The sequence below is a fragment of the Cricetulus griseus genome, chromosome 2 (genome assembly GCF_003668045.3).
Source record: "Cricetulus griseus strain 17A/GY chromosome 2, alternate assembly CriGri-PICRH-1.0, whole genome shotgun sequence".
In the NCBI taxonomy this organism is placed as follows: Eukaryota; Metazoa; Chordata; class Mammalia; order Rodentia; family Cricetidae; genus Cricetulus; species Cricetulus griseus.
Window position 1 is genome coordinate 446,501,105 of NC_048595.1, and position 144,179 is coordinate 446,645,283.

The 144,179-nt window shown below is 37.1% G+C and overlaps 1 protein-coding gene across 1 annotated transcript; it reads right to left on the reverse strand.

The window, feature by feature from the left end:
- Positions 1–9,971: 9,971 nt before the first annotated feature.
- St8sia4 (ST8 alpha-N-acetyl-neuraminide alpha-2,8-sialyltransferase 4) lies at positions 9,972–90,861 on the reverse strand. The gene is given in 5 exon segments (NM_001244250.1): positions 9,972–10,880; positions 51,377–51,670; positions 74,513–74,770; positions 84,114–84,245; positions 90,448–90,861. Coding segments are annotated over 5 exon segments (1,080 nt in total). The 5' UTR covers positions 90,561–90,861; the 3' UTR covers positions 9,972–10,597.
- Positions 90,862–144,179: the final 53,318 nt, after the last annotated feature.

Below are 144,179 nucleotides of genomic sequence, written 5' to 3' on the forward strand. Positions count from 1 at the left end.
AGTACTTCAGAAAATACAGAAACTCAATATTTGGGAAGAGATTTCCTTATGTATCAGATAATATTTTTCCCTTCCAGGACCTAAATTGATGAAGCAATCTCCTCTTTTTAGAAAGTTTTGCCTTTTTAGAAGAGGAGAGGGCAGGAGAACAAGAGAGATCAGGAAGACTGAGACAGGAGAGGAATAGAGGAGAGCAAGAAAGGAGATACCTTGATAAAGGGAGCCAGTATACGGTTAGAGAGAGGTCTGGCACTAGGAAAATGTTCAGGGATCCAGGGGAATGATCCCCAAATAAGAATCTAGGCAGTAGTGGAGAAGCTGCCGTTGATGCCCTTTCCTTATAATGAGATTGGTAATTAACTTGGTTGACATCCTAGAGCCTTCATCCAGTAGCTGATCAAAGTAGAAGCAGGTACCCACAGCTAAACACTGAACATACTCCTGGTATCCAGTAGTAGAGAGGGAGGAGGGATGAGCAAAGGAGCCAAGACTTTGCTGGAGAAACCCACAAAATCAGTTGACCTGACCTACCGACAGCACAAAGACCCTAGTCATAAAGCTGGGGAGTCAGCACTGGACCGAGCCAAGCCCTCTGAATGTGGGTGCCAGCTAGGAGGCCAAGACAGTCTATGGGACCTCTAACAGAGGAGCCAGTCTTTATCCCTAGAGCACAAATGGACTTTGGGAGCCCATTCCATGTGGAGGGATACTATTGAAGCCCAGATACATGAAAGAGGGCTTATTCTCTCCCCCAAATCATGTGACAGACTTTGATGATTTCTCTCCCCCATAGAAGGACTCACCCTTCCTGGGGAGCAGAAAGGAGATGGAATAGGGGGTCACGCCTTTAATCCCAGCACTCGGAAGACAGAGACAGGCACATCTGTGTGACTTCGAGACCAGCCTGGTCTCTAGAGCGAGTGCCAGGATAGGCTCCAGGATAGGCTCCAAAGTTACACAGAAAAACCCTGTGTCGGGGGGGGGGGGAAACGAAAGAAAAAGAAAACTAGTTGATAAATTCTTAGAAGTATACAGACTTCTACAGACTTGTAAACAAAGTCTGTAGAATAAATTCATACCCAGAAAAATATCTAGCTTTCTGATACTCTAGAAAAAGCAAAATTTAGAATTATTAATACAGAAAAAAAACTAGCTTGAATTATATCATTAAGGTAGGAAAATAGAATTTTTTTCTTTCAACTAGGATTTATACTTCATTTTTAAAGATATTCATAAATAAGATCTTAACATTAAAATGAAGATTTATTAAAACAGCACAGCAATGAAAGGCCTTGGCCTAAAGGGACAACCTTTATACATGTTTCTATATGCATGTGTCTGACAAATATCAGGTGAATGAGCCTCCAACAACCCTGTTACTCTTCTAGGACTAAGAGTCAAGGATCTTTTTGAGCAGAATGGCCTATCGCCAAGCATAAAGACTAACTAACATAGAAGTCAGAACTGAGCTGCTCTGGTGGTAGTGATCGTTCCTGGAAAACATCTGCTCCCAGCTGAGTGTGTTTACATCTTGGCAACACTGGCAGATGTGCTTAGATTCAACCCATCTGTGTGGTGTTGGGAGCCTGGGGCTGAGGAAGCAGTGCTGGACAGAGAGTGTGAGAGTACTCCAAAATAGTAAGTTGTAGAAAATGCAAATTAGCACCTCACATAAACCTAATTCTTCCTGCAGTACTGATGCCTTAAGCTGTATGATTTGTATACAAAAGCTAGCATGTGCAATAGTTGAGCAGCATTTTCAAAAGTGGAACTCCTCATAAATCGAGTTAAGCCATGGTTAGTTATTATTTCATTGAAAATGGTTTCTTTTCTCATACAATGTATCCCAATTATAGTTTTCTGTCCCTCTACCCCTCCCAGTCCCTCATTACCTCTCCTCCCCTCCAGATCCATTCCCTGCTTGTCTCCCATTAGAAAACAGCAAGCTTCTAAGACATAACAACTAAACATGATGAAACAAAATAAAGTTAAGCAAAAACTATCACATGAACTTTGGAGATGACATTCCAATGGGAGGAAAAGAGTCCCAAGAGAAGGCACAAGAGTCAGAGATTCACTTATTCTCATAGTTGGGAGTCCCATTATAATGCTAAGCTAAACGCTAAACTATAGACTCAGAAGAGCTGGTGTAGACCCATGTAGGACCCATGGTTGCTGCTTCAGCCTCTGAGAGCTCATATGCACCTTGCTTAGTTGATTCAGAGGTCCTTGTTCCCCTGGTATGCTCTATCCTCTCTGGCTCTTCCAATCTTTCTGCCTCCTCTTCCCTGGAATTCCCTGAGCTCTGGGGGGAAGGAATTTGATCGAGACCTCTCATTTAGACTATCTTTCTGCAAATGGCTGGCTGTGGTCTCTGCATCTGTTCCTATCTGCTGCCAAAGGAAGCTTCTCTGATGATGACTGGATAAGGCACTGATCTGTGAGTATAGACAAATATTACTAGGAGTCATTTTATTGATTTTTTAAAAACCAGTAGTGCTTGGTTTACCTTAGATCTCTGGGCTGTCTAGACTCTGGTTCTTGGCTACACAAGCATCATTGATCTTGAATTCCCTCTCATGCAATGGGTCTCAAATTAAATCAGATATTGATAGGCTGCTCCCACAAATTCTGTGCCACCATTGTCCTAGCATATTTTTCAGGCAGGACAGATTCTAGGTCAAAGGCTTCCTGTCTGGGCTGGTGCCCACATATCTCTTTCAGTAGCCTGCAGAGTGCAAGATTAATTTTTGTTGCATTTTGTTTTTGTTTTTGTTTGTTTGTTTGTTGAATGAGAATAATTACTTTTACAAAAGTAATTTGGATAGTAACTGGAAACATTATTAAGAAAATGTTTGGTCTTTGAGAAAATAAAACACTAAGTAAAACTACATTTACTTGTGGTGACAGAGATAGCTTAGAGCATAAAGTATTTGCTGAGCAAGTTTGATGTTGCAGGTTTGATATGCAGAATACCTGTACAGAAGTCATCATGACAGATCTGCTTGTGCAATCTCAACACTGGGGAGACATAAACAGCCAAATCTCTGGGACTCTGTTGTCATACAGCCTAGCTTAATTGGTGATCCCAACTCATCCAGATACTCTAGCTCAAAAAAGGGGTGCATAGAAGATGAGAAGTGACACCTGGAGCTCTCCTTTAGACCCCACATTTATTTACACACACGTGCGTGCACAAGTATCTGTATACAAACGAACACATATGCATACTTACTTTTATTAGTCTACTTATTTCTCAGTTTTTACAAGTGGAATTTATTTAATTCCTCTTCTTGTATGCTTTTTCTTATATTAAAATTTCAAGGGTGATGCTAGAAAAATAATTTGAAATCTAATATAATTTTTTGAATATTATCTGACTTCTAAAACTAAAAAAAAAAAAAAGCTCCCTGCATTTTGAGATATCAGTTCCTTTACTGTGTTGTTGAGTTTTCTGAATTTTCTAGGAAAACTATAGTGTTGCCATTTGTAAAATGGAATTTGGAGAGACACATCATGGATTTGTACAGTTTTTGTGTCTACTTTAGAAATTTGGTATTGGTGATAATATCAGTAATCTGTAGTCTGGAAGCAAATAAATATTGTCTGTGCTTACACCAGTATTCAATACTTTCATTTAATTTTGCTGTTGGAATTTCAGAGATTGAACATTTAACTATTATCTTGGATTTCTAAAAGTGAAAATAGCCTTGATGTCTTGAATGGAAATTCAAACTTGGCATTTGCCCAATTCAATATTATTAAAGTGTTAAGAAAAATAAAATTATGAAATCTAGAATCAAAGAAATGGAATTGGAGAAAATAATTGTGAGACAAGTCACCCAGACCCAATAGGATGCATATTTATTTCTCATTTCCTGATGTTAATTTTGAATCTACAAATATGTGCCTTTCAATCAGAATACCAATAGATATCAGGGAATTAGTAAGGAATTGTAGAAGCAAAGAGTTCTCAAGGAATGAAGATAGAATGCACTAGCATAAATAGAACAAAGGGAGGGATTAAATAGGGAGGGTTGAATTGGGTTCAAGGAAGGAAGGCTGGTTTAGAATAGGAATATGGGGAGAGACAAATAATGCTGACGGTCTTTGAAAAAAGTCATGGGTTAATCTACTACTGTAGAGTTTCCAAATATATTCATGTGGGGGCAGTGCTAGTTTAAATGGAGTTTCCCTTCATTAATGGTGAATATGCCCTCACCAAATAATATAGGCTAACAGATTAAAAACCTCAGGGCACATAAAAGGCTCAGTGCCATAAATGGGTAACCTTTTGCAGTTGTTGTCCAGTGAGGTTTCATAGATTCCAAACATCATAGATTATAGACTTCTGGTCAAGTTTTCAGAACTGAACAGTAAGACCACATTGTTCAAACATCAAATATTTGAGTCAGAAAACATGGAAAAACCAAGCTTATGCTGATCTTGACACTTCGTGTCAACCCTCTGCTTCCCCATCCCTAAAACTTACTGTGATTTTATTTTCACCCATCAAGTCCAATTCATGCTGCTGATAAAGTCTAGATATGGCTTTCCACTGGAGCACGCTCAGTTTATTAGGAACTGGACTTATAGAGAAACCAACTCCCCTAATGTGGGATAATGCTCTTCTACACTGAAAGATTTGTCACTTGTATTTGTTTAATAAAATGCTGATTGGCCAGTAGCCAGGCAGAGAGTATAGGCAGGGCTATCAGACTATGAGAATTCTGGGAAGAGGAAGGCAGAGTGTGAATCCCCAGCCAGACACAGAGAAAGCAAGATGAGAATGCCTCACTGAGAAAGGGTACCAAGCCATGTGGCTAAACATAGGTAAGAATTATGGGTTAATTTAAGTTGTAAGAGCTAGGTAGTAATAAGCCTAAGCAATAGGCCAAGCATTTAAAATTAACCCAAGCTGCTGTTTGTTTATTTGGGACTAAACAGCCTCTGTACTGGGCAGGACAGAAACTTCCTTCTATACTCCCCCTTACCCAGTAGCTACGAGCCAATAGTTGCTTGCCTAGGAGTTGAACATTGGGGTGACATTGATTCTGAATACTGAAATTTTGTCTAGCTTGAACTTTCACAGATCTTTTGTTTGTTGTCACACCTACTAAGAGTTAATATGAACAGCTGCCTTACAGTGTCAGAAGGAACTGCTTTTTGGTAGTCAAACACTGCATGGGGCTCTAAGAAGCCTTCTGCTTCCTCAAAAGCAATGGTCCCTATGTTTCAGATGAAGGACTGTGATACTTGTGTCCCATTTATGCCTGAACATTATGTAACCTCTTTTTGAAGCATACTGACCAGTTGTGGGTCTCTGTATGGATCACCATCTATTGTGGAAAGATGTTTTCTAACAACATTTCCAAAGGACTTCACTGTTAGTGATGAAGAATCACTGAGAGGAGAGGACCAAGATTTAGGAGACAGTGTGGGTCCTGGAGTCACAGGGTTCAAATCCTGGCTCTCTTCCTTGTGAGTCATGTCCTAGACGATGTCTCATAATCATTTAAGTACTTGTGTCAAATTTGAATAGTCACAGTACCTATGTCTTACGCTTTTCATTCAAACTCACTCAGTTAATATGTACAAACTAGTTGGATCAGTATTTGGTCTAAAGAATGAACAATTGAAGTACTGTTAATACAACACAGGTAAAAGATGAATTAACCTAATAAATCCTGAGATACTGCAAGGATTGATTCAGTCTGGCTTTTCACTATAAATGTGAACTGTTGTAAATTAGTTTAGTTTTTGCTTTAGCTTCTCTGTGCCTCAGAGTCTGTATCATATTGTAATGCTTTATTTACCCCTGAGCATATACTAGAACCATGCAAGGGCATGCCATTTAGTCCTTTGCCAAGTGTGTCTAACAGTATACTAAATAGAACGATGATAGAAAATCTAGCCATGATTTCAGACACCCAAATCTATTTTAAAACACACACTAATATTTGACTGTCAAAGTAGTATTTTTTTTCAGCATGATGTGATCTGTCCATACCTCATGAACACATAGCATGAGTATTATTTATGGGTATACTGAAAAATAAATGTAAGTACACAGGCTTAAAGAACAAATAAAAATGACATCCAAGCTTATCAGCCATCTCTAAAGATTCCTTGAAGGAGTCCAACAATGATTCAAAATTGTTGAATGTTGAAAGGAAACACATAAAAATTACTTTTTAAAGGAAAGAGAGGCTATGTCTGAAAACATAGATTTGTAAGTTATTGTAAGGAGTGGAAAATGATTTAAGTAAGTAGTCCTTCCAAATTGTCCTCGAGAAGGCAAAAAGCCAATGGCAGCAATTTGCAGATGAAATCACAAGTTATATGCCCTAGGAACTATTGTGTGCAAAAAGTCTGCAGCACTTTAGCCAAGGAGATTAAATGACTCAGCTATATGAGTTAGTGGGAGCATAAACTAGAAACAAACCGCAGTAACCCATGTAGTGAAATATTCCAGACTCAAAACCACACACAAAATACTGTTAAGGATGCCCTGATGTTAATGCTGACATTTCAATTATTCATGTATCCATGGATACATTTCAAATACGTGTTTAAACCAATTGCCAATCAGTGACGCTGAAATGGAGGAGACCCAAGCAACAGTGAAGGCTTCCTAAACGCAGTCACCTCATATTGTCATGTGAAGGGAAATTGAAGGCATGAGAAATATTGGAAAAAAGTAATTTAATTTATTTTACAATTGTACAAATGATAAAGCAAGAATAGCTAATCACTATACACACATGACAGGGAACAGTGTTGACCAGAATGAACCTACGGCATAAGCTTCATCTTCCCATTCCACTGATGGTATAAGAAAGACTCAGTAGCAATTATCATATGCAGCAGAGCTATCTGTAAACTCCTTTTTTCTTCCTGCTATATACATTTAGAACACTTGTGCTTTTACCTACACAAAGAAACAGTATTTCTTAAAAGGTGCTACATAAAGGAGAAACACACAGCCTAGACCCACAATCAGAAAATCGCAATTTAAATACATTGCCAACTTGAAGATATATATATATTTTCTTTACTTTTGTCTGGAAAGATTTGAACATACTAATCTCTTACTATTACGCTAGGAAAGAACATGTAATTCAGCTATAAAGTAGGTCTTTCTTAAAGCAGAGTAGTAAATGAAGTCTCAAAAGAACTTCTGTTTTTAAAGTGGTCATGATCTCCAGGGAAGTTCACAGTGCAGACCCTGAAGACGTCAGCATAACACACATCTGTTTGTGCACATATTACAGACTCCGTGTGTATACACAGATATACATATATAGCATGGTATATATGCATCACACATGTCTATTTGTACTATAGAGATATATTTATAGCACATATATAATAAAATATCTATTTCTAGATGGGTTGTATTTGGAGTTTGTTTATCAAATACAAACAATCACCTTTACCTGTTTTTATTAAAACCTTGGTATACTGATAACATTTAATGGGGAAACTTCCAAACTTGTAGAGAGAACGGCTAACTATACACAACTTTTCCCATCCCCCTTGCACAGCTATAGATAGTCCTTACAATAAACACATGAAAACAACTCTGTGAACCAAAGATATCACATAGTATGCTTTATGACTCACTGGCACAACTAGAAATAAATCGCTTTGCTCGCCCCTTCCTGAGGAGTAGCTGAGGAACTTGTTGGTCTGTACACTACCCTTAGCATTTGTTAAATAAAGCATTTCTGTAAGCATATATGTAGATATTTCCTTTAACAGTAGATATACAGTTCGTATGATATACAACACATGAAGACATTTGAATGCCCAGCACCGTCTCCCAGTGAAAAAATCTTCCACAGTAGTTTCATTATTCCTGTGGGCTGAATCACAAGATTTGCCCTGAAAAATCTGTTACTGGTTCCCATTTTCTTTCAGCAACTGATTGGTAAGTATAGATCATGCTGAGTAATAATAATGAGAGCATTCCCATGGTCTACTCGTGTCAATAGCACAGTGGCAACCATGTTACCTCCGTGACTGGGATACATCACAGTCAGCTGCCTGGGCATTCCCAGGTGCATGGTTAAATCATGAAAAAGGAAATAAAACCATAAAGCTGTGGGCATATGATATTAAGGAAAACACAGATACTTCAAGTATATACTTATAATTTGATTTTTGTTCTGATCCCTTATGCCATTGTGTGTGTTAAATTCTACCTCTACCCCTCACTGAACTGTTAGCCATCATGGCTCGCCTGGCCTTTTCCCTGTAAGAAGGCCGGGATGGGGACTGAAGTGTTAAGAGAGTGGAATGGGCTCACACAGTACTTCTTCTCTGAGCGCTAAATACCTTTAACTGATTTCATTCTTGTGTATTGAAAGTTCCCTGAGATGAACAAAAGTAGTTTTCTTTCAAATCTGAAGCCCTTTTGATGCTGAGCATTTTCCTAACTGGGCAAGCGTTTAGAGAACACAAAACAGGGCTGAAGAATGGGTTGAAGACGTTAAAAAGGCACTACCCAATGCATCTAAGAGCTAAGCATCAACGCATGGAATGGTGGGGGGCTGGGGTGTGCTTGCTTCTCTAAACACATCCTCTTTTCTTCTTCAAAGTGCAGCCAAAATGGTATGCTGCTGCTTTCAAATACACACTTTGAATAAGTGCCAAGTTAGTATTCATATGTTAAAATTTCCTCGTGACTTCTAGATTTCCATGGAACGCGTGATAGGTGCTGCTGGGAACACTGATGTGCAGAGTTCAAAATCAACTTTATCCAATACTCACTTTTCATTTGCCAAATAAATTAGACTTTCAATTTCACATTCATATAGCATGTATCAAATACTTCCAAGTTTTCAAATAGATAAGGATTTTAAGGACAAAAGTATATGGATATCACTCATGTTCATTATGAAACTCCCCCATACACTCAGTTTTGTTTTCTAATAGATTCGCAGGCTCTCAGAAAATGCTCTTTTTAATCCTGAGGTTCTGCCAACTTTAAAAAACAATTCCCACTATTACTAAAAGCACTGGCAACTGCAGTGCTGTGACTATTCCTTCCCATAATACGAATACATATATTATATATAATATATATGGACACCTTCCCTCAATCTTCACTCATTTTCAGATTGTCCTAAGAAAAAATCTTCACAGTTCTGCCATTTCTGCTTTCTTCAGATTGCCTTCCCCAAGAAATGGGAAGTCATATGAAGCAGAAGTGAGACTACAGAACTTCTGCTTTCAAAAGAAACAGAAAACCAGCCCACCAGCCAGTTCAGTCACTAATCACGGTGCCACTCCATGAATAACTTCATGTTTCTTTAAAATGTAGTAATAGTGGAACTGTATTAACTGCAGAAAAACCCTTGTCGGTTGGATTCACTTTAGATACACAATGCTATCATATTATTGTTAAACTGCTCTGAATTAGTCATCGGTTTGGAAAACAAGTCTCAATTTATCATGCTACTTTGCAGACAGAAATTTTGAAAATGACACTAAGTGGTGCATGTCGATCTTTGCGTCTGAATATTCAGGGTAACGTCATAGAACTAGGAGTCACATCTCAGCCACATCAACCCAACATCTGTTCTACAGGGCAACCCTTTCCTACAGAACTATTATCAAGTATCAAAGGTATAAATTAAAAATAATGTTTGAGTTTGAAAATTTTAAAACACTTAGAACCAAGTTTTTAGTAATAGCCTGTTGATGTATTCATGTTATTAATATATTTTTAATGAAAGAGGAGTGGTTTACTGTGTGGGAACATGATAAAATCTTTGGTACCAAGAGCAATTTTACCATTTCTCAATTATAGCTCCTTCACAATGGCTCACTCTTACTGAGTGGCTGGTTTGGCTGGTACCTGCTACACTGTTGATACAAAATCCAGAGATTTAGCGTTGTGTGAAACAAAACAAATAAGAAAAAATCTGGTGTAGTTGCTGTTTAAGAAAAAGAATTTTAGAAAGGACTGTTTGATGTTTATTTTTCTCTGTCATGTATTTCCCATTTCTGTACCTCAGATGAATTTCTATTCACCCCATACCCAAAAGAAAACAAGTTTCAGAAGACAAACAAAAACACAAGCAAAACACACACATGATCACTCTCAGTGTCCTGACTGAAGACATTCCTTCAAGTTACTTCATCTCATGGATTTCACTGTTTGAATTCTTTTTCTTCTTCATTTCTGCGGATAAGGATGTTAATTTCCCAAGCTCCGAGTCGTGATGCTCCTGAGTTCCTCTTCCAGTGTGCTTGGCATTACAGCGGCTGCCCCACAGTGACGAACATATTTGCTTTGCTAATTAATGATGAGTGCACTGTTGGATCTTGTAAACACTACTGATAATACATTCAAACTGTATTCTTCGTGGAAGTGGCACTTACTAGGACCCTTGAAGTCAGAATATTTTATAGTTAGAGCACTTGGCAGGTATTTCATCAGCTGGTGGTGGATTCCCATGGACTTCCATTTCAGCTATTCAGTCAGTGTGGATGCTGAACCCCAGCCTTGTTTTGGATCCTGTTTCTAAATCTCCAGAAGCATCTTTAGAAAAAGTTTCTATCCAGTTTTGATCCTTCAATATGTGCTTTATTGCTTCATGCACTTCCCTGTGGTCAGTTTTAGTGCTCCTCTGTTGTGTAGCACATTCAGGGTTTTGAATTCTAATGGCATTCTGTGAGGGCTTGCGTTGGAAAAGTATCTATATTTCAAGTCATCGTAGTAATGATATTTCACAGCTTTTCCATTCAAATCCTTAGGGAAGGGCCAGAACCCATACAGGTGAATTTCATCACAAAATCTGGTGGCCAGTGTGTACATGAGGAGGCCTGTGCTGGGTCTTTTGATGGGCACTTTGTTGGTCAGCCAGTAACTAGGAGAAACAAAAGCAAAAATAAGGCAGAAGAAAATCTATAGCCATGAATAGTATATTCTACAGAAATCACATCATGTAGCAAACACAATGCACAATTATAAATAATCATTTCAGTGATTGCTGCAAATCGAATTTATGTACTTAGAAAAGTTTATACTTCCAAGTTTTCTTTGATGTTTATGATCTTACAGATTCTTGAGTCCATAGAAACAGCCAGGGGATTAAAAGCATAGGTTAATTCTGCTCTATAATAACCAGTTCCAGATCATTTAGGGATAAATATTTATGCAATATTCAGAGTAGAAACTTCCCAGAAAGGTGTGAATATCACTGAACATGCACAGCATTCAGGACCCAGCTTTGATTGTCAGTAGTCAGATGAAAGGCCTGGCATGGTGTGCAGAGACAGGTGGACCTAGGGTCTCATGGTCTCTTGCCTATCCTCATTGGTGAGCCACGGGCCTCCAAGTCCAGAGAGAAACTTCTCAAGAGAAGAAGAAGGAAAGGAAAGATGGAGATAGAGATAAAGACAGACAGACAGACAGACAGACAGACAGACAGACAGACAGACAGACAGACAGGCACCCATGCATGTGTGCGAAATACACACACACACACCACACACACACACACACAACACACACACACGAGAGAGAGAGAGAGAGAGAGAGAGAGAGAGAAGAGAGAGAGAGAGAGAGAGAGAGAGAGAGGAACATTCTTAGTAGCAGCACACAAAACTGACCTCCAGCCTCACGCATACACACAAATAGCCTCAAAATACACCAGAAGAATTATGACAACTTTTTCAGCTCCAGACATAAAACCGTATTTTAATGATGGACATTTCATTATCTCAACCAACACAAGAACCATAACAAAACAAATAAAACTAATTTTATAATGAATTGATGAAATAACTTGACATCAACAATTTTTTATTGATAGAATATGTTCCCTGAAATTTCATGCACCTTCTGTTTCCTCTGATCCAGCCTTTTTACTTCCCTCCCCACCTCTGTCACCTGTCGGTCCTCCTTGCAGGTCCTTTCCACATATTTGTGCCATTTTATTTATTTATTTTTTTGTGACCCCTTGGTTTTTAATGAAGACATCTGTGAGACCGTCAGTTTCTTTTTTAATAGGTTAAATGTACTTCTAAGGTGAAAATATTTCGTAGTATTAACTTGCAACAACAACAAACAAATGCTTCAGAATGTTCAGATCCATTGTTGTCAATTTTTGCTGGCCTGAAAAGCAGGCAAGTCCACAGTTAGTCATCACCTTTAGAGGGAAGGGAGTTTCCAGTGCTTCTGGGCACACTCATTTCCTTAAAGAAATGCTGTCACGTGAAAATAAATAGAAGAGGAAGAGTGTGAGTTCCCTGATGCTTTAGGCTGGTCTTGTTTAAAAACAGAATACTTAGAGTATGCATGGTTTAAATCATTGTTTTCATATTGTCCCAAACCTCTAGAAATAGCCCTGCTTTCTAAATATGAAGATGTAATTTGAGATACTGCCCATTGCATCTTTACAATATTACCTTTGGCTTTCATATGTTATTTTCTGTCTCCTTTTAAAAGTTTTTGTTTGATTTTGAAAACTATTGACTATACGTTTATTTTTTGTTTGCTTGCTTGCTTTGCCTTTATGTACATCTGTGTACTATGTGTATTACACTAACGCTTGGTGACAATGGAGGCCAGCAAAGGGCATCAGACCCCCAAGGGCTATCAGCTGTATGCTGCCAGCTCCGTGCTGAAAACTGAACACAGGTCATCTTGAAGAGAGTGGCCCATGCTCTTCAGCACTGAGCCATCTCTCAGGGTCTCCTTTCAGATGATTTTGTGACCCCTTGGTTTTTAATGAAGACATCTGTGAGACCGTCAGTTTCTTTTTTAATAGGTTAAATGTACTTCTAAGGTGAAAATATGCAACTCAAAGGAGTTCAAATGTAATTTGAGTATTGACTATGAAAACAATCAAAAGAAATTAAGTGCTATTTTACTCCAACGGCTTATAAACATAATTGTCTTCAAAATTGACCCAAAACATGTAAAATAGGGAAAACGTCGTCTCTAGACTTTCCTACTTTTTCCTGTTTATCTCAAGGATGATAGGTATGACAGTCAACCATTCATCCCAACTACCTGCATTTCAAATCCCCAAGGACACTGCTGCAGTCCTTTCTGGCCTGTTTGTGATCATATGTAGAGGGATTTCCTAAATATGGAGGACCCACACCTGGGGTGAGTGGCACTACGCCATGGGCTAGCAATCCATACAGAGTAAATGGGGAAAGGCAGAAAATGAATGAGGAAAGCAGAGCACAAGCTTTCTCTTTCCTCTGCTTCCTAGAAACTCATGCCATGAACTGATTTGCCCTCTCAGATATGATGAACCTCAGAAACTGTAACCAAATGCACCTCCCATTCTCTAATTTGTTAGGGATCTTTGTCATGGTGACTGGAAAACTGATATAATTAGTCTTGAACTTTCTGCTCTTTCTCTGGTGATGGCATTTAATTCAGCATCTTACATGTAGCAGGAGAATATTCTAGTGCAACAGACAACCCAGACACATGTATATTTTCCAGTTTTTTCTTTTTTTGCAATTGATAAATACCAACCCTATAGATTTTGCGATGCGTAAAATATGTTGCAAAGCTTATATTGTTAAAATTGAGCATCCCTGTTTTCAAAATACATGATTTATAAGTATTTATTTAAAAGTAGACTTATCTGGACCCTCTTTTGATCAAAAGGTAGATAACCAAGTAGACTCATAGCCTGTGTGCTGTTAAATTTATCCAGGAACCAGGGTGATTCTACTGTTAAACTCTAATATGGCACCTTTAAGATGTCCAAAGATCACAAGGCTCTGTGTATTCTTGTAGAGCTGATGTCTGTAAAGTGATATGATGATCCCAGGAAAGTTTATATGGTTTGTGTATAGTCACAGTGGTCAGGTGATAAAACTGATAATTTTAAAAAGACACTTGTGTTATTTACAACTGTTGAGGCTAAGCTTAGCAAAGTCTATACAAAGTCAGTCTGAGCCGTGAATATTCCCATCAGTGGTACTGACTGCAAATGTTTGGCAGCAATAAAAGTTATATAGAATTATTTCTAAAGTGAGAACCATATTATCAGCAAGAAATAATGTAGCATTTTGCTATTTTGACAGTTCATGTACTTTTTATCAATAAATATGCTATATTTTTATTATTCATAAGAAATCTCTAAAAATTCTTCTAACTATAATTGGACATAAAAACATATGGTAAAGCAACATTTGTAAGTCACGTTGTTAAGTGCAATGCCAGCAAGAAAAGCTGAAAGAAAATTATTTACCTAAATGGTTCAAAATAGGGTCAGAGGGTAAGAATGTTTTGCTCAAGAGTTTCTTAACAGGATACTTCCAAAAAGTAATTGACATTGTAGCAAAGAGCCCTAAAAATGTGTTCCATTTAGAAATATAGAGTCTTGGAAACTTGTAATCCAAATTAATCGATTTATGAAGTTAACAATATAGAGTAATTAACATTAGCATTGCTAACAGAGAAGCAACCTCATTAGTGAGGCTTGGCTTATATTACTTTGGTTTGTAAAGAAAACTTAAATACCCATTGTCCAGTCATGTTTGTATAAACGATGCAAGAAGAAAGCTACTTACTTATTTTTAAATATCATTGAGAAAGAACATAGTAAATGATGTGATAATGTAAAACAGGTTTACAAAGAATTTAAACCAAATCAAGCTGTTCCCTTCCTTGAAAGTCCCTTACCCCTTAAAAGCCTGGTGTGTGTGGGTATTCTAAATAAAACACACAAATCTAAAGATTCAAAGCTCAAATCCACATATCAGAGAAAGCATGATATTTGTCTTTCTAGGTCTAGATTATGTTATAGGATGATTATTTATAGATCCATCCATTCATTTGTGATTTTTTTTTATAATTTTATTTTTCCTAACAGGTCAATAACATCCCATTGTCTAAATATACCACATGTTCATTGGCCATTCATGGCTTGATGAAAGCGTAGTTGTTTCCATTTCCTGTTTATTATAAATAGAACAAAAATGAACATGGTTGAGCAGGTGTTTATAAAGTAGGATAGATGATTCTTTGGCTATATGCCCAAAGTGATGTAACTAGACCATGTGGTAGTTCTATTTGTAGCTTTTTTTGAGCAACCTTCATACTGATGTTTATAGTTGCTATGGCAGTTTTCACTAGCATTGAATGACTGTTCCTCTTTCTCCACGTCCATGCCAACTTCTGTCCTCATTTGGAATTTTGCTCCATAGCTTTTTTTTTTTTTTTTTAATCTTAGTCATTAGGGTAAGGTGAATTTTCAAAGAAGTTTTAGTTTGACTAAGGATTTTGGACATTCACATTTTTTTTCTTAGACATTTGTATTTCATCTTTTAAAACTCTCTGTTTAGTTCCAAGCCCCATCTGTAACTGGATTCTTTTCTTGATGTTTAGTTCTTTATTGTCTAGATGCTAACCCTCTGTCAGAAATATAAATGATAATGATTTCTCCCATTCTGTAGGCTACCTCTCCACTCAAATAATGGTGTCCAGAGAGAGCTAATGGAGCAGGAAGGGTTAACGTATGTGTGAAATGGGAGGACAATGTAGAGGAGGAAATAAGGGATGGATAAACTAACACTAAAGAGTTATTTTAAGTAATATGAAAATCTAATGTTACTAAAGCTTCCTTAATACATACAGAAAAACATAAAAAGGGACTCTGTGTGTGTGTGTGTGTGTGTGTGTGTGTGTGTGTGTCTGTCTGTGTGTGTATGTGTGTCTGTGTGTGTGTGTGTGTGTGTGTGTGTGTGTGAGAGAGAGAGAGAGAGAGAGAGAGAGAGAGAGAGAGAGAGAGAGTTACATTTTAGAATTGCTGGCTGGCTAATGGGTCCATTGACCCTCAACATCACAGGTTATTGCTATTGTTCCCAATGACCCTCCATGAGTTTATAGTAAAACACCATTTCTGAAGACCAATGTTGAAACATGAAGATATAAAGCTGTTTTTACCTGGAAACTCATTCCTGCTGGCTAGATTTCATAGTGCTGTAATGTACTCTGATCACTAACAGAGGAGAATAGTACTTACCAACTTTACTAAGCTGTGAACCCTGTGAGTTACAATAACAACAACCCTGGAAGGACACGCCCAATAAGGCTATAATGACACAAATGTCATAGAAGTATCCAATCACTTATTTCTAATTGGATTAATACCTGCTTTCCAAGATAAAAATCCATTCATAGCCCAAAACCCATGACTTGATAAGTCATAGGCCTTAAGAATGATCTTACTATTATTATTCTGCTCTATAGACACAATAGTAAACTAATTCATAATGACTTATTGTTGTAATTTAAAAAATGGTGCAGGAGAGAAAAATGCCATGTGACAGAGTTCAAAAACAAGTTTTTGTTTTTTATTAGGGAAAGGGTCATAAAAAGGGAAAAGGGGAGGGGAGAAGCTGGCCTCTAGGGACAGAAGTAGCAGGGAAGGGGAGAGAGAGAGAGAGAGAGAGAGAGAGAGAGAGAGAGAGAGAGAGAGAGAGAGAGAGACAGAGAGAGACAGACAGACAGACAGACAGAGAGAGAGAGAAAGGCAGCGAGGGAGCAAGAGAAAGAAAGGATGGGAGGTAGGCAGGGTCCTTTTAAAAGGGAACAAAGTGAATGCTCACAGGTGGTGGCTGCAGCTGGGGTGTATCCTGTCAGAACCCCAAGGACAGGCCAGTACAGATGCCTGAAGCCTGAATAGTAACACTTATTGCTGTACCCATAGATAAGTACACCTCTCAAACTGCATCAGAGATTTTGTTATTGTTGTTTGTTGTTCTTTTATTTCTTGTTTTTATTCTAGTTTTTACACTAATGCCAATTAACATAAAGACCCACAATAAGTCATTATGCAGAGAATGAGAGACTGTGGGGAGTGCATTCCTAAATGGAACCACAATATCCTATTACTTCATCCCAAGGTTCACTGCTGAGGAGGAGGCAGGCAGATGGTAAGAGCCACGTATGGTAGGTGAGTACAAGGGAACAATGATTTCCAGACACAGGGGAACACTTGCATACAGGAACACAGTGATTGTGACCACAAGTCTAAGACCTGTGCAGTCTCCAGCCAGCTAAAATTCCGGCATGGTGAGATGGAGGTTGGCAAGAATTTTCACCCCCAAATGAGAAACTATTGGCAGCTGATAGCACAAACTGGACTCAACTGGGATGTGTTTGTTTGTTTGCTTGCTTGCTTCTGTTTTGGATTGTTTGTTTTTAAATGAGGGCAGAATTTGGGAAGATATGAAAAGGCTGTGAGGAGGCTCAGAGTGCAAGGCATGATGTTCTCAAAGACATTAAAATATGTTTAATATTTAAATCCAGGACAGGCATTTAGGTGCTATTGGAATGCATACCTGTTAAGAATATGAAAGGCAGAAGATTCCCACCAACCAGCTACCACAATGACTTCAGGAATCTTTCAAAACTAATGTTCTTTCTTTTCCCATCACAAATGTCAGTGTGGTGCCTGGCCCTTTAAGACAGTAGTCACTGGAGTTGCACAGGGAAGAAAGCTGTCCATTACTCTCTCAGCTCTCACTCTGGGCAGAGTTAAATGGCCATCTGTGCTGTTGTTTTCCATCCCCTAATTTATAGTTCTACTCAGTACCTAGCTCCTCCATCCTTTTTGTCACACAGGTGATCCTTTAGGCTAAATCACATTGTGTGGAGTTTCCCACCACCTTTTGAATAGATTTAAAGGGCATATTTTATTTTGGTGGATTTTTTTAAGCCTCTCTTCTGAACCATGATAGTCATTCAGCCCATGATGGCTCCCTCACTTACTTTTACTATTCACTCTCTCACCTAATGAAGATCTTCTCCAGGTTCTAAAGGATGTCTTTCTGATCCTTTAAGGCATCATTGATGGCGCTGATGTAAGGACTGTAACTTTCCAATAATCTGTACCTCAAAGCTGTGTATAGGGAAAGCTCACTCCCAGGGGTAATTTTGTGATACCACCTCTCTGGAAACAACCAGCTTGTTGCTCTGTTCTTAATTTGCTAAAAAGACTGACAAATGAAAATCAAAACTCCTTCCTTTGATTTAATCTAATGACATGCTTGAAACTGCACAGGGCAATCTGAATTACTGATTTGTTATTTCACTACAACTTAATTCTGTTCTAAAAAGAACAAGGCAGGGACATTCTTGAAATCTGTTTGCATAATCACCTGGATAATATTTGTCAATTTTGCAATCTACACCCCAAGTACAGGTTTTAAAATCACTACCTTGAGGTGGTGGTACAGATGCAGGTAGATCTCTGTGAGTTCAAAGACAGCCTGGTCTACAGAGAGAGCTCTAGGACAGTCAAGGCTACATAGAGAAACCTTGTCTTGAAAAACTAAAACAAAACAAAAAATAAATAAATGAAGTCATTCCTGAGCTTATCCACACATACACATGCTGACATCTAAAAGCAATTTTCCTCCTTTCTTCCATCTATTTCTTTCCTTTTGTTTTTATATGACAATATTAAAGCAAATACACTTTAATGTTGCTGGGCAAAACTTTACTTAGAAAGTTAAGTACAACATATGTATTATTTCTAAGTAGGAAAAAGTTATAGGTCCCTTGTAGTCCAAATAAATAGTCCTGTCACTGCTCCACACATGAAATGTCAATTCTTACTAACCAGACAGCTTATTACTCTTCCTCCAATACAACAGCCACCTTCTTAAAGCAAATCAAAATTTGGACTGCTACAGAAGGCCGTATTTATGACAACGAAATCCATTTCCATCAATCCAGGAAGAAGCTGCATCACTTGTCTGGAACCCTGTTATTAATATTTAGCATAGTTTAATATTATAGAGATATAAAGAGATGGTAATCGTGAATGAATATGTCATGAAGACTGACACATAGTGACCAACAGTTGTTGACTCTCAACATGTCAGGAAGGAAACTATTCTTCAACCCTACATACAAATCCTATGGAGAAAACTTCTTGCTTAGAAATTATCTCTTAGAATTATATTTTGGCCAAACAATTGTGATGATGTCACTTCATTTCAATGCAAGTGTTTCTTCATGTGAGGACCATAAACATTTGGCTCTACTCTTTTGGTTTTGCTTAGTCTATTAAATTCCATAGCAGATTAAAATACTTTTCCATGAAATTCTGACAAATAATCTAAATATGCTTCAACCTAGCCATTCAGTTGTTACCTTTTTCAAGATATAACATCATGAGTCAATGTGTATGATTGATGAATTATTCTTATTTTAAAATGGGTACTCTTAGATATTTATATGATAATTATTTCTAGTAATAACCAACTGATAAATCAAAATATGTGATGATTTTAAAGAACTACAGTTTCAAGAAGGAAAACACAAACTTTCAATTTCATTGTTCAATTCTAATGTTTCCTGTTTACCTTTCAGAAAATTGGCAGGTTATGAGTAACAATTTGATTTTATTTTTAAATAAGATTTTAGCATTTTTGTGTAATGGAGAATAACATAAATTTTCGTTTCACTTTGAAACTATTAGAGCCAAACTCACAATACTTTTCAGGATTGTAAGACAGCTTGAGTTGCCATAAAAAGTACAGTTGGCATTTATTCCCTTAAGGAAAAGAAGCAAATGTTCCACCAGGCAGTTGTGGCCCATGCCTTTAATCCCAGCATTTGGAAGGCAGAGGCAGGCTGACCTTTGTGAGCTCACGGCCAACCTGGTCTACAGAGTGAGTACTGGGATAGCCACAGCTGCAAAGGAGAAACCCTTTCAAAAAAATATTTTTTTAAAAAAATTCAACTAGTTAAAAAAAAAGAAGAAGCAAATGTTCCTGCTTTGACTCATTGAGAACAATTAAGTCTACTGTGGATTAATCCTTATACTTCACCTATTTGTTCAGAATGAATAGATAGATCTTAAACCTGCTTCTAATGTGAGGAGCCAGGGGAACAGAGAAGGGGTTTTAGCATGATTTACAAAGCTAAGAAAATATCAGGGGTAAAGCACAAACAGTTTACTCAGAAGGACCAATATTCTAGGCTACTGAGTGTTTATTGAAGGGAGACTGGGGTACACTCTCCATGAGGAGTTTCTGAAATTATAAACAGCTTTTATCCCACAAAACAGGCCACCAGTGTTTAGGGACTACGGAAGATTAAATGAGCAGTTGATGCTCCTACAGATTGAAGGTGGTAGAACCCGTCCTTTCTTTGCATTTGCAATTCTTTCAATTTCAAATAGCAAGGACTGAGAATCCCCAGATTCTCTAGGTTCTTCGTTGTGGAAGAGAATTGATGGAGAAAAATGGAAATATGGCCTTGTGGTGATCAACAGGCTAATGTCATCAGTGCTGTGGTTGACGCACATGGTTTCTCTTACTTCAACAGGAAATAGAACCCAACTTTACCAGTGTGCACTCTCATGTTAAAAGGTGAGTTTCTAGTTGAAGTAGGCTAATATTTATTTAACCACACTGCAAATACCAAAAGCACCGGCTTTGTACCAGAGCGTAAGAATTTCTCAGTGGATCTCAGTCATGCGTTTTAAAATATTTTCAAATTTTCCTTAAAAAATGAAAGGACACATTTGTAATCTAGATCGCATATATTAGTGCAATTTTTCTTGTGACCTTTGTATGCAAGTTCTTTATGAAGAAGGAGGATTTAAAAAAAAAACAGAATCTTTTTTATAGAAGCCTCTCACATAATATAGAAAAAAGTGATCAAACTTTAGAATCTTAATTCACTATGAGCATAGTGCACTCATGGGATGAGAAAGTATGACAATATTCTTGAGACTCAAAAAATCCATCTCATCTTCAAGTAGAGTAAATTAGAATAAGGATGCTGCAAAAAATGCAACCTATGGAATAATCCTTCGGCTGTAGTCCACGTGGTCTAAGTACACAATTCGCTTAACTTTAGACACGGTGTTAAATCCTAGACCAGGTTATACAGTGTTGGGTTTTATCTTGTGCCTCCTATTTTACTAATGATCTTGTACTCTATCAACTGGGAATTTTGTTTCATACTCACGGTTTCAAACTACTACCTGATATTCGTAATATCTCATGGTGAATTCTACTCTAAGAAATGCTATCAGGAAACATTAAATTCATGGCTCCATTGGAAAAAAATGGATTTTCTCAGAAGATAAGTTAGCTATTTGTATTCTGTAAAAGATACAAGAGGAGTGGCTCAAAAGGGAAGAGGAAGCCGCTGTTCTCATGTGTGTTGTCAGTGTCTGTGGTGGAAATATTCCTCAGATGATTTAGGTCAAGCTAATATCCTGTTATCACTGAATATTTGACTGGGAAGACAGTACAATCAGCTCTCAAAAACAATGCAATGCAGCTTCAGTATATGTTTGCAATACAAGAGAGCGATAAAAATACTTCTCTATATACATAATACTATTAAGTTTGAAAACTACATTTGAATATGAATTAAACATTGCATAAATGTTTAAAAATTAAACTGTTTTCCTCACTTCTTGAGAAAGAAAATGGATGTAGAATATGTTTTATAAGTCTAATTCCTATGTAAAAAGCTTCCTTTCACCTCATACATCCACCATCACAGAAACCCACAGCCAGAACAACTGAGCAGGGTGTCCCCAGAGCCAGATGTTAGATCCACAACACAACATCTACATCTAAGGCTCGGTTAATATCACAGGAGGAGGGTAGGAAGATGAGAAGAGCCGAAGAATAAGAAATTTGCTGTAAAATTATGTCATCTATAAATGACAGGGAAGCTACAGCCAAGACATATCAAAAATAGGGCCACGTAAACAGGGCCTGAGTGTTGACATCAGTTTATATGCCAATATGGATGGGAGGAATTTCACAGGGCCCAACACATAGATGAATATTTGTAGGCAATGAATATTTGCTGTGATAGAGGGTATTAGCCTTCACCAGGGATGAGAACTCATGGTTATCAAATACCAAGTGGTCATCCCTAAAAACATATGCAGACATGCAACACTAAACAAACTCAGCAGATCTTGCGCACGCGCGCGCACACACACACACACACACACACACACACACACACACACACAACTGTGTGTGTATTATGTACATATAAAGGGGATTGATTTGATAAAGAGTGGTTGAAAGGGAGGTATGAGAGGTAATGATATAAATGTTAACATAAATGAACTTTCAACATTAATATCCTAACCAATACAGTATAATCTTTCTGAAAAGTGAGAGGAAATTAAACAACAATATCCAGAAGGACTACCTATATTTCCAAATTGTGAAAAACTAAAAATGAGATTACCCAAAGTGAATGGGTGTTTCAGATCATTACATCTTAGATAGAAAGAGGTTAGTGAAGGGGATTTTTAAAGAGCAATTATCTATAGACAGTTTCTAATTGGACCTAAAATCTTTTGGGGGAATCTTAAAAATAACACTTGAAGTTTGAAACTAGCAAATAGAATCTATAGCAAACTTTAGAAAGATGTCATACCATGCCACAAGACTGTGAGCCCTTTGCTTTAACCCGATTTTCGTCTGGGAGAAAACTAAGTACGTAATTGGAACTGTGCAATGAGGAAGTCCTAAAATATAAAAAGTGAAATAGTTGACACAGTCATGGGACCATCATTTGAACCATGAGGAAAGAGAGAATTGAGGTTAATGCTACAGTCTCTCCTCAATGGCATTTATGGGATCACTTCTAATAAACAAAAATCACGAAAGCCTTGGATTTTCCTCCCAAGGCTGAATGGAAGTAAAATATAACACTGACCTTGGGCCATGAAAGGCACAAAAAGAGGAAGCAGTTTGAGAGGAGGGAGTTAAGCCACCCGAAGTTTTCACCACATTAGATTAGGTAGTGGTAAATGGGGGGGAAAGTGTTTATACACGCAAATGTTTCATTTGCATTAATATTTAGTCAAGAAACAACTCTGAGACCACACTTCCAGACATCAGAAGTAGATTTTCCCAACAAGAGTCAACTTTACCGTGAAAACAATATGTAAGCAACTCTAATGGCTTGTGGTTTCATTTAGACTGCACTGGGCTGTTTACAAATGAATGACATAAAGCTCCTAGAAGGAGCTGGGCTGAAATTTACTTCAAAAGGAACAAGGGCCAACAAATGCCGCCCTTATTCCTTTCAATGTTGTAAATGCCTCACAAGCCAAGTTCACAAGTTCCTTAAAGTTTTCCCATCTTTAAAGTTTCCTGTCTGAAATGGCTCAATTTAGGCATAATTCTCAATCTCATAAAGGATTACGGAAATGCATACTTAGAAAACTGTGCTGTCCTTTACCACTCGATAAAGGAGTATCTATGACTATGTAAATGAAGAAGAGGGTTTTAGTGGAGAGAAAAATCCCATGAATGAGTAAAGATGTGGCAATGCTGGGGGGAGCAGGCCTGGCCTCCTGATGCATATTGGGAAGATAACGTCCACGTCTGGAATGCTACGGCTGCACATTCTGCCCCACAAGGTACATGAAGGGAGTCACCTAACAGTATTTTACTGTCAAATTTTACCGCATAATAAGACAGCATATAGCTTTTTGTTCTATCATATTTTAATTAAAGTACCTTTTCATGTCACATGCAACCTTTCATGCTGAGATGCCAGCCTCATGGAATCAACACTCCTCCCCATTACTTTTCACTCTTTTAGGCGGAGTCCCTTAATTTACAAGCCACATCTATAAAATAGCACATGAATAGTCAAACCTTGCTATGTAGAATTTTAAAAACAGTGTTCCTGTGAAGAAAGGAAACAGTAAGAATTGTAGCTGAAAAGATAATTGCAATCTAGCATATGCTGTTTTTTGCTATGGAAAACTCCAAAGTAAAGAAAGTACTATAAAATCAGGCATTTCTATGACAAACTATTTACTTGACATACTCTCATTATGAGATTTGTCATAACAGTTGACTCAAGTATATTGTTGAAAGCCATTAGGTGAATACCTTCACCACTGTATAAAGAAAATCAAATGACTCATAGATTAAGATTAAGATTTCAAACACTAAAATATTTTATATTTATTTTTTAATGTTTTTATTATGTCTATATATAGAGAGAGACATAATATATATTACATATATATTATATATAATAAAAATATATTATATATATATGTCTCTCTCTACATATATATATATATATATATATATATATATATATATATATGACTTCAGGTATTAGTGGAGGTCATGAAAGGACATTTGACCAAGAGCAAAAATGATAAATTGAAAAACCTCAAAAAATGACCAAAACATAAAGCCTAAATCACACATTTGGTGATGAACTTGTATCTAAAATAATTAAATATTATCAACAACTCAATTGGGATGGGAGATGTCCTTCTATATATAGGTTTCTCTTATTGGTTGGTGAATAAAACACTAATTGGCCAGTAGCCAGGCAGGAAGTATAGGTGAGTCTACCAGATGAGGAGAATGCTGGGGAGAAGAGGCAGGGAGAAGCCACCAGGGAAACACCATGTAGCTACAGGGACGATAGGATATGCCAGGCACTCTCTGTTAAGATAAGGCCATGTAGAATTTATGGATTAATAGTTATGGGTTAATAATTAAGAGAGAGCTAGCCAGTAAGAAGCCTGAGCCATTGACCAAAAGCTTATAATCAATGTAAGTCTTTGTGTTTCATTTGGCACTAAACAGCTATAGGACCAGGCAGGAAAGAAACCCTGCCTATATATGACACCAATTAAAAAGTGAATAAAATCCACACAGATAGTTTTCAAATGAAGATATACAAAAGGTCAATATGTGCATGTAAATGTTTCATATCCTTAACATCAAGGAAATACTAGTGGAAACCTAGATGAGATAGTATGTCTTAGCAAGCAGTCATGATAAAAGCCATCAAGTACTGCCGCTGATGTAATGCAGTTGAATCATTGGTATATTGGTGGTGGAAAAGCAAAGTTATCAAATCCTTTGGGAAGCAGTACAGCTGTTTCTTAAAAGATTAAACTGCCAGGATGGGCTCCAAAGCTACACAGAGAAACCCTATCTCGAGAAAAAAAAAAAAGAGAGAGATTAAACTGAACTGCTATTCTCTGTAACAACTGTACTCCAAAGTATATGCTTACAGAAATTTGTTCCTTAACCAGTGTTAGGCTCCTGTAAGCCCTCTTCTGATGTAAGCGCTGCTTAGGTGTCCATGTCCATCCCCACAGGATCCAGTTTCAGCACATATCCCAACAAACCAACATTGTGTGTCTCCCTGAGTAAGTTTTCATTCTTCAATCTGCCCCTTTGTATGAATTCCCATTTTTCCCTTGCTATATTCAGAAGTCAGCTTAATTATGTTTTAGTTTATTTTTCAACTATTTTAAAATATACTAAATAAAGTTCTATTTACAGTTATTTTTAATCTTCTCTTGCATAACTCCAAGAATAAAAAAAAAATGTGTCCATAAAAAACTTTAATGGTCCCAAAACAGAAGCAAATCACATTTCGTGGATAAAGTGTGGTCTATACCGTAAAGGAACATTATCTACCATTTAAAGGAAATGGTCATCCATGCCATGATGCAAACCAATCTTTAAGAAGTACAGTAAGTGAAAGATGGCAGTTACAACAGAAGTACACAACCTATGATTCCATTCAAATGAAATGTACAGGGTACTATAGTTCCTTTAACAAAAAGTTAATTCCAGGCGGCCAGGAACTGGAGTTGGAGGCAGAGGAGTGTGGGGAATGGCTGATGATACGTGGAGACTTTCTTTTGGATGATGACAACATCCTAAAATTGATTGTGATAATGGTGAAGTAATCATCCAAATGAAACCTATCGGGTTTAATAGCTTGAAAGTATAAGTAAAAGAAATCCAGAAAAAGATGTTATAATGAAAAGGTACCACTGAGTGGTCATACCTGAAGTGTCTGTGTCAAACATCGTACTTTCTCATAGTGTCACAAAGGGTCTGTAGTGATCAAGAACAGCATGGGTGGGAAACACAACTCTAAAGATACAAAACAGTGACATTTTTTTTATAGTGGAAGTTGTGGAACTATCAATCAATCAATGATCTATGTACCTGTCTACAAATTGTAGCCATAGTTCTATGAGTCATGTTTCTTGGAATGAGAGTTAAAAAAAAAGGCAAATATTTCAAAAGCAAGAATAAAGTTTAATCTGGTGGCACATATCTGGCATCCCAGTACTTGGTATGTGGAGTTGAGAGGATCTTAAGTTTAAGACCAGCATGCACTACATAGGAAGACTTAGTAACTAGTAGTTGGAGTGGGGAGGGCCTGAAGGAAAAAATGTCCATTTTCTTGAATAAATGGGAAGCTTTTATTTTGTTTTGCTTTTCTAATGGGGTTATACCAGGTATCCCTGGCTAGCTTGGAACTTGGGGGTCTACCTGTCTCCCTGTTCCTTTTATGATAGCTCAGCTTCCCATTCGACTTTGGCAGCTTGGGTAGAAATGAAAATCAACCTAAGTCGGCCCTCAGAGTGATGTCCTTATTACTGGGTTTCAGATTTCTGACAGTATCAGGGGTAAATATTTTGCTGCAGAAATACAGAAAAAAAACTGAACCCTATCATACAAGTAATAGAGTGAATTATGAACTCACAGGCAACTGAAATTCAATATACCATATGGCTAAAACTACATTATGAAGTCCATGAACACATGACACCTAACTGTGAGTCGGAGTTGAGTTTAGCTACTGTTTTTGTTTAGAACATTTGATGGACTCTTGTCTATATTGTACAACTAGAGCTTAAAAATACTCTGGCAAAACAAAATAAAATAAATGACCAAACAAAAAAATCTAATGTCTGCTTTGTTGTTATTTGGAAAATTTTAAAAAGCTGGAAAACCAGTTGTGAGATATCCACCCATCTTCACTGGGAACTATACAATTCAACCTAATATACCAATCAGGAAATTCATGGGAATTTAGAGCACGAAGACAACCATAATCTTCATACAATTTGATTCCTTTTAGCCATACAGATAGAGTAAAAACTCAGCATGGAGAGTCACAAATGTCTTTTCAACAGACACTTTGAATAAGAATACAAGCTGATGGAGAAAATTAGCTCAGATTTCATAACAATAAAAACTTGAAAAGGGTGAAACAATGCTCTCTTGACAAAGACAATGTGATTGAAATGGCTTTGTGTTGTGATTTTTCAAGAGGAATATTTCCATGACAAAGCATCTCTAACGCTTTGTTTAAGGTTGGTTAAATTTACATGGGGAAAAGTATCTGAAGACAGGCAATATGGAGGTGTTGCTTTCCAAAGAATGTGTACAGTATGTTTGACTATCTTGGTCTCTGTTAGTAAGTAGATTCATCTAACTGTTTTGTATGGGGTCTCCAATTCCTTGTGTAGAATCCCATAATGCTCGCAATATGTGTCATGTACAGAAAATAATACATGAATCTGAGTTATAGAGGGGCTCAGAAAATGGTATTGACCACCGCTTAAATAGTAAAGATAAGAAAATTTTAAAATATTAATAAACCACATATTGAAGTTTTAGTACTGTTACTTAACTAATATTTCTGAAATATTTCAGTGGTTATTATAAGATCCACTCACTGACAGTAATGATAAATGATTCATCACTAATGAAAATTCTTAGTGGAAACTCCGAAGAATTATCTAAAGTTCTTTAGTTTTGAAGCTTTAGCAAAGAGATGGCTCTGGCTGGGCATTGGTGGTACATGCCTTTAATCCCAGCACTCGGGAGGCAGAGGCAGGCAGATCTCTGTGAGTTTGAGGCCAGCCTGGTCTCCAGAGCAAGTGCCAGGATAGGCTCCAAAGCTACACAGAGAAACCCTGTCTCGAAAACAACAACAACAACAACAACAAAAAACAAAACAAAAAAGAGATGGCTCTGGTTAAACTTGGTGGGTCACAATATAAATAGGATATGAATAAAAATATAGAAAGGAAACTGTCAAGAAAGAAAGGTGATAAGGGAAGAAGATAAGAGGGGCTAGAATAAAGAGTAATCAAAGGCATTGTATACACATATGAAATCCTGAAATTATGAATGACAGCATTTGAAAAGGGTTTTCAATTTCTGTTATAACAGCTGTGGATTACAGCAAAGGCAGGAACTCAACTTGAAGTCTATGTTTAATCTATATAGGTAAACAGAATCTAAAAAACAAAAGTCTATAAGATGAACAATCATTTCTTTGTCTGAATTAAATTGGAAAACACACGGAAAGTGTTTCTTAATGTGGCTGTGTTTCCAAGAGAGCTGGGGCCTGGGGACGTGTTGCTGAAGTAGAGAACATGCCCAGCACGTTCAAGACCCTGCACTCAGCCTACAGTCCCACAAAAAGAGGCACATGGCTGATCTCATAACACACCATTCATCTCTGTCACCATGCCATCAAATCGGACTGGACTCTCAGATCTCTAGTGCATTTGAAGGACATTCTGGCTGGAGAAAAACTATCTGGAATTTTGATGGGTCTAGAAAAATACAAAATGTGTAAATATGCTTTATATAAAGAATGTGGGACCACATTACAACAGTCAACAGTACATGACATTTTTTAAAATCAGTTTTGCCTGCAGTCTGCCCTAGCCAATCTCCTTAAAAAAAATAGGTTATGCATTTAACAACTGACTATATATCCCAGTGTTGGAGAACATCACTGGTCTACAAATAAGAACTCTACAGAACTCTCAATCTTCAGTTGATTCATCAAAACAAAGCTGGTATAGAAAGAGGAAAAATTACAAATTGCTTGCACGTGTTCAACATACAATATTATTCATGATCTGCTGAGGTTGATAGCTAAGTCTTCAGGGGCATATGATTCATGCTCAAACCAAGTGAGTTAGATGGACATAAGGACATGGTATGTAAAGTTTCAAGGTTATCTTATAGTTCATGGTAGTTTCCACCTGTTTTGAGATAGGCAATTCTATACTGGTAAGCATACAAGCTGTAATCACTTATCCCTTAACAATTATTCGTGGCAAAGCTGAATATGCTCTTAAGTCAATTAGTCAAACATTGACTTCAAGAGTTACTGAGATGGATATATAAAGTCAATATTTATGTGATAGCATAGCAGAACACGTCATTCCAATTAATTGAATGAATAACATTAAAGTTCTTATTTTAGGCAGTGTCTTCCGGATTCAACAGTACTGATGCCCCTAATAACTTATAGAGACTGTGATATCATGCATAGGGCCTGCACAGGTCCAAGCCACACAGGGTTCTAGCTCTGAGAAAGCAAGTGGGCATAAGTCCCCATCCCTAACAAAGAAGGTATCTCAGACTGATAACCATGCACAAAGTCAAAACCAGCTTTCTCCAATGGAGTCTCACTAGATTTAGAAACCACACACAAAGGAGCCCCCTTGCTCAGCAGTAGATGACCAACACACACACACACACACACACACACACACACACACACGAGAGAGAGAGAGAGAGAGAGAGAGAGAGAGAGAGAGAGAGAGAGAGAAACAAATGACATTGAATAGAATGAGTTCAACATCAAGGAATAAATGCAACACCTTCTCTATTAAATCTAAATTGTGGATTCTGGAGAGATGACCCAGCAATTAAAAGCAAAGGGCTGCTTTTCATTTAGATCCAAGTAGATTCCCAGCACTCACATGGTGACTCACCATATTCTGTAACCTTGGTCCCAAAGGGTCTATGCCCTCCATGGGAACTGCATACACGTGGTACAGATGCACACTCGGGTAAAACATCCACACCCAGGATTTTTTAAAAGTTTAAAATAATAAATCCAAGCAGTGAAGAACTCTATTTCAGATGCTCCACCCAAAATGACTCAGAAGTTCTCTAACTATTTTGCCTAGGTTGACACAAAAACAATGTGAACTTCAGAACTTAAATACACACACTATCCCTCCCCATCTCAGATGAGAACTAAGGCAAATCTGCTCCCATAAAGTGTTTGGCAATCAGTGAGCAGAAAAAGTCCAGGGGTCAGCCCCACTGGTTTGAGTGTCTGCTAAACAGCATTCTGTAGGGAAAATGGCACAGCCAAATTATCATGCTCCGTGCAGTTGTATTCATCCCACGGTGGAAAGAGTCTGAGTGTTTTTCTCGGGAGACGTATGTATCTCTGTGACAGCTGCATTGCTACAATATGCTGAAGAGGCTCAAGTTGACAGGTCACATCCTGAACTGCACATTCTGAGTGGCAGCTGGGAGATGCCAGAAGATTTTCTCACACTGGGTCAGCTCAGCATCTAGTATACATCTATTAGAGCTCTCTTGGCCTCAGAAACAAAATGTGCTTGTCTACATTACAGTAAGAAGCCCAGGTCATATCCGTATCACTCTAGTTCTGCTCTAAGTAGCAGTGACATTCCAGGCAGAAATATCTCTGGCTCTGCTAGAACAGGACTGTGCCATTCAAGATCACGGTGCCCCATGGCTTTATTGTGACTTCTGTTTACTGATGCCTGATACAGCGTGAGCGCTAGGAACACAACAGCTACAGTGAATAAATACTAGTTGGGAGCAAAAGCTTCAGACAGAAATCTCTATATACAGTTTTCAATGTGTGTTTGTGTGAGTGTATTGTGCATGTGCATGCAAAACTAAGACATTTTAATTTATATTTCTAGAATACTTCTGTGGATACAACTGAAAAAAAAAAAAACCATGAGCCCACTTCCACCGGTAAAAAGTAATTCCCTATTTTAGTTGTGTGTCTCCTGTATAACACCAACTGGGGGTACATAAACCTTATGCACTAAAACTGATCAAAGTGTAATGAGTTGGTATGTGCTAATACAAGGGTCATTTCTATCGGCCCTTCAGGGTTACTCCTTTGTGTGAGACATGCAGTCTTTTAGACCACTCACTCAGAGCACCTGCAAGAAAAAAGCTCTGCACTTGATCACTGTCAGAGTCATTGTTGCAGGATCCTCAGTCCTACTTCTCTTTAAATGAGACATTACAAAACAGTATTTCTTGGATGATATCTCAAAAAGATGCTCCTAGCAGAAAGCAATTGTTTTGGTGTTAGCTGTCCAAACACGAGTTTAGATTACCAAGCAGGTGTTGGCAAAATAAAGGTCCCTGAGGTGAAAGGCCTAGATCGAGTCCTAGATCTTACCACTTTCAGCATTTCTGGAGCCATTTCATATGAATAAATATGAACGAGAATCTAAGTATATCGGTTACAGAATTCTCCAGGTAGACAACAGATTGCAAAGTGCATGGCAGATTCCTAACCAACAGGTATGGTTTCAGATCTAAAGAAGTCTGACTGTACTATCCATTGACAAAAGTTTCACACCAGAGGCACAGTTTCCAGTTAAAATGTGTCCTCAGGAGATTGTGAAAACTTTTAATTAGCTTAATTGGAATAAGAAAAGAATAAAGCCCTGTTTTAGATCCTTAAACAACCTAACTATGAATTCTGACACATTTAACCACAAAGCAGTCCAATAACTTTGAAAACAGGCTAGGCAAAATTAGGTGTGGAGATGCATCCTTGCTGTCATGTGACTAGCATCCCCCACACCAGAATCTCTGTCTCCTTGGTACTTATTCTATCTCCATCACTATGTTCTGGCCTCTGGACCATCAAGCTAAAGTTTCGAGAACCTGTGGATCCCCTGAGGAACTTTTTGAACCAGGAACTGTTCCTCAGATTTCTTCCTTCTCATTCTAAAGACTTTTCTTTAAGTTTGGTAGTCTATTCTTTGCATTGTTCCTCACATAGATTATGAAAATAAACTCAGTCATTTTCCAAATATAAACACATATATGTTTTCCTCACTTCCACCCTTAGATCTTCCCAACTAAATGTTTAAAGAGTCCTGTCCATCAGATATGAGTTTGTTGACTTCTATTTTAGCATAATAATGAAAAGGCAGGAAAAAAAGACTGTTAGTAGTGAAACATCTGTAGTGGAATAATGAAAAGCTGGAAGTGAATAAGAGAGCAAATAGCCAACCCTTAAAGGGGTGGACATGCTAATATATCCTTCAGAATGGCAGCATTTCTGCCTAGTAGCCTGTTGTTGTTCAAGAAGAACTGACATTTCTAAATCACAGTTCGATAAAATGAAGCTATAGAAAGTTTTCATTTATTTTATATCACTGAGAGTATAGTCATAGCACTTTTTTTTACAGTTGTCAGCCACAAATATGCAACGATAAAGTTAAAAGATTTCAGTGGTCCAGCTTTGAAATTTTTTCCACCATCTCAAAAATTGTTATAGTGAAACACATAACATTGTGTGAGCTTTTATAAGATTATCTAAGTTGATCCTTCATTCTACTGTCATTGTATTTTATAAATTGTTAGAGAGATTAAGTGTAGAATCAGTACAGTGTTTTGAATACTACTTGGAAAATAGTATGAAGCTGTGTATATTTGCTTACACTTGCAATACTAGCATCAATGAGCCTGAGGCAAGAGGAAAGGAATCCTGAAATCAGTGACATCCTCAATAAAGGAAACCAAAAATGTGACATAGCACCTTAATATTGCAATATTTAGACAGGCAGATGTTCTTAGGTTGTCTGCATTACAGGCATCTCTGGTGTCTAAGGATATGCTTAGGTTCACAGACATGGCAGGCGCACACAAAGGCAAGCATAAAATAGTTAACTTGAAAAGAGGTAAGCAGATTGTTTCTCCTGAAGTCAATACATTATCATACCGAAATTAGCTCAATTTTACATTTTCTAATATAAATATTGTTGATTTTGTTCCCTGAGGTCATAACAATATGAAGCATTTTAATAAAAGCTTGTAATAGTTAGGTCTGATGATAGTTTATGCCTTAAAACTTCAATTTATAGTTTTCAAAGTCAATCTATGTATAGATGTTGCACGTGTGACAAATTTCATTGTAAGTGTCATTAAAATTTGAGTTGCTGAATTAGCGATGACAAGATCTTCAGGGGATAAAGGCGTGATCTCACAAGCCTGTCAACCTTGAGTACAATGATTCGAGTTCATGTTAAGGTGGAAGTTGAGAATCAACTCCATGAATTTGTCCTCTGACCTCTATGTGTGTGCTATGGACACACACACACAGCAATAATAAATGTTAACATAAAACATACAAAAATTTGGGCAAGATTGCTGATTCACTACAGGATTAGTAGTAACAATTTAATTGTATTTTATCTACATAAATTCATTTCGATTTATTTTTATTTTCACTTATTCTTCTAGTCCTCTGTCAATCACTTAGAATTGAGGATCTTTATTTGACAATTACTCTTCTGCCAAATAAACAAAGAACAGGACAAACAGCGTTCGTTCCCAGTTTCCCAGTGCTATCTCATCAGTGAGATTATTTCTCTAAGCTGTCGGGCGTGTACAGGGAAAAGTGTATGGAGTGCTTGTACATGCCAATCGGAACGCCCTCCAGAGCGTTGGGGTTACAGCTAAAGAAACAAAGCACTTCACCGTGTTCCCCTCTTGCCGTCTCAGGTATTCCTTTACTTCCTCTGGTGTCTAGGCCTCAATACTGCTCTTCATAGGAGGCGCAAAAACCCGTTGGTTATAACATCTAAAATAGCAAGTGCATAAATAACAAACGTACGGCTGTGTGACTTGTTAGGGTCACAGTCCTGTGGATGCAGCCAGACGGCTCTCCACCACTTCTAGTCATCTTGATCCTGTGTCATCATTCACGCACATTTCTTTCTCCTCTGTGTTTTCTCCACTCTTTAATGTCCCGTTGCACCTGAAGTTCAGTCTAGCTAAAATGACCCTAGAAATTCACGTCTGACCAAGATTCAGGGAATCCAAATAAAAGGCTGTGTTTAAAGGATTTGCTTCCTGCAACTCTTGGTCTAAATTGTTTACCTTATTATTTTTTGAGCAGTTAGGAATGCATGAACAGGTGGTAGAAAATTAGGAAGTAGAGGATTTTTGGAGATGGGAGGAGAATAAAAGATGGAGGAGGTGTAAGTGTCACTAGAATGTATGATAATCATATATAAAATTTTCAAAATTAAATTAATATAACTGACATTGCCAAAAGATCGGCATGTCACTATTACATCACTTTTAAGGAAGATAAGGTATGTATTCTTTTTCCCTTAATCATGTTTTTCATAAAGTTATATATTCACAATTAAAAATTAGGATATGAAGAATCCATATATTTATGTCAAAAAACTTGACTGTATTACTCGGATCGAGAACCAAAACTGTATTTGAAATACTGACTAGGAGAAATATTTAGGGACGGTTTAATGTGCAAATTCCACAAAAGACCCAGTTTAGTTTATACATATTTTGAAATACAGTTTAAATAGATACTGGATGGAAACAAATAACTAAATATACTATTTATTTAGACTCAAGGCAGGAGCTTTGATAAAAATCAGTTCACAAACTTAGGTTTCATTTATTTTCTGGTTAACTCTCTCTGAACCAGGCATTCTTTGGAAGGTCTGGTAAGACGCCACAGTCTTTGCAATTATCCCTGAAATATAAAGCCGTGTATCTGGGGCATATGCCTGAGGGAAGCCTTCCCAAAACCTACCAAAAAAGATTGAAGATATTTCAGTATCACAGATGCTTCCTATTGAAGATATTTCTGTATCACAGATGTTTCATTTTCAAACACGCTTTAGACAACAGAAACTGACATAAAAATTAGAAAGATTTCCTGTCTCCATCAATGACATGAAGGAAGAAAGATGTTCTTATTTCCAGATTTGATGATCTTTTTCAGTTTTGTAGACTTTGCACTAAAATGTGTCCTGGAAATCTAACTACTCCGTACACCCTTCACCAACTCCCAAACCCCAGTCTGCTGCTTCTAGTTATGGTTTTATTGTTCAAACCTAGATATAAGTGGATCATACAAAGTTAGACCAATCACCCAATAAATATTTTACAGGATCCAGTTAGCCAGGATTTTTTTTAAATATACAGGTTTGATTTTGTTTCTTCCACCTAAAATAATCTCTAATTGCTAATTCTCCATCTTTAAGAAGAATAATGCTCCTTGATTAGTGAGTGGAAAGCTTACACTACACAAACTTGTAGGAGGTCCTCATTGTTCCTGTTCCAATGTCTAAATGTGATATTTTAATTCATCCTCCTCCACATGCCAAGCCTCATTCATGCTATCATCCTATATCAGGGAATTACAACCTGCTCTCCAGGTTCCTAAATGCTGCCTCTTCATGAAAAACTGTTGATCTGCCCTAATGAAATTAATCGTGCCTTTACATCATTTTGTGGTATTTAGCTATGTACCCCATTTTTAAGCAAATTTTAGACTTCTACCAAAGATTCCAGGTGGCAGAGTTGAAAGCTTTGCACTTTACTCATGCATGTATCAAATTGTCTGTTTTCAGTAAGTGTTACACATTATCAGTCATGGACACAGCATTGAGTATAATATTTGTCAACAAGTTGAAGGCAGAGTTGAAAACAATGTATCTTTTTATCCTTGGTCTCAAATACAGAACCTTCCACATGAAAGACAATGTTGCTAAAGCCAACTGAATTCCTAATTGTGCTGCTGCCTGCTGATTCATGATGAATAACAGGCAGGATTTTACTTCTTTATTTAAAGCTGGCGTCTATCGTAATTTTAATTACTGTATTGAGCTAGAAAAGGAAATCTACTCTAATGACTTTATTTTATATTCTGGAGCCTTTTTTAGCACTTTCATACTAAAATTATGACAGATAAAAATATATAACCATAATCTGGTATTATGTCAAAAAATTATTTCAGATGTCATATGCCTCATTTTTTCTGCCTAGACATACAAAGTTTCCAGTGACTAATTGTAACATACCAATAAGTTCATATCTATTAGTAGATAGAATTGCATTAATGGTATAAACATTATTTTCCCTTGCATTCTTGTGTCATTAGTCACTTGCCCACAGAGCTATGAGATATCATCACAGTCAAATATTAAATATTTTTATGGAAAAGTAATTGCCAGTTTTCTCAAATATAAATAAATTATATTATAAAAATGAAGTCAATGAGCAGAACACACACCAAAAATGCTATTACTATTTGAATAGTCAAATAAATGTGGTCACTTGAAATTTGAAAACATTCCATTCCAATAAAGATAAACATTGAACAATGAGCTTTTTGTAGGATAGTTATTACTGGGAGTTGAGATTAATTTTTCACTAATTCACTTTAAGTCATGGCAAATCTCATCAAAACTTGGCTGTCACTCATAGAAGAGGTTTAAGTTGAATTTCAAGATGGAACCAAGCCATAGATGATACTGTGATTGACAATAAGTATTTCAGAAATAAACTATGGGGAAACTGTCATGGCTCACCCACACATCATGTAGTCATTGCATCTGCCAAGTTTAAAATATTGTGTTCAATTGAGAAACATTTTAGGCAAATTTATACATTACTAACATTCACCAGAGTGGAAAGATAAACATCAGCTGTACGTATCCAGCCAAATTGAGAGATACAGAAGTAAAATGGAAAACAAACACAGACATCCACAATTCTTTCAGAAATTAAGGCAGTACATAAGGTATACTAAGTCTTCCAATCAAAATCCTTTTTATTGATTTCAAGATACTTTGCTAGAAGTAAACAATTGAATTTACTGAATCGGTTTCAATGCCATTTTAATTTGTACTAAGACATACTTAGCAGGCAATTTGCACTAGAAATTCTTCCTAGTAACTTTATATATAATTCGGATGCTGATTTCAGCAAGCCCTTTGATATAGGGACTCTTAATAACTGACACTAGAAATCTGAAGAATGATGAAAAAAACTATCAGGCTTTAAGCCATAGAGCTGCTAAAGTATGAACTGAAATTGCAAAGTCTGTGCCCTGAACAACTGTGGAGCTGGATCTCTCTGCACTAATATTAATATAATTACATTGTTTTAGGTGCATTATATTATTTCAAAATCAAATATTTAACTCTTCAGGTGAAAGGTGTGATGAGTCTTAATTGCAGCATTTTGTAGCATTGTCCTAACTGATAAAATAAAGATAGCAATAAATATGCTTTTAAAATCCTAAAGCAATAAAGTACTTTCAAAATCAAATGTAGAAAAAGGTTAAGTAAATAGTTTTCATTACTAAGTGTAGCCTAGATTTTATTAAATTTCATATTTCTAAGATAAATGTCAAATCTGATATTTATATACTAAAATTGCTAAGTCAAAGGTCTTATTTTGAATCTTCAAGAGGAACATCTAGTAATTAGAAATAAAAAATAATTTATTGATTTGAAGTATGTATAATTAGAAAAACATCTAAAAAGATGACATCATTTCTAGTTTTCATTTTCCCTTAGATTTGACAGAGTATACTTCTACTCTAAACATAATGAATCCATCAGAGAAAATTGCTACTATTTCATGCTGACATTAAAGGGAAAGCTATGAAGACTCACTTTTAGAGGTTAAAAATGCCTCCTAGTCACTCACTATTTATCATTATTGACTTTACTCATGGGAGTTCTAAAGAGAGCCTTGGGGATTTTCTCATTGGTTTTAACACACACACACACACACACACACACACACACACACACACACACACACACACAGGACATGAGAGAAAGCAAGATTCTGAGAACTGATTCTACCAGCCACTGAGAAGATCAAAAATCTGTCAAAGGTGGTTTGAAGGATAAGTAGGGAACTGTTTTGCAAAGACAAAGGAGGGAAAGGAGGAAGAAGACTGGAGAGAAAGAGAAACAGGCTATGAGCAAGAATCTTTGGAACTTATACTTTTCACAAAAATTTTCCAGAAAATGCAACAGAATAATAGGCTAGTTTGTACCCTCTTCTTGGTCTCATAAATCAGTTTCAAATTCTGCTTCATAGACAAATCTAGAATACTAGCATGTAAACTCTCATGCTTATGTCTTTGTCTTTGTTCATACACTGTGGAATTCAGAAACAAAGCCCTAATCCTTCCTAAATCTTTGTAATGGCAGCTGAGATGGGCAAATATCTTTATTTTGTGGATGACAAATTGTCAACAAAAAACATAGCACCTAACATCTGCTCCGGGCACACACATACACACACACCTTTCATTTTGTAAACAATTCCATAGATAATATGTAAAATAAATCTTGATTACATGAATCTTTTAACAGTAACAACCTGTTAATATCACTTCCATATACGTCAATAAGCCTTACCTTTCATTACTCCTTGTTGGGGGAGGTCTTTCTGTGTATATGTTTGTCTTATTGGTTGATAAATAAAGTACTGTTGGGCAATAGGAAAGCAAGTTAAGTGGGACTAGGAGTTGAAGAGAATTCTGGGAATGTAGTAAAGAGAAGTCTTGTGATCCAGACAGGAAGTGACAAAGCAGGCAGACTCAGAATATAAGCAGGGACAAGCAGGAAATCGAGCTCTTCCTCCTCCTCTCTTCTCTGTGGAACTGCCATGTGATCTTGGCAAGAGAAGACACAGGCCACTGGCATCCAATAAGTCTTTATAAAAATATAGATTAATGGCTATGGTGGATACTTAAGACAGAGCAGGCATATAAGAATTCCTAGTCATTGGCCAGTAGCACTGTACCCAATATTAATCTCTCTGTGTTATTTCTGGTGCCGTTGTGGCAGCAGGGCTCAGGTGGCTTGGTGGAAAGATTTATCCTTACAACTTCTAAATCAAATGATATATTTTGCAATTATCACATGACTTATATTCTAGAGACAGTGCATTAATTGAAACAAATAGTGGATGTCATCTATCTGAAACACAAATTAAATCTTGTAATAAAATGTTTGCATACTGTAGATGTGAGGGTTGCAATGGACAAGTATTGTACAAACATGAGGATAAGTTTAATAGTGAAACAAGATATTAAATTAAACAGATGGTGAAATAGAGATGATGACTAAAGGAAATGGAGTAATGGAAATCTATGTTTGACTTTAAATATTAAAGGAAACAGTATGGTTCTAATTCACTTTCTTTGTAAATAATTTTGTTGTGGAATGAGGAAGATATGCTATTTAATACACAAACTAAAGGGTCCATGAGCAGATGAGAGCCATAATTAAACACCACAGTGAAACAATTAACTATTTTCCTTGAAAGCTGTCTAGCATGTACATTGGGCATAAATATCACTTCCTTCTGGAAATGAATCTTTTAAAAGTATCGCTAGAGTTCTTGAATTGGAAATAGGACTAGATGTATATTGACTAACATGTGTACTAATTGTAAAACATGTACATGCAAGGAATAAATGTATGCAGATGTACAAACTATACTACATATTATGCTGTGGATATTTCTCATATTGATAAGCATTATTATTAATTGAAGCATATTTATTTGTATAGAATTTTATCACAAATTATTATCCTTCCAATAAACTAAGGTGAAAGGAAAGGAAATGCTTAATTATTTCTTCTCATGCAATCTGCAGCCACATTTATAACTACATTTTATTTCACATTAAGTCCTTTAGAAATAAAATTTTCAAACTATGTAGGTAAATTTACATCTCAGGAAAGGCAGTGATGTCACAACAATCATGTTTTTAGAATAAAAGAGAAAAAATATGCAAAAAATCATTTCAAATATTTACAATAGAATTATTACAATCTGAACTTGCTGTTTAAGTATGATTATGAATCCTAAGATTTTATATAGCTTATAAAAGATTTAATTATAGACAATTTCTGACAACCACTGTAAGATTTGAAAGCTATTCAAAAGCATGTACCTAGGGCAAACTCAGTAGCAAAAGGAATAATTTAAGTACCTCTTTTTCAGTCAATAACACTTAAAGACTCCTTTTAAGGATTATTACATAAAAATTCCATTATGTATGCCTATATTTGATTATCATAATAAACTAAAAGACAGACATTAAGTAAAAGTGACTGAGTTTTCATTCTCAGACATTAGTTGGCCACTGCTTTCATGCTAGCCAGTCTAAACTATGATGACAGACATAATAAAAAGAAAATATTCTAATAAATGGAATAGATATTTCCAATAGAGTGCCCAGCATTACGAATATTTCATTTAATAACAAGATACATTAGTTTCTCCAATTCGGTTTCTGCAACACCACTCAAGACTCTCCTTGACACAGACATCTATTCTGGTCCTGCTGCTTGCCCTCATTCATTCACAAAGCAGCTGTCAAATTTTCTGGAAATTTGCAAACTGTTTGGTATTTTGTATTTAATTTGAAATCACACATGCTGGGCACATTTGAAGCATGAAGATGAGCTAATATTATAAACCCAGATATTTCTCTTTTATACAGAGAGCTCCTTGTTAAACAGTCATTGTCACATATTGCTGGAAAGAAAATTCCATTGATGAATTGATACTGCCTAATTTCCTGTATTTTAACATCATGGTGATTAGAAGCCGATACCCACAGATAAACACTGAACTGATCTGGAAGCCAGTTGCAGAGAAGGAGGAGTGATGAGCAAAGGGATCAAGACCAAGCTGGTGAAACCCACAAAACAGCTGACTTGAAATAAGAAGGGTGCTCTTGGTCTCCAGACTGATCACCGGGAAACCAGCATGGGACTGATCCAGACCCCATGAGGTGTCAGTGAGGAGACCTCAGAAATCCACAGTGCCTGTGGCAGTAGATCAGTACTTATACCTAGCATAGGAATGGACTTTGGGAGCCCATTCCACATAGAGGGATACTCCCTCAGCCTAGACACACGGGGGAGGGCCTAGGCCCTATGGCAAAGAATATGACAGACTCCGAAGATCCCCCATGGAAGGCCTCACTCTTCATGTGAGGCAGAAAGGGTATGGGATGGGTAGGGTGTTAGAGGGGGGCAGGGGTGGAGAGGAGGGAGAGAGAACTGGGATTGACATGTAAAACAATCTTGTTTCTAATTTAAATAAAAATGTAGAAAAAAGAGAAGTTTACTAATTGAAACATATTTCTATATAAAAAGTAGATGCTGCCTAAGTTTCTGTAACGCATTTAACATCATGTTTCCTACATTTGTGTCAACAGACATACTATAGACAAAGATCCTGCATGTGTATTCTTAAGAATCACTATCCTAAGGACAGCTTGATGATATCTTTTAAGACGCATTCACAGTTCATGCAATGTCTTCCTTCTTAAGACTGTGTGAATCAATTGCTGTGACTGAATTATAACTCATTCTATCTCTAAAACAGAATAATTGAAAGCATGGTTAAAGAACTGGAAAAAAACAGAGACCTAGATGAGTGACTCACCTGGTATCACAGTGGGCCAGGAAGCTGTGTGTATCAACACCTAAAACCTGTAGAAATTTGTCATGTAACTCTGCCTCACTGGGGTAATGAAGACACTCTGAATTCATTAGAGAACTAAAAACCATGATTTCTATTTTGTTGTTGTTGTTTTTCAATACAGGGTTTCCCTGTGGCTTTGGAGGCTGTCCTGGCCTCAGACTCACAGAGATCCACCTGCCTCTGCTTCCTGAGTGTTGGGATTAAAGGTGTGTGCCACCACAGCCTGGCAACATTTCTATTTAAAACTCCAGGGCTCTCTATTGTCAATGAATTCATTTTAAAATTCATATTTAACATGCTGTTAATATGTCTGTAGAGTGGAATTAAGTTGTTAATGATGAATATGATACACTTGTGCTATAAGTAGACAAAAGGAACAGAAATATCAGTAGAAGATTCCTATGGGATCAGTCAGGGATACTATGTCTTAAACTACTATCAACTAGATACACAATGAGTAGACATTGAATTATGACATATTCTTATAGACTTAATCAGGAATAATACCTACAACATAATTTGATCATTCAAGTCCAAAGGCCTGTTTCTTATATAGATGGATGACTGGCGATAACAAAGCATTCAAATTTAGCACTAAACTAAACACCACATCACTACAAGTATTTCCCTAGAAAAATGAACTTAGTTACTACAAGTTGAAAATAAAAAAAAAATATTTTTGGTGTTTGAGAAACTCAGCTCAAAGTCACCAACTTAGATAGTGAAAGTGTAGGTATTTATAATACATTCTGCAGAAATTCCCTCAACTATACCATCATGAATATTTGCTTTGGACAGAATAACTATATATTTACAGGAGAAAATAAAATTTCCACTATGCCATTTCAACAAATCAAAAGAAGTGATACTTTTCTTACACTATGCCATAAATATTAAACTTTCAAGAAAAGTCATTCAAGAAGAAAATCATCTAAATCACATTAAGGCAAACCCCACAAACAGAAAATTTTTATATATTCTGATAAATCTTGAACTGACTGGCAAAGTGTAAGAATCACTGTTTAGTTATTATATAAAATTTACTTTTTCTCTGGGCAAGTATACACTGTAAGCTTCCTTAGTTTGGTTTAAATTTCATTTACAGAGAAAATATTTTAAATGTGGCTGGGTTGAGCTTTGCAAATAGCACAGTGCACCATCCATCAGTTCTCTAAAAGAGAGCTTGATTTTGCTTTGCAGACGTCAGCAGAAAGTCTGAACAGATAAATGAAGTTGTATTTAATGAAATGCTTCGGGATGCAGTGATCCAAATTGTGCTATTTCTTTTACAGTTGGAAAAAATAACCATTCAAATTCTTTTTTAGAATTATTTGAAAACTTGGGCTTGGAGTTTGGGTTATAAATCCTTAGAGAAAAAGATAGTTCATTTAGTTATTTCTTCTTGTATGCAAAAAATCCTTTTTATCTTTGTTCAAGAAACAAATGCAAGCCAGAAACAGATCAAGTTCTAGTATGTTGATCTCATGCAATGTATCTCCTACAAATAGAGATGCATTTTCTTTTTTAATATTGTTTTGTCATGATACAAAGGTATGTAAATCAATGGTATTATATGAAATTAAACTTAAAAAGGAATGATACAATGGACAAGGGTTCTCATGATAATATTGTTCTGTAAAGGGCTTGGTTGATATAGACCTAATCCTTAAATCACAAACTCTGGGTATGCCACTGAATATGGCTTTGTTAATGGTGAGTCAGCCTCAAAACGTGGTATTTGAAATAAGAGACTTAGATTATTTCAGAATTTATTAAAAATTTCCATATATACTTATTAGCTATGCAAATGATATTGTTATTCTTATAAAAACTATATATCTAATATTTTCAACACTTCTGTAATGTTTAAGTACCTATTCCTTCCTGAACTTTTCTGTAGCCATTGTTTTGTATTCATTTTTAGTTATCAATAACAACTCATTTAATGCCTAAAATTAATACTGTCATTGAGTATGCTCAGATATTTCAGGCAGTCATACTTTTTCTCTTACATGATTTACTATGTTAAGACATTTTATACTTGTTTTGTGGAGAACAATATTTACTACAGGGCTCTTATAAACTAAGTCAGAAGCAGAGAGTATGATTTTCTGACTATATACCCACCTACACCCACACACATGTGATCAATCCTTGACTTTTCTTAAGGTAAATGATGGGGGAATTCGAAAGGTTATGTAACCAGTTTATGGTTATAATAAATAACAAGCTATGGACATGTTCTCTAATACCAACAGCCAGCTTAGGACGTCCCATCTGAAAAAATTGAGATTGTTCAGTAGGTAGCAAAATTCCCCCCAAGCAATTCATGTCATCATGAGTCATGTCCATCATGCCTGGAGGGTGTAAATGGTATCCCAATGCAAACTTGCAGAGAGGATGTTGGATGCCACCATTGCACATTCTGCAGTCTGGGTAGCATCAACTTGTAACACATTTTTGTAAAAATAGATTCTTTTCTATTCAGTTATGTCAGAAACTCTGAGAACATTATGAACTCTGTGTTACTTCAGGGTGCAAAGCCCCAGTCTTCGTAAGTGTTCTCATTTTATAGATCACAAAGAATATAATAGTTTGTCCAGTTTTCCCCTTTACAATGGTATCTATATGTTCTTTTCAGCAAGAAACCTTCCCTTGATGATGACAGATTGCCTCCTCATTATCACACTCTGTAATAGTGAGAAATCAAACTATGCATTTCCTGTGTACACAAAGCTAAATGAGAAAAGCAGAATAGTGAAATACCAAAGCCTACCAGATGTCACAGTTGAGAGGGCAGAGGGATTCATAAATCTATCTTGGCCATACTTTCTCAGCTAGAATTATTTCTAAAGGTGTTCCTTATTGCAGTAGCTGTGTAATCGTTCTTATTGTCTTATTGCTCTGCATCATAGACTTCAGCATGTAGAATTAAAGAGCTTGAAATTTGGACATTTGAATACATCAGGAATTTTAGTAATATTCAGTACATAGTTGTGACACATCATTGGGATTGGAATTACTGCAAATTTTGGTCTGCACCACTATCTGCCCTTTACTCCTGTAAACTCCTCTGTGACTCTCTGTACAAATCTTTAGGCTAGTCCTCCCAACTGTCTTTCCTGCATCTGCTCCGCCAGTCTGGGAGTTCTGTCACTTCTGAAAGCACATAAATTTGTTTTCCTCTTTGCAACTTCAGGCAAGTCAAAGCTCCTGGCCAAAGAAGTCATCTACATCTTCCTGGAAGAATGAAGGACCATGCTGTATAGCTGGGGTGCATATTTTCATAATATATGAATGTTTGGGTCTCAGGAAACTTTAAATATCACTCTGCTGTAGTAAATCTTCTTAAAGAAAATATATTTCATCTTTTATCAGTTTGTACATTATCAAATATTTATAGGAATATAGTCTGCCAATTAATTCTTATAAAATAAATATCTGTATTTCCCATGAAAAAAAATAAAAATATTAGTCACCTCAGCAAATTAAAATAAAATGTTAGCAGTATTGTTCTTGCTGGAAGGTCTTTCCTTAATGACTATTTATGATGAGCTAGCTGGCTTCAGCATATGACAGTTATCTCCCAAAATTTATAAAAGAATAGTTACTCTTAAAAAATAGAAATTAAATATTAAGTTTTTTCTCAAACATTTATGATTTTGCATAAAGGTTTCAAGCACTGCTGAGAAACAGATATTTTGGTGCAAAATCAGTGAGTTGTATAAAAATATTTTTTGTATGACCATGAGGTTTCAGTGGGCTTGCAGAATTCTATTGAGAGTAGTAGGATAGGCAATGGAATCAAGTACTTAATAGGAGTTTCATGCAGGAAATCATCTTACTTTAAGTAAAATGAACTTGATAAAAAGAAAAATACAGTATTCTCCACACCAAAAATTGAAAGTATTAATAGTGTCCCATCAACCTTCTAATTCTGAGTGCTGAACTATAACCAGTTCCCGTGTAATTATTTTAGTTATTCCATGTTATTCATGGTTACAGTTTGCGCATATATTTTGACTCTTTAGTTAGATTACAGTGCTTGGTATTAATGTTCAAATAATTCTGTCAACTGTCATTGAATCTGCCTGCCTAAATGTGAAATAACAAGCAGACACCAATGACCATGGCAAACTGAATGGAAAATCCCAGGAGACCTCAATCCTATACGAAGAGCTACAGGCAACAGAGTTGGACAGGCAAAAGCACACCAACTGATTGTCTAGTGACAAATGTCTGTCCCTGTAAACATCCAGCTAACCTTATAGGGGCTCAGTAGGTTTATTTATGATAGCTATATATATGCAAATGTGTATATGGATGCAATAATATTAATTACAAAAGAGGCTGTGACTTTGAAGAATTGCAGAGAAGAGTATACAGGATGGTTGGAAGGGAGGGCCAGGGATTGAAACATGATTAAAATGCAATCTCAGAAACAAACGAAGATTGTTATAATGACCAAGGAACCACTGTCCACATAAATGACTCGAGAGACTCTCTGCTCCAAAACCATTATTAACTATTTTGTGACACTATCACTTCATACCTTTATGCTCTGCTGAAGAGAGAATGGATCATTGTGCAGGTGTCATCTCTACAGTGATGAAAAAGAGCACTGTGTCTCCACAGGTGTGTGCTTCAAGAAACACAGTCTGCTTTCACTCTGAAAACAATCTGACTTTTGACAGTGAAAGTCTATACTGTCTGAAACAAAAGCAGTCTGTGCTTCCTAACAACTGACTAGCCAGAGAGGTACAGTTTAGGTACAGTCTTGGAGTCACCCACATGGTCCTTCTGGGACACTTTGGAAGAAAGAAGCAGAGACAGGGTGGAATTCAGGCTTTGTACTTGACAGTTGAGGACACTGGCATTTGACTGATACTCTCATCGAAGGTAAAATTCTTAACAAGGGAATATAACTAATCAATGCTATGGCCCTGTTGAAACCTCCCATGGAAACAAAATGCATCAAGCGTTTGCTCGTTTTCTCAGAACACAGTCATGATTTATCACCTCCATGCTTTTGGCTCTGAGTCCCACAGTGATGCCTTCGACACAGTCGTGTGAAGGTGGACTGTGCCAGAGTTACTGTGAGGAACGGGAGTCTGAAGTGCTGGGACCACCATGTTCGTTCAGCTTCTTACTCCCCAAGTCACATAAATATACACCCAAAGCCTTTATGATTATTTTCCTTTTACTGCAATCCTTAATTAGCCTCCACTAAGTATGATTTATAAGCTATTTGCATCCTCTATATAAAGAACTTGTTTTCTTCTATCTCTCATGTATTTGAAGGTTAAGTACTAATCTCATAATTGAGACTAAATGCCTTCTAAGTTATATCCAAGTAAAATATTTTTAGGGTTAGAAAATCATTTCATACAAAAAAATTGTTACCATGTTACCATTATACATTATTTACCTACACACGTTTCTTATTTTTCGTCTGTGTTTTAAGATGCCTGTTTATCTATCTGTTTGTTTGTTTGTTTTTCTATTCATTTTATATGCCAGCCTCAGTTCCATCCCCCTTCCCTCCCCCTGTTTGTTTTCTAATAAGAAAAACATAAGGATGTGGATTTGCGTAGATACGGAGATTGGTAGGATATGGATGAGTGGAAACCATAATCAAATAGAATGTAAGAAATAGTATTTTTTCAATAAAAATAATTTAATGTTATAGAAAAAGTACCAAAACAAAACTAATGGAGATTTAGCTCTGTTTCAGAACACTTGACCAGGCAGCTCAAGGGCTGACTTTTGATCCTATTCAAGTGGAGGTGTGGATACTTGTTTGTTTGATGTCCATAATAGATAATTAAATGTGCACTATGAATGATCCAAATAAACTAAACACCCATTTTCTGATATATAAATTGGACTACATTAGTGCAGATTGATTCACTTGCGACCTACACATTTATTGTTCCTCTTTCATCCTGAGAGTTCAGAGAAACAAGGGACTTTCTGGTGTTAATTGGGAACTTGGTATCATCATTTGAAGAGTAAATCTTAAAGTAGAAAGATAGATTTGTTTGCTTTCTAGAGAGAGAGAGAAAGAGAGAGAGAGAGAGAGATCGTGGAATTAGATGAGAAGGACCTAGCTAGGAGATGGGAAACCATATCATAACACATTTAAGAATTTTTTCATTTAAAAAAAGACAAAAGAGCACAAACGCAAACAAGTAGAAAGACAGAATAAAAAACATTGTAATGAATATAATTTATGAAGAAAGTATGTTTGTTTCTTGTATATATATACTTATGCCTTGATTACTAAATTGCAGCCATGGAATCTGAAAAAATATTAAAATCAAAGTTTTTCCCCAAAGCTAAAATGTTTACAGCGATTCCAAAAAGTATCACATTAATATGATATCATTCTAAATTATTAAAATAAAATTAATAGATTAAATAAATTGCTTAAAAATAAAATGTTTATTGGATATTGGTAGATAATATGCAAAAGAAAAGTAAGTTATTTAATTATATTACTCAGTTGCTTTTCTCAGACGATAATGCAAATATGTAATGGTTAGTCTTGATGTTTCAGTTAATATAAACCAACTACTAATTTTAAATATATACATACACATATATATACATATATATGTATATATATATACATATATATGTTTTGAAATTGCAATATAAGGATATCATTTACCCCTTTCTTTACTCACTTCAGACTCTCCCATCTATATCTTTTGCTATTGATAATTCGTGGCATCTTTTTCTATGATTGTAGCTGTGTGTGTGTGTGTGTGTGTGTGTGTGTGTGTGTGTGTGTGTGTGTGCGAGTGCATGTGCATGTATATGGATGTTCCTTAAGAAATAAGTACAACCTACTTCATCTGTGAACTGTTACTTGTGTGTGTGTTTTCAGGGATGACCATTTCGTATTGGATAACCAATTGTGCTATTTCCTGAGGAAGGCTATTTCTCCCTCTCTCAACCTATCTTAGATGGCTGTAGTTATTTGTTTAGGATTTAGGACTTATGAGCTTTGTGCCTTCCATGTTAGCAAGTTTATTGTTATCATAATTGCTCAGGTCATGTTTATATGTTTATATCTGAGATTTCAATGGTGTAGTTTTTTATATTCCTAGGAGATATTGTGGAGTCCACTCCCAATTGACATCCTGTCACTTTTCAATCAAAATTTGCTATTAAATTTTATCACTACACTACCATAAGAAGGTAAAATTTAGTTAAGTATCAACTTTGCAACTTAGGTACTGGGAATAAACTGATACATAACAGCTCTATTAATTAATTTATTAACAGAGGATGCTATAAGGTTCTGCCCTCATTATTTTGATTCATGACTATGAGGGACAGGTTTTCTCTCCATCATAGTTCTCCAAAGAGAACATAATTTCTAATTAGTAAATTATCACTTTTATTGATTTCATTGTATCCTTCGATGCTTTGCAGACAACCCTCAACTGCGTTTGTATATGTTTGGCCTTTTTCAAGACAGTGTTTTGCTTTCTGCTCATATGTGCCACCATCAAACAGGCCATGTCAAGAGAACTTAGTGTTTCCTATTAGGTATGTATGGATATTAATGCATTGATCTTAGCTCTTATTTTAAAGACTTTAAAAGAACACAATTTAAAGACTTACAATAGAGACATGTACACCTTGTGAGAAGGACATAGAGAAACAGAAGTAGCCATTCTTGGAAGAAGGAAACAGCTTCCGTGCAACTGGGACTTTCAAACTGAGATGAAGAAAGAACACACAGACTGAACACAGAGCACAGGGAGAATGCATGTCCATGAAGGGACCCAACATATGCTCATGGCAATGAAGTGCACTGAAGGCTTCCCTTTCTAAAATACTTTTCATAAATACATCTCTCTTTCTCAAAATAAAATCTGAAAAACCTTTTAGTCCCAGTGGTCAAGAATTTTGACAGTGTGTTGTTAAAATTTTGATCAGGTTGAACCTACTCACTTATGAGTGTCTTTTTGGATATAATACACCTACATGGTCATATGTCCTAGTATAATGTAAATAATGGAAGCTTCAAGGAAATAATATTGTGACTAACGATTAATTCATTGGCAAAATAATGCTGCCTCAGGTATGGATATTCTCAGAACAATGGGGAGAAGTATTCGTTCATAAAAAATTGCCTGCTGTTTAAAACCACTACTGTGCATTGTATTGCTAATCAAAAAGATTAAAGGAGGCCATACGTTTTATAGAGAAATGTTTCAGCTGTATTGCACATAGGTCAAAAGAGAAGCCAAATGGGAATGTTTTAGATCAAGCTAAAATTAAAACAAATAAGCCATTTTCAGAAATTATTTGTAGTGAACATTTTCCTTTTCCAAGTCTTTTCATTTTGCCTTTTCTTTATGTGACTTCAAGTTGATTCAATACTCCAAAGCAATTGTTTGAATGACTACCACAGACTCAGTGTCCTCAAGGGTATCTAAGAGATATTTCTGCCTATGCTTGATTGGACACTCTGCTGGGATCTGGCCTGGTTCACACTTCTGAAGTCTAGAAATGAACTCATGAAATTTTCCTGGAGAGAAATACCTTATCTCCACACAGCACTCTTAACTATCTTTGCACACGTTTAAATTGGCAGATTTTCCACATCTGAATGATAAACTCTATAACCGAAATTTGAAATTAGCATCTTGTCATTAGTAAAATTGAAAGACAAAAACATTTGATTCTATAAGGTGTGAGGAAATTTTTGTTGCTATTGTTCAGACTTATAAGTGTCACAATGTCTAGCACACTGAGTTCTGTATGATTTTTCTTTTACTTATAGAAAAATGACCCTGACAAAGTAACAGTCTGTGGTACCTGGATTCCTCCTGCAGAGAGATGGGAGCAGAAATGGCTCATGTTTAGTTCCTTCTAACTTAATGTCATTCTCCGACCTTAGTGAAGAATTATGTTCCTGTGACATTTGTAAAGTAATAATACAGGACCTTTTAAGAGTAGATGACAAGAGATTATAGCAATTGCTCAGCAAATTCCTGGAAATTTCAGCTCAAAATTGTCTTCTTCAACATAATTTTATTTGAAGAAAAATGTAAAACAAGAAATAATGATGCTATCTAGACAACTGTAGATGAGTTAGAATATTATGTTCTACACTGAGTGAGAGAAATAGTGAAAAATGTAGTCACTTGAAGTAACCAATACAAAAGAATATGTTTTCAACACAAGATGAAGTAAGTTCAAAAAACACATCAAATATCTTCAACATAATTACAAAGTAGGGAGTTTTTGTTGTATATCTGACAATGACAAAATGAATTTCTGAGAACTGCAAGAGATTCCAGTTTGAATTTGAGTCAGAAATGTATCGTGACTTTGTATAATGACACTGTAGTTTGTGTGTATGTTAGTTTAGGTGGAATCTCACTTTGAATCCAGTGTAGCCTTGTGTAGCACAATCTTGTTAAAAATTAAAGAAAAAAGTCAAAAGTAATTCTTAAATATACTATAGTATAATGTGTTCAAGTATTCAAGATCTAATATTCAAGATCTCTGTGTATGTATTATATATAACTAATATAGGGAAAGATAAAGGAGTGTATAGATTATTCCTTATATAAGGAATATACATAATAGATTATGTATTAGAATCTATAACTATATAATAGTTTATTCCTTGTATAAGTTTAGTTATGAACTTGTTTTCTTAAAAGGTTAATCGTGCCTTATTTGTAAAAGTAGCAAGTGTGACAATGGACTGAAGCATGAAGGTATATAATCTCAGCAAGCCTCTTGTCTTACTGGTTGACCTCTGAGCTGTAGATAGACCTCAATTGTTCCTTTAACAAACTGAACACTTGTGTGTCCATCACATTGCCTACAGACATTTAGCTTTTTTGTTGCCACCTGTCATTTAAACGTCATCAGTTTCACCGCAAACTCTTATTACCCTGAGTCACAGGAAGAAATTAACATCAGCACTTTGTTCATGAGAGGATATCAATGTCAAATTCAACAATTTGCTTTTCCAAAGTGGGTGAGTAAAAAGACTATGTATGCAAATAAAATTCACATTTGAAAAATATGGAAAGCATTATAAAATGACGAGAATGTGTTTATTGTGAAGGTGTTTCTGATGTTCATTCCTGGCTAGAGAAAATCTTTAGTTATGTGTTCCATTGTGCCAAGGACGGCCTGGTCCTTTCCAGCCACTTACCCTCTGACAGCATGAATAAGTCTCAGTGATGGATAGGCAGTTCGCACTTTCAGCTTGTTCTTAAGGATTAATGCATTAACCCATTCCACGTGCTTCTCTCCTCCTTTGACCATGAAAGCGGGGATCCAAAGGACACTGTCATTCAGCATGGAAAGTCTATGCACAAATTTTGCTCTGTCACTCTCATTCCGAAAGCCTCCAAATGCTCTCTGCACAACTGATGGGTTCATGGTAATAAAATCTGATTTAGTCCCCACATCCGCAGCAAACTCCACCACAGGAGCTAGATTGCACCTGAGGAAAAAATTAATGGAAAAAAAGAAAAATAAATATGAAAAATTCACTCATAAAATGGTGTGAAAGAAAAGAATGAGGAGCCAGCACATTTTTAATCAATAAGCATAACAAAACACAACAAAAATCTCCCCAAATAATCTGCCTAGCAAAGTTACATATTCAACAAATCATCAAAATGTGAGAAATATTATTTTCAATATAGATGTTAATTCCAGTTGGGCTCCAGTTTAGCCAATCTGTTATTTTTTCATCTTCACAAATGTATACAATCATAATAAATGAATTTATAGTGGTCAATCCACAATGGCTTTTTGTTATGCCACAGGAAATCTAAGCTACATGTTAAGTGAAGAAAACAGAATGTACATCCTTTTTGTCAGGCTTGAGTCTTTTCAACATCTTTATAAATATCACTGAATAAATGTGAGTTTTTAATACTGTGTGATAAGAGAGTATATACTGTTTGTGTAAGTACTGTCCACAAATATATTTACAACTGCCTTCTATAGGCCTATATATTGTATAAAATTATCTTATTTAGTCTGACTTTCTGAGATTTGAAGTGTGTAGGAGAAATATCCTTTCTATTCCTTTGGAGGCTAGCCTATAGGCTTCTGAATTCCAGGGCCTTCTGCATCCCTGGGTTCATATTGAGAAAAGGTGTAGACCTGAGTTTCTGACTTTTGCCAAGGAGTCATGATGCTATAAAAAGAGTCTACACCTAATTTTGTTCATGCAACATGACTTCATACTTGCATTGAAAAATAGTGTTGGAAAGCATCTTGAATATATGCCCCACTGATTTGTGATGCTGTGTTGAATATTTCATATTAATCATGGATCCTTGACTTAGGAAACTTTTAAATATCCTTATTTCAACTTGGTGGAATGCATGTTTCAATTAGTTTGTAAAAGATCATTTAGATTTCCTTCAAACTAGACTTTCTGGTATGTAAAAGAAAAATGTCTTTCAAATGCATTCAATCCATGCATTCATGAAAACACACCTATTTATAAAATACAGCTTCCCCATCTTTGTCAATTCCTCAAAAGAATGAATATAGACCTTAGAGTTCATTCTTTATATTTCTCTTCCTGTGTTTTTGCCATATTAATTAAATTCTTAAAAAACTTAAATTTTAATTAGAAAGGAAAGTGTGTGTCCTGTTGTAGAAACATTGTCTTAGATATAATCCTATCTCTCTCCTAATTAACATATATTTAATTCATAGGTCTCTTACAACTCTATCTCTAACAATAAATCTTTTCCATCTCACACTATTATGTAAAGTCTTTACTCTCCAGGGTATGGTATTACGAGGGGAAAGGAAAAATATTAATACATTATTTGCATATTAGACATTAAAGGTTATATTTTAATATGTGCCTTTATGCACCCTGTCTCATATAATGAAGTTTCTTAGCTGTTCTTAGTCCATGTCACTGACTCAGATGAACTATAAATCATTTCCTTTATAATGAAGACAGTCAGCACAGGATACCCCTGAACAGTTCTGTACTCAGGAGAGCAGGAATCTCCAGGATAGTTACAAAGGAATAGAAAGCATATTTCACCTAATATTCTAATGTGAACCAATCTGTCATGAGAATCATGGCATACTGAGGATCCGATTATCATTTTGTTTGAACTGATTGCATAACAGAATCTCCATGTAGCCCCATTGGTTCTCAAACTCATATAGACAGTTTTAGCCTTAAATGTCTATACTGTAAAGGCTAGCCTTGAACTCCAGATCCTTCTGCCCCACCTCTCAATTGCCGAGAGATCAAGTGTCCATAGAAGCATCTGATATTCTAGCACCTGTGTCACACCAATATTTAAAAAAGTATATAAAATCTTAACCTGATCATAATACCAATTTGGATCTTATAGGGGGAAAAGGGTATTCTAAGGGTTATTATTATATATGCTACCTCAAACACACATTAACAGTGAAACTGACATTATCCTGTCAAGATATATGGCACTACACATAGCTTACTGAGAAATAAATAGAGAAAGGAGAGAGAGAGAGAGAGAGAGAGAGAGAGAGAGAGAGAGAGAGAGAGAGAGAGAGAGACCAGTCTCCGCAGGTGCTTTCTCATTGTAGATAGCATCTATTTTTCCCCAAATCAATAATATGAAAATAATCAGAAACAATTCTTCTGAAAAGAGTGAAATTTTGTGCCACCAAATCATCTACTATGGAGAAAGAGTAATGATTCTCCATGCTTATATTTCCTTGTAGCCTAAAGGCTCTCATCCTATCCCATAATTCCCCAGCATGAACTATTTTAACATGAACTAAACATAGTTCTGCTACGCAATTCTGTGGGCATGTGTCTGATAAGTGGACATAAATTTAAGATTAGTGCACCTCTCAACCCTCATTGGAGAAGTAAACAGGAAAAACACAGGAGGGGTAGACACCACATGGACAATGACTGGCAAAGATTATTTTACTCAAATAAAATCTGATTGTTTAGTAATCAAAGATTGTGTACTAAGCAGTATTGGAGACAGGATAAGAACTGCCATTCTCTCTGTGTCTTTATACAGTTATAGAAGAAAATTCTGAAATGTCAGCAGACTGCCAGACTCAGAGTTGAGCACTACTTCTCTGGTTCACTACGTAGTCCTCATTGCTTGAGTCTCATGGTCTGAACTCAGGGACTATGCAAGCTATCTTCCTTCACTGTTATCAATAGTCATAAGCACAAATAGCTTCAAGAAAACATGTAACAACAAAAACTGTTAGAATGGTATTCCTAAGAAAGTAAGCAATGCCTAAAATATTGTTTAGTCAAATCCCCCCCCCCCCGCCCGCCGCTTCTACTCTCAACTCTTCTGTTTGTGGAAAGCAGCTAGAAACCAAGTCTGACTAACTTAAATGGAGACTTCTTTCATGAAAAGATGGTAAAATTTTCATAACCTCCTTAGGTATGTTAAGTCTCCAATAGTACCATTGTCCATTCTCTATCACCAGAGCACTCCTAGACATTTGGAAATCTCCCTGTCTTCAAGGCTTCCTCTTATTGTTTAAGGTTATGAATAGAAATATCTCCTTAGATCACTTTGGGTCACACTGCCCTTCCTTTGTTGCCAGGTACAGAATTAAAGTATCAGCTTTGTTTTCATTTTTCAATTGACAACAGGCCCTGTACTACGTGAGTGGGTTTATCCCAATGATAAGACTGGTAAGTCGGATTTCAAGCAGCTACAGAGAGCAACAGAGATTCACTTGGTCACTCAGCATCCATTTGCAGTGCTGCCATGTTCAGAGATTCGGTACCAGGCACCCTCTTTGTCAGTACATGCCTTGCCTCCTGAGTGAGCTTAATGATGAGTTACAGCCCTTCGATTAGCACAGGGAGAAAAATCTCCCCATCATGATGCCTTGTGACACGAGCTGTCTCTGAAACCCTTATATAAGGCATAATCTATACACTCCTTTATCTTTCCCTATATTAGTTATATATAATACATACACAGAGATCTTGAATACTAGATCTTGAATACCTGAACACATTATACTAAGTAGTATATTTAAGAATTACTTTTGACTTTTTTTCTTTAATTTTTAACAAAATTGTGCTACACAAGACTACACTGGATTCAAAGTGAGATTCCACCTAAACTAACATACACACAAATTACAGTGTCATTATACAAAGTCACGATACATTACTGACTCAAATTCAACCTGAAATCTTGGGCATTTATCTTAGAGCCTGAGCAATGAAGCTGTCATTCAGCCCTCTACTTACATGTTATAATGTCCTACTTTGTACATTCATTTTTCACACATATAAAGTATGTATTTATTTTTAAAATAATGTGTGATATTCATGTGTGGTGTACAACCTTAACTTTTTTTACCTGATGAATAAACTTACAACAGTATTTCAGACTTGGGGCTGGTAACTAGGCAGGAATTCTCAGGAATTGTATTCTGTCCGTGATTATTTGGGAACTGAACTTCTCCTCTGATCATGGCCTTTGGGACGTTACTACAGTTTCACAGAAAGGGGAGTCTGGTTAATCATGGAATTTATGCCATTAAAAACATGTTCTGTACTAAATGGAGAAAAAGAACATTCATGAAAAATTCCAGTTGCTACTCTAATAACCTATGCTAGAAAATTCATAATTTTTACTTTTGTAATTAAATGTTAATAGATTATGACCCCTAAGGTCATTAGAGAGCTTATAGGAAGTGTATCTCTGAGTTCTCTGGCTTTTAGTGAACAGAAAATAAAACTGGTCACAACATTGCTTTGACATATAAGTTGCTTATGTAAAAAACTTTAAAACTGAAAACTCTTTTGATCTGTAATTGTATAAATATTTTTTCCTCTGTGTGTGTTTCTGTGTACCTGTGAGCATGCATGCGTGTGCGTGTGTGTGCATGTGTGTGTGTGTGCATGTGTTGGAAGTACAATAGAAAGTTGGAAAGTGTGTTCTAACTTATTTACTACTGGGCACTCTAGTTCTTAGAAGATTCAGACATTCTGATACTGATTAAACTTCCAGGGCACTCTCAGGTCATTAGTGTATAGCATGGACATTTCAATTTCATCTATTACATCATATTTATCACAATAGCATTGGTATAGGCATTGTCAACAGTCACAAGTTAGCATGGGTTAAAGGCTTTATCCCCTCCAGTATTGTTCTTACTCTCCCTACCTCATTCTTCACAAACTTCTGAAAATTCCTTGCAGAAATTTTTCCCTCAACAAAATCTTTCTTCTCTAGTCCTACTGAAAGTTTTTGGGTGAGGTGCCACCACATTTCTTTGAACTATTATTGCAATTAGTTTCTTATTAATTTTGTTAAATTAGCTAGATCCATTCGTGGATCTTGAATTAATTTGGGGTCATGAATGAGCAAGTTTGGAAAATGGAAGAATACAGTAGATTAGGATAGAAAATGAGAGTATTCCCTTCACATACTTTATGAAAATTTGGTGTAATCATTTTAATTACTGTTCCTCTGTCCAAATACAGTAATTGCAGTAGTAGGAGTGACAGCAGGGTAGATAATGATGTAAAATACATTATTTAGTATTCACAATTTAAAAAATATTCAAAGTCATTGCTCTCAAGGACTTTCTGCCTTATGTATTCTGCTTTAGCAGTAATTCTGTTAGTAAAATGCACATTTTATCACGCTGTTCTCATAACTCAAAATTGTCAGGGACTGCAGCCAAGACTAATGGTGGCTTTCATTACCAACCACATAGTTCCCAGTGTGTTCTTGTATATGTACTTTCTATATCTTGTAGTCTAATGGCATCAGCCTGATCCATGTGCATACAGTTTAATACCACTCTGTGAATGTCAATGTGTACATTATCTGTTAACTTGAAAATGCCCTGTATACTTTAAAATAAGGGCTAATATCTGTTTTATTGTTTATGGTGTTTTAGAGAAAACTGATAGCATTAATTTGTTGATCTACTCTAAAGTATTTACTTATAATGAAAAATATAATAATATATTTAATGAATTAGAAAACAAAAGAAAATGATGACTATCATCCAATGTATTTAATATGTGTTTGTGTTCATTGAACAATCCACAAACAACCCTCTTGAATTTTCAGAGGCACTATCTATGTTCCAAGCCATATCTTGAAAACATAAGTTCTACTCATATGTTAACATACCTTTTATAAAATAGACAATTATTCCTAGACTCCTCATTTAAGAAAAATATAAATCTTTGGCCCTGTGTTGAGAATGACCAAAGAAAACAATGCTACCACCTTCTTGGGGGTTCCTAGAATTTCATTTTATAAATGCTGTAGCAACCCTTCTAATTGTATGCACAATTGCTTCATGTTTTCAAGATTATTTTTATTCATTTTAATTACCTGTAGGTGTATATGTCTGCATGTGGTTATGGGCAGATGAGTGCAGGGTTCCAATGGAAGCCAGGGGGCTCAGAGCTCCTGAAACTGCAGCTATAGATGGCAGAGAGCGGTATGATACGGGTGTTGTGATGTGAACACAGAGCCGCCAGAAGAGAAGCAAGTGCTGTTCAGCATAAAGCCAACTCTCCAGCCTGAGATTCAAGCTTCACTTTGTCCCCACTGTGTATTTCTGAGCTGTGCAGTTGGAGCCAAGGAAAGGACAGATAGGTGATGAGCCATCACTTTAATCTGAAAAGTAGCTTATGTGTAAATGTAGTCCAACATGCTTTAAAAAGAACCTTGCAGCTGAAAATGTTTATCTTAAAATAAAAAATATAGTCTGGCACAACAATGCATCTACTTGAAGTGACCAGTTGTTTCTATAGGTGTGTACAGGATCATTTAAAGTAAGTTGGGGAGACTGGGCAGATACTGAGGATTAATGAAGGCTTTCCCTCAAAACAAAACAAATCAAACCAAAACAAAACAAAACTCTAAACTAAAAATCATTCCTAAGAAAAGTTGGCCTCAAGTATTGCCAAGCATGATCTAGGTGTGATGATAAGTAGAAAACAAACTGTAGTGTTTAAAGTAAGTCTAGTTTTTAGGATTCCCTTTTAGTTAAACTGTAACAGGTAAAATGTATTATTTTTAAATAAAAGGCAAAAGTGCACATTGTCACTTACTAAGTCCTGTGTTATGTCGGAGACCACATGTGATCTTTAAATATGGTAAAAGTCTATTATATGAATAAAGACATGAGAAATGACTTCAATATAAAAAGCACCAAGTTAAGCATCCAGATGGCAGCAGTTCTCCTAAGATGCACATAAACTATTATATCTGAGGAGTCTATGAAAATAAAAAGAGACCAAAGCATTTATTTGAAAAGTTAAAATTACATGTATTGGAATGTTACTGATTTTAATAATCAAAACTAAAAACATTAAATGTATATGTACTTGTACAATACTTCATTAACATGGCATGTATGGGGCAGAGCAAGCTAAAGAAACAGTTGGTTTGTAAAATTAATGTCATTAATTAAAAATGAAAGCATGTAGATCATGAAATGAAAGAAATTTGTTTAAAAGCCATTTGTTTTTCAGTTTCTATCAGAATCATCAACAAATATGAAACTCATTTTTATAACGAATTACTTTCTCTCAATTCTAATAATCTTCCATTCCTACTTCAACTATTTCTGTCAATGTATTATGTTATTATTGATATATATATATATATATATATATATATATCTGACTTCTCCTCAATCTCTGAACTCCAAATACAGCACATCTTTGTCTTTTATCTTTAATACTTGTAAAGAGGTCCAGAAGTGGACACCTTGAGGAATGAGTGAAACAGTAGCTGAATAAATATAATAAATTAATGAAATAATTGCTTATATTTTAAATTCAAAGAAGTATTTTAATATGGTAGCCATACTGGGAAATAATTGTGAAATTCAAATTTTGAATTTTATTGAATCATTTGTGACTCTACAAAGAAAAATTAACTTCTATCATTTACAAAATGTCTGTGTTTTGATTTATGACTTCATTGCTGAGAAGTCTGATCACTTACATAAATCACTAAACATAAAGGTATCAGTTACTACCTCCTCATACAGTACATATGAGACTTGCCCAGATCATAAAAATCACAAATATGATGAATAATTAGTAGTCATATTCTACTAATGAGAAAATATGTCCCATTAATTTGCAAATCTTGGAACCTGAGGTTTAAGCTATGTACTGAATCAAAAGCACTGAACCCAAAACTTAACTCCCAACATTACAATTTTCAATGGTTTTCAGTACCTTAATAATATATTCTAACTCACAAAAACAAATAAAAATAATCAATATAGTATCCACAACAGTGCTATAACCCAAGGATGAGTACACAAAGCTATGGTTCATGAAATCTCAAAAGTTCAATATTTAATTAAAAAGAAGTTCTTTGGACTGGAAAGATGGCTCAGCAATCAAGAACTTTGATATTCTTGGCAAGGGCCCAAGTCCAGCTCCCAGCATCCATGCTAGGTGGCCCACAAGCAGCTGTAACGCTAAATCCACGAGGATCCTATGCTTCTAACCTCTGCCTACACCACACACACACACACACACACACACAAACACACAAACACACACACACTCCCCTACTCTTAGATTAAAAATAACTCTTAGCAAAAAAAAAAAAACTGTGCTCAATTTCTATGTAGAAACTCAAATATAATCTCAGTTCCCCTCACTCTTTATGTATGTATATTATGCCTATGCACACTATTCGTGTTTTTCTGATTCTTTTTTCATAATTTATTTATTCTTTTACATTTCATTTTACATTCCAACCTCAGTTCTTCCTCCCACCTCTCCTCCCATTCCCCTCACCTCCCCCCAAGCCCACACCCAGTCTACTACTCCTCACAGATAAGGGCTCCCATGAGGACTCACCAAAGTGTGGCACAGCAGGTTGGGGCAGGGCCAGGCTCCTCTCCCATGCATTAAGGCTGAGCATAGCATTCCACCATAGGGAATAGGTTCCAATAAACTAGCTCATGTACCTAGTTTGTATCATAGTCCTATTGCCAGAGGTTCCTCAGATAGTCCAAGCTTCTAACTGAACTTTTCAGTTAAAATTAGTATTCTTACAATTTTTAAAACTGGAGCCATATTCATTGCATGGAGGTCCATGTATTAATTTTACATGCATGCTGACACACAAACACACACACACACGCACACACGCACGCACGCACGCACGCACGCACGCACGCACGCACGCACGCACACAAAGAGAGAGAGGGAGAGAGAGAGAGAGAGAGAGAGGCACATACATGAAACATTGAAAATATTCTACCTAAAAAGAAAGAAATTTTGTATTCAAACATAATTCTTGTAAGTCCTCTTAAAATGATTACTGTTAATAGTTGGCATCATGCTGACTATTAATTCATCCTTTGTTTCTAGTAACAGATGAGTCGATTGGTATTTCAATGGTGCATTCTGTATTCCAGGAATTTTGTTGGCTGCCAGTAAAGTGGCAGATACAGGAACTAGGATGTACCCCTAAGAAAGGTGTCAGAGTCTTTTCCCTAGAGCCACCCTGAGTGATAATGATGTAGAACGACTTCTCTTTCTTTGGGGAATCCTCACAGTTATTTGGTTCTTCTTTACAACTTTCCTATACTCTACGAAGTCCCTACTTAGACCTCTGTATGAATCATCGAATATTATGCTATGCAGTTTTGTTTTGTTTTGTTTTGTTTTTCAGCTAAACAGATGTGCTCATCTCTTGGTTTTATATTCATCAGGAGGAAGGTGACAATTCTGAGCCAAATGAAACAAAAACCAGATCAGAGAGCACAGCAATATGTGCTAGCTCCCCAACTCTGCTGATGAGAAGAATTTCATCTATAAACTATGATAACTGGAGGGTTAAAAATTCCAAACAATGCAAGTCCACTGGCCTTGTTCCAAAGACATACACTGAATCATAGGAAATACAGGCACAGGGTTTGAGACCCAGAGAGAAGTGCAAGGGACCATTGGGTTCTCTTTCCCCATTAGACAAATTGAATCCCAAGGTGTGTCGTATCATTTGCTCAAAGTCGCCTGGCATTTAACTTCTATGCCAGCAGTGGAATCCAGAGTTCCTTATTGTCAAATGATTATCCTTTCAACTGTTATTTCCTGGGAGTGGGCATTCAACACAGCACAAAGGGACATTTGCTGGCATTTTCTGTGTGCATAAGCCAGAGTTAGGATGGTCGCAACACAGCAGTACTACATATTAATCCTGAGTCATCAAAAGGATATTACATATTTATTGAATAACCGTGCTTAGTAACCACATTGTGCTACATTTGCACTTTAAACCTTTATTTTGCTTCTAAGTCCAGACAGAATTATTAGGCACAAAGTATTTCTTCAATGTACTTGAAAATCTCTGTGATTTGGTTTGAATGAATGTTAAATTAAAGAGTTAATACATGAATACCTGATTTAAAAGTTTGTATCATTTTGATTCAGATGATAAGGCACTTAAGCAGAAGCTCACGACTTTCCTGGTTAGTCGCCTTAAGGATACTCAAATGCATCTTTTGTTCATAATAAGAACTTAATGGAAAGAAGTTCTCATATTATAGACCATAAGGAAAAAATATTCAACCACATAAATTTCAGCTTGGTGGTTTTTACTTTGGATTTCATTGCTTAAAAAAAAAAAGTTTACTGTCTTAATCTACACTTGGAGATTTCCTGTTGTCTTTGGAGAATATCAGACATTAAAATAGGATTCTCCCTCCTGTCCTTCATGCTGTCCCTGAAAGTTAGAATATAATTTAGAGATGGCCTTAGTTTCATAGTACATTCAGTTAGTGCTTCTCAATCTGGAACAGCCCTGAATGATCTTCACCAGTGTAAGTTCTAAGTGTTTTTATTCTGCATTAGGAACATTGTTGGGCCAGGTAATGGTGGCACATGCCTTTAATGCCAGCACTGAGGAGGCAAAGGCACGAGGAATCTCAGTGAGTTTGAGGTCAGCCTGGTCTACAAAGTGAGTTCCAAGGCAGCCAGGACTATTACCATGAGAAATCCTGTCTTGAAAAGCCATAAAAAATGAATATTGTTGGAATTTGAATCGGAAAGAAGGGGGTGTTGTTCTTTTGTCCACTCGCCGAGTACCTACAAGGAGGACCTAAACTTCTGTGATGACATGTAGGAGATTAACCTATGAAAGAAGAACCTTAGAATACTAGGCTAGAATGAATTCAAATTCTCCACAGGTGGATTTAATGTATTATAAAAACATCTAACCTTTTCTTAGAGTTGTATATTCATCTTGCAATTTGTATGCATTCCATTTTGACTATGACTCGTTGTTTGCTTTGTATTTTCACATTTCAGAGTTCCAGTTTGAACATCACTTATGTGAAAATACAAAGCCTAAATGCTCTAATATCTGGAAGCTTTTTGACGTTATCATGATGTTGCAAAGGATGAGTCCTAGTCAAAAATGGAATGCTCTATCAGTCCACTAAAAACATCCTCAGGCAATATCTAAAAGGTGTATGGGAGACATGTGTGTCTATGCTCAGACAAGGATCCAACTCTGAAAACACCTCATTGTAGATGTGCAAATATCCTTAAGTTAGAGAAAAACTGAATGCAATTGCAATCGCAGTATTAATCATTATTGTATGATATTCATACTCAGCCTGAATCAATTTCATTCCCTGTGCATCAATCTATTGGCTTAAACATCTTAATGAGCCTCATTAATCTCAAGCATCTTAGGCCCTTTCACTCCATCACTAATCCCACCTCCCCTTTCAGTCTTACTAGCTGTCATTAGCCAGTGTACTCTGGCACTACACACACTAAAACTAGTCTCCATGTCCTTGCACATTGAGAAAGAGTACATCATTTTGCTTGTTCCCGTTCTCTAATTATCTGCTGCCTCTTTCCAGTTCAACTCAGACACACCCACCTTCAATCAACCTTTCCCAACTGAACAGTTGGCACCTCCTCTACTCCTTCTCGTCATTGTGTTCTGTGAGTACCCTCTTACACATCAACTTTCACTGTTCCTTCTTAAGCCTCTGTCCTTCCCTACACTCTGGTAACTTCCAAAGTAGAGATTTCTGCTCTGAACTACTTCCAGATAACTCTTCATACCTAGGAGACTGGTTGAAGGAAAATTATTATTACAAAAAGAAATCCAAAGCTACTCTGTACTGAAAATTTTGTGTTTGACTTTGGATAATATAGCATCCAAGTACAAGAGGATTAATAGGTGGGTGTTTAACTTCAAATAGAAACTGACACCATATTTTAAATGTATGGAAAGACTAATAAACTGGGTGTTTGGTAGCACTTTGGGTTAGAAAAGAAACCCTGTGCCACGATGATCTTGCTGCCCCAGCACAATTTTCTCTCTTCTTCTCTACTCTGACCTGAAATTCAAATTTGCTTCCTTCTACCTCATTGAGAGGTGTTTTGCATAACCATTTTTGTACTGTTTTCATTCCATTTATAGATACTTATTTCTAGAACTATGAATCTCTTCCTTTTTATGGCAATTACAAATCAAATACAATTAAATAAACAAAAACTCCAAAGAACTAGAAGGATATTTTGTGAGATATTTCAAAATGTCATGAAAATAATTTATGTTGCATGATTATTCTTCAACATATATGTGCAAATTTGACATTTCCTTTTGCATGTAATTTTCACCATGAACGTAAAGGAAACAACCCAAAATCTTATGCTATCTAATGACACTGGAAAAGACTTGTATTATGTTATTATTGGTTCTACTACCTCATAGTAGAACCTTCTCCACTTCTCCTTCACTTCTCCACACAGAGAAGGGTTAATCATCTGAGTGTCCAATGATTTCTTGGTTGTTGTTTATGAACTGTAACAATGCTTTTGTGGCTAAGCAATTGCTTCCATGCGGCAGGATTTCTGCAACTCAAAAATGACATGTAGATAAATATGAATATTTTTAAGGTTCTTGGAAGACATCATCAACTTGATTTTTGGAAAAGTTCTCGCTACATTTCTAAATGTGTTTCACTGAGATATGAATATCACTGAGGCTTTTTACCACATATTAATTTTTAACATCACATATACATAATCTTTAGTTTTTGGAATTAGTAAACAAGTTTTAAATAGTTTAAGTATTTTCCATTTTCATTTTCATTATTATTTCTTATTTAAGAAGTCCCTTTGTCTTAGGACTAACATAATTACAAAAACTAATCTATATGTATCACACAGCAATCCACAATAACCTTCCTATTTAGCATTGCTAAAATTTAAAATGTTTGATGATAATAAAATTAAGTTCTGAGTTGTACATAGGACATGGAATTTTAAAATTAAACTCAGTAGATAAAACATACAAAGATAGTTGTTTTAAAGGTGTAAAATTCTGTTGAGCAGAAATTATGAAAATATATTAAGCAAAAAAATAATGCAAAATAAAATGACAAAAGTTATGTAAGCAGTGGTCCTGTCTCTGAAACACAAATCATTATTTGAATTCCTACAAATATTAAGCGTCCTTCTCACTTTCTGAGGCCACCTGTCTGTCACACTCTTCACAGTTTTTTATTTGCCATTAAGAAATGTGTGTGCATGTGTGAAAGAATTGAAGATATCCTTTGCAATTACAAGGAAACTTTGTTTTGTTTCTTCTAGCACATTTTATTTTTATAAATGATTGCATGCAGTTAAGGTTAGTCGTGTGATTTAAAGTTTGTTGTAATCCGTACACCATTGGAACGTCAAAATGGTTTTACTCTCTAGAGCATCAGATTCTTCCATCTTCCATCCCTTTCCTTGGTGAAGCATCCCTCTTTGTAGAAAGATGGCTCCTCTTTGCCACATTGCTTCATATTCCCCAGGGCATCTGTGCCTTCATTGATTTGAAATCTACTTTTACCTACTCATATTCTGTCTACTGAAGCAGTGTTCCTTTATCCCCTCAGACCAGATTCTCTCATAGCTTACTCAGTCTGACTCAGCTTCCCTGATGCAGTGTCAACTTTATAACTATTTGATAAATTTGGGTAAAGAATATATGATTTATATAGAGCAATGAGAGTTTGCACTTCTAGTCATTGAGCTTCCATGTTGGGCAAAGTACCTGAAATTTCATTTTATATAAATTTATACATATGCATTTCCTGCCAGCAGCCCCACAAACAGACCAGGCTACAAAAGTGGCTTTCATTGTGTGTGGCCTGCCAAAATATGCCTTGGGCGAAAACAAGACTCATGCAATATGATACTTCTATAGAGGATCAAACTATATAGAAAGTCCATTTGTGCCCATGCGTTATTTGAAATGTCATCACAGTCCCATTTTGCATTTTTAATATAGATGAAATGCCCATTAAAACAAATACGTCTATTAAAAAAAATCTCATGGTTCTTTTACTAAATATTATAGATGATAATATAGAAAGGGACTCTTACTAATTTTGAAACTCAAAACAGCAAAACTTGTATATAAATAGATTTTTTGAATTTCCTATTTTGATATTTTCTTTTTTTATTTGAATTACAAACAAGATTGAATTGCATGACAATCCCAGTTCCCTTCTCCCTCCCTTCCTCCCCTACCACCCCCACAACTAAAACCCTCCCTATCACATACCCTTTCTTCTAATCTACACCTGACTCAAATACATAGATTTTTAAAAGCTAAATTTGAGCAAATTTTCATTTTTTCTTACTGGTCTGTTTAAGCAAGGTGTAATTGAATGAACTGGTCTCGTTACCAGACCCTCAATGCACAGGCCAGAGCCCTTAGATATGATATTTAGTGCCGGCTTCCCCACAGTACACTGTACGTCAATGTCAAGAACCACCTGGACACATAATAATACACACATTCTGACTCAGCAGGCATGGCTCAAGTTCTGAGATTTCACATCTGTAATGAGCACCCAGTTGACACTGGAATCCTGAACGACAGTGTAAGATCCTGCATCTCATTGTATAGCTGAGCCATCCTTATTTTTTCTTTTTAGTAAACTGTTCCTTACAATGCAATTCAAAGCACATGGTGAAGGCAGAGGTGACCAAAGGGGAGGTAATTACAATAAGAGAAAGGGATTTAGGCTACAGAGAAGAAAGAATAGATATAAGGAAGATTAGTAAGGAATAAATTAACAAAATTAAACAGAAATCCACCCTGATTGCTCAGAATCCATAAAAGTGTGTTTCAGCATGAGGCTAACTATTTCTTATGTATTGCAGGGACACAGCATTTGTAGCATTTTTATATTACAATACACTTCGTGTAAATACATAAAGAGGTAAAGTACCTAACAGAAGTTGTGTTTGACTTCAGAAAAATTCAAATAACTTTAAAATTAAAGATTTTTATGAGGCTTTTTTTAAAATGTAAACCTCCCAGATAACTTTCACCACTTAATCTGCTTGAATGTGTGCAGCACATGGTTAGGAAGTGGGGGGCAGAGGGAACTGAAATAGCACTATAAATATCCAAATGCACAGCAAAGGTTGGTTTGTAACCCTGCTTTACATATAGTGAAAAATGAGTGGAACTTTCTGCTATAAACCAAACTGAAAAAAAAAAAAACGCATACAATCAATTTACATACATAAGTATTCAGAATGACTTAAACAGCACTTCTGTCGGGGTTTGGGAGGGAGAGATAATTCTGTGTTTCTCTGATCTTTGTGACTACACAAATTGCAGCATTCTCCATAGAGAGAAAGAATCTTGGACTCTGAAGTAGGACACGCAGGGCCATGAAGGCAGAAAACTGGTCTGAGTGTGGTAGGAACATCTACAAGCCCAACTCTTAGGTCCTGGAGGTCAGGGATCAGATCAAGGGTTTCCTTGGCTGAAGAATATGTCTGAGACACAGTCTTGTCTCATGAAGACAAAAAACTGGAAATGAAAGACTAGGCGCTTTATTCAGTATCAGTGGAAATAAGCTGATTACACTTGAGGAGTCATTACATATCTACTTATATTATATAGTGTAATCATTTGAATTAGATATTGCTCTAAAACGCTGAACTACATTGCAATTTCTACAGAGAGGTTAAGGTATGCTCTACTGTTATACTTTGTGCTTAGCTGAGGTGGTGCTGTTTGGATTCAATTAAATGGTGTATGGCATGTTGCAAGGGTGAATGTCTCCTAGTGGTGTGACTAATTCTGTAGCTGTAGCTGTACGTATGCTTGCTGGATTCTGGTTGGTTTGCCCTAGTTTCATGGCACTCTAGAAATACTGAACATTTTCAGTGGTTACCACAAGCACATGGTTAGGGTATCTACAGGCTGTTCATCTCTTCAGCCTTCTAAACTTACCTGTGGACTCTAATAGACCAGGTAAAATTCTGAGATTGAATAACCATATTCAATAATAAAATTACATCTTATTTCTCCACTTATTTTTGGCTTTTGGTTTTTGGAGACAGTATTTATCTGTGTATCTTTGGAGCCTATCCTGCAACCCACTCTGTAGACCAGGCTGGTCTCAAACTCACAGAGATCCACCTGCCACTGGCTTTCAAGTGCTGGGATTAAAGGTGTGTGTCACAACTGCCCGGCCACATTTTATTTCTTGAGAATATTTTATAAGGTTTTCTCCATTCTTTGATATAATATGGATAGACATGGGGAAATAAAACTTGCAGCTTTGCCGTATGTCTTCAGATTTTAGTTCAGTGACTATTCCTGCTATGCTGCTTCAGTCTCCTATAAAAGTGTTCATAGATACTCAGTTCTGTAATCAGATCTGCTGTTGACTGGGCCATGGTATCACATATCAAGTGCTACTTTGTGATTAAGTAATATCATGACTTATTAATGCTTTCCTAAAATAAACTAGTGTTTTCCTGTTTAACAGATTATTTGGAATGGCTACAGGAATAACATAAAATTTATTTGTTCTAGTCAACATCATTTTAGGTAATGTGAGGAATGGATTAACACAGATTTTATAAAATTCTAGCTGGGAGGCAAAGTGGTGCATACCTTTGGGAGGCAGAAGAGGCGGATCTCTGTGAGTTCAGGACTAGCCTGGTCTACAATGAAAGTTCCCAGGATAGCAAGGACTTATACAGAGAAACCCTGTCTTGTAAAATTCGAAAAAAAAGTTATTTCTAACCATGCTAAATATACTGATATGGTAAATATTAAAAGAAAGAAATTTCAGTACTTTACAATTTTAATGTTCCATATTCTTTCTTTGTGTTTGCACACAGTGCTACTATTGGTGCTAACGCTTTAGGTAGCCTCAGAAAAGTCAATATTTGTGATGTCTCTTTTATTAGTTAATAAAAAAAACTGTAAGGCATCAAATTAACCATGCTGTACTTAACAATATCAGAGTCACAAATGCTTCTTGAACAATAGAAGTTCTTATCCTCCGGAGGAAAGGAAAGTATTAGATATGAAATCATACATAGAACTGAATTCTTTTGTATAGATCCTAGTCTGTGCTTACAACACCAGTATAGAATCTGACAGAGAGAAATCACAGCTTCCTGCAGTTTTCATAAAGTACATCGAAAGCAAAAAAATTCTATGAATCTTTCAAAAATTAGTTTCTGAGAAGTATTTCTGAAGTAATATTCCATCTTATGCTTTTGTTTGCTCACATTATCAAGCAGATTGGAGACGGATTCGATACGTAACTGGCACATCAGTGCCAGATTAAAATAATCCCTTTTTCTCTTGCCCAAAATGACAGAATAGCTGATGCCAAAGAGACCTCATTATTTCATCAGCCATCTCTATCAGAAGAGATGTCAGGCCCAAGAGATTTTCAGTTTGAAGCAGAGACTGGCGGTTTTTTTTGTTTGTTTGTTTGTTTTTGTCTTAAGATTTCTTTAATAAAACTGAAGATTTGCTTACTAAGGAATCATGGACTAGGTATCATGAGGCATGTACAGAAGAAACATTAATTTTAGTCCACTTGACAGTATTGCTTGATTCATGTTTTTAGAAATGCTTATTAAATAGTTTTTCTTTCTATGTAAATACACATGAGTATGAAAGTTTTAATATAGAAATTGGTTGAATATTTACTCACTCGTAAGAATAAAGGAGTATTACTGGGTGAAGAACTGCTGACTAGACATGTTGAAAGCACTAGGAGGAACTCACAAATATTATGCTTCTAAATGGATAAAGTATTGAACTGAATCCTAATCAAGTATTATCGTCCCATATATGCACAAACCCATACATCTCTTAACCCTCCTCGGAGACACTGCTTGTAGTAGATGGTGGTTGATACAGTAACCCACAACCGGACAAGGGGCTGAGAGTGACAGATTGTCCAATGCCCCATCCCAAAGGAAACACATGGAGCACCGCAAAGCACCCCCAAAAGACTCAGGGTTCATTGTGGATGAGGGAGTATAAAGACTGTAAAAGCCAGAGTGGTGGATGAGTCCAGTGAAATATTATCTTCTCTATACATCAGGGAAGCCATACATATGAATTCACTGTGGTTCTGGAAGCATGCAAAAGGCTGCTTCAAGCCCAAGCTGGAAAAATGGAAAAGGAAAGGAAAGGGAAGTTGGACTCCCAGTTGCACCCCCACCTCTAAAGTTACTGGTAATTGTTAGATGCTAGGAGAGGGAGAGGCAGCTTTCTCTAAGAGTGAAGTCTCTGGTAAGTCAGTGTGCACCAGAAGAAGGGCACACATCCAAGAATATCTGGACAGGATAAATTAGTCCAAAAGGAATTGTAAAAAGGCACAAAGTTGGGTGGATCTGGGAAGAGGTAGGGAGGGTTGGATATGGTCAAAATATTAGGGAAACTCTCAATACGTTTTTCTGACTCTAATGTTTTAATCTTTGTTTTTACACCTCAAGTGTCATGTACTGAAGTGATCATAGGTCCCCTTTGTCCATCGTTTATCTGAAACTACTGTTAATGCAATTGATAGATTAATTGTTCAAATCAGTACTTTACAGAAAAGAAAAAGTGTGTTCAAATGTGTTCTATGCTTATAAAATATTAGGGAATTTTCTTGTGCTTATCTTAAAATTCATGAGGATATTAATATTTTCAGTTCTCATAAGTAAACAGCAAACAGAAGACATATATGCCATTTATATTTCCCTACACCCACTCCCAGAAGGAAACTACTTGGAGCAGAAGTTTGCTCTTTGCATGCCATACTATGCACACTTGAGCATAGCTAAGATAGATGTCAGCTTATTTCTTAATATAACTGTCAAAAACAATAAATAAAATGTGGGCAACACTGAATAAAGATCTATCTTTGAAATTTTTTTATTGTCTTGAAACTCAGAGGTCAAGTTAAACATAATACTTAGACACATTCAATCTTGAGAATTCACTAGCTAATCAGTGCTGATGAGAGCAGACTAGGCATAATTCATCTCTCCCTCAACAAACCTATTATCTACTAAGACACCTGGGAAACAAACAAACAAACAAACTGGAAACGGTCTACTCAAGAAACCATTCAAACAACTGTGCATCTTTGCAGGTGTTTGAGCTCTCTGATTCCTGAGCTATTCCCAATGTTCTAGCCAGCTGAAAATAAACAGGGAAGTACTTCAAGGAGGAATTGCATTTTCAATAAACTCTAAACAAATATTTTTTCTGCACCTTTAATGGCAAGAATGTCACTATTACACAGAGCTACAGTAGCAGAAGTTCCCAGATATTTGTGGAAGGAAAAGAAGATTGTACCCCTGAATGTTAAGATTTTAAGGGAGGATCAGAACTCTGGGGCAGTATTCCAGAAAGAGGTAAAGGAAAATGTGCAATAGCTGGGCAGTGGTGGCACACGCCTTTAATGCACTTGGAAGGCAGAGGCAGGTGGATCTCTGTGAGTCCAAGGCCACTGAGGTCTGCACAAGATTGACCCTGTCCTAAAGAGATACGGCTCCCATAGATGATCTCAGAACCTGGGATCACCTGGCTTTAATCCCAGCATTAGGGAGATATACAACACAGGAGCAAAGTCTCAGCATCAGACATCCTTTTTCAACCACACTGAGGATAGAAAGGCATTCACCATCAGGATTCTCCAATCACACTGAGGAGAGGCAGCAGGATCAGCCCATTCAGCCTGAGGTAAGGGTGAGAGCCAGTGACCTACTATTTTGGTTTTTTGACTTTCAGTTTGAAGCTTGAACCCCAATATCAGTCTCTGGGTCCTTTTATTTTTTGTGTTACAATAACTTACCATTATTGCATTCTTATTAAACACTAAATAACCATAGCTTGCAAAGTATAAACAAGCATGTGAAATTCTGGCATGAAGGGCATTAACCAGCTTCAAATGCCCAAAGACATGGCAATTATTTCTATGTTGAAAACCTGTTTAAAAACCTTTGTTCAATATTAACCTAATATACAGTTGACTTGTACATCCCAATAGTTTTGGCCTAGTTTTATTATCATTTTTAAAAACTTTGTGACCTGAAGCAAATAATATAACAGAGATGAGAACAACTTAGAAAAATAAATTAGCTATGAAAAGACTTCAAATATTCATGTACGCATTAGCATCTTTCCTGTAAACTAGCTCCAGGCTGGAGAACACTAAATTTATATGAGTTCATCTTTATAAAAAGTTGTTTTGTAACTCACACTTTACAAATTATAAAGGAGTAACTATTTTGCTGTAAGTTTGAAAAGGTTATCATGAGAAGGAAAGGTTGCTCAACAGAGATTTTCATGTCTTTCTTTGTGAATAAGCAAGTTGAGATGATGACAAGAGGTACAAGTTTTAGCATCCTTCACCCTAGAAAGACACAACTTATACACAGAGAGGTTCTCTCTTGCATGTGGATGAGAAGACCATCAATCAATGAAGGGGTAAGTTTGCCTGATAGTGGCTTTTTTATATACTCTATTGCTGTTGACACCTCAGATATAAGACACAAGACTCAAAAGATTGGGCTGGATATAACCTGAAAGCCTCCCTCCTGCAGTCCAGCTTTCTTAGTACCAGAAAGGACTATGCAGGCTCCCAAGGAAGGCAAGGAATCCATAGTCCTACCCATGTGGATAGAAATAACGACCACCATGACAGGGTATCTCTAAAGGTGCCGTAGTGGTATTCCTGTTAGGTGGAAACCAACAGCTGTCTAACTAGACTTACAGCACATCAACAGTAAGAAAATCAACCATGCCTGAAACTAGAAACTTAGCCAACTCCCTCAGGCTAGTGAAGTTATGGATCTCAAAAGAGAACCTATAGCACCACCTTGTTAGACAAGCAGAATTTCTTTTTTTCTTTTTCTTTTTCTTTTCTTTTCTTTTCTTTTTTTTTTGAGACAGGGTTTCTCTGTGTGGCTTTGGAGCCTATCCTGGCACTTGCTCTGGAGACCTGGCTGGCCTCAAACTGACAGAGATCTGCCTGCCTCTGCCTCACGAGTGCTGGGATTAAAGGTGTGCACCACCAATGCCCAGCGACCAGCAGAATTTCTTACTGAAACCTAAAATACTCATCTGCCGTTTGAGGGGTAAATGTAACTGGATTCAAATGGATACCCACATAGGACGTATAACTATATTCCTCTTATTGTTTGTCTTTCAGGTTATAGATAGCTCTGTTCCAGAACATAGAATAGGTCTCCAAATATATCTGCCCATCATTAGTAAAGCAGATCAAAGATACTGGAACACAGGGTGTAGAGTTCAAACATGAAAATATTATACTGGACATCACCAAAGTTTGCTTTTCCTAGAAATGATCAAATGTATTTGATGGTTACACTAGGAGATTAGTGATCTAAAACAGAATATACGAATAGTGGAATAGTGAATCTAACAGTTAGACACAAAATTAAGTATCAAACTCATTAAAGGAGGAGAAAAGACATTAGTCAAATCCAGGTTTCTCAGCATTTAGCTAGAGGTTAGGCAGGGTAGCAACATGGCCTAAATTCTACTTGTCCATTGTAGAACAGTGTATGGATTGGTGTGGCCTGTTGTTCCTGCTAGACTAAGGAAAGAGAGCTTTGTCTTTATAAAACACAGATGTTAAGATTCATAGACTGAAAACTGTAATCATTCGCGGATCAGATCCTAGGGGTCTACAAACATACAGGCTGTTGCAGGAGACTGAGACCAGAACAAAGATGGGCAGTTTCTAGGGAATGAATGAAAGAAAATGAAAATGAAAATGAAAGACTGTGATTTGTAGCAATGGCAGCCACCAAATGATGAAAGGAGTTAGGAATCTACTTATGAAACGAATAATACAATGTAAAATACCAGTTTTTTAATTAGAATAATAATAATAATACCTTTAAAATAACAATCGGAATAAGTGAGTAACAAAAGCAGAACAGAAAGTGACACCAATGAGCTAATATGAAGGCAATCGATAGTGATGACAGCCTCTGTCACACAGAAAACAGTTGTCTTATCAGCATCCAAACAGGGCCGAATGGATCAGCTTAGTCAGCCTGTAAAGTTTATGGCCCAAGAAGGAGAATGAAGAAGTGAGTCGCATTTGGAGCAACTACCTCCAGGGATAATCACATTGTGAAATCTACTTCCTCATGTCGCAATACTTTCTAACACGCACTGACACTTGCATAGCCTTAGTTTACCTCTCCTGTGGTTGTCCGAGTTTAGAATCCTTACATAGTCTTCACAACCACATTTCACTTAGACAACAGTATTTAGAGCTCACGGAGGACACCCTTTGTCATCACATTATCTATTTTTCACACATTGGTACAACTCTTTCCTTAATTTAGCATGCTTCCTAAGGATCCAAGACAACAAAAACTGTACAGACGCTATAACTGGACATTAAAAATGTCTCTGATATGGTCCGTTGCTTACTTCTTTAACTTAGTAAAAAGTTAACCAAACACATGATTCGTCATATGTTGGTCACTAATAAATAATAAATGAGTATGTTCAATTACGTGAGAAAAGTAAATTTACAAACATATAATTCCAAAAGCACAAATAAAGAGTAAAGAAGGCAATTTGACTGAAGCTAGTTGATACAAACCCACTTACTTAGCTCTTTTTGCAACTGCTGAGTAATCAATAAAGTAATAAATTAGTTTATGTCTGTGACAGCACTACATAATAATCTTCTTTCCACAAATTAAGTTATATGAAATGTATGACTAAAAGGTATAACAAACTATTGTTTGTCTCTGTGCATGCTAATATAATTAACATATTCATTGACCCATCTTTAAAATCAGTTGTGAAATGCTACTACCTAAATAAAGGGTTGTTTGTATCCAGCACTGTAAAGGTTATCTCACATAAATGGTAGAGTTATCAATAATTCCTAATGTTAATACAAATTTCAAACATTCCTTACAGCATTCGAAGTAAAATATTGTTGACATGCTAGCAGTCTCAAAAAACAGAAGCATGCTCACCTGATTACAAAATTGTGACTGTCAATCTCCTTGCCACATCCACTGTCTAGTAGAATGCCAGAGTTTCCAACAACAGCACAGGTCTTAAACCTGCGGTTTTTCATTGGTGAAACTTCAGGCAGGAGGCTGTGCAGATCATGGGAAATATTTAGCGTCCGGCGTCTGTCCAACACATAGTGGATGACATCACCAGGCTTGAAGCTGCTCTTGACCACAGAGACATCACGTTCAGCATCTAAGAAACGGAGAATGTTCTTCCTATATTTGGAATGCAAGCAAAGCTTTACATTAAGAACTGCATATCTAAGAAATGATGGGGTTGTTTGCACATTGAACGCACAATATCAACTGGCAACAACTACTCTTAAAATTTCAGGTGGTACTTAAATCAAGTAAATGTTATACAAAATGTATTTTTTTAAAAAATTACATCATGAACCCCTGAACAAAGTGGGAGCATGCGGGGAAGGAGGTAGGAAGGGAAGAAGGGGAGAGGGGAGGAGAATAAGAGGACTGAGACAAAGGAGAAACAGAGGAGGGCAAGAAAGGAGATGCCTTGATAGAGGGAGACAGTACAGGTTTGGAGAGAGGTCTGACACAGGGGTAATATTAGGGAGTCCACAGGGATAACCCCACAGAATCTAGACAGTGATGGAGAGGATGCTTTTGATGCTCTTACCCTATAGTGAGATTGATGACTACCCTGGTTACCATTCCTAGAGCCTTCATCAAAGCAGAAACAGGCACACACAGCTAAACACTGAGTCATACTCCTGGAATCCAGTAGTAGAGAGGGAGGAGAGATGAGCAATGGAGCCAGGACAGTGCTGGAGAAACCTACAGAAACAGTTGACCTGACCTACTGAGAGCATGGAGACCCTAGTCGTAAAGCTAGGGAACCAGCATTGGACTGAACCAAGCCCTCTGAATGTGGGTGCCAGCTGGGAGACCAAGACAGTCTATGGGGCCTCTAACAGTGGAGCCAGTCTTTATCCCTAGAGCACAAATGGACTTTGGGAGCCCATTCCCTATGGAGGGATACTATTGCATCCCAATTACAGCAAGGAGGGCCTAGGCCCTCCCCCAAATGATATGATGGACTTTGAAGGTCCCTGGGGAGGAGGTGGGGAGTGGGTGGGGAGAATTGGTGGGGAACATGGGAGGATGGGAGGGTGAGGGAATGGGGGGATGGATATGTAAATATGAGTGCCTCTAAAATTAAAAAAAATACTAAGAAAAAAATCCATCTTGTAAGAAGTTTAGAATAACTTTGTAAGTAGATATCAGGTGTGTCTGTGTGTGTGTGTGTGTGTGTGTGTGATTAAAAGTGGGGAAATCACTCCATTTGTCAAAATATACTCAAATATAATTCATTATGTAAATACAGTTGATACAGATGGGCTTTGTATCATTAAATGCTTGGCTAGTGTTTTTAATTTTTTAGAGTCATTGCTTCTATTTAATATTGTCCAGTGAGATGAACAACAATAACTTTTAAGTTATTTGAGTTAGACCATAGACAGAAGTATTAAACTATTGAGAATCTTCCCAAAGTACATATACCCAAATGGTACATTAAATCTGTCTGTAAGTCTTCCTTTATACTTAAGAGTTCGTGTGTGTGTGTGTGTGTGTGTGTGTGTGTGTGTGTGTGTGTGTGTGTATGTGTGTGTATGCGTGTGTGTGTATATGTGTGTGTGTGTTCGTGCACTTGCACACACATGCAAGGTGCCCTGGATAATCAGTGAGAACATTTCTTAGTTTTTAAACATAAGTCTAGCTGTTTTGATTGTTGTATTGATCTTTTCAAATTGGATGTGAATGCATCTTACATATGATTGTATTTTAAAGCCCATAGTTTTATTTTTAAAAACCATACCGTCCTATAGTTATTGTATAAACTAATCATGAGGTTAAGATGCTGTGCAAATATAAATATGTGCATGTTCCAAAGAGCAGAAAATTCAAAAATCCACCTAACAGACTGGAGGGCAGGAGAAATGCGCCGTAAGAGAAAATACACCTGGCAAAGTGGTTGGCCTTTCAAACTTTGGAAGCTGAATATTGTATACAACAAATTGATTTCTTGTGGGAAACTGGTTTAAAATTATTTAGCTGTTGATTCTTTTCTCCTTTTCAAAATTAAATTAGAAACAATATTATTTTATATATCAATCCAGTTCCTTCCCCTACCATTCTCCTGTGCCTTGGAAGGAGTCATTCATGTTTGTAACTAACATCAAATAAATATGGCAGGATCTACTAGCTTGTGAAGAAATGATGTTGACAAAAACCTCGGAGTGCAGCAAATGGATGGAACTAGAAGAAACCATTCTGAATGAGGTAACCCAGTCACAAAAAGACAAACATGGTATGTACTCACTCATATGTGGATTTTAGACATAGAGCAAAAGATTACCAGCCTACAATCCACACTGCCAGAGAAGCTAGGAAACATGGAGGACTCTAAAAGAGACATACATGGTTTCCCAGAGAAGGGGAAAGGGACAAGATCTCCTGAGCAAATTGGGAGCATAGGAGGAGAGGAGAGGCAGCAAGGAGAATGAGAAGGTGAGAAGAGGAGGGGAGAGGAGGACATGAGGGAGCAGGAAGGTTGAGTAGGGGGAAGAATAGAGGAGAGCAAGAAAAGAGATACCATCAGAGAGGGAGCCATTATAGGTTTAAAGAGAAATCAGGCACTAGGGAAATGTCCAGAGATCTACAAGGATGACTCCAACTAACAATCTCCTCTCCTGATAATGAGATTGATGACTAACTAACTTATATGCCATCCTAGAGCCTTCATCTAACAGCTGATTGACAGAAGTAGAAGCAGACACCCACAACTAATCACTGAACTGAACTGGAATCCAGATGCAGAGAAGGAGGAGTGATGAGCAAAGGGGTCAAGACCAGACTGGAGAAACCCACAGAAACAGCTGACCTGAATAAGGGGGAGCTCATGGACCCCAGACTGATATCTGGGAAACCAGCATGAGACTGATCCAGACCCCATGAACATGTGTGTCAGTGAGGAGGCCTCAGAAATCTATGGGGCCTCCTATAGTAGATCAGTACTTATCCCTAGCATAGGAATGGACTGTGGGAGCCCACTACACATAGAGGAATACTCCCTCAGCCTAGACACATGGGGGAGGGTCTAGGCCCTATCCCAAAGGATATGACAGACTCTGAAGATCCCCATGGAAGGCCTCACCCTCCCGGGGGAATATAAAGGGTATGGGATAAGTAAGGTGTTAGTGGGGAGCAGGGGAGGAGGAAAGGGAGAGGGAACTGGGATTGACATGTAAAACAATCTTGTTTAGAATTTAAATTAAAAAATGGAGGGAAAAAAAGGAATTCGGCCTACAAAGGTCCACGATTACTGAATCCCACAGCTACCAAACATAGAATAGCAAAAAGCAGTGTGAGGAAACCCTAGTAAACACCGCAAAGCAGATGTTCTTTACCAAGGTGCTCTTAAGGCATGCTTCTGCCTTCACAGGGATAAAAGTGAGTGCCTGGCAGTAATCTGTCTGATAAAGAGATGTATTTTCATTTTGTGCTAATATCACCTATGCTGTGTGACACTGGGTAATGCCAGTCTCATTAGTAAGAACAAAACGCTATCAGGATCTAGTTCTTCTCCACAAAGGTAACACCTACTATCAAAAGTGACACCACAAATAATCTTGACTACACATTTATTAACTACTACTTGGTTGCCTGGGGGGGGGGACATAGGAAGGGCAAGATGTCTGTATTTTAACACAAATTTTCATTAGCTGTGAAGATGCCCAGGTTGTCTTGGAAATAAAGACTGCACGGATGTGGTTAAATCATCGAAGTGGGAGCGGCTGCCATTTCCCTTTGAAGAGTCCTGCAATGGGCGGCTGTAGATGCATTTAAAGATTGAGCTCAGAAGCTATAGCGTGTTCGGCACCTTCAGATGAGGAGATCAGAACTGCAGGTATGAAAGGAGCTTCTGTAGCTTAGACATCCAAAAGGGAAACTCCCTTCCTCTTCATCAAAACGTTACACTGACATGCCTGTGAACGGACAAGAGGGACTTTCCAAAAAAAAAAAAAAGTCTTTTCTCATTAATAGAAAATTCAAAATGCCTTATCTGACACCCCAGTCAGAAGAACACATGAACTTTAGCCACTCTTAGGGAAAAAGTTTAAAAGGTGTTGGAAAAGTTCAAACAAATTGTAAGCTGCACAGGCTGCCTAACTTTGGGGAGAAAATAGTAGCCAATGACATAAACAGTTCTTAAGTGCAGTAGAGTACAGGTCAATGTCATGTGTCCTTCTAATGCTGGCTTATGGGGTTTAGCCATCATTTATTTTTACAAAGCAGGAGTAAAAAAAAGAAAGAAAGAAAGAAAGAAAGAAAGAAAGAAAGGAAGGAAGGAAGGAAGGAAGGAAGAAAAAGAAAAGTACCTTAAATAAAAATTCCAAATCATATAGACTAATGAAAACTAAAAATAGAAAAAAGATTTATGATAAGATTTAGAACTTTTTAAAATGTAGAGTGTGCTATTTTAAACTGGAAAGTTAAAAGGTAGAGACTTTGAATGGCTGTAAATGATATCTGTATGTTTTATTTCTTATATTTAGTCAAACATTTAAGTCATATTTGAGGGCTGGAATTTATGCACGGGATGTTTCTGGAGATAAGATTGCTGGAGGACTTCCATAACAGTGATTATTCTGAGTGAGTAATATTGGGGCTCAGCAGCACAAAGCTCACTAACCAGTGAGGAATGGTTAGTTCTTCTCACTTCAGAAGGCTAATGCCATCTTTATTCTATTAGAGATACAATGGAACATTCGAAATTCCATGGATTCCCTAAAAACACTTGTAACTTAGACTGTATGTAAACAGAAGAAGAAAAAAAATGGTGCTTAAATATAATTAGCTGAATGTCACTGAAAACACGAAATATAACTTTTTCTTAGCGTGAATTGAAAAACTTTTAGGTTTCATCAGAAGACATAAATGGTTTGCTTTTGGACATAATAAGAATTAAATTTTGTTCAGCAGCAGAGGAAGCAAAATTGCTTCAGAAATAAAGGGAAACTCAGCTTAACGCACAAGCTTACAGACTCACAAGTCAGCAAAAACTGAATTTGTAGGCAAGCTGTAACTTTGCAAGCTTTCTTGGTACGTGGTCAAGCCACTAAGAGAGAGTTAAAGTCAGGGATTGTGTCTAATTTCAAAGAACAAAGGCAGGGGACTACTCAGGTCTCAACTGTCGTTTGGTGATGCTAATTCAGATCTCAAACATCTTTAGTTAAACCAACACCTACTTACAGTTAATGGTGACTAAAAAAAAAATTGAAAAAAATGTTTCATTTTCAGTGAGACTGAAAATCTTAGTCACAAAAACCATAAAAAAAAAACAAAAACGAAGTTGGCTTAAGCCCAAAGGTTAGTGAACTGAACTGTTAAACTGACAGCAAAGATGCTGTACAGAAACCCCACAACTGAAGTTTCAGGAAGAACTTGCCTTTGAACAGCAGCCAGCAGTGCTAACAGCAGCTGCCGAGACCCACAGGACTAATTTACTACATATTGTTTTCATCCGTGAAATGTTAAATATAGCTAACTCGACACCACATGCCATTCTGTCTTCTCGGCACATGTTGGGTCAACAGTATGTGTTGTGGCAACTGAAATTCCATTGAAAGTGCATTTGTCCCACCACAAAGCACTGAGTCACCTTACAGCAGGATACATTCAAAGTTGAAAATCAAATTAGGTTATTTATATAAACACACACACACACACACACACATATATATATATATACATATATCATAATGAAATTGATATAAATTTATTACAATAAATAGAAAAGTCAAGAGAATCAGTGTTTGCAAACTTTGTGTTTTTATTCTAAAAATATATTTTTCATTTTACATACTAACTTCAGTTCCCCCTCCCTCCCCTTCTAACCCCCCCACCTCCCCATCTTCCAACACCCCACCCACTCCTCAAAAGGGCTAAGGACTTCTTTGGGGAGTCAACAAAGTCTGGTATACCAAGTTGGAGGAGGACAAAGCCCCTCTACATTGTAACAAGGCCGAGCAAAATACTCCACCATACAGAATTGGCTCCAAAGAAAGAGGCAGTTCAGGCCCCTGGAATAGGTCTTGGTGCCACTGCCAGCCCCTCCCCCAAAACAGATCAAGTCACATAACTGTCACCTGCTTTCATAGGCCTAGTTCATTCCCAGGCAGATACTATGGTAAGTCCATAGTCTGTGAGTTCCCACTAGCTCTGGTCAGCTCTCTCTGGTTTTTCCCATCATGCTCTTGACCCTCCTCCCTCTCTTCAACAGAACTTCAGGAGCTCAGCCAACTTTGTGTTTTACAAAAAAAAAAAAAAAAAAAAAAAAAAAAAAAAAAACAAAAAAAAAACACCACATTGATTGACAACAACACAGTTTACTAAAGTGAAAAAAAATGAACTTTGAAACTGCTGAGTGCATTATTTTGCCTACAAAATGAAAGAAAATCCCTACATGACTGTTTTTGTCTAAACGATTATCTTCTGAAGCATTTTGCCTCAAAGTTCTAAAAGAACAAAGTCTTTTTATTACTTAGCAATTCAGAACTGAGGAACATGTACAGGAAGGATATTTTAGTATAAAGGAAAATGCTAAACAATGACACCAAATGAAAACTAATGTCCCAAAATAGATGAAGAACATTGTTTTTTATATGTTAGCATTTCACATTTGGCTATAAATTTCATAAAACTGGATGACAAAAACTTATAATCTTCTATTTTTACATCAAATAAATATCCTATACTCCATAAAAAAGCCCTCTATATTTAGGACCAAAATCGTCTAAAACTTGTTTAGCCCTCTATATTTAGGACCAAAATTGCCTACAACTTGTTCAGCAAAACACTCAATGGGAATGTTGACTCTGGCTAAATAAGCTACTTAGGCCACAATTAACATTATTGTCACTTGCTGATCACACTAGATATAAGACTGTGTAAGAACTGTATATGGTGTATTTTGGGAACGTAGTCTATAAATATAACAGTAAGTTCTTTTACACAACTAAACACACAAATGTGCACTCATGTAAACTTAATCACTTTTATAGGTTTAAGACATATAAGAGATTGAAATAGTTCACTAATCATTGGCTAGGCTGTTTTGGGAAAGTACTTGAGTTTATATATTTCTACACCTTTATTTGGCATTTGTACTTCTTAGGGTTTTGTTTCTTTTTAATATGTGAAATGTGAAAAAAGAGAAAAAAAGAACCAAATATGAGAAATAGGTCAAGAGACAGATTCTGGACAGAAACTGACAATATTCACAGGCTTATTCATAAGTAATGAAGCCGAAATGTGCCATTTCTGAAGAAAACATTCTAAACAAACTAGTGTCCATACAACAAAGCCTCAGAACAAGGTGATCACTTTGATTGCGAATTTACTTGTAATGTGCATTAACTCTTTAAATCTTGAGGAGTCTTCAAAGCACAATGAATAAATCTCCTCCTACAATTGCTTAGTAAGTCAACACCTGATGTATTTAATGAAAGATGCAGACTGAAGGACTGAGGGCTAGAAACAAAATTCATATCCAAAAATATAAGGGAAAGGTCCTATACAACCATTACATGTTAATATAAATTAACAAATAATTTGTTAGATATATCATTAGAAAATTATAAATATAATGTATAATGGTAATTAAAAAACTAGAAAACCCTTAAAGCACAATTCTACTATTTAAGAGAGAGAGAAAAATTTGTAAGTGATGGCCCAATCAAAGCATTGAAGAGTATCCAGCCGCCCACTCACAGATGTGGTTATTAACAATAGACTTGTAAAACCTAAGCCAAACAACAAGATGTTGTCATATCCTAAATCTTTTATTACAGGTGTCAAACTGATTAATACTCAATAGTCATTGCTGCTAGAGGCAATTGTAATTTTTATGAACTGTTTGCACATTGTGCAATAATGAACTTACAAATTATCCTTTGCTTGCAAATGACAACTTTGTATGTATTATTCAATATTTGTTCACTCTTGCATTGTTTACCTCTTTGTTAAGGGGAACAATATAAACATAGCTAGCACTAACATCTCATTCATATTAACAGTTGTTAACTGAAAAAGCTCACCTTCAAAACTACAACTGCAGCCTTCATTATTCCGTAAGGTACTCAATTGAGTCCGTTTATATTTAACACCTTTAGTAAACAGCAAAATGCAAATGTCAAGTCTCAAGAATACACATAGTATTCATTTTTGAAAAGACATCGGGAATGCATGATTATTAATTATGGAGGAATAGTATTCATTTAGTATACTTTTTTGATTTTCAAATGCATGCCATATTTTAAGCAGAACTACATATGTTAACCTATGATAATTTTCTTTTGTATAACTCTCCACCACTTTCTTTTATATTATCCATGCAGCCATGACTCCTTTCTTACTGGGTCATTTTTCCTTGATGTCATGGTTGTAAATAACTTCTTTTCTTTTCTATCACCTCTTTCTCTTTCAATCAGCCTCTGAGATCTAATGTTATGCTCTTCTATTTCCTCATTCCTAATAATTAGTTCATTGCTAACTTATTTTAGATTCAAATGAAGTTCTAGTTAGGGAAGACACAGAGAGAGATACTCTACAGGTATCACAAGAGGACAAAAATGTCAAGCTGACAAATAGATGAGACCCTCACCGTTTTATTCAGTCAGCTACTATCACAAAATTTTGATGTCAATATCTCATCAATGAATAGTTAGCATTTTGCAAAAAAAAAAAAGCTAAAAAGCAATGTTTTTACATACATATAAGGGATATGTTCTCTCAAACTTTTTGAATTCTGAATTACCGAAGTGTTCTAATTTAGGCATACCAACCAAAGCAACAGTGTAATGAAAGTATAAAGGAAAATGTGGTTCTTGTTCTTTCTCTTCATGCTTAGGAATGTATAGCCCATTTTTCTCATAAACTCTAAGACTGAAATAGAAGAAAGTGTTGTAATGGATAGGAGTCATTGGATTTTACTTCAGTAACTCATTCCAGCATAAAATGTCTGGCTGGCAAACAATAAGCCAGAACTTTAGAAAGTTGAATTTCTGGCTTTTTGCTCACTTTTTCGCATGAGCTTAAACAGGCATAATCATTGAATATGTCAAACCAATCCATACTTTTAAAAAAAGTAATTGAGGAACCTCTCTGTTCTATGCAGTTAAATGTCAGATCAAAGCAACGCTTCGATAAGGAAAGATTAAGAAAATGATTCCAAAAGTGAATGTTCATCCTGAACAATTGACTTAAAATATGCTAAACGTCAGTACTTAGCTCAATATTTTATTCCATTGATAATAAGATAGTATATTCAAAATTCCATCATCCTTGAAAATTTGACTACAGAATGGTTTTACTTCTTTGTTCCATATTCTTTCATGAGGAACATTAAGTATAGCTGATTCACTTTTTCATTAAATATTCACACTGAAACCATAAATCAAATGTTCGATATAAGTTTGCCAAACCCAACATGTTTAATCATGATGTGAAATTTCGGGCTCTTATTAAAGGAACTCACCGTATCTCCAGGACTAAAGAAGAATTGATTCTCCAGCCTTGTACAGAATGTTGGAAGATGGTTGAGCCAGCCTTCCGAATGATTTTATCAGAGCTGTTGACAAGTGATCTGCTCAAACACAATTCACCATCTCTGAAACAAAACAAACAGGACAGCTGTGTGAACATCAGACACACTTGGCATGAGTGTCATCATACGCAATTATATTTACATTAGTGATTAAAAATTGGATATAAGTTTTGCAATTGGATAGAAGGAAAGAGAAGCATGGCAGGAGGTATTTTCAGAGTTAAGTGATGGACATTATCACAGCAAACTTCTACATATTTTTTAGAACAGAATCTGTCTGTAGTATAAGACAGACCTCATGATATTTGAAGAAAAATATCTCTCATCAAAGCTACAATACCAACTACCACCCCCCCTACTGCTTACACTGCATGATGTTTGGCCAATTATTTTGTAAGCCTATAACTTTGGGGACCAAAATTAATTTTGTTTCAGAGAAGGCATATAAATGTACTGAATAGAGATTTTGCTGAGAGCTAATAAGAAAACCTTGTGTATAGCAGATCTGTACATGTTTCTTGACTTCATGGAGTGCTGGCTCTGTATTCATGGGCACTGCTACTTTACTAGGTAACTGTGGCCTTTCCTTAGCCTTGACAAACAGCAATGATACTGTTTAATACACAACGACTTCGAAGATTATGGGTTTCTCTATAACAAAGTAATTTTTCATGCATTGTTCAAGTGCCAATTTAAAAAAGAATTGTTTTCTAACATCATAAGGGTGAGATTACCAGGAGGCAGAGAGGAAAACTCATTCAGTTCATATATCTAGTGGTGTTTTTGCATGGTTTTAAAAGCAACTACCTCTTCCTATCAATATTCTCTAGTGTATAGTATACCATGTGAACTGCTAATTTTAGGGCTTTGTCCTGATGATGACAGACATCTATTTTTATTTTTCATTTAAGCCATGAGGACCTGTAGGGCTGAGCAGTGAACTATTGAATAGATGTTTGTCTTTCTGGTTTCTGGTAGAGGATTCAGAGAATTAGCAGTTCATTCACGATAGCAGGCCTTTCAGTATGTGCACTGGTTATTTACCTGCAACCCTTTATTTATTTATTTTTTGTCTTTCAATACTACTACTAAAAAGCAAAATGCTTGTTCAAAATCACCAAATCTGAATGTGTGTGTATTACCTACAAAATGTTATCTACCAATAGAAACACTGCCTTTTAGCAGTTGTTGGAGGATTCTAAAGCTGGAGGCTTGTGTTTGGCTTCTTACTCTTCAACATTGTTTTTTAATATGTACTTTTAATTTGAAGCGGCTCCCTGTGCTGCTTATGAGATCACATGAAAGCCACGCCCTGTGAAATTTGGAACTCTATACAAATTAGTCTTTTACACAGTTCTGATTGAAGTGACACATTTGCGTTTTGTCTGTGCAAGGCTACTGATAATCCTTTTGCAGAGGTCATTTAGGATGTTAGGAAACAAGGTACATTTCATTAAGCAGTGATCCAGTCATCAATTTTCATATTATACATTTAAATGATAATAATTGCATTGAGTGAAAGTATGGATGTGTGCAAAAGTTAACCATCACACTTTAGAGTGCACTGTTAAGCCGGCATCAATTATCACTATTTTCCTGGCAAGAAGCAAGGAGCTTTCCTGTCTTCTCTCCATTCATAGCTACCAATATCATACTTCTGCCACGGACTGCAAAGATTAGAACAGTCATTTTCACAATAGATATATTTTCACAGAAGTCAAATGATGCATGAGATCAAATTCTTAAAATTTATCCTGTATTATGGTACTGTGGTTTTTATAATGCTAGGCTCAGTCCTGCAGCACCTCATCAGAACTTCAAAACTTAACATTCAAAAAGTAATTTAAAAAAAGTCCAAATCCATTTTTTGTGAACACTATGTCAGTGCAGTACTTCGCTGTCTAAACCACTTCTATTAAATTGGTGACTGGCTGAGCATCAGGCTTTTGTCACTGGAAAGAACCTTGAATGGAAGAGGGTGCATACAATTCAAACTTCTCCTTTACACACAAAGGAATCATATAGATAGAGAGCATACTTTTTTTTTTCCCCTGCCAGGTTGAACAGGACCCCAGGGATACTTTTGCTCATGATCTTGGTTTCACTCCATTTTAACTAAAACTCCCTTCCCATGAACTCAAGGCATGAAGGACATTTCCACACTGCTTGTTTCTCCTTCTAGTTTGGACACCACATCTGGACATCTGCATCGAAAGCATTTATATTGTTTTTTGCATGGAGATATCTACAAAGCTGTCAACATGCAATTTTAAACTGGAAGAGCCTAAAGACACCAAAGAAATCACTCCGGACTGAAGAATGTAATCTCCCAGTGTTCCTGCTTATAAGTGTTCCTGCTTATGGCTGTGAAATTCAATGAAGTTGATAACTCATCGCATCCCCTGTGAGGGGATAGTCTTACTTCGCCACCTAATAGTGACAAATCTTTTGTTGGTGTTTTTTTTTTTTTGATTTGAGTTTCCATCAGTTCTGATATCCATAACAAAGGTGATTAAATACAGTTTTGGATGTTAGGTCTCAACAGCTAAGTCCATTCCACTGAAGCTCCCAATGGCTAATTGGCATTGGAATGAATGTGACTAGACTAAGCTTCCTCACTAATTTAACTTTTAAAAAATCATATCACAAAAGAACTTGAATCAAAATAAGTTTGAACCTAAGCGGTGTGGGGGGTCTGTATTTTATTCCCAAAGTATTAAACAAAAAATGATGAGACATAGTGTCATATAATTATAAATATAATCTATGACGTAAGTGGAAACTGTGGAATGCTGGTTTCCAAAAATGTCTTCTACCTTGAAACTAACTTGTCCTATGCATAGTTTATGCACCAGTGTTTAGCTTTACTGTCAACTTTATGAATGCCAGAACTCATAACTGTTGCTCATTTAGTAACATAATGTAAGCAGCCTTGAGGGGGAAAGAAAGATATGTATAAGACAAGTATGTTTAAGTCTCATTTCAGTCTGCCAAGAAAGTTTCCGGGAATTTAATCAAAATAGACATCTATACATCACCTAACTTTGTCACACTTTCAAAGTCTTTCCTCATTAGATAGGCATGTTCGTGTAGAGCATGTGGGAATCTTAAAACTCATTTCCAATATATTCTGATGAACATAGGAAAGGAGGAAACATGGGACAAATGTGAGGCACATGCAATAAAAATATAATAAAAAATATTGTCAAGAGTAACACACTTAATACTCCTGATCGTCTGAGGTAAACTGAAAAAAAAAAAAGTCATTGTAACAATCAATAAACTTTGCACAGAAGGCAATGGCAGTCTCAGCGGCCACTGACTATTGCTTGGATTTTTGGGAATGGTCCCTTGTGCCTGTTGAGCACACTGCTGGTGGGCTCTACAAACACAAGGTGAATGTGGACTGCAGCGTTCTTCAACTAGAGTTTTCCTGGCTGCACAGCATGACTGTTCAACACTGAAGAATGATGCCGCACTGACTTTTCCTGGGGACTCTGCTAAAGGAAGAAGGGTTGACTTAGAGCCACCACCTACCTAGTGAGAAATGCTCATGGGAGCAGGGACTTTGAATAGGAATCCAAAGGAACGTAGGATTCAAGGACTAGGTTGAAACTACTGCCCACCTGCAAGGCACGCAGTGCCCCCCAAAGGCTGTAGACTGCCTCTGTTAGTTCATTTTTAAATGAAGCTTTGCTCTGGTCTCCAGAGCTCCTGTACTCTATAAGTCATCTCAATACTGGCCTCTCCACATAAGCTTGTAAGGAGAAGGGAGATGAGTTAGCTGGTGAGTCAACTCAGCCAGAGGCACTATTGGGGGGAGGGGAGTTGAAGGAAAGCCACGTGCTCAGGCCACAGGCTTTTCTCCCAAATGTTTCATTCTGACGGAAAGAGAATGAATGTCCAGACAACAGCTACCCTGCACTGTCCCTGGCAACCCAACCTCCACCTCGCACTACCGAGTCTGGAAGCTCATGGCAGTCAGAATTCCAGCAGCACGTGTATGAGGGCTGTCCCTGTTTTGCCCAAAAGGACTGCAGTTGTAATTAAAGAGGTTTTAATTCAAGAGGAGGAGTTTTGAATACGAATTTTTGTTTTGTTTGTTTGTTTGACTGTCACAAAAAGGAGTCACAAGAGGTTGATTCCGTTCAGAAACGATGGGCCCTCTACCCGTGTCCTCTTTATTCTGCTCTGGCAGCTAGTTCTTTGACAGGAGAGGCTACCCAGGGCACACCTCTCTTCCTGTTGTGTTAACTCAAGTGACTGCCTCAAGCCTCCTCAAAGGAACTGGGATGAAAGAAACAGCAGCTCAGCGGGCAAAGGGTGCAGGCCCCGGCTTAGTAGAGCGACCCAGCCACTGTGTGGCGGCTTGCGGTTCCCCACCTCCCTGGGCTGCGCCCACCCTCCAAAGGTTTCCAGAAAAAGGCCACGGAAGAAATGTCGCTGTGAAACGTGGAGTGTCCTGGATCTATTCTTTCCCTCTGGGGCACTCAGGTGAATGCCTCTTCCCCGAGGGCAGTTTACAGAAGCTGGGAAAGGATTCCTTTCCAGGATTTGGAGACCCTGCTCATCGCCACGCCCACTCCTGCTCACCGGGGTCCCAAACCATTGGAGTCCTGTAGAGGCTTGGCTGCTTTGTCTAGGCTCGGGCTCATCTTCCAAACCCATCAGTTCAGAAGGGAACAAAGAGCCTCTACTCACAAGCCCCAGCCTCCGCCTCTCCCAGGAATTCCCACGCGCGGGTTCACCACCTTCAAGACCCCTTTGTCTGCCTGGCAAAAACAGGTCTGCTGGGGATGCCCACACCCCTCCCTATTTTTTTTTTCTTTTCATCCATTGACATGGATTTTCAAACCACCCACTTCTGTGGGAACGACCTCACATGATTCTTGTATTTATTTATTTTCTTTTCTCTGATACAGACCTTGAATAGGTTTGTTGAAGCATAAGGACCCTTCAGCCCCCTCCTTATTAGCTTTCTTTTCTCCCACAGTCCCCTTTCAATGTGGCACTCTTAGGCTAGCTTTGTACAGACTCGCAGGTCCTTCCGCAAGGATACACCTGCGTCTTGCTCACTTAAAAATGCGACTGATTACTCAGAGTGGAGCAGGGGTATTAAGAAAAGAGCTTCATAAAGTTTCACGGTGTGTGTTTTAGCAGCCCCGTGCCCCCGCCCCCACACAAACCACACACACACAAAAAAAAAAAAAGAAAGAAAGAAAGAAAGAAAGAAAGAAAGAAAGAAAGAAAAAAAACCGGCAAGCATCCATCCCTCTTCTCTTTACAAATGTCAGAGACTATTTAAGAACAGAAGGAAATCTCAGCCAGGGCAGCTTCCGACTGCGGAAACCTCCGGGCTTGGAAGGATTTCCGAAACAGGACTTTTAACAGAGTTGACAAGCAGGACCATATCCTCAGAACAAAACGCTTCCAAGCCAGTCACAGGCACGAAGTTACAAGGAGCTCTGCTCTGAATAGACTTCAAAGGCAGAGGCCAGGGGAGAGAGGAAGGAAGTGTGGTATTCACAGAACTTATCGGGGCGGAGATTTTGAACACATCTCCACAAACTCAAGAAGCAGCAACGATATGGTCTGTGAAGACACAGTTCCCCTTCTAAGCCAGGAGTTTTATCCATGGGGGAGCAGTACATCTAGATAGGCTATCCTTATTAGCACTGTGTTTTCTAATTAGAAAAGAGAGAAAACAGATCTCACAGGCGCCTCCCACCATCACCCAAATCATAAACAAACAAACAAGAAAGAGTAAAGAGACCCATTTCCTCTTCCGTGAACTTAAACTTCTGCCTTTCGAGAAAGCCGCTTTTTATAGTATCTTGCTAGACTGGCAGGGCACAGAAGGAAAGAAAGACAAGGACTCCATGAGGGAAACATCTCCTGAGTTCTGCTCAAGCATTAAAATGACAAGGGCACCCGTCCTTTGTTGACACTTCTGCAGTGACTTCTTCAGTGAGCAGCACCCTCGCCAAAACCTCTGTGACGAGCACCACCGCCACCACCACCGCCTCCGCACAGGGCAAGTTAAACTCATACTGGAAACAGCCTGGGAACACACACACACACACACACACACACACACACACACACACACACACACACACACACACACCTCCAAAGAGCCTTTGTTATTGAATTCCTGACAGGCACACAGGCAGGCTCACAAGCAACACACACAGCACCCCGAACGTCACTCTAAGCACACTTCACTACAGCCTGACTTTGTGTCACATCCTAAACGTGCATTTACCCGATGAGTTGCGTCTCTTGGTGCTCCTCAGTTCTGGCTATCTCTTTTGTCTTATAAAAGATCAGAAGTAGACTTATAGTGCAGATGGTCCACCGTTTTCTAATGGAGCGCATCTTGGGTGCCCGGGAAAGTCCTGGTTGCCCCAGCTCCGGCACCTTCTCTTGGTATAAAGGTTCCGTTTTGGGGAAATAATCGAGGGAGAGAAATCTGAAAATTGCGAAGGGAGCGTGGAGCCGAGATCCCAGAATCAGGTCGCTAGGATGGTCTGCGGTGGAGCTCTCTGGGTTCTCCAGCGCTGCCCAGCGCCCTGCCGCGCAGTTTGCACTAGCCAGGCCAGGGTCTCTCAGCGCCTTCTCCCCCGGGCTCAGGTTTCTTTTCAAATGTGACACCTTGTGCATTGGAGGTGGCGGTCGCTTCTGCAGCTGGGCTCGGGGGCGTCACTGGCCCTTTCCTCGCCGTAGCAGGGAAATGATAAGCAAGGCCAGCCAATCACCGGGCTGAGGGGGCGGAGGCTGCTGTTGCCTTGCCTTGCTGGCGGCTGCTAGGAGGAGAGTAACGTGGTGGGCATGGTCTGCACTATGCGGGGGGGGCGGGGGGCGGGGGGGGAGGAAGCTCACGGTCGCACGCGCGCGCGTTCTCGCACACATACTCAAAAAACCAGAGACACACACAGATACGCTCCTCGCGTCTCCTAGGACGCCCAAACGTCAAAGCTCCGGATCCGCGGGCGTCCAGACCATCTGACTACATCAATGTAAGGAGTGCATCTGATCTGAGAAAGATGAGAGACTCATCCCACCGGAGGAATGCAATGCTTAGGGCTAGGGGTGGGATGAGAAAGGAGCCTGCTATTGAAAGCGTGTTTGCTAAACATACATGATCGCACTAGCGAATAAAGCCGTCCGATGTAGCCGGGAAGTGAAAGGAGGACATTCGTTATTCGTTGCGCAACTCTGGAAAATGCAAATATGTACAGGAGCCAATGAGCTGGTCTCCGTCAGAATGGGTGGTAATGAGGATTCCAGCTTTAAGGTTGCGGTAAGCAAGTGAAGTCAAAGGTGGCGTTATGAACGTTATTTATGTGACCCCCTCCAATTGTCATTTGGAAACTCTTCACGAAGAAGAGAAGGGAAGTCCACTGCCATTTAAACTTCACTGCAGAGAAGCAGGGTTCTGAGAAAAAAGAAGCAACCTCTGGACTGGACGCAGGCAACCAAAAACACATTCACTGCCCAAGGAAAGAAGAAAGGAAGGGTTGAAAGCAGGACAGGCAGGCACCTCCTGAAAATCTGACTCAAGTGTGTTGGCCTCTGATTCTCCCGCCTCCTCCCTCCTACCATTTTCCTTATTCCTATTGTATTGTGCAGCTGGCGCGCTTTCTGAGTTGTGTGTGTGAGCACCTCTCCGTTCATAGTTTCCGGCACATCCAGGAGAGCTGACTGCAGGGGCTTATCACACCTACCATCTGCACTCTTCCACAGCAGGAGACAGAGCCTGGAAGCCAGGCTCCTTCCTATCTGTGTGCCTGAGCCCCAAGATCCCTGAGGCTCTGACGTCTGAATTCCTGCTCCTTCAGGCTGAGCATTGCCTCAAGCCATTTAAGTTTACCTTTCCACATCAGGAAATAATGAGGCCCACCACTAGAACCTGGCCATCCTTGGACTGCAGAAGGAATTCTGGGTAACTCTTGGAGCAGTTTGACCTGAAAAGACATCACTCTTACTTAAAATCTGGGGTTCCGGAAGTTCAGGGGTAGAGTTTGACTAGCTGTTGAAGTCTCTAAAAATAACACAACAAACCTTATTGTGAGACTGGGTTCCTTGCTGATGCTTGCCAATCTCTGCTTGAGACTTACTAAATTAAAAATCTCCCAAGTTTCGAGAGCCTAATCTCTGCAGTGCAGCCAAGCAAAGGGCTGAGTCTAAAACCACCAAGGAGCAAGTCATTATGAGCCTTTATTGACACTACAAGTGGCCTGCCGGGAGCCTTTCCAGTTTATTGATGTCTAAGCAAATCCTGCTTGCCTTAATGCATTTTTGTTACACAGACTTCTCAACTAGCAGCAGGGAGAAGAATAACAACAGTTTCTTATTTGAGTCAAAGAGAAATGGCATTTGTGGAGGTGTGTCTATGTATCAATTCAAAAGAAATATAGAAATTATAAAGTGAAAACTGCTGTTTATTGAAGGGCAAATCGTCTTTACATGTAGAATATATCATTCAAAATTGTTCTACATTAATCCAATTTTTCTTGTGAGGGCACATTTAAAATCTCTTAATTTTTTATGTGTTTCCCTTTTGTTGTTTCCATACATAAGAACCAAATATAATATGTCTAATCAAGAAATACCTTGACTTTTTATAGAATGCACAGTCATAAATTGAGTGCAATTTCTCACAAGTCAGCAAAGATCTATCATTGTTATTTTCAGGTCTTCATCATTGTTTGGCTTGGGTAATTCACATTTATATTCTTTTGCATATATTGTCATGGTTTGTAGCCAAGCATGAATGGGTTTTACAATAGGCAACACAAGGACTATCAATTTGTAATAACCAATTGAATGTCCTACGTGTGCTGCTCAGAAACACCTCCATTAGTAAGAATAATTTTAATTGTCTGTAGACCCTTGTTTCAGCCTTGGAGTTCTGTGGTTTTAGCTCTTACTATTTCTTACTACATAGCACTTTGAGATGTTAAAGGTACACAGAAGCACTGCCGTGCCCAAGTTTGGTATATCCTACACTATTACCTAGCTTGTTTTTTTTTTTTTTGTTTTTTTGTTTTTGTTGTTGCTGTGTTTCTCTGATGGGGCATGATGCCTGGTAGGAAGAGAGTAAGTGTCACACCAATGTTCTTCAACCCAACTTTCTTTGTGAATAGTGGCATTTCACTGGGTGATTGTCTGAGTCACTACCTCCAAAGGAAATATTATTAATGGTTGTAATTTCTTCAGCATGGCTTTTCAGTCTTCTTGCTTGATTCTGGGCTAGTCTACTTTTTGTTCTTTCTCTTATAGCCCTTTTCATGCATATTTCCCAGCTGAATGAGAGAATTAATTTCTTCCCTTATGTATCTCCCTTCCCCATTATTTTCAATACGTCATATTAAAATCAAAAGATGAAATTACAGTGTAAAATTCCAAGGCCAAAAGAACTGTGAATGTCTGTTTCTTTTGAAAATTGCATAAAATATTCATATATGTACATATATATATATTATAACTGATTTTAACAATTCATAATGAGTAGCTTTGGAAAACATTGCCTCAAAGACTATATCTTGTAAAATTACATGACAGTGGTGTTTGTGAATCAAATTTTGTAAGCAAAAGGACATTTTAAATTATTTTACAATATTATTGCATATTCTTAGCAAAATAATGCAATGTCATTGTTAACTGCCATGCTACTGGTGAATATAGTATGCAAAAGACTTGCTGTTCTGAAAAGTATGTTGAAATTAAATATATACATTCACACACACATACATACAATCACAATAAAAAACAAGGAAATCAAACTCTCCTATTCTTAGACAATATTATGGAGTTAAGTAGCAACTGTCTCCTCTCAATTTTTATACCTTTTGCTTAGTCTAGAATTTTTATTTCCTGTTTTATCTACTGTGGATGGTTCAGTTTGCATTTAAATATATAAAGTAAGCAATACTATGAAAAGTTACAGACTTCATGTTTTGCCTGTTACTACACTAAGATTATAAAATCTAAATTTTTGAAAAGTAAGTAGTTGGACAAATGAAAAATTAACTTTCATACAAAAGAACTTTGAATCACAAGCATAAAAATGCCTAATCCATCACTAGGGGAATGCCATTGGAGAAGATAGATCAATAGACACTTATTGGAACAAGCCTTTGGGAATAAGAGAAAAATAATGAGTCTATTCCACATCTGACCTGTAACTCCCCTACATAAAACAAATAATTGATCTTTCCTCTCTATCGCTATAATCAGAATTCCCTATACCCCATTTGAGAATCTGTCAATATCTAAGATATCCTATGCATTGCCATTAAACACATCATTCTCACATGCATCGTTCATGCAATTGTGATGGTTTATGTCAGTTTTAATAAAGAAGCATCATAAAAATTGCCTCACTATACAAGAAAGATAAAGATAGCAGGATTTTAATGTCTCTTGTGTGACCTAAAGGTAGAATTATTTATTTCTTCAAATATGCTTTAAAATATTATGAATATATAGTGGATTTATCCACTTTTAATCTTCTTGACAAGAGATTACATCTACAGTGACTTCTCAGAAGTGGATGCTTACTATAGCATTATACGCAAAACTCTATAGAAATTTTCCTAGAGTTGATGAGGATTTCAGAGTGTGTATGCTCAGTGTCATAGAGCCTTACATGTTTGGCCCATGGTGTTTTACAAATGAAGGTTCTTACTTAATACATGCCGGAGTTTCCTTGAAAATGAAATCAATATCAGAAATATCAGCAAGCTGCTCTCTAGACAGTATTATAAGTAAGCTAAAAGAAACATAGTATTCTGTGTAAAAAAGAGATTACTGAGATATTTTTGTAAAATCTGAGAAAAGATCATTTAATTAAGACATACAGCATTATTTGTATCTTTTGGAGCCTAAATTTGGTTTTAGGGTCAGCTCCCACTATAGGTATATGAACAGAGCATTTATTGTAACAGGTTCTAGTCACAGAAAACTTACATACCTGTGATCAAGCACTGCTGATACTACCAGTTGGAAAAAAGAGTAAATGTGTTCCTTAAAAATGCAATAAATAAATAATTGCAATAATAAAATACAAAATACCAAGTTTAAAGTAGAAAAGTGGAAAACAGAGAACTTCGTTCATTAAAAAATAATAATAATAAAAAGTCCTGTGGAGTAAGGCCTTGCATTTAGCAGGAGACTAGAAACGCTGAGAGGACAAATGCAACCTGGATTTACAAGGTGGAAGAACAAATGGGAAGCTAATCTGAAGTGAAACCGAACTTCCCACAGGTAAGAAAGAAAAGCAGCGCAAAGAGATTTCAGGCCACCAGAAATGAGGACACAAGCAAGTGCAGACAGCACCAAGGACAGTTAGTGACTAAGAGGAAATGGGTAAGTAGGTGACTGCAGGAGAGGTGGTGGAGGGGAACACCACTGGGGGCACTGCCATGGAAAATCGGCAAGGATGCTTTCTCTATGCCTGGCCTGCTTAATCCTGCTTAATCCACCAACAAAGTCAGAACTGAGGGCCCGCTGGAGAAGGAAAGAAATCTTCAAATGAATGTTCACAGAGCTAGTTGGTTGATCTTCAACATCACAACACAGGGCAAAGATCTTCATTTAGTAACCATAGATGCTAGACTGTTGTGTCCGTGCCTTGTATCATTAGTGACCACGCATGGATTGCGGAGCATTGCTCCTTTAACTTGTATTGCTGTGAAATTTAAGCTATTTTACTTATTTTTATTTTTGCTTGTTTGTATAGAGTAGTTGGCACCCAACACATCAATTCAAGATTAATCCAAACTGACAATTTGTATTTGGTGTTAAAATACTTTCTTTTGATTATTTCCCAAAGTAGCCTGAGTTTTATGATTTGGTTTTGATTTAACAGACAATACTCCAGCCAGAGAGGTAACAACAGATACTAATTTCTTCATGACCTGTCACCAGCTATTATCTATGGCTTTGCGCTACTTGTCTTTTCATTGCAGAGTCCAGCCATAGAGAGCAGTATATCTGAAACATTGGCAAAAGTCAGAGTAGAAACTCCTTATGCAACACTCAGTTTGTTTTCTCCTCCTATATATCTATATGTTATGTTCCCCTGCATAGGTTTACCAAAGTTTGACATATGTTCAAGCTTAAAGTCAGTAAAACAGTGAAACAATAGATCCTTCTATTAGGATCTATTAAGGAGTTTCTTAGTTTCCCACATATAGATAAATCAGTCAGGATAAGAGAGAAAAGAAAGGAGGAAAGAAAGAAAGAAAGAAAGAAAGAAAGAAAGAAAGAAAGAAAGAAAGAAAGAAAGGAAAGAAGGAAGGAAGCCCAGATTTAAACCCGAAAAGCATAGTACAATAAATTCACCACATTAGATAGAAATATATATTCAAAAATAAAAAGCCACAGTGAAATAAAAGCATAATAAGTGATATCTGCTGGAGAAGCATCAAACTGCAGATCAAGTCTACAGCACCCACTGGGATTCAGGATTTAAGAGGACAAAACTAGTTTGTAAACTCTTTAGAAAATGTAAGAAAGCCAATAGAGTTGGAACATCACCATTGGAAAGGAAGACTAGTGGTTTTGTGTTTCTACCATCCCCTGTCCAGAAAAAACAAATGGATTAAAACAGTGGCAAATGTTCATAATTTAGTGTATCACCATCGTATCCATGGACTAAATTATACCATTTTACCATTACACAAGGAGAAGCTTGTGTAATTAACGCATACAGTGAGTAGCTTTTCTTGTTTATCTCAGCATGTAGTACATAGGCACTTCTTATCATCTGCTTGAAGGCCTACTGTCTGACCTCCCTTTTCACAGAGAGTGTTGGATGGGAAAGCAAACAAAATTTTTGTTTCTTTGCTCTGAAGCAGGGGTTCTCAACCTTCCTAATGCTGCAAAACTTTAATACAGTTCCTTATGTTGTAGTCACCCCCCCAACTACAGCATTATTTCATTGCTACTAGTAACTGAAATTTTACCACTGTTACGAATCATCATGTAAATATGTGATATGCAGGTTATCTGATATGTGACCCTACAAAGAGTCACAACCCACAGGTTAAGAATCCATGCTCCAGAGTCTCTGCTTTAGACTAATCTCTGTGTACAGTTCATATTCAGCTCTCTTGACTCTTTCATATATCTTGGTGTTTTTGCTCTTATTTTAAAGTGTTTATTTATGGAAACAACGGTTATTGGCACTGTCTTCTAAACACGAATGTTTCCTTCCTAGGACTTTCAGAGAACAAAGACAGAACAGAGGCAGTCCCTGAGCCCTTATTCACATATCCTCTTTAAATTAACAGTATTTTGTAGGGGACATATTCTTCCAAAGTATTGGAACATCAAATCAAGGACACAAAATATTTCACCAATCAAGTAGAAAGACTTAAACGAAGAGAAATTAGCCGTAGGCATTCAAAGGACAGAAGAACCAACTTATTCTCATTTCCCTTCTCAGAAAGAGAACTAACAACTTTTGCTTTCATTTGTATAACTTAAATTTAGTGAATACTTGCAATACTTTAATCTCTAATATGTTTGGAGGCTTAGATAGTACATATAATGCATATTTACAAAGAACTAGTAGGTGTGTCCTAGCTGGAAGAGGCGGGTCACTGGGCAGGCTGGGGGAGCTAGAAGATGCCCACACTTTCTAGTCTTGTGGTTGTAGATCAAGATGAGAGATCTCAATTGCTCCTTCACTCAGCCTTCATGAACTCTGTAACAGTCGGTCAAATTTCGCACTTTCTTGTATAAGGTGCCTTGGTCATGGTGTGTTGTCACAGCAACAGAAGAGTAACAATACAGAAGTATATTTATTTATGTGTGTGAATGTTTTCTTTGCATGTATGTGTATCACCTGAATGGCAGGTACCTGTGGAGGACAACAGAAGGCAGCAGGACCCCTGGGACTGGAACTACAGTGTTGTTAAGGCTACATCAAAACTAACGACTACATGAGCAAATCCCAGGAACTTGTGAAATAGTTAATTTTGCAATATCTCATTGTTTTTTATTTTACCTGCATGATTTTGAAGAACTGTTCTTTTTAAATTTTATCTTTCCTAAGATAAGTTTCGAAGTTGGATCATAAAATAAGTTTCAAAACACCTCTCTGATTTTAAGAAAACAATTAGACAAAGTTTTATTTTTCATACAATTCCCCAATTATATTGCTTGTATAAATCTTTCAAATTAATCATCTCATGGAGTGGCAAATCATAGTGTGGATTCACAGCCAGTATTTGTTGATTTTTGCTTCTATTGTATTTTGAAAAGATTTGTTAATTTCATATGTAGAGTCACATTATTGTGACAAAGTTTTACTTATGTTCTTACTAACTGCAAGCCTTCTGTTGGCACCATAATTAATTTATTGGTTAATTGAAAGAACATAGGCATCTAAAATTTAAAAAAAAATTATGCATGGCATTTGTGTGATTTATTTTGATGTGTATTTTTTGGGTTATGCTTGATTGGTTTATTGTTGATAGTGTGCATTCAACTGTTTCTTGGTTTGGTTTTGTCCTACAGTGAAGGTAGACTGGAATTGGTCTAGACACCTATAAAGTCAGCACTTAACTGACTGAAGCTGGGGGGCCATAATTTGAATGCTGCCTGGGACATATAGTAAGTCATTTTCTAAATTAATCCATCCATCAGCCAACCAACCAATCAACCAAGTAGGCTAATGCAAACAAAGACAATTATTACTGGTAGTTTGGTACCTGTTCCTTTACTCTGCTATGTGTTATTTTTTTCCTAAACACATTTTAAAGTCTTATTTATATGACATGAGAATATAGTTTCTTATTTTTCTATTCTTATTAGATATCTCATTGTTACTGTGACTTTTCCTTTCAACCCTGGTAATACCCCTCATTTAAAAGTTATTCTTTTTTATATGTATATGAACATGTTTCTAGCAAGCAAGTGTGTTCTGAGGACAGGAGAGTGTTTCAGATATGTATCTGGAACTGTAGCTACAGAGTTCCTTAGGCTCATTATGTGGGTGCTGAGCCTTGAGCCCTCACCCTCTGGAAGAACAGTAAGTGTTCTTAACCACTGAGTAACCTTTCCAGCCCCTAAACATCCCTTTCAGAGATGTTTGATCTGTGAATGGGGGTTTACAATAATAAGGTTTCCAAAAAACTTTCTCTTCTTTTACTTTCAATTTAGCTGGCTTTTATGTTTAAGGGCCAACATTTTGACAGCATATGATCCAGTCTTGATTTGTAAAAATCTTTCTTTTTATATATTTTTTTTCTTTCTGATCATGCCATTTAGTAAAACGTAAGAGTTTCCTTTTTTCTTACAAGTCATAAGTTGTTTATACCCTTTGAGAATAAGACACCAAGAGAGTATTAGACACAGAAAAGTTATCCGATGACATGACAGTGAGGAACAATAGCAGGCAACCACTGGAAGTGGGAGAACCATCTGAAGCCCAGGTCTTACTGCCTTGAATGTCAAGGAAGGCAATTACAGGAATTATAATCTCAGCCCTGGATAGCATACCAATGAGTGTTTAAGCCAAGCACACAGAAAATTTTAAAAGGAAGTTGTCTGTCCGACAGGATATGTATTCAAGTCATGATCAGTAATAGCTGATAACACCCCCAGGAAGCGTGACACAAATGGAACCATGGATTCGGAGAATAACCTTGGGCCTTCCTGTCATGAACACTTTCTTCGTAGACATCTGAGTTGCATATATCACAACTTGGACAGTTGTGTCTTCCACGAAGATCTGCTCTGTTACATGTCCAAAGAAGTAGCTCTTCCAATATTCTCATGGTCCCTGATATGTGAGGTGGAACTTAGGAACTAGTTAGTTGATTGAAAAAAAATTTTCCTAGTCACTTCTTTGTTCCCATGGGGTCATATCTTATAGTCATCTTTTTCTCATTCTTCATGTACATATTGTCATATTTATTGACCTTAGTGTCATACCTTGCACTGGCCTCAAACTTATGGATTATGAGCCCTTAGTAGTCACATGCATCTGTGTCTGCTCATAAATAGATTCCAGGCAATGAATAAAAGGAATTATCCAAATGGGTCACATGAACTAGCATGTCCTTAGTGTCTTTATAATGATTATTTTTAAAGTATCCTTTTCTATTGTGTAATAGTGAAGAGCTGAGCCTTACCTTGACCCAAGATCGTACATCCTATTCAGGCACGTCCTCTTTGCCTATTTTACAGTTAAATATTTGTTCCAAGTATTGTTCTTGGTATCTTTTAATTCAGAGAAACATTAGTACCACTTACATTAGTTCACGTTATCTAAGCAAGATTTGGCTTTACAAACGTACATTGGAGAAAAGTTTTCATGACAAAGGCAGAAAGACAGGGAAAGAGACAAGAGAGATAAGAGATCCCAGTAAGGAAAAAAAAGAAAGATGGAAGATTTGAAAAAGTGTGATTCAGGCAAAGTTGTTCTGATGAGATTTCATTGATATGAGGAGGACTATTTGAGACACTGTTGCCTTCCATGTCTTTGGTCTTCCTGTGACTGTCTAGTCATTTACAAAAGTTGTGAGAAGGATGGCTTCAGCATGAACTGGACATTGGACTCTGCCCACAGTACCCATGACTGTCAATCCTTCCTACTCCCTGAAGCAAGCTATCTGATGACTACTACAGTAATATTTTCCAGATTTTAATGTCTGCATACAATTGTTTTATTATGTTTTGATAAATTTTACTTTTATGAATTTGGGACAGTGATTTTGATACTTCTTCAAATATGGATGGAAACTGGGACCTGCCAGTCCAATATTTGTGGGTTTTTTTTCCATGACTTTGAATACAAGTGTCCATTGAGTCAAGTCATGATTTTGAAAACTCATCATTATAATGAACAGAATGGGGAACTGATGTACTTTTGCAGTAAATCATGCACTCCCTTACTTTTCTCTCCTTCTATCTAGAACCCAAGCTGGGAATCAGAGCTTTTTTTTTTTTTTTTTTTTTTTCCACAGGAAGGTCATGCATTTCCCTTTGGCTAATTTTGTTTTCTTCTTCTTCTTCTTCTTCTTCTTCTTCTTCTTCTTCTTCTTTCTTCTTCTTCTTCTTCTTCTTCTTCTTCTTCTTCTTCTTCTTCTTCTTCCTCTTCCTCCTCCTTCTCCTCCTCCTCCTCCATTTATTCCCTCCTGGCCCCCTCCTCTTCATCTTCCTTATTCCCTAGTCCCCCTCTCTTTTTCTCTCTCCTTTTACACCAGGTCTCATGCAATCCTGGCTAGTCTGGGACTCTGGAACTATGTAAACCAGGATTGCCTGTAACTCACAGAGAGTCATCTCCCTCTGCCTTTCAGGTGCTGGGATTAAAAGTGTGTAACATCATACCCTACTAGTTTTCTTTTTAATTGTATTTTCTGATAATTGCCTCATTCATCTAATCTAATCTTAATATCTTCCACCAAGACAGTCGTTACAATGAGATGGTATCAATTTAACTCATCACAGAAGTGACAAGCACAAGAACAGTCTACTTCATTCCAAACCAATGACAAACCATTGCAATTGGAGGTTCCACCCCACACTGCATCAGCTTCTAAATAATCATTCAGAAGCTTAATACTAATTACAAATGGTTTGGCCTATAGTTCAAGCCTATTACTAGCTAGCTCTTGCATTTAAATTAACCTATTTCTATTAATCTATGTGTTGCCACGTGGCCATGGCTTTCATCAGTCTGCTGGCATTTTGTTTTGTTGTTTTATTTTTTTCCCTTTAAGCTACAGCTCTCCTACTCAGCAACTGCCACTCTACAGTGGCTAGGCTGCAAGTACTGAAACCTGAGGGAATTCTGTTCCCTCAGGGGCTGACTCTTTCAAAGCTACTAAGGAAACTTATTTATATCTCTGTCCCACTAAAGAATTCAGTATTCTAAGGCTGAGGTGGAATCCTACTTATCAGAGAGGTTGACTAGCAAACAGATCACCTAGCTCACCTCCTTGAGTCTCCCAAGAAGTCCTTGTGCTTGTTCTCACCCCTCCTTATAAACCCTTCTCTATCTAGCTCCCCCCTACATCTTCCTGTCAGCTAGATGCTGACCCAGCCTCCTGACTGCAGATGAATTTTATTTAATCAAACACATCTTTGCACATTTTATAATTTACTCCCCATCCCCTTAGAAATCTTCATTGGAGTTACCACTAATAACCACACAACAGTCTATACCAAGCTGTGTTGTGATTTCTACTGCCAACAGAATTAGTACAAACATTTTTGCCCTTGCCTCAGGCAGACTCTTCAGACAAGGGCTGAATAAATAAATAAATAAATAAATAAATAAAACCACATTCTTAACCAAAATGTCATAGGAAAGATCTCAATCTTGAAGCCACCTATTAATATTCTCCTCCAAAACTTCTTGAGCCAGCCCCCTACAACTCATCAAATCACATTCAGAACCACTGTCTTCCATGTTCCTACTAGTTTGGCCTATTAAGCAGCACTTAAAGAGTTCAACTGCTTTTCTAATCCACAGTCCCAAAGTCCCTATTCTTTCTAACAAAAGCATGGTCCAACCTATCTCAGCAAAACCCAAGTGCCTACTACCAACTTCTGTCTTAGGGTTTCTATTGCTGTGAAGAGACATAATGATCACAGCAACTCTTACAAAGGAAAACATTTAATTGGTGGCTTACATTTTCAGAGGTTCCATCCATTGTCATCATGGCAGGACATGAGAGCACACAGGCAGACATGGTGCAGGAAAAGGAGCTGAGCATTTTACATCTTGTGCAAGGAACAGGAAACCAGTTGTTATAGGAGACCTCAAAGCCCCCCTTCACAGTGACGAACTTCCTCCAACAAGACTACACCTCCCATTCGCTCCACTTGCTTTGGGGGCCATTTTCTTTCAAACCACCACATCAACCTTCTCCAGAAACTGATTCCTGAGCTAGAACTCATTTCCCCCACCCTGAAACTTTAGCTCATGAATAAGATGCCAAAGACACTTTGGTAAATTTTCCCTTTAACTCCATTGATGATTAATCACATATACTTTTTAATGATTATCTCTGATGTCACTCAGTAATAGTACATAATTTGATTCCCACTATCCCCTGAAAGATACTAAAATATGAATTTGGAGTTCATTCACTTGTACCAGCATACCATCCCAGGTCAAAACAGGTGAGAGTGTTAATAATTGCTATCTTACAAATTCAGTATTTCACCTTCTGCCAGTTACAGCATTCTCCTTGTCAGCAAACCATGCTTCTGATTCCATAGAAAAACCTGTTATCTTTGAATATCACTCATGCCAATGGGGTAGTCAAAATTATCAATTCTCTCTTCACCGGAGACTTGACAGTTAGAAGAATGTTTATCAGCCCTTTCAATATCAACATCTTTAGATCTTGATTCCTAGATTAGAGAAATATAAAGAGCTTAACCTTAAAGCAGTCACAAAGATGGTTCCTAAAGTGACATAGCACGGCTGCTCCTGAGATGACTCTTCACAGTCATTTTGTCTTAAGCTATACTGGTAAACTCAAATTCACACAATGAGTAGGCTTTCATACTTGGAGGGACTTTGATCCAAGCATTGATGTTCTTTTAAGTTCAAGAAAACATCAAGACAGGGACTGAACTCCTGACAGTTCCTGAGGGCAGGCAGAGTATTTCTCAGTGGAAGGATATAGGTTTGCATTCCATATTATCCATAATATAGAAGTATTGTAAACCACACAACATTGCTTATGCCTCAAAATCATGCTTATAACAGCTTTAGGGTCTTTTATTTCATGTTCTCCATGTAACTGTCATGAGGATGTAGACAGAGCCTTTCCTTAAATTTATTCTCCATTGTCATTAATGATGACACATATGAAGGATATTTTCAGATAAAATATAGGATTCTGTTATTTTCATTTCTTTGAGAGGTACAATATTTTAAGAAATTCACACTTCTATGACAAAAAGAATTTCAGTTAAATTTCCAACACCTAACTTCAGCATATTAAACATCACTGAAGGCTTTAGGAAAATAAGTATGCTGAATTGATTCTCGGAGGCTTGTAGGAAAATAAAATGGGCAAGAAGAAAAATCACTATGAATTTTTACTAAAAATTATTTTATACAATATATCTGACCACAGTTTCCCCTATACCAACACCCTGATCCGTCTTGCCTCCCCATCTAGAGAAAAGCATACTCTTACTTTCTCTGTCTCTTTAGAAATAAACAAACCAGAATAAAAATTGAGGAAAAACACAGAGCACATGCATGTGTGTTCACACATATACCATAAAAATACAAAATTGGAAAACAAGAATATACAAGCAAAATATCAGTTAGATTAAAAGTGCGCAAATAGAGCAATATAAAATCAAAAGTAAATATGCAAAAATACCATTGAATTCATTTTGTGTTGTCAATCTAGTGGTGGGCATAGGGCCTACTCTTAAATGTGGTTAATTTACCCAGTGATACTCTATTGGAGAAACTAATATTTTCTTTGCAAGCACATGTCAATTGGAGACAGCTTTTTGGCTAGGAATGGGAGATTGTGTCCCCTTCACCTCTCAGTGATGGGACAACATCTGGCTTGAACCTGGGCAATCCTTATGCATACTGCCAGTCTCTCTGAGTTCACATGCCTGTCAGTCTGTTTTGTCTAGAAGACAAATCTCCTTGGTGTCATCCATCCCTTCTGGATCTCACAATATTTCTAGCTCCTCTTTCACATAGTTTCTTGAACTCTGAAGGTGGTGTTTGTTGGAGAGATACTATTTATGACTGAGTGTTCCAAGGTCTCTTACTTTCTCTATATTGTGCCGTTGTGGGTCTCTGTGTTAGCTCCCACCTACTGTGAGAGGAAGCTTCTCTGATTATGGATGAGTGAGGAAATCTATAGGTATAGTAGAATGTCATTGGGGATCATTTTACATCTATGTTCTTGCATCAGAACAGTAGTATTTGCTTTTCCTTTCGGTTCATGGCCCATCTAGTCACAGGTGCTTGGCCACCTAAGCAGTATCAGTCATATGGCCATTCTCATGAAGCGGGCTTGAAATCCAGTCAGAGAGTGTTTGGTTACGCCCAGAATGCTTGTGCCATTATTTCATCAGCATATCATGCAGGAAGGCCATCACTGTAGACCACAGGATTTGAAATTGAATTGGTTGACCTTTCTCCTCTGGTAGCCTGCAGAGTAACCTCCAGTACCATGAACACACGTCCATAGGGTTAAAGGCTCTAAGTATGAACGGGCTGAACTTTTCCACATTCTGTGAGTTATAAGTGATGTCCTCAGGGACAAGGCCTTATATAAGTTTGTAGAGAGTAAACCATATATAGCCTGAGATGTTCAGGAGTTTCCAGGAGGCCCCTTCATCAAAGATACGTAACCCATTCCTGGCACTGGAGGTTTCATTTAGTATTGAAATATGTCTTGTTGGGGCATTATCTTCTGCGTTATTTGGTGAACCCATTTAGATTTCTTTCCTATAGTATTATTTAAGAGGCTTCTACCTTGGTAGGTTTCCATACAATTACTCATATGGCCCTTAGTGTTAGTTGTCCCTCCAAGTATTCCCTGCTTACCCCGTCTTTCATCTTCCTCCCATTAAATCCTCCTGTTCCAGTCTCTCCATGTCTCTCCAAAACTATATATTTTGTTTCTTATTCTCCAGGAGGTCCTCTCCTGGATTCCATTTTTTAACAACTGAATAACATTTCATTGTATAAATGTACCATGTTTTCCTTATCCACTCAGCTCCTGATAGGCTCTAGACTGTTTCCAATTTCTAGTTATGATGACAAGAGCTGTAATGAACATGGGTAAGCAAATATCTCTATAGAAGGATCTAGAGTCCTTTGGATATACGCCCAAGAATGGTATAGCTGTATTTTGAACTAGATCCATTCCCAGCTTCCTGAGGAACTGCCACACTGATTTACGTAATGGCTGTAAAAGTTTGTACTCCCAACAGCAATGAATGAGTCTTCCACTTTCACCACATCCTTGCCAGCATGAGCTATCATTTCTTTTATTGATCCTGGCCATTCTGGCTGGAATAAGATGAAATCTCAAATTAGTTTTGATTTGCATTTCCCTGCTGACTAAGGATGTGGAACATTTAAGTGTTTCTCATCCATTCGTGTTTCATTTTTTGAGAAGTCTCTGTTTAGTTCTTTGCTCTATTTTTAATTGAATTGTTTGTTTTCTTAATGTCCAGTTTTTTAGTTCCTAATATATTTTTAGTTCCTTATATATTAACCCTCTATTAGATATATATTTGGTAAAGATCATTTCCCATTCTATAGCATGCCTGAATGATGGTGTCCTTTGCCGTACCTAAAATTATCAGTTCTACAAGGTCCTAGTGATTAGTAGTTGTTTAAGTGAGTGGGCTATTAATACTCTATTCAGAAAGTTTTTCTTCCTTATCCCTAACCGTTAAAGATTACTCTCTACTTTGTCTTTTGTTAGATTCAGCATATGTGACCTTATATTGATGTCCTTGATCCATTAAATTTCAGTTGCATTTTTCTTCATGTGGCCATCCACTTTGAGAAGCATCCTTTGTTGAAAATGCTGTGTTTTATCCAGTTTGTACTTTTGACTTCTTTGGGAATGGGATGACAATATCTCCAGCAATTCATTTATTATTCAAAATTATTTTAGCTATCTTACAATAGCAATTTTAAGTGAATTTTGATTATCTTTTTGTTTGAAAGATGTCACTGTTCATTTTGGACTTGTTAGGGAATTTAACATTAAGATCTCCATGAATGTCAATGATATTTACTATCTGGATGGAGCAATCCAAGTAAGAATGGTTGTCTTCATAGAAAGCATCTCTGTTCTACTAATTTCTATGCAATGGGTAATAAAACCCAGTTCCACTGATCAAGGCACCAGTATGTAAGACCATCACATGGCTTATAGCACACTACCCTGGAGATGATATGCAGAATCACACAGTAATAGGAATATTTAATAGCGCTATAGTAAGTTAATGTGTAGCATTATGATCACAAAAAGGAATACTTTTAGTGAGAGATTGCATATGGAGACATATTGAATGTTCAATATGGCATTTATTTGCATGAGCAATGAGGAATTCATATAAATGTTCACAAATGATCACATGGTTGCACATAATAGCATTCCGTGCCACTTACCTGAATGTTTCTACATTGCTCTGAGACACATTCATACAGCAAGCCTGAAAGTACACATTAGAATTGAAGAGAAATGTAAATAGGCTCTGAAATGTAAACAGTATTCTAGGGTCATCTATCTACCTGTGTGGGTCTCTGTATTGTCTTTAAAAGAAAACAAAATGTGAAATAAGGTTTCAATAATATTTTACAGGTCTTTCCTAAAGATTTTTTGACACAAAAGTACAATGGATTCAGTAGTCATTTTAGTATTTTTCAGAGTTTAATGAACTATAACAATGGACTTTTATTCAATGTTTTAGAAATTTGTGGAAACAGATATGACTCATTTACCTTGAAGTATCTGGAGAGTGCTGGTTATGTGCTGTGCTTGGCATGAAACACAAGTTCTGATTCTTTGTTCCCTTCCTTCCACCCATGTAACCTCCTACTTAGACTGAACTACCCCTGTCACTGATTGAAACACTCAGGTGCATGGGGGAGGGTGGCTAGAACCAAGGGGACACAGAAATTCATGAGAAGAATACTGTTGGGAAAAGTGAATTCCTCCAAAAAATGAACCATTCTTTGTTTCCTTTTCAGCGCTATTCATTATTGAAGTCCATAATGTATCAAGTTAATATGGTCATCATCTCATGTGTTCATCTGTGTGTGTGTGTGTGTGTGTGTGTGTGTGTGTGTGTGTGTGTAAGGGCACTTAGGAACAACCATTTTAGCAAATTTCAACTGTAAAACTCAGTCAACTACAAGTAAAAGGCTGTATATTTTACTGCCAGAACACATTCTTTTGCAGCTAAAGCACTGTACCTTTAAATCACACCTATGACTCAAGTCACTGCCTCTATGACTTTGCATATTTGAGATTTTTCACAGGTTTGAAATTATACAGTTTTCTAGGTTGACTTTATTTTATTTAGTACAATGCTTTCCAAGTTAATACAAATAGTTGCATGCAAACTTCAGCAGAATAGCACTTCACTGCACACACATTTACACACACACACATTCACACTGATTTCACATATCACATTTTCTTTATATCCAATTATCAACAAACAGGCAGATGGTTCTGCATCTTGGAAATTGTGAATGATCTTGTACTTTGGGCAGCATTACATATCTTTTTGGCACACTGTTTTCACCCTCTTTAGATATACATCTAGAATGGTGGTTTCTGAATCACATGATAATATAAGAAACCTTTTTTTATGGGCAGTACCAATTTTTATTCCAATCAACAACATGCAAGAATTACTTCTTGTCTGTTTCTTTAGCAACAGTCATCATCTTTTGTCAATTTTGATTATAAAGCCATTCTGAAAAGTGTGAGGTGATGTCTCATGTGGTTTTAACTTTCATTTCTCTGATGATACTGAACACTTTCCCATATACTTGATTGTAGGGAGAGACCCTGGGTAACCTGTACTTCTGACCACACCCAACAAGAGCTGATAAGGAACAAGATCAAACTCCGGATAGATTATTAACTAGTCCTTTATTAAGAAGGTATACTCATGTGGGCACTCCGTGCTGCCAAGATCCCTGATGGCTCCAAGACCTGGCCTGAACCCTGAGAGAGGAGGAGTGGCCCCTGTCCTCTCCCTTTATCCTACCCCTCTACATACCTGTGACCAAGCCCAAAAGGGTGTGGCCAGTGGTACAGGTATCCAGGGGCTCTCCCTACACTTGGTCATTTGTATGTCTTCTTTTTTTAAAGATTTATTTACTATGTACACATTTTTTCTGTCTGCATGACAGAAGAGGGCTCCAATTCTCATTACAGATGGTTACAAGCCACCATGTGGTTGCTTGGAATTGAACTCAGGACCTCTGGAAAACAGTCAGTGCTCTTAATCTCTGAGCCATCTCTCCAGCCCCCTGAAAATCTTATGATCTATGTCTTCTTTTAAGAAACATCTGACAGATGTAAGATGGTATCTCAGAGTTGTTTTGATTTGCATTTCTCTGGTGGCTAAGGATGTTGAGCAATTTCTTAAGTGCCTTTCAGCCATTTGAGATTCCTCTATTGAGAATTCTCTATTTAGATCTTTACCACACTTTTTAATTGGATTATTTGGTGTTTTAGTGACTAGCTTCTTGAGTTCTTTGTATATTTTGGGTTATGCTGGAGAGGATATGAAGAAAGGGGAACACTCCTCCATTGCTGGTGGGAATACAAACTTGTACAACCACTTTGGAAATCAGTATAGAGATTCCGCAGGAAAATGGGACTCAGTCTACCTCAAAAGCCATCATTTCCACTCTTAGGCATATACTTAAAGAATGAACATTAATTCCACAAGAACATCTGTTCAACTATGATCATAGCAGCATTATTGTAATAGCCAGAACCTGGAAGCAACCTAGATGCTCCTAAACTGAAGAATGGATAAAAAAAATGTGGTACGTTTATATAATGTGATGACTACCTTATATGCCATCCTAAAGCCTTCATCCAGTAGCTGATGGAAGCAGAAGTAGAGATTCATAGCTAAGCTCTGAGCTGAACTGCCAGAATCCTGTTATAGAGAGGGAGGAGTGATGAGCAAAAGGGTCAAGACCATGCTGGGGAAACCCACAGAAACAGCTGACCTGAGTAAGTAGAAGCTCACGGACCCCAGTCTGACAGCTGGGGAACCAGCATAAGACCAAAACAGGCCCCCTGAATGTGGGTGTCATTTGGGGGACTTGGGCAGTCTATAGGGCTTCTGGCAGTGGAACCAGTATTTATCCCTAGTGTACAAATGGGCTTTGGGAGGCCATTCCCTGTGGAGGATACTCTCTCAGTCTAGATACACAGGGAAAGGCCTAGGACGGGCCCCAAATGATGTGACAGACTTAGATGATCCCCATGGGAGGCCTCACCCTCCTTGAGGAGTGGATGGGGGTTGGTGGGAGGAATGAGAGGAGAGGAGGGAGAGGAAACTGGAATTGGTATGTAAAATAAGGTTGTTTTTAATTTAAATAAAATTAATTTTAATAAAGAAACATCTGTTTGGGTTCTTTGTCCATGCCTTCACAGTCCATGATGTCAAAATATAATTGCAACTATAAAGTGCTAGCAATTAAAACAGAAAGGATGAGCTAGAAAGACGAGTCAGCAGCTAAGAGCATGGGCTGCCTCAGGCAGAGGACCCAGGTTCAGTTCCCAGCTCCCACATGGTGCCTCACAACCATCCATTACTCTACTTTCAGATGAATGGTCTCTGTGGATGCCAGGCAAAGAACTAATGGGCATAAAATAAAACAAAACTTAAGTCAGTTTTAAACAAATACATAGAACAATGAACAAAACTGAGTCCAGATAAATCCATGTTTCTATGGTCAAGGGATATTCTAATGTTGTCTCCCCACCTTTAAAAAACAAAACAAAACACTTGGAATAATGACAACCTGTTCAATAAACATTAGAGAAATTTTACTAGGCAGAAGAAAATGATATACCTATCTTTACTACATGCAGAAATCAACACAAAACAGATGCCAGACCTAAGTGTATTCTTTGTAAAGCATTAAACAATTAAAATAGCACATAGGGGGAAATCACTTTGAAATTGTTCTGGCAAATGATTTGTGTGTGTGTGTGTGTGTGTGTGTGTGTGTGTGTGTGTGTGTGTGTGTGTGTGTGACAGTGCTAAGAATAGGCTGGTGGAATTTCCTTCAAGCAAAAGGCTTCTATATAGCATAAGAAGGATAAATGTAGTTTAAAAAAAAGGCAGATAAGAATGAGGATGCACTTGTGAGTTACATATCTCAGAATAAAATTTTCCCAAATTATATAAGAAAGTCATATAATACAATAACAAAAAGCAAGAAAGGAGCTTTTATATAAGTTTTATGTGAGAACACTGATTCATCAATGGGTCACTTTAAAGGTGAATGAGTGAGATGGTTGGGTTACTTGAAAGGTGAATGAGTGAGATTGCTAGATTGCTAAGAGCATTTGTTGACCTCACAGAGAATCCTGGTCCAGTTCACGGCACTCACATGCTGCAGCTCAGTCTCCTCTAACTCCACTTCCAAGGATTCTGATGACCTCTCCTGGCCTCTGTGGTCAACTGCACACATGTGATACATATAACATACTTGCAAACATTCACATATACACATGAACAATTTTTAGAAAGTCCTTGGGAGGCAGGGTCTGGTGGATCTCTGAGTTTGAGGCCAGGCTGATCTACAGAGCTAGTTCCAGGACAGCCAAGACCACACAGAGAAACCCTGTCTTGAAAACCTTCCCCCCTCAAGAAAAAAAATACACATTTATAAATGAATAAAAGAGTTTCAGGATAAACAAATAAATGAATAAGTAAATAAAATGTAGGCAGCTTTGGGCAGTAAGGCAGGATTATGTTTAACAGAGTACAGTTGTTTAATTACTATTGTGTATCCTGTTACTTTCTTTTGCATGATGTTTACATAAAGTACATTAGATTTTTTTCTTATTCTTTATATGATTATAACTGTTAGTAAGTTATCTCATGCATGTGGGGACTTCATCCATTTTTCTTTGAAGCACCAAGAATTTGTGCTCCTGACACTTAGGTTATCACTGATAAAAGGCCTTTGGGACAACAGCAAGCACTCCAGAGATTTACAAACAGAACACAGGAATTACACCCTTGTTTCTATCATCCCAGCCTCTAGAACATTTCTTGTTTTATTGCATTTCATCTAGTATTTTTCTTCTTCGTTACCACCCTCACTTCTTTATTTAGCCTTATAAATTTTTGTATTTGCCAGTCATATCTTTTGTAGTTCTTAATAAAGAAATACAAATGTTATTGTTAAGGTTTGTCATTTTCAATGTGTCAGTTTAAAAGGAGACTTTTGATAAGGATAATGTCTAGTATAGTGAACTTCATCAGGAGAGCTGAGTATCTAAACATAACTGAATCCAGGCCCTGTGAGCAGAAGGGGTTATACAACAGGAGCCTTGGCACTATACCCTTCTGGGAACTCAAGGATTTCTATCTTGCTGACTTCTGACTGGAGCTATATTATTGTCTCCTTAGGTTTCAACTCTCACAGTTCACACTGAAAATTTTAGGCTTAGCAGCTACAATAATAAACATATGAACTAAGACTAAATGGTAGGTAAATCTATCTATCTATCTTTCTATATGCTATTATTTTATTGCTTCTTTTCCCCTGGAAATTCTTAAAGAGTTATCATATAAATCTTAGATATTCACATTAAATCAGAAATCTGTCTATGATCAGATTGTTATCTCATCTCTTTGCCTGTTTCCTTGGTTCTTTGCAGAGAGAAGTTATTTTGTAATGGAGATATGAAGACTCTACTTACCTTGTAGGAGTATTATTATGCCTAGACGATAGTTCTCAAAAAATAAAACAATGAAATCAATTTGTTTTATATTTGAAATCCCAGAATACAAAAGTCTCAACTGAAAAATGAAGTAAAAGGATAACTAAAGTGACAAGTAATATTACCTTTGTACAAGAAGGTGAACATATGTGATTATGGAATGTCTAGATAAGGCAAAACCACAGGAAGTTATGGCTAAAACTTGACCCTCCCCTCCCCCCAAATCTACTTAACGTTGTTTTAGCTGGAGAATTATATATGCAACACAATTTTGAATTTAGTAACTTTTAATATGACTGTAATCTCTAATAACTAAATACAAATAGACAACATTTTATTAAAGAATATTAAGATTTCTTCAAAAGTAGAACACTACAGTCTTAAGAACACCAAAATTTTCATATGCCATTACCATTTTGTAAATGGTCCAAAGGAATGATAGTATGAATATGCTAATGTTTTAGCTGTATCTAAAACTTTTCCTCAGGAAAAATTGTATATATAATTAGTTTCACGAGAAAATGATTCATCTTTAAAATTACATAGGGGACTTAGACTTTTAGATAAAGTCATACTTTGTTTCATGATTAATTAGAAATCAAGACCAGATTTTTCTTTAGTTACTGGCCAATGGCAGATTATTTAATGAAGAGGAAAAAAATTCTCCAAGAATGCTCTAAATCCCAGAGCAGGGATGACCAGTGCAAAAGAATATTTTGGAGTTGAGATGATGGAATTTAGCCTGTGAGAATATTGTCCTGGGGGAGGGCATATGTGAAGGCCTATCACTAATGGGGAGATTTGAGAGAAGAGCTCTGCAAACCTTCACAGGGAGACCATGGCATCCACAGAAGATTCATTTCCACATCAAAGTCAAATTCAGTGAAGGCCATGCATAGAAAAACATTGAGGAAAGGAATAACTTTCCTATACTCATAAGCCAAAGAATTCCTGCACCTCAAACGGTGCCTTGAGTGATTCCATGTCCTTGAAAACAATGTACAACAACTTTATTACACACATGAGCAATAACAGTGAGACAAGAAACATTAAATAATAACTGGAATATTCCTAACCAAGTTCAAAACCAGTAAGTGAGGCCATACTAGATGGATATTGCAAAAAAAAAATGCACATGCCTTAAAATTTTGAGGAGTTGAATATTTATAAATTACCACTTTAGAAATTAATATGCAGTCTTGAAAAAGGGCAAGAGTTAAACCACTTACAACCTTGCTACAAATGTTAAAGATTGTGTGCAGTTGGCTCTCTATATTTACAGATTCTATATACCAGAAGTCTCCTCACACAGCCACATTCACAGACTGTGTACTGTGGTCCCCCAGTGGATTTAATCTACATTCTTTGGCATAATAAAAAATGACCACATTGGATTGGAAGATTTCTCTTCTGGTTCTGTGATGGTTTGTTCGTATGACAATGGCCTCCACTGACTAACATATTTGAATTTGTGGTTCTAATTTGGGGAACTCTATGGCAAGGGTTAGAAGGGGTAGATTTGTTGGAGGAAATATGCCACTAGGGGTGTGCTTTGAGGTTTTTCAAAGCACAGCCAATTTCCCAATGAGCTGTGTTTTTCTCAGCCTCATTGTTGTATCTCAAGGCACAGTTTCTCAGCTATTGCTCCAGTGCCATGCCTGCCTTCCTGCTGACATGCTCACCACCATGATGACCATGGACTCAACCTCTGGGACTCTAAGTCCACAATCACCTCATTATTATGTAAATTGTGTTGGTCATGATGTCTCCACAGCAATAAAAATATGTAACTAATATGTAACAATGTCTGGTCTATTCATTGCTTTACATGTTTGGGTGTGCTCTTCAATCAAGCTATGATCTCAAATTGTTGCTTATAGTGATTCAGTCCCTGTTTCTTGTCATAACTTTGCTTAACTCCTTTCCCATATAGCAGTTATAAATTGTACAATGTCCAATGGGTTGTACTTCTGTATATATATTCAATGCTACACTCTTTGAGCATTATTTCTTTTAAGTGAATGTTTACTCTATCCTTTAGATAATTTATCCCAGGAAGACTTTGGAGATTATTAGTCCTTAAATAAAACTAACAGTTCTCCCAAAAGAATACCACAAAAAAATTCATTTAACTTAATCAAAAGTGGAGTCTTCATTATGCTCATGGAGATTTTTTATACAATAAACAATAAGTAATATGCAACATAAAAGAATTCCAATGGATAGTATAATATCAGTCTTTGAGAGTTGAGAAAAGACAAAAATCTGTGTGCAAAATACATATTAAATTGGAATATAAAAAGGGATGAGTAACCAACATCTGTTTCCTACAAGGCTAGGATTTACTTGTTGGTAGGTTATTTCCTGTGCTAATTATGGGTATTTATGTAGAAATTTAAAATATCATTATCTAACATTTTTCTTTTTGTTTAAAGTTGCCAACATCAGTATTTAAAATTTGCAAATAACGAATTCTAGGTAATTAAAAAGAAATAAGAAACATTAAAACAATTAATAAATATGATATTAGAAATATGACAAATATTTCTAATATTTATAATATTCTAATAGTATAATATTTTATATTTATAATAAATATGGTAAATAGAAAACATTAAAACAATTAATAAATATGATACAAAATTTTTGTGTGGGATGACAAAAAAAATCACATCTCTTCAGTCTGTGTTGTTGTCCTGAGCTTTCTACATAGCCATGTAGAGCTCTACAAATACAAATTTCTATATCTGGGACTTTAGCTTAATCATGACAGTAGTCAAAATATTATCTTTAGACTACTTTTGTTTGACTATCCTCTACTTTCTCCTAAAGAATGAAGCACTCTACATGTTCTATTTTCCCAACCAGTTCTATATTTTTTAACTTCTTCATTTTACCAATGTCTATGATCTGTGCCTATCAATAAAAATTTAACAAACTGGAATTGAGCTGGTGACCAATAAAAAGTTTCACTACTACAACTTACTACTGTTCATGGTGCTGGTAGATAATTTGCTCACCACAAGAGAAGAAAAGTAATAATCTATTTCATCCTGCTAACAAAACTATAACATATAAAAGGACCCTGCATGTAAGGTGTGCAGCCCTGTTGACACAAAGGCTATGGAAGTAAACAACTACATTTCAAAAAACAGATACAAGGCCCACTCCATGAGAGGGAGCCCAGACATGACACTGCTAATGCAGCCTAGAACCTGAGACTAAATAGATCTCTGACCTAAGGGGAAAAGACCTACTATTATTCTTCTAAAGGGACACAACAATTAAATGGTTCCTAACGACATACTGCTATACCCATAGAACAGAGCATTGTTTCATCCTAATTGAAGAAGCTTCCTCTTTCAGTAGATGGTAATTAGCACGGGGATATCTGTAAAGATAACTCTTTCCACCAGCCGCCTGAGTTCCACCATCACATTAGTGACCCCCAAAACACAAAGAGTCTTATATTATTTATATTGCTGCTGGACAATGACCAAGATTTCTTATTTTCTAGCTCTTCCTTAAGTATCAACCATAACCATTAATCTATATATTTTATAAGACTTATCTTATCAAGGACACCATCGACATGCAATTCTCTGTTGCTGGGATCACCTGGCGACTCTCCTCTTTACTACATTTCCCAGAATCCTCTTTGACTCCTAGTCCCACCTGTCATGTTTCCCTATTGGCTAACAGTGCTTTATTTGAAACCAATAAGACAAACACATATACAGAAGGAACTCCCCCATGATCTCCTCTTTTCTTTCTAAATAAAATGAAGAGTTTTAACATTAACATAGTAAAAACTATAACAAAAGAGTTATCAAGGAAGAACTATAGTTACAATATTTAGTCCATTAATGTTTAACAAGATTTAAAGAAAATATTCTATCATCTATCCTATCTTTGTGAGTCTAAGGTCTTATATGTAACTTATCTTTTATAATAACTAAAGAAAACTATGACCATAACTATCTGTCTTCGACCCATCAAAGACCACAGAAGGATAATACATAAACTCTAGATCTAACAGAGACATCTTGCTGCCTGGACAGTCACCTGAAGTTCCTCTGTAATGCTGGAGCATCCATCTTCAGCCCATAGGCCACAGTGTGTCTGGCAGACTTCTCCATGAAGCAGGAACCCTTCAGGACAGTCTTCTTTTACAAGTTCAGCAGTCACTTTCCTGTGGGTCCTGCATGTCCAGTTTATCAAACAGTCCAGGCAAGAGCAGTTTCTTGCCCAAATGGCTAATCTTGCCATGTTGAAGGCAAACGCCATATTGAGTTTCTTCTATGCCCATCCTCTTTTCTTATGTAATTGATGTGCCAGGAGCAGTTGTGTCTCACTGTCACAAAAAACCCTAAACCATTCAAATACCATATATTCTGTAGGTCTTTGAAAGGTTTGAAGAATATCTATGCTTATCAACTACATCTCTGTCTATCTAGAAAACCTAACTAACCTAATTGTAAGTATTGACTATTATGCCTGACTATATACAATCTGCATTTAATTATGTATTACATTTTAAAAGATCTGTAAAAACTCAATATCTAAATTAGAAAAGAAATATACATATCACAAAATTGGCCTTAAGGTTGAATCAATAAATGAAAATCCATACCAAAGCAAATAATTCATTTCTATATGCCATTCCCCCTTTTCCTTTTAAAAAGAGATTGACTGTGATCATTGACATTTATAACAACCCCATTTAATTGACAACAAACATTTATAAACAATATTTGGGAATTTGTGCGTCATTTATTCCAAACTACTTCCTGCTGGTTGGGGGCATTTATCAACTAATAAGACAAACATATACACAGAAGGACCTTCCCCATCAGATCTCCAACTGGAATATAAGCAGACAGTGAAAGCTTTTGTGTGCCCAGGGGCACGCATCCCTGAATATATATGTATTTAACAAACTCCTTCTCTCAATTCTAGAGGACTGATGGGAAATGGAAGGTAGAAACATTGTAAGAGCCAGACATGGTGGATGACTCCAAGAAGCAGTGTCTTCAAGAAACAGAAAGAAACATACACATATAAATTCATGGAAACCATGACAGAACAACCAAGATATACACAGATTCAAATCAGACGAACTACCAACATTGAGTAGGGGAAGGAGACGCTATTATATCAGAATTGGTTGAAGCAGTGTGAAAATAAAAGAAAGAAGCTACCAACAGCAGTAGCAAATTGTCCTTCAATCTGAACAATTCAGGGTGGCATTCTCTCTGTTGGAATAGAGATTGTGTATACGTGGCCCAGGGACTTGGGGTTTTATAGGGTGGGAAATTAATCAGTGGGGATGGAAAATTCCATCTACCTGTCAGATCCCTGCGGTCTCCAAGTGGTAGAGACCACAAAGGTTGGTGTGCTCATTTTATCCAACAGGTCCAGAATCTTTTTAGCCCACATGGGTTAGCAGTAAGCCAACTTTCCTGCCTGCAGTTTCTCAACCTGCCTGGGATTTTTGGTTCATTAATACTTTCTTCCAGAAACCGAGGAAAGATAAAAAGTAGGGGGCCATGTGTTCTTTCATTGACTGCTTCCTATGAGAGGACTCTGGGAACCCTAAACCCTAGTCACAGTGACACACCTCCTCCAAGAAGGCCATAGCTCCTAATCCTTCCCAAACAGTCCTCCAACTGGGAACTAAACACAAGACTATGGGGGCATTCTCATTCAAGTCACCACAGTTATTTATTTCAAATAAAATACTTAGTTCTAGCTTTTCAGAAGTTTTACATGTCAATTACTCCTTATCCAAACTGATTCAACTATTAGTTAATGAAGTCCCTTATCGATCTTAGTGATGCAAGCTTCATTTTGTCTAAGTTCTTGCAATAATTTTCTACTTGTGCCACTGTATCTTCCATGGCTTTTCATGAAAAAATATAGTTTGCAATTAATAAAGATATTTTATAAACTAATGATTTTATCATGATTGAATAACTTCACGCCAAATCAAATCCTCATTGATGTGCATGACAGTTTTTTTTTTTGTATAATGTTGGAAATTCTATGTTAACCCCATTAGAGTTGTTATTGAGATGCTTAAGAAAAGAATTTGCAGATTTAGACACATTATGTTACTACCCTTTTGTTCTTTAGAGTTCCTACATTTTATGGTATTTGCTCATATTTGTATGTCTCAAAGTGGTTAAAATATATTTGGAAGAATGTGATACTCATTAATTTGTCAGAAAAGACAGACTTTATGTATTTTGACATGTACGTTTTCCTAGATTATGTAAGTCTTGTATGTTATCTGAAATGGTTACTATCAGTATATAGACCTCTAATATGATCTAATCAAGGTTCTCTGTGTTAAATTCTTGTCACTTAACTTGAGAGGGTATATTAAATTACTAATATATTTAAATTAAGTTCTAATATTTAGTTGGAGCAGTAACAATGTAAATTATACCATTGTGATGATTTCTTTGATCTACTAAAATACTAAGAAGTGTCATAATGCTAATTGTGCCAGGTGGTTCTCTTATAATGAAAAAATAAGCTTATCACTGAATGAGTTTACTATGAAAGAATGCAAACATTTCCCATCTAGTGAGCCATTTAAATTTAAATTCGGCATTTAAATTTCCTAGGTTAATATACTTTTAGTTTTAATCAATGGTGCTAAGATACCATCCAGAATTAAATGTTTAAGTGGTGCTGTGCATTCTTTCATTAAAAGGAAGATTTAAAGCAGGCAAAAGAAACAATATCTGACAATGTTTAGTCACATGAAAATCTGTCTTAGGGAAGTCAGTGTATAGCCCATTTTGTGAAATTGAAGAAATTGCTGAAATTTTTTAATAATACAAAATTGAACTCACAGAAATATAAACAGTACAAGTAATCACATGTTTAAATATTTCCCATTTTAGTGTGCTAATTGTGTTCTAGGATACATTGTACCTCAGTGCCTCTTTACAAACTGAGGAGCAGAAAGAGGAAATATTAACATGTCACTCAAAATGTCAGATACTGCCCAGTAACTGGGTTTGAGGAAAACTGCCGAAGATTTACACAGAATTAGGGTTTGAAGCATTTCCCCTATTCATCAAAACAGTACTTCATCACATTAAATACATTGTGGTAACATTGCTAAATAAAAACGTATTTTCAAAGCTTTCCAATATAAATCTATGTGATCATTATGATAAAAAAGCATGCAAGTCAAGATAACATAATAAATCACAATACATGCCATAAGAGTGATAACTTCTTTCAGTAGTGGGTTAGTTCTATTTACTTATTTTTTTCTGAGATCAGACATTGCTATTTACCAGTATCTTATATCTCTCTGCCTCATCCTTTTTTCCCCGGACAGTATACTGTTTTTACTTATCTTTTACTTATTATTTCTTTACACAGCATCTACTCTTGGTAAACTCATAAATGGATATGAGATCTCTTAGAAGTATCATGGGAGATACTAAATTTATCTAGAATGAAGATGCTAGCATCTGAATCTTTCTTCTACCAATGCCTCTGACTAAGAGGAGTTGGACTACCACTGAATGATCAGATAGCACCTTCCAAACAATGGAAAATGGTCCAAAGATAATGTTGGATTGGAGAAAACATAAAATAAAAATTCCTTTTAGCACTTTAGACATTCTATTGGGTTCCCTGATTTTTCCATTCATACTGCTTCCAATTTCTCCCCTTTCTCCTCTTAACACTGTTTCTTGTATTCCCTTGCAGATATTCTGCCTCTGAACATAACCCAATATAGTTCTTTTATATAAATCTAACTGCTCATCCCTGAATGCTCTGCAGAAAGCAATAGTACTGTACAGAATTATTTCAAGCTAATCTTGCAAGAGAGTATATATTTTGAGTACACAGGAAATGCTAAGACACCTATGATGCAGAATTCAATTTCAGTTTTAAACCCAGATAAAAGAAATCTGTCTCTTGACATCATACTTAATAAAGCAGGACCATGAAGAAAGTGGGGAATTCAAGTATGAAATATGTGCTTAGCAGACAAGCATACATACTGTTGTGGAAAATTACTGAAGCCACTCGGTCAGTCAGCATACTGCACAGAACTTCAGAAGGATGCAAATTCTCCATGTAGATCAATTGATCTACGTTTACTGGAGCTTTGTTTTTATGATTTCAAAGTCTATGTATTAGAGGTAACAACATTCTTAAAAGGAGGTGAAACACAGAATTTGGAAAATTTACTCAAATTTAATTAAAACAAATACTGAATTCTCTCTATATTTTTAATATGGCTCAACAAAGAAGCAAATTAATGTGATTTCTTTCTTTCTTTCTTTCTTTTTGATACTTTCACTGTTTCAAGTTAGACATTGTGGGATGTGTCCTCCTAAAACAGGAGAATGTTTGAAAGCACACTGGTAAACACAGCAAGACTCTGTTTCAAGAAAAAGGCAGGTATTCTTCATTACTGATAATAAACATTAAAGAAAAATAAGAGGTAACTCTGGACAGAACTCATGATTTAATTAGGGTTTTAAAAAAGGAATAGGTGATATGCAAGTGTGAACAAGAATTCCTGAAAAAAAAGCTGTGTCTTCAGAGCCTGGATAATTTCAAAGTCAATGGCTGTGGACAGGCTGGAGTGTTGCTGCTTTTGAAGCCTGATGATTTCTGTTATGATATCTTTAGTTGTACAAACAACCAGTCCTTTCCCATACTTAACATCCATACAAACAGATAAAACCTTTAAAAGCTTTGATTTAACAAAACCCTGGTCTCTGCTAAAAGCTAGAAACACAATCCAGTGATACCTATAGTTAGATCCCCTCATCTACTTATGTCCAACAGTGTAAAATGCTTTAATATATACATTTCTTGTTTCTGTTATTATAAAACTACTTGCATGTTGGAAAACATGGAAATGGCCTAACCTAATTTGTTTTCACGACCATGACCACTTACATTTGGGCTCCAGTATAAAGTATCTCTTTTATTCACTTTAAGTTGAGCGACACTTTGTGTTGACATGAGCTGACATGTGATAGAATTATGTCTACTACTAGATGCTATTTTAATTTTATACATTTGGATGGGTGACACTTTTAGCAGTCATAAATTATCTTGGTTTGAATATTCTTGGGAAAGCTTTGAGTTAACTATATAGCTACATTTTCCCATGTGAAATATGTAGAAATAGACTAGTTGATCTCATAATGAAAAAAAAAGTTTTTTTAATCTCAAAATGGGGACTTTTAGGAATACCAGTGTGAAACTTCCTAGTGATACAAAATGAAGAGTCATTCCTGTCCTACTTGTTATTTTGGAAACGCTTCAATTTCTTTTATATCATTTAGAATTTTTTCAGCTTTATTGGGTTATATCCTATATGTAAAATATAATGATTTAGTGTAGATATGAATTAGCAAATCATTGCCACAGATAAAGTAATTTATACATGCTTTACCATAGTTGTTTACCAACATGGGTATAAAATATTGAGACAACTTAATATTTGCTTCCTTAGCAAATTTCAGGTAAGCAGCATGGTGTTAATAACTTGTATCCATATTGAATATATTCCATTGTGTATGTGAAACACATTTCAATTGTCTGTATATTGCTGTTTGTTTAAGTTGTTTTCATATCTTGGATACTTTGCTACAGTGGAGAAAATGCTACAGTGAACATAAGAGTTGGGCTAATTCTTCAGCAATCTGATTCCATTTCTAGTTCCATTGTCTATATACTACACATGGGATTGCTAAATGAAATGGTAGTTCTATTTTAAAATCTTTGTACCCATTACATATTGTTTTCTAAATTGCCTGTCATTATGGTTTAAATATAAAGTATCTTCCAAGAAGACTCATGTATTAAAGAATTAGTCTTCCGTTGACACTGCTATTGAGAGTAAATTGGATGATGGTAATTATGGTGCTTTGACTAAGAGATGTCCCTCATAAGTTCAAGTGTTTAGCATTTGCTTTCCAATTGGTGACACTGTTTGCGAAAGTCATGTAGCCTTTCTAAAAGAATGTGACAAGCAGACAGACTTTGGGAGTTCATAGCCTCACTCCACTTTCAGTTTGATCTTTCTAATTTGTGTTTGCAATTGAATATGTGATCAGTCCATTTCCTGCTCTGCCACCCGATGTCTGTCCTCTTCTACCATTGTGGATTCTCCCTCTAGAACCACAAGCCACATAAACTGAACCTTCCTTAGGTTGCCTTTTGGTCATGGCATTTTCCCATTGCAACAAAAATACAGAAGTTAGCACCAGGAATTGGCTGTTGCAGGAAGGAACCTGACAATGTGAGGTTTTGGAAGAATGTAAAACACTTTTTTGAACTAGAAAAGCAGTTGGCTTTGGGTGTCTGCTTGTGCTTCCATCAGCTACTGGATGAAGGCTCTAGGATGGCATATAAGGTAGTCATCAATCTTATTATTGGGGAAGGACATTTGAGGTAGCCTCTCCACTATTGCTTAGATTGTTAGTTGGGGTCATCTGTGTGGATCCCTGAAGACTTCTCTAGTGCTGGATTTCTCTTTAAACCTAAAGTGTCTCCCTCTATTATGGTATCTATTATCTTGTTCTCCTCTATTCTTTCCCCAACTCAACCTTCTTGCCCCCTCATGTCTTCCTTTCCCCTCCTCTTCTCCCCTTCTCTTTCTCCTAGTCCTTCCCCCTTCCCCCCATGCTCCCAATTTGCTCAGGAGATCTTGCCCTTTTCCCCTTCTCTGGGGAACCATGGATGTCTCTCTTAGGATCCTTTTGTTTTCTAGCTTCTCCAGCGGTGTTGATTGTAGGCTGGGAATCCTTTGCTCTACGTCTAAAATCCATATATGTGTGAGTACATACTATGTTTGTCTTTTTGTGACTGGGTTACCTCACTCAGGATGGTTTCTTCTAGTTCCATCCTTTTGCCTTCCAATTTCAAGATTTTTTTTTTCCTGCTGATTAGTATTCTATTGTGTAGATGTACCACATTTTTTCCATCCATTCTTCAGTTGAGGGGCAACTAGGTTGCTTCCAGGTTCTGGCTATTACGAATAATGCTGCTATGAACATAGTTGAACAGATGTCCTTGTTGTATGAATGTGCTTCTTTTGGGTATATGCCTAAGAGTGGAATTGCTGGATCTCGTGGTAGACTCATTCCCATTTTCCTGAGGGATCGCCATACTGATTTCCAAAGTGGCTGTACGAGTTGGCACTCCCACCAGCAATGGAAGATTGTTCCCCTTTCTCCCCATCCTCTCCAGCATAAACTGTCATTGGTGTTTTTTATTTTAGCCATTCTGACAGGAGCAAGATGGTATCTCAAAGTTGTTTTTATTTGCATTTCCCTGAGAAGGCCTTGGCATTGGGAATGGACTTTGGGAGCCCATTCCACATAGAGGGATACTCTCTCAGCCTAGACACAAGGTGGGAGTGTCTAGGCCCTGCTCCAAATGATATGACAGACTTTGGAGATTCACCATGTAAGGCCTCACCCTCCTTGGGGAGCAGAAAGGGAGATGGGAAAAGGAATTAGTAGGGGGTAGGGAGCAGGGGAGGTGGGGAGGGAGAGGGAACTGGGATTGACATGTAAAATAAGCTTGTTTCAAATTTAAATAAAAAATAGGAAAAAAAGAAAATCAGTTGGATGCTGCAAAGGGAGATTAGTGGGCCTATCCTAGAAGAGCCTGAAAGGCTGTAGTATGGAGAAGAATGCGGATGGTAAAGGCCAGGTTCCTGAGGTTTATAGAGGAAGAAAAGGTTTTCACAGAAATTGAACAAGAGTCACACCTGTGATATTGTGACAAAAAAAAAAAAAAATGTGACTACCTTTGGCCTGTGTCCCAAGAACTTGCTGGAGGCTAAATTGAAAAGCATTACCTAATTTCTTTGGCAGAGGGGATTCCAAGGTTACACAGCGTTGAGTCTCTGGTATGGTTATTACTGACTTATTTTCTGCAGGCCTTCAAAGAAAAAGAGCAAGTGAGGCAGGAAATATAAACATACAGTTCAGAGAGGACTAAGGGCACTAGGAAGCTATGCCTGTGTTGAAAGAGAGGCTGCAGCTGCAGGGGCCTGTGCCTTTAAGACAGATTCCTGCTCAGCCCTGGAATGATAAGCAAAACAGCCCCAAGGCTTGATCCCATCCAGTAAAACTTCCTGTCACCTGGCTCCAGAAATCAAAATCCTTATCAACAAATTCCAACCCTCAGGTCCTTGGGAGTTACCAGTTGACAATAGCTTGTCCTCTTGGGAGTGGAACTTGACAGTTTCATTTCTCCAGTTTTGCCTTGTTGTTTGATTTTGTATTGTATATTCTGATGAACTTATTAGAAACTTAAGTTAGCTGGGTGTGGTGGCACCAAATCCAGCACTCAGGAGGCAGGCAGATGCAGTTCACATCGCCTGATCTACATACTGGTTTCCAGGCCAGCCAAGGCTACCAAGGGAGACCCTGCCTAAAATAAACAAACGAGAACAAACAAATCAAAAGAGAGGGCTTAATTATATCTGATTAAAAATTTTCCATGTAGAAGCTTATAGTGGTGTGTTCATAGTGTCCATTCAGTGCAAACCTTATAGCGTTTACTAAGTATAAGTAAACACCCAGGATTCTCAGCATGGATTTAAGAGTATGTCTTCTGTTGCTGTGTTTCATTTTCCTGTCTACATTTGCTGAGTGTTCTGGCTGCAGTAATGGGTGCAAACTGGAGAAAAGAGCCTTTGGGGCTGGCAGCTCCCTTCTATGCTGTCCCAGCTGCTGTTATGTGGCTTTCAGATGACAGAATTAGATCTTTCTAGGGTTAAAGATCAAGGAAATAAAATATCTCTGTCTAGCAGTACTGTCCTCACTGCCAGGGCTGAACAGACCAAAGTGCTCCATCCTGAAGGGTCTTTGTCTGATGAACAACATATACCACACTTTTGCTGCCCTTGATCAACTTAAATTTTGAAAGCCAAGACATTTGACACTGCTAGAAGACAGGGATATTGTCATTCCTTTTCTGGTGTTAAACTTCAGTAGGATCCCACCCCCACCCCCAAACAAACAACAAAAAGAAACATGGGTCACTGCTGACCTGGGAAATCCCAGGAAAGATATAACATTGACATTTATTAAAGTCTTTACAGTTGGACAAAAATAACTCAGTGCTGCCCAAGCTTCTCCATCACAGAGTCGGTGTAATGCTGTGTTTGTGATGCTGGCTGTGCGTGAGGACCAGGAGAGCGCTGTTCCATGCATCATGCATCATTCATATGCCACCACCCCTGTGTGAAGTGTAGTGGATTTAGCAATAGTGGCAGCAGTGTCCTCAGTGAGACCAGTTTCCAAGAACTCGGGGAGGAAAAGCAGAAAGAGCACAGTGGTTTGAGGAGTATTAAAAAAAAGAGCAATCAAGACAGAAAATATTTAGATGACTCCCCAGGAGAGTTTATTGCAAAAAAAAAAAATGGTTCATAAACGAAGCAAAATGGAGAAGAAAAGATTTGACAGAAGTTTTGTGTTTCTAAGAGGAAAAGAAAGGTGTTAAAAGATTACAAGAAAGAATTGGGAAGCAAGAAGACTTCTAATTCATAATTTAGGTTTCAGGTGGAAAACAGGGCAGTGAACTCTGGAGCCCAGAATTCATGATGAGCCCCAATATAAGTGACTGTTCAGATTTGCTAGAAATTTAAACATTTCTAGTCAAAGAGTTTGATCACTGGCGATTTGGGGTTTTTCTTATAACATTGTCTCCAATCTAGACATAGCCAGAGAGAGGAGAGAACGTTAATTTATCCATAATTAGGGAATGTCAGACTTAAATTGTAAAATGACAATAAGAATGGAAAATCAGAATACTAAGAGGAGTAACTTAATGCAGAACCATATGAACTCCCAGAATGACACACAAGAGAAACAGATACACAAGCGATTGCCTATGATCCCAATATTAGGTATGATCTCTCATTCCTCACGGATGCTTGGACTTCATGGCCCTGAGTTCATGGTCCCAGAGGGACATGAATTATGCATGTGACCCAAATGCTGTCTTACAGATTATCCTCTATGAAATTATAGGTATAAGAATAATAAACTTTGTGAGATTTCACTTCGATTGATATTTAACTTAACAGAATTAGGCAAATCATTTTAATTTTCCTGTTCTAAAAATATAGGGGAAAAACCAAAATAAGTGAGAAACAAGAATAGAAATGAGACTTTATTTGGCTACCCTAAAATAAAATGGAGATCAAAAAATAAGGAAGACAAAAGACAATAAAGAAACAGGCATCAAGTCAGAGAGAGGCAGGGGGCTGGGGAGAGAACACAATAGGTTTTTATTTCCTGCATGCCATCTTTCAATACACTGAGTTATTTCCCTGAATTTGGATTCCAGGAGAATATTTGATTAAAACAACACACTTTTTCTATTTGTTTTTTAGTGATTTCTTTCTGCCTATGTTAGTATGAGTTGATACAGTACTGAATCTGGGAATTCAAACATCCCAAAGAGAAGCTCTCTCTCTCTCTCTCTCTCTCTCTCTCTCTCTCTCTCTCTCTCTCTCACACACACACACACACACACACACACACACACACACACACACACACACACACAGAGAAAGAGAGAGAGAGAGAGAGAGAGAGAGAGAGAGAGAGAGAGAGAGAGAGAGAGAGAGAGAGAATTGATTCTATGTGATTTGTGGTTTCAGACATCCACTGGAAGCCTTGATGTTTTGGAAGGCATCACTCACATAAAGGTGGGACTAAGTGCTCACAGTTATCACAATGAAGGATGTTCTCAAATGCATTCAGAAACTGTCAGCACATAGATCATGTGAGAGCAATCAGTTTGGATAGAGTAAGTTTGACTTCACCCATCAGCAAACACCTGCTCCAAATTCCCTTTCCCCCAGGATCTCCCCTTCTGAGGGGCAGCTGCATCCTCCCTGGAATAGAATTGCTTTTACTTTCCTCCATTGCAACTAAAGTTGAGCAGTCTTGACTTCCCTATCTGAGAGCAGGGAGCCACTGTGAGGGAAGGAATGTCCCATCCTGTCTCTTCTACCTTGGTTCTGAGATCATAGGCATGTAGCCTGCTGACAGTTCTTTCTTTCATGACATGTTACTGACTTGTTGCCCAAGACAGCAAATCATATTAGGTTTTCTTTTCTCCTTTTACTTTATTTTAATGTTTAGCTTTCTATTGTTCTGTTTTCCTTTATGTTTTTTATTAATTAATTGAATAGTTTTTTCAGCCCTATCACACTTTCTCCTCACTCATTTCCTCCTAGTCGTTCTCCCCCCGCCCAGTCTCCTTCGCCCCTCCACCCTTCCTCTTTTCTCTTCAGAAAAGGGCAGGTTTCCCATGTGTAACAGCCAGCCATAGTATATAAAGTTTCAGTAAGGCAAGGCAACTCAGTAGGAGAAAAGGGTCCTAAAGGCAGGTAACAGAGTCAGAGACAGTCCCTGCTCCCACTGTTAGGAGTTCCACAACACCAAGCTACACAATGTCACATATGCAGAGAGTCTAGGTTCCTTCCATGTGAGCTCTTTGGTTGGCAGTTCAATCTCTGTGAACCTGTATGATCCCAGGTTAGCTGATCTGTGCATTTTCTTTCTTGTCTTTGGCAGCCCAAAGTCCGAAAGTGCTGTCTTTCATAGTGCTTCCTTAAAACATGGTCAGGTCTAACATTGCCCTAGCCCATGAACCTTGTACCAATTTCTCTCTCAGTGTTTCTATTGCCATGCCAAGGCACCATGACCAAAGTAATTTGAGGATGAGAAGTTTGTGCTTATCTGACAACAGTGATCATTGAAGGAAGTCAGGGCAGGAACTCAAGGTTTGAGAGTTCCTAGAGAACCTAGAGGCAGGAGCTGAGAGCCCGTGGAGGAACAGCATTTACTGACGTGCTCCTAACACCTGGCTTAGCCTGCTTTCTTATACCTTCCAGGAATATCTAAACAGGGTTAGAACCGCACACAGTAATTTGGGCCTTCACAAAGTAATCAAGAAAATCTCCAACAGGGTTGCCTCCCAGGCAGTCTTTTGGAGGCATTTTCTCAGGTGGAGATGTTTCTAACTTTTCATCAAATTAGCAAGTCTAACCACTGCAGTTGACAAATTTCACACAGTGACCTCTCCTTCCTTCATTTTTTCTCTGAGTCGCTAGTGTGAGAAGAGGATTGCTTACACTTGACAAATGGATCATGTTCTTATGTGCTCTCTAGATCATGTGTCTCTGAGATTTCCCCTTCCTAGAAGAAGAGTCTTCCTATATGTGTACTTTTCTGTTCTCAGTCACATTTTCCAGGGTATGAAATATGTGATATTCTCCTACGCTGCCTTAGGTCCGAAGGAAAGTAAAGGTGGCGCCATATGAAGTTCTTGTTGCTGTTGTTTCTTTTATTTTGCTATACAATTGTTTCAGCTTTTTCCCCCCAACTCCTACTTCATACAGAATACAGACATTTTCTTTACTGTGAGAGTATTTATAGTTCTCTAGCTTCCTGAATTTGCATCTCTAAGAACTCCAATGGATGGAGATACACATTTGTTTTTTTCTGTGTATATTTGCCTTGATCCTTAATCTTCTGTTTTCTATCAAGTTTTATTGTCTTCCTGGAATGGAAGAATGATATTAAATCATTAAAAGAATCTCCTCTATACTAAGATATGTAGGAAAAGAACTTAATGTGTTGAACCAACCTGTTCTGAGTGGCCTGGTGATAGCTAAGACTATTCCCATCTTACTACTTTGCATCTTAAGAGCTTCAGGCATTTCTTACTATATGCTTCACGAGTGTGGCTTCTTATTGAATCCTAAGGAACTGACTTTTAACACTGTCCAACAGTTATCAAATGAAGATCATGGAATAGTTATTTATAGACTTAATCTTTCTTCTATGATAGGACATTTTGTCTTAATCGCAAGACAAAAACTAGAACATCACTAAGAATCAAGACATTTGTCTCTATTCGTGACTTTTTGTTTTGCTTTGTTTTGTTTTGGAAAAAAAGATTTATAGACCAATTTTTAGAAAACTAGATGAGTTCACTCTATGTTAGCATCATATAATGAATTTCATTATCACAAACATGGGGGTACACATGTATAGTAGCCTTTATTTCCTTATAAATGAAAGAATTATTCAATAACTTACTTTACATATGAAAAATAAAATTAACTCAACAGTTTCCAAGCAAGGAATACTTTTTGAAAATTAAGAATCAGAAAATGGCCAGGCGTTGGTGGCGCACGCCTTTAATCCCAGCACTTGGGAGGCAGAGGCAGGCAGATCTCTGTGAGTTCGAGGCCAGCCTAGTCTCCAGAGTGCTAGGATAGGCTCCAAAGCTACACAGAGAAACCCTGTCTTGAAACAAACAAACAAACAAACAAAAAAATCAGAAAATATTTTAAAATCTAAGCCTTTCTTTATAATCCCGTAGTTATGCTTATTTAGATACTAGCTTTGCACACATGCATTTAAAAATGCATGCTTTGAAACTAATACACTCTAAAATACACTGCTATTTCTATTACTCAAAGCTATTATAATTTCTTGTGCTTGGATATGTCTATCTGTCTTGGAGTTTTAAATATGCTCTGAGTTTGGTTAATGTAGTATTTCAAAAAAAATTCTTATATTCCAAAGTGATGTTAAAATTTTAGCTTCTCCATATATATTTCTGGGAAATGTTCAAAGATAAACATTGTAAATTTCCTTTTTTATTTCAGAAAAAATCTATTAATAATTCTTCAATCTTCTTACATACTCTGACCCAGGGAAACTAGATACCCATCATAACACCATAATAGTGAACTTCAGAGCTCAAAAGACACCTGTTTTTATAGCTTATATTATTCATAACATCTTGCTACTGTGCATAGTTGAGCCTATGTACTGAAACTGTAGTGTCTCCTAAAGAAAGCTTCAGGCATGCAAGGCATTAGCTCTTTTGATAAAGTCAGAACAAGGCTGTTAACAATATTTTTTCAGAGTAAAATTTATCTTTTGGAACAAAATATCACATTCAAATTAGCAAATTACTGTACAATTGTCATGTTGGATAATGGGTCCAGATGTTTTATTTATAATTTAATTCTCAGTTGTTTATATTATTTTTTTGTATGTGAGACACAGACAAGATTGGTTGTGTTATGACATTTCACTAATGATTCTGATAAGTTTTTAATTTTACTGAAAAATTTTAATCATGTTTTTAGCTATTGGATACATAATTAAAAGGGAGGGATAATATTACTTCATTAGTTTTTTTCTAGTTAACCTTATAATTTATCCAAATACTAATCAATATTAAAAATATTACTGGATACATATCAGGTCCTTCATTAAAAGGTTCCATTATATTTAAGGTTTCAGTTTAAGGACTTATTTTAATTTCATTTGTGTGCATGTGTAAATGTATGTCCTGTAAATTAGGGTTGCCAGAAGTGAACCTGTATCTCAGGAGCTAGAGTTACATGCAGTCACAGACCATCCTTAATGGGGGCTAGGAACTGAACTCTGGCCCTCTGGAGAAACAGGAGACACTCTCAACCTCTGAGCCATCTGCCCAGTCTTCTTCATATTTTAGAAAATGTAATCACAACTGCTTTTGGCTCTCTTCACTGACCTCCTGTAAATCTAATCCAATTGCCCAATGATAGTAACCGTTATTGGGACTTATCACTCAGATGTCTATGCCAAGGATACTTTCTTATAAAGTCTGTCAATTTGCATTACACTCTCTTTCCTCATAATTAATAATCCTTTTCCAACATCCTCACCATGAGGAACCAATTTCATCGATGAGCACGTGGCGTCTCATCTTGCCTGCCAATATCTTTGCACAGGATAATAAACACCCTTAAAGCTTCATGAGTAGCTTCTATGATCTCCTATTGGATCCATGTGTCCCAAGCTCCTGGGAAAAACAACCCTTCCAAAGCTGGGCTGTTAAACTTAATCAAGAAATTTTTAAAGAATAAAAATTCTTTAAATAAAAAAAAATTAGCTGTGATAGCGTGTATATATATGTGTGTGTGTGTGTGTGTGTGTGTGTGTGTGTGTGTGTTTCTGTGTGTGTGTGTGTATGCAACATTATTGAACTGAACAAGTTATATTTAGCAATAATCTATACACATGTATGTTTAGTAATGTATATATATTTATGTGAATGTAATAACTAATGAATAAAGAGACCATGAATTTGAAGAAGAGCATGGAGAGATTTATGTGAAGGCTTGGAGGGAGAAAGGTAAGGGAGAAATGTTGTAATTCCATTATAACCTAAGAAAATAATTAAAAAGGCAGAAAACTCAGAGAAGTGATGCTTGACGAAGACTGACACAGACATGTGGAGACGAGCAGGACTGTTTACTATTTCTGACTGTGAAGATGAAAGACTTAGAACATGGGCAGATGTTACGATAAATCTTTCTGCCAAAAGCTGCCGGAGCCCTACCACCACATGGGTGGTCTCCACCAGCCACTTGAGTTCTGCCCGCCACGTGGATGGACAAAATAATACAGAGACTTCTATTATTTACAAATGCTGCTTGGCCAATGACTAGGATTCTCATCTGTTAGCTCAGTCTTAATTATCATAAATCTATATATTTTATAAGACTTATCTTATCGGACACCTTCCATTGGTGTCCTCCCTTGCCGGTGGATCACATCGAGAATCTGGAGGAAGAGGGGGGGGGAGAGACAAGGGACCACTTCCTGCTTGTTCTTCCTTAAATATGAGTCTCCTTGCTATGTCACTTCCTGCCTGGATCATCACTTCTTTACTACATTTCCCAGAATCCTCTTTGACTCCTAGTCCCATCTAACTTGCTGCCTCATTGGTCAAACAGTATTTTATTCAACAATCAATAAGATGAACATACACAGAAGTACATTCCCCATCAGGCAGCATCTAAAATCTTGCTCACAGTCAACAAAAACTTGTGTCTTGACATCACAAGGTCCTAAACAAGCAGGAGTAGGGACTGTCTCCCAGATTCTGGGGCCTAGAATTTCTTTTTTTTTTCCATTTTTTTCTTAGAAAGAAAATTATTTTACATGCCAATCCCAAGTCTCTCTCTCCCCTGCCTCCCCAACTAAAACTCTACCTATCCTATACCCTTTCTGCTCCCCAGGGAGGGTGAGGCCTTCCATAGGGGGTCTTCAAAGTCTGTCATAGTCTTTGGGTTAGGGCCTACGCCAACCCCCATGTGTCTAGGCTCAGGGAGAATCCTTCCATGTGGGATGGTCTCCTAAAGTCCATTCCTATGCTAGGAATAAGTACTGATTCACTACAACAGGCCACATAGATTTCCAAGGTCTCCTGACTGACACCCACATTCAGGAAGTCTGGATCAGTCCCATGCTGGTTTCCCAGTTATTAGTCTGGGGACCAAGTTCTCTTCCTCATTCAGATCAGCTGTTTCTGTGGGTTTCACCTGTCTGGTATGGACCCCTTTGCTCATCTGTCCTCCTTTTCTGCATCTGGATTTCAGTTCAGTTCAAGGTTTAGCTGTGGGTGTCTGCTTCTACTTCCACCAGCTGCTGGATGAAGGCTCTACAATGGCATACGAATTAGTCATCAATCTCATTATCAGGAGAGGGCATTTAAGGTAGACTCTCCTCTGGGGCCTAGAATTTCCAGCCTGAAGTGCAGCTCTGATTTCTCCTAGAGTGTAGCCCCATGACAACCTTCCCAACTTTGTGCCACATGCAGATAACAGCGGGAGCTGGCAAGTGCCAATGAATTGTGATGGCCTCCATTGCAGAAGGGACAGGTCTCACTTTTGAACAAGAACATGACTCAACACTCCAATAACGATAGCTGACCATACAGAGAAACTGTGGCAGTATCCTGCTTGATTCCAAACCCACTTTTCTCTCCCTTTCATAAGGTCACTAATTTTCAGTTTTTATTTTTCTTTTTTCCAAAGCTACAATGCTTTTAATTATTAACACTTTCTTCACCTGGGAATTACAAGCTATCTCTTAGTGTGTGACTTGTGTAAATAGATACTATGCTTTGTTTTCTGCAAGTTAATTTGTGACCTTGGAAGATTCCTTTCAAGGGAAACTTTTATGTGCACACTGAAGTCATCATTTTTTATTTTTTTTCTTATGGCACTTATTTGAATGGGTCAGTTTCAAGTTCATGACATATTACCACAGCCATATTAATTCTTACTCTAAAAGGTTTTATTTTAATTTTGATTATAATATGTTAATTTTACATATTTGTTGGGATTTACTGTGGTATGTTAACACATGCACACAGTGTGAAATATAAAATCTGCTCTTTTATCTATATCCTACTACTACATATGAGTTTGTAATCTCTGGTTACTACATTTTAGCCTCTACATAGGGGAAATGAATGTTTTATTTGTCATTTTGTGTAGAATTTAGACATATTTGTGTACTCTTAGACATATTTCCTATAGTTCCAGCTACTACATAGCAAGTAAAAAAATTTACTCTTCCTGATGGCTATACAGCATTCTTTTCATTGTAGAAACAATCTTTTCTTGTTGTTTGATACACAGAATAGATGTTTTGTCCCCCAGGTACACTCTAGTTAGGTAGTCCTTGTTACCCTGCAACTCCTCATACAGACCAGAGTGGCCTCAAATTCACAGAAATGCACCATCTGCCACCCAGGTCCTTGGATTAAAAGTGTGTGCCAGCATGCCTGGCTATAAAACTTACCATCATAGGACAATGAAAAACTGTCTTATATCCAACACAATTATACATATCTTTCTCTTTATAGGTAACTGCTCGTAGAATTTAAAAATTATTTTTCACAACCTCAGATCTATAAGAATACCTATAAGATTCTTTTTTTTTATTTTTAGCATATGTTGAGATTTTAATTACATTGTTTTGCTTGCATAAATTGTAAATTTTTATGAATACTGTGAACTACAACATTGTCCTTTTCAACATTATATACCATTCTCATAGGATGGTATCTGCCCTCTTCGTCCTTTATGTCTTTTTCTACTTATAAAATAAAGAACTACCACTCTTTGCATCTAACTGTATGTTTTTTCCCTTTTCTTGCTAATTTCCTATTTACCAAGTTCAAATAAATTATTTAAATATCCCTGGATAGCTGCAATATGTTAACAGCAGGTAGACTGTAGTCTTCGTTTATCATGCAAATCATGCCACTTATATCTTAGACAAAAGTAATATTCTACATAGGATGCTGGAATAAATGAAAATTGGTGAGTCAGAAATATGGTCATGCTACTTTGAAACACCTTACGTTGTTAACGGTTGTACATGCTTGCCTTGTTGACTTTTCTTTTCAAGCCCTAAGCATAGAATATGGAGAGGCAAAAGCAGCAGGTAGCTAAAAGTTTTCCAGTTCAGTCCTGAGGCTGGTGTGCTGTGTGACTGGGAATCTGTGGTGGGATGCTTTGCAAGCATCTCTTGTTTCAGACAAATACACAAGTATAGATTATTCATTATCAGGAAGAACAGAACGCTGTGGGTTTCCTTACTGATGTAAGCTTTTTTTGTGTGTGTTGAGGAGTGTCCTTTCTCAGCCTATGACCAATACAGATGTTAAAAATTAGTAGATAATTCTTTATGGCCTCTCTAACCAATTCAGCACCTTCAGAGTTCCAGTGATGGGAATGAGTGTGGGTTTGGGAAGACTGTCTTCAGACTCATTATGAATTCTTCTTGCAAGTGCTTCACCCCACCCACTCTGTGTTTTCTGCTCTGCATACTTAGTGCAAATTGGTCACTGAGAAGATTTAAAAACCAGAGTCTATGGATCCTAGGTGTGTGGAAACAGCTGGGTGAGCCTCAGAAAGTGCTGCTCTGTGAGGAGGAAAACAAATATAAATAATACATAATTAAGGATAATAAGGAACAGTTGCTATTGTTTCTTTTGTTTGGCAATTAGTAACCACATGAAATGAAAATTATTTCCTTTCAGGCAGCTTCTGCATCATTTTTTTTTTGTGTGGATTCACTTGCAGTGTTGCTGATTTCTCATTGAGATCTTTGTAGGTCACAGTATTATCTGCAGTAAATTACACCTGTATGTGACTAAATGATCAGTGAAGGCCTTCAAGATTCAAGACCTCAACACAAATTATAGAGAATAGTTCATATCAATTTTACTCTTACCTCAACAAGTTTTATTCTGACTGTGTGGAGGGACAGATCACATAAATGCATCCACCCTAATCCCAGAAATTCTGTAAAGCTGAAATGACATTAATTTCAAATGATAACAAAAACATGTTTGTGCTTTGTTGAAGTTCATTGGGGATGACTAGTTGCATTGTTCTACATGTTCAAATCAACTTAGAACAAAGCACCTGGTTTGTTTGTTTTGTTTTCTAAGTGCTTCAGTTGGCCATAGTGGTCAACACCTATCAAATCCACTGAGGAGTACAAGGGAAGAGGACCCTAAGTTGGAGTTCCCAGCAAGCTTGGAAAACCTAGCAAGTTCTTCTTTCACTAAAAGATAAAAGAAAAAAAAAGGAGCCAAGGAAAATAAAATCAGGAATAGTGTGCATATATTGTCACATGTGGTAATATGTGAGTCCTGAGCTCCAAACTTCAGCAGCTAAAAGAAGAAACTGCTAGAGTGCTCAAAGTACTCAAAGCCCTAAGACATACTCTTAGCCTGGGAGTGATCACTGAGCTGTTTCAAAAATATTACAGATGAATATATATAAGTGAGGATTATCCCTGAAATTAAGGTCAACGTTTTACTATTGCATTTAAGCTTGAAAAACATTTGCACTGAAGCTTGTAGTTTTACTGTGTTGACTTGTAAACTATCAAGATTAAAAGTTATGTCACATTTGGGACAAAAAAACAGTCCCTACTGGCTAATGCTTTTAGTACAAGAAGGTACTCTGCACATTACCAAAGGAGAAAGCTAAACACCAGCCTGTCCAAATATCTTTGATCTACAATGGTTCCCTGTCTCTAAGTTATACTAGTGCAATGGTGTCTCAAGCTTGTAGAAGTAACCAACAAACATCTGATTTGACTTAAGGCCCACTCTATTATGGGACCCATATCCCACAAGGCTTGGATGACCAAGAACCTGGGACTAGATAGCCCAGGAACCTAGGGTAAACCCAATTATTACAGTTCTACCAAGGGAAAGTGCAAAAAAAAAAAATGATTCCTAATGACATTCTGCTATGCTTATAGATGAATGCCTTGCTCAACCATCATCAGAGAACCTTCTTCCTGTAACAGGCGGGAGAAAATAGAGAGACTCACAGACAGGCAATATGCAGAGTTACAGACCTTGGAACACTCACCCCTACCTGGGGTGTCTCCATCAAATCCGTCCTCTCAGGGATCAGGGAACTCTGTGGACAGGGGGCAGAAAGAGTATAAGAACAGAGGAGATGGAGGACACCAAGGAAATAAGGCCTTCTGAACAGAGCAGGGCCTATGCGCATACGAACTCATTGAGACTGATCCACATGAGAGCTAAGATGCCCTATTAAAACATTCTCTTATGTGCTTACAGCTTTCCTCATCTCAGAAAAGCCCTTTGACTCCTTTCCTCTCAACCTAGTCATTTTGCAGAGCGCTGGACAAGGCATGGGACACTTTATCCAAACTCATACATATTCATACAAGGAGTACTTGTCATTAAATATAGTGGTGGGAACATTTCTGAGCATGCTCAGTTAAAGATCATATATATCATACCTTTGGGAAGAAAATTCAGAATTATTATACAGGCAAAATTAATTCAAAGTCACCTAGTAAAAGTGTGTGTTTCTTTGGGATGGCTCCTTTTAAATTTCTTTCAAAGGTTTTATCTAAAATAAAACAAAATAAAAACAACAAAAATAAAGCAACTTGTAAAGTCCATTGGCTCCCTTAAAATAGCAGCTACTTTCTACCATCCAGGGTACAAGCCCTTGACCCTACGTGTACCTAAGTAGAGGATGACATTCATTGAAATCCAAGAAGGATACTATGTCAAAATCCTAACAATTGCAATCATGGCAAAGCAATAGTTTTAGAAAATGATCCTTTTCCTTGTAGCATTCTAGTTGTTTATCATGATAATGAACATATTATTAATTCTGTATGCAGTAACTGCACAGTGCACACATACACGAAATAATGTCACATAGATGCCATAATGCAGATGAGTGTCATACTCCGTTCTTTGGTTTCTGGACAGGCAATGTGAGTTCTGTGCCTTTGTTTGCAAGAAGAATGTAACTTGTTCTTTTGATTTCACAAGGGGTAATGGCTCAGAGCTTGCCTTGAGTCTCCGAAGACATGATAGTCTTTTTACATTGTTAATAGTGCTGAGGCTCTGAAGGGCCTTGGCAGCTGTTGAAGTTTAACTAAATGCATTTTGTGTTATACACCCACGAGGCTGTAGGAGGCCAGGAGCAAAATGCAGTGGTTTGAATGAGAATGGCCTCCCTAGGCTCCCATATTTGAATACTTGGTCCCCAGTTAATGTGCTGGTGCTGTTCGGGAAGGAGAAACAGCCTTGATGGAAGAAGTACATCACTGAAGCCCATAACCTCCCCCTACTTCCTGTCCTCTCACCACTTCCAGACACTTCGTGTCTCTGGTTGAAGACGTGATGTCTCAGCTTGCTGCCATGTCTGCTGCTTGACGCTGTTTCTCAGACCTGATGGACACTTACTCTTCTGTAACAATATGCCAGAACATACTCTTTATTCCATAATTTGCTTTGGGTATATTGTTTTATGACAGCAACAGGAAAGTAACAACCATGTCAGGTGTTGGCTGATTTTTGTATATCTGATAACAGAATTCTAGATTATTTTCTTTCTTAGTTTGGAGCCTACATTAATGATAGTAACAACAGCAACAACAATAATTGTTTTTACTTGGTTATAAATTTAGTTCACCTAAATGTTTCTCATGGAAACACTGAGTAGTTTCTATATTTTCACCTGAATTTTAAAGGAACATCTATATTGCTCCATGTGCACAGGTGCACACACACACACACACACACACACACACACACACACACACACACAGAGTCACAGAAATAAAACAAGTGCACTGGTGTGCTTGCACTGTGTGTGTATTTGAGTGTTTGTAGTCACACAATTGCAGCTGTGTGTTAAGGACATGCTTGCCACTTTCTTACTGAAACACAATTTCCAATTTTTAGAAAACTGTGTATGTTATATCTCCGTAAAGATGAAAGTAGAAAAAGTGCATCACATCTCTGCTTCAGATTACTGTAATAAATAAATTTTGTGACAGGCAGAAGGGGAACAGTTGCTTTCATTATGTGAACATTGAAATTAAGCAAGATGTTAATAACCCTCTTTATGTTTCTGTAAAAGTAATACTTTGTTTGTTTTACAAATTTAACGGAATCTTATGACATTCAGTAGATGGATTAAAAATAATGAAAACACAGATGTGTGATCTTCTTGAGTTCCTGAATATCATTATGACAGGTAATAAATAAGCTGCAGACAGTTAGTAGGAAGATGTACTTACGTAAGTGCAGTTTTGGAAATGTATGCCCAAATGGCTTGAACCAACAGGAAGCCAACAGCCTTCAACATGAATGCAATAACTGAAAAAAGGAAACACTGAATTCATGGAAATGAGACTAATTTTATGGAAATGATTTCATTGAGTAAAATAGAGTAAAGAAATAAGTGATATTCTGAACAAATTAAATTGAGTCTAAATATTCAGCTTTTGTAAATATGTGGTTTATTTGAAAAATGGGTATGATTTTTTAAATTAAATTTTTTTTTACTAAAAAATCTTCTATGTGTAATCTACATATTTCCTTCAATTTCCCTGATGAGATTTAAGAACACCTGCATGAATTACAACTCTTGGAATTAATTTCACTATAAATATATTACATTTTTACAGGAAAATCTTCTTGTTCTTTTAAACATTTTTATCTTTAGAGGACAGAAAAAATGAATAAAAATTAGATTACAGCTTAAAAATTGCTTCAAGGTCATTGAAACAAAGATGAATGTACATCCCTATGTTGTACTATGATATTAACATTTGGCAATTTATTTTATTTTATTTTATTCTTTAATTACTACTCATATTTACATATCCATACCCCCATTCCCTTGCCCTCCCATCCTCCCATTTTCCCTACCAATGCCCCCAACCCATCCCCCAACTCCTCCCCAGGGATAGTGAGGCCCCCACCAGGGACCTTCAAAGTCTGTCAAATCATTTGGGGGAGGGCCTAGGCCCTCCTTGCTGTATCTGGGCTACAACAGTGTCCCTCCATAGGGAATGGCCTCCCAAAGTCCATTGTACTCTAGGGATAAAGACTGGCTCCAATGTTAGAGGTCCCATAAGACTGTCTCCTGCTGCCTGAGCCTGAGCTTGCTGCCTGAGCCTGAGCCTGAGCCCTCAGCCTGCCACCTGAGAGAGGGAGAGACCCCACCTGCACCCACTGGAAGAAGGGATGGGAAGAAGACAGAATAAGAACACACTCAACAACAGAAAGACCAATGTGACACCACCAGAATCTATGGACTCCACACCAGCAAGAACTGAAAAGGCCAATGCAGAGGATGAAGAAGAGATGGATCTGAAAAATTATCTTATGAAGATGATAGAGACCATTAAAGAGGAGACAAGAAAATCCCTTAAAGAAATAGAAGAAAAATAAGCAAAAATTTACATGAAATGGAGGAAAAGACAAACCAAAAAAATGCAAGAAATAAACAAATCTCTTAAAGCATCTAAAGAAAGCCAAGTAAAACAGCCAAACAAGTGAAGGAAACAATTCAAACATTTGGCAATTTTAATGTGTGTTTATGCACAATTTGTTTGTATTATTTGTGTGTGTGTGTGTGTGTGTGTGTGTGTGTGTGTGTGTGTGTGTGTGATTGCCTGTATCCTTGTGTGTGTGTGTTTGTGAGTGTGTGCACTTGCTTGCCCCAGCATCCCTATGGAAGACAGAGAATAACCTCCATTGTCAGCTGTCAGTCCCTTCCTTCCAATTTGTTTGGGGTGAGGTCTCATTCACTGCTATTGGCTTGCTAGCCCATAAGTTTCTAGGTATTGCTATTCCTCTGCCTTCTATCTTGCCATAGGCATGTTAGTATCACAGATGTGTGCTCCTCACCTGGCTGTGTCTAGGTCCTGAGAATGTCACACAGTTTGGTGTAGAAAGTACATTGTACTCTGAGCCACCACTCTAGCCCTGGAAATTTTTTGATAAGCAATTTTGGAAACACTATGATTTTAGCAGAGTACTATATTCAAAAGGATAACTGGCTAGTCCTCAGGATAATAAGAGATGGGCAAAATGTTTGTCCCTAAAGGGAATATGTATCCAGCCTTCTGCCCCAAGGCTAAGGAATATTTGCAGAAGGTGGGGGAAGAAAAAAATAAGAGCCCATGGCAGTGGATAACTACAAGAAACATTATCTTCTGTATGCATCAGGGTAGCTATAAATATAAACATAGAGATTTTGAGGCAGCCTGTATAGAACCTGAGCAAGTCCAATCCAAACCAAATTCAAACATGGAGAATAGACAGGCAATTATATCCCCAGCATGTGGATATTGGCCATTGTTAACTTTGTTTTAGAGACAGACAGAAAGACAGACAGAGCCATAGAGACAGAGAGAAACAGACAGAGACAGAGAGACAGAAACAGAAAGAGTCAGGCATTTTTCTTTAAGAATGGGACACATGGTAAGTTTCCCACTTTCCGGTGAAGACACAATAGTATCTGGGCAAGGCTAGTGAAGGATTCAAAAAAAAAAAAAAAGGACAGGAAGTTGGGTGTATAAGGAAGGGGAAGTGGATCTGGGAAGAACAGGTAAAGTGTTATCCAAACAGAGTTAAATGAAATGCCCCCAAAATTGTAAAATGGTGTAGTTAGACAGTAGTAATACAAATAACTCATATAACAAGTTTCTCTGAATTAAAAAAAATAGAGAAAAGAATAACATAAAATTTTAATCAGGGTAATAAATTGTAAATGACACTATGGTCTCAGATACTTTTTAATATTACACTTTAGAAATTTTTCACTATCAAATCTTAATTTTTGAAGGGTATATTAATGCATAACATAAGATTTTTAAGATTTACAAGTTTGGTTTTGGCCATGGTGTTAATCCTATGAAAATTCTCATTATTATTAAAATGTCTGATTTCCACACATAATTAACCATTTATCTTAATATTTCCAAATGTTTTTCCATATTTGATAAATATAACTGAATTTACTTATCTCATACTATGTGCTTTGAAATATATATGTTATGTAAAGACTAAATCTAACTATTTAACATATTGACTATCTACATAGTTGCTGCATTTGTGATGACAACATTATCATCCAGAATAATAGACATTAACTATATCTTAGTTGCCATAATAAAACTTATAATTGCCATAATAAAACTTTTAATAATATGGAAATCTCAGTTTTTTACTTTTTATACTATTGCTAGTTTAAGTTTCATCCTTGAATTGGTAGACTTTATCTTTGAATAGGTATTTCTAATCAAATCTTATCTAAAGTTGAGATTTGAAAGACAAGCAATCACAGTGATACAAAATAAATATCTAAAAATTTATGTAGAATTTTCCCATAAAAATACCTGGCAGAGAATGTGGAATTGTCTAAGGAAACAGGTTCTGGGCTTTTACAACCAATCCATGTGTCATATGGATGTACATTTATGCTGTGTATTACCATTTTGTAGATAAAGATAAAAATAGTTACTCTCCAGTAATTACATAAAAAATCATTTTCAAGAAAACTGTTTATTGAGCTGTCAGTAGCTTAGTCTCATGGTGAACTTTGTGAGCCTTTTCCTCAGCAGTATTTGCTGAGTTCACTTTGAGGAAGCTGTAACTGTGGCACAGTGTGGCCACACCTTCCAAACTCTCAAACTTGTCAGGCAAACACATTTGCAGTTTCATGCAAACTATTATTTGTGATGCAGTAGTACAAAAAACCCATGAGTTTTAAATTTAGTTTCATCTGTATGGATGTTTTTCCTGCCTGTCTGTGTATGTATCACACTTATGCAATGTCCAGAGACATCAAGGAGGTCATTGGAACTCCTGGAACTGGAGTCACAGATGGTTGTGAGCCATCATGTGGGTGTTAAGACTCAAACCTTGGTCTTCTGCAAAAGCAACAAGTGCTCCAAACAGTGAGCCATCTCTCCCAGTGACCAAAAAGATAATATATGGAGATAACTCAAATGAAGAAGGAATTAGGAAAAAATCAATCATCTACTTTATCACATTCTGGTATCCTAAATGGTTATAATTCATCTTGTTTATTTTGTGTGTGTTTTTTTCTCATTCTGTCCTATTTTTCTGTGAGAAAGATAACAAAATATAATATTTTTACAAGAAAACTTTCTTCTATAATTAAGCAGAATGTTTCACAGTATTGCACAGGTTTCTGCAAATTTATTTTCTGAGGTAATAAAGGTAATTATTCCAAATGGTTCCAGAACAATGTGAGTGAGCTCCACACATTTATAAATGGATGCCCTCGTGTGACTCTCAGAGGACTGGCTTTCATTTGGAAGATTATATGATTATAAAGAGATGGATGAAGAATAACTTTCTCTGAATTGATAAACTTCATAGGCAACATGAAATATTATAAAACTATTGGGCTTAGAATTTCCTTTAACTATGTTTGTTATTTTCTGGGTTTTCTTTTTTCTGGGTTATGAAGAAAAATGTATCTTGTACATATTGCTTTATTATGATCAATCTTTATCAAGAAAGAAACAGGACCAGAGGAGGGATGGTAAGTCTAGGTGTGTAGTGTGTGTGTGTGTGTGTGTGTGTGTGTGTGTGTGTGTGTATGTGTGTGTGTATAAAAGAGAGGAGAGACCTCAAAAAAGAGAGAGAGCAACAAATGGGTGGTATCTGAGTATCTCTATAAAGAGATATAAGAAAAATATTTTTGGTAGATCTTTGTGTTCTATCATATTCTCCTTAAAGAGATAGCTCACATTAATGTAAAAGGTATATTTCAAAACATCCGTAGATCTTTGGTTAAACTTTCTATTAATATTATTCTTTTATTGTTTTGCAGGAAATCTTGTTTCTCTTGATTAAAATGTTTTATTGGGGCTGTGAAAGACATGGAAATTATTCAGTTCTTTCATCATATACTTAGTGTTATTAGCCAGTGAAAATGCAGCATTTTATAATCTATGCTAGATACTATTGAACTAATGTTAATTTGAGATAATAGCTGGTGAACATTTTTTCTTCTCTTCAGATCCATTATCTTGGTTATGGTTAGCCTTGTGTTTTGTTCTAGAAATTTAATGTGTGAACTAATTATGGGCATGCAATGATGTTGTCATATTTGTCTGTAGTAGAGACATTTCTCTTATGTTCATTCTAGCCCTCAAATTTGTAAAGATTTTAAGAAATAATTGCTTGATTTTTCTCCTATTTAAAAACTGATTCTTACTCAGTAAAACAATTTGAGATCATTTAAAACGTATGCATAATATATATAAATGCCATATATATGTCT